Here is a 144,179-nt window from a genome sequence, read left to right as displayed (position 1 = left end):
ACACGCCGATGATATATTTCCCAGCTCCGGCCATCTTTTCTGTCTCGCTGTCACTTATTTTTCTGTCTGCCTCCATCTCGCTCGTTTCCTCTTTTCCCTCCTTTTTAACTGCCGTCACTTCTCCTATTAGTCGCTTTCTTCCCTTCTCTGTGAGTCCTGTATTTCCTGCATCGACCACAGCTAAACAGCCAGCTCAGAGCAGTGCTGACTGTGTACTTTGCCTTCCGTCTCTGTAACCATTGCGTGTTGTACCAAACCGAAAACAGTGACGCAAAGTAATGTCTCTGACCCACCTCTCTCTCTCTGACTGTGCAGAAGATGAAGACCCTGGCGCAGAGACGACAGTCAGCTCCTTCACTCGTCATCAGCAAAGCACTCACCAGATCAAGAAGCACATCCAGGTATCAGCAAACACACATACTGAGCTGCTGAGGTGCTGTCACCACTGTGTGCCATATTTCTCCCCTTTTTCTTCATAAACTATTGACCCTACCATGCATGCTTTATAAAGGCTTTATAAACTGAATTTAATGTATTGAAAAAATCCTTTTCCTGCTTTCTTTGCCTAGTAACCTGTTATTTTTTGCACGTACAGACTTTCTAGATTGTTTAAACATAACTTTTCTAGACTTCATGCATTTTGATGGATATTTGCACTGACTCACAAACTTCCTAGAAAGTACTTACCTGTGGGTTTGATGAGGTGACAAGAAAGAAAGTATAGCTACGAGGCTGAGATAAAAATCACTGATTAGAAAATATATGCCTCTGATGAGCAAAAGTGGAAGCCTTTGGTTCCAGGTCTGAGGTGTTTAGTATTTCAGACACACATTAAAGTGTCTAATTTCATCACTTAGATTCAGATATCTCTCCCCTTTTCTGTCACATTCAGTGTCTTCAGACATCAGCATTAAGACTGCCAGGCCTTTCTGACTCATTCATCGAGGGCTTTTAAATCCTCACTTCCATCAGAACTATCGGGCTTTTCATCACCCTCGTATCTCACAAATCCCTTCATCCTCCTTCAACAGTTTCGGAAATAAGCTATTACAAACCCTCCAGGAAGGGTATTTGTTTACTAGAAACTTTGTTTCTGTTATGCACTCTGTTTAATTTTCTGCCAGTGCCAGCTTTTTGGGGTTTTTAGAGGAAAAACACTTTGAGGCAGGCTGGCTTTTCAAAACACTTTGAGGCTTTAGAAAGTTTTCATGTTGTCATGATTTCACCTACAAGCGAGTGCCTGGTGAATAAACCTGATGCCTTCCCACTGCCAGCGTTACATTATAGAGAATTGCTGTTGGCAGCTTTTATGGAGATCAGGATGGTAAATCTTCACGATTTCGACAAAATCTTAAATAGGCCAGTGTTGTTGTAGGGTCTGTGTGTGTCTGTGTGTGCATATGTGCTAAACAGAGTTAGAAAGACAACTTAGATGCTCTGTTTGGATGCAGAGTGAGACACCATGAGACCATTTATTGAGTGAAAGACAAACAGAGGCTGCCTGAGAGTCTGTCCAAGTCTGACCTGTGTGTGTGTGTGTGTGTGTGTGTGTGTGTGTGTGTGTGTGTGTGTGTGTGTGTGTGTGTGTGTGTGAGCTGACCTGACGCTCTCTGCTGTCACCCTTAACCCCTGACCTCACATCAGGAGGCTTAGAGGCCGGTGGAGGTCAGCTGGGGTCAGAACCTAACATGTCAGTGAGTGTGTGAAGTAGTTATTAAGGTCCGGATATGTGTGTGCAGGGTGCTACCAGCAGAGTGCTTAGATGACTGAGAGTAGGTAAAGGCTGATGTGACTCTCATGCAGCAGGTGCTTTTCTTTCTTTCTTTCTTTCTTTATTAACTGGGCACTTTTTATTATGAATGCATATTTGTTGTTGTTAAGATTTGCAAACCACATGCAGGCTGTTATAAAACCCCGGAGCCCCAATTAAAGCAGTTAGAATGGGAATATCCATGTGCCAGCAGGTCTTGGCAGTGGGGTTGCACATCATTGTATCACTGCTGTGTTCTTTAAAAAGGCTCTACTGCTGTTACAAACTCTCCTTGCACAAATTTTTATTGTAAGCAGCTTTTTTGTTCTAGTTGATAACTTCTTGCCCTTATAGGCTAGGATTTATTGTCAAGTCTTTAACTTTATGCTTAAGAGCTCCTCTCTGAGAATAGCACTGACTTGCTGAGTGTCCTGTTGGTCTGGCATTTTCATCTTGTTCATGAAGCTGTTACTCACTCACAGTCAGTTCATTTTTCAGTATTGAGAACAGCTGGAAAAAAACAGGTTTAAATATTAAACAGTGCAGAGCAGCTAAAGCAGCTACAGAGTGAAACACACCTCAGGCTTTGATTTGAGTTTCTGTTCTGTTTTTTTGTCTCATCTCTGAACTCTTTCCCCCCTTTTTTTTCCTCTGCTCATGACTCGTGCAGTCAGTGAACAGCGCTGAGTTTTGGCTCCTGTTCACTTTTTTAAAATAACAGTGCTACAATGAACTGAGTTCTGAGGTACCGGGGGAAAAAACAAAAAACAAAACGAAGGATTAAAAAAAAAAATTGGCACGGTGAAGTTTCCATTGTTTGGAGTGTGTCTTTTTTCACAAGAGATTCTTTTTTCTTCTTTCCCTCCCCTCTGTCCCTGAGATGCGTCCTTGCCTGTGTTTGCCATCAGCCCTAAGAGGCACCGGAAGGGTCTCTGGACCTTTAGCGCAGCCATTTACATCACCTCCGTGCACAAACTCTCACACTTCATCTCGAAGTATAACGTCATCCCTTTGCCTCCCAACTACAGTGCGGGGGATTAAGGGTCTCCTTCAACCTTCAGGCAATGAAATCTATACACATGGACCCCTCCTGACCTCACACTTTCACGTGCTATCAGCCGCGCACACATAAATGTGACAACCACACGGCTCTTTACTTAATCTTAAATCTAATCTTATTTCTGAGTAATGACTTTTAGAAATGTAAAAAAAATTAAAAACATCTCAGTTTTCAGTTTTTTTTCCTGGTTGTTGACATCTGGATCTCAAAATGACAAATTCAAGAACACACACCCACTTGCACATCATGCAAAAATCATTTCCTGGTTGTAATAATGAGCTCTGTTAAGGATATCATGGCTGACAGCCCCTAGGCAATTCTAGCTCCTGATTCTGACCTCATCCCTGTGTGTGTGTGTGTGTGTGTCTGTGTGTGTGTGTGTGTGTGTGTGTGCTTCCTCGTCTATATCAGGGCACTGGTGTCAGGATGAACTAACATTATATTTTGCCTATGAACCTATCTGATGCACGCAGAGCAAAAAAAGGTCAAGTTTTAATTGTTTTATGTGCAGTAGTGAGTTGTTAGTGCGTTATTGTTAATGGTTATTATAGTGTATCTGAATGAGATGTTGCCTGGCTGTTCAGTTTCCTTCAAATCTGTAGAGCTTTTTAGCCTTTTTTAGCTTTTGGTTTTTTTGTTTCCCATTCTTCTAGGGGTCTAATTAGCAATAGAAAGATGCAAAATAGTCCCCTTTTCAGGTTTTAGGAAGGTTAAGGAGTTGTTCTGTAGAAGGAAAAAGGCACCTATACAGATAAAAACAAATCAAAGCTCCTGACCTAGTTACAACTATAGTAGGAATGTAATTCAGAAATGTGTGAGTAATGAAGTGAGTAATCTCTTTATTGCCAGTCTTACTGCAGCCTTCGGGGGTTTTTATGCCACGATAAACAAAAGCTTCCACTGTGATTCGGGCGATGGTGCGGAGTGGAGTGTGTTTATGCAAAAATGATGTCTTCCCAAATCCGCTTGTTAACAGACGGTCTCTTTTCACTGCTTCGTGCACAGAGATGCCAATTGTTGCTTGTCTGAAGATCTTTTATCTGGGACAAAGAGGTCAGGCTGTTGGTGATTCAACCCTCCTCGTACAGAAACATATGCAAAGGTTCAACGGGTGACATCTCTTGTAGTTGGGGGAAGGGGGTCTCCAAATTAAAAAACGTTATCTGCACTTCACAAGTCTCTCCTCTGCTCTCTGTTTCACTTTGCGCAGAGCAGAGGAGACAAAAGAAGAAACTAGCTTTGACTGAAGACTGCTGAACTGTGCTGAAATTTAATGAATGGTCACAAAAATGAATAAAATATTTAGCTTCTTACATTATTTTCCTTTCGATTTCTTCCCCCTTTAATTTCTTGTGGCTTGGGCTTCCCCTTTAAGGCGGTGAAAGAGGAAACACGGACATCTCTGCCTTTGCTTTTTCGTCCTATCTTTATTTTTATTCCCTGTCAGAATTTACGCGTTTCATGAGAAATAAGAGCGAGGCTGAAAGTTTGCTCTGAACACATTTCCATTTATTTGCTTCTTCTCGCCATGTGTTGACTTAATACAGGAAAAGCAGATTTGCCACCAAAGACAAATTAGCTGCAGACAAATTAATGACACAGATGATGCACAGAGACACATAAATGACACTCAGGGTTCTTCTCAGGGTTATTATCAAAGCTGAGCAGATGGACAGTTATATAAGTGTCATTTCTGCCCTGAGGGAGTCAGTCTGTTCTGTCTAGGCTGACTGTTTGACAGCTGGGGAGACTTTAAACTGTGCATCAAGACACAGCAATATAAGCAAAACAGCGCATCTAGCCCCACTAAGATCCCGTTACAATGGGAAATACCTGGAACTGGAAATAAGTGGTAAAAAGAAAGTGGAAACAATGAGTGGAAAGAAAGCTAAGCAACAAACAAGACAAGCATAGAAAGTTCCAGCTGTTTGTCCAGCTGTTTTCCCTCTGGGTATGTAGCACTCACACCTGATGGATCATACTCATGTCCATGACTAAGGCTTTACTTATCTTCCTTCATGATTTAAATACTCGGTGCTTTTGCTGCACGAGGCTGAGGAGATGCCACAGCCAGGCTTTTCTTTACACGTGAAAAAGCTCCATTTCTTTCTGCAGATGGGTTTTCATTTGGGCCGTCACAACAAGTTAACAGAGTCTGGCTCAGTGATGAGGATGCTTTTCTTTGTGATTCAAATTTGGCCTTTTTATTGAACACCGATTCTGTCTTCTTCATTCTCTGTAACGCTTGCTTTTCATAATTCCATCCCTCGAGCTTTATAACTTCGTAGTTCTCGGTTTCATGGTGTCGTTTTCTTTTCTCGATACGCTCAACTCCTCATCAATCAGGCGTTTAATGATTAGGAGCCATTTTTTCACAAATCTGTCAGTTTTTGCTGTGTAAATGAAACTCACTTGTGACTGTCAGACTGGGTGATTTATGCTTATAAGACTTTCATGCAGAAATGTTTCCCGCTCCTGCTTAAATATTCATGCGGGGACATTAGTATGCGGCGTTGTGCAGCTCATTGTACAACTCCCGCTCCCCCCTCCCATATCGTGTTTTAGAAAGTCAACAGTTCTCCTCACGGAGCCGTGCCTGAACAAAGGTGGCCATGTATGCGCGGGCGGGGTGGACGCTCAATTTATCAACATCACACGATGCACATTGGAGCCATTAGCTGTTCATCCGTCCGATTCAGCTGTCACTCTAACATTTAGGAGGAAGGGATGTGCGGTGAATACGGAAGATGTTGCCCTTTTTGTGGGGAAGTGAGATGTGAAAGAGGCTTTACAGGAAGGTGTTATTGTCCATGTTGATCTGTGCGTGCGTGTGTGTGGGCTCTTCTGACAGATGCATTTCTCAACTACATTTCGGTGTCCCTCTCTGTTTTAGGGGGTGTGCAACATTACGTTATGGTGCCACCTTGAAAGATTTAATGAGAGCCAGCTATCAGCTGTGCTTTGGAGAATTTATATTTGTGATATGAAGGCGATGCAAAGAAAGAAATGCATTAGTTATATGACTGGAGGGTAAGGGTAAATAGACAAAAGAAATGAAACTGCGTCACATAGAAAGTATTTATTTTTAAGCTGTGAGTGTGCCCGTGTAGTCGTCCTGGATCCTGGTTCTGCAGGCCAACATGTTCCACTGAATCACTGATGCTCTGCTGGCTAAATTCATTGAACCTAATTAAATTTACTGAGCCCACATTTGAATTTATTTTTGGATGACACACAAAGAGAAATAATATGAAAGCACTCTAGCGTGGCCGTCTGGTTTTTGTTAATTAATTACGTAACCGCTTATGCTGTAGCTGGAAGGACTTTGGCGAGTAAGAGATTCATCTTCCCTGGCTTCCAAATATTGGTTCTTTCTCAGATTTTTGCAGCAGAAAAGTGTGTCCTTGCATGTGTCCTGGTAGGCATCGGGGGTGAGAAACTATCCTAAGAAGAGGGTGTGTGCATGCATTAGTGTGTGTGTTTGTGTTTGCACACGTCTGTTTACATGAAAGAGACTAAGAAAAGCGGAGAAAGATTTAAAATGTGTATGTAAGTGGATATTTGGGTCTTTTATCAGCCACCTCCAAATAAACAGGAAAGGATGGAGCTCTCAAATGATTTCCTCTTCCTCTAAAAAATGATTTTGTCTCGTCTTAAAAAATAGCCCTTCTGATTTTTCTTTGTAGCCAAACAATTTCCCTGATGTTCTAAAACTATAATCTTGTCTTTTTTTGTATTAGTTAGATTACGTGCGTTGGGAATAAGAGTCGGAATGAGGAGAAAAATGAGGAGGAATGCTCAAATTTGGAGGGTCAGCTAAGCCTTTTCACAGCTTGGCTCACATGCTACGTGGGATTCCTGCTTTCACTTACACCATTCCTGGTTGTTTCACATTCTGTATAAGTTTGGAGGAAAAAAAACCCTCCACAAGAAAATATGCAGGAATAAAGAATAAAGTATTACTCCACCAAACCAAATGTATGTGGAAATAAAGTCGTGGTCTTGTGGCCAATATAATACAAAACGTTCAAGGTTGTTCAGATTGAGCTATACCATGGGTTTTGTTTCAAAACCGCAAAGCATTGACTCCCGACCTTAAAGTCGTAATAGCTTCCTCAGTGTTTACCGGGATGGAGCTAGTTTCCTCATACGATGCCAGGCAGACATTTTATGCCTTAACGTCTTCCTGGTGGTAATCCAAATTAAAGGGAGGTAGTGTTTGAATTGCATCCTTCTAAGCTAATAGTCTTTCATTTGATTCTTGAGTTTCGTGATGGTGGTAGGTATCTCAGGGGCTGGGGGAGCCTGATTTGGATCCATTAGTAAGAAAGGTGCACACTTTCTTAAGTGTCTTGCTCAGACGAGTTACTTAAATCTCCTCTTTCTATCCTCACAGTGGATTACAACTGCTTTGCTCACTTTTTAGGTGTTTCAAGCTCACAATGTTTCTTCACTCTTTTTTTATTCTTGTCACTCGGCAGCTTCTGTGAGCTATTCAGGAGCTCTGTGGCAATTTTGCAATAGCTGTTGAGCGAAGCAAAGAGAAATTCAGTCCAACTGTGTTTCCAAACCTGTTGTTTCAGTGCATGCTTCCACATACTCCAAACCACAAATTTCTCCTTTGGGGATCAATAGTGTAAATCATTCCTTGCGTCTGCGTTGTCTCGGTTTTGTCCCCCCAGGGAAAGCTGCTTGACGCCAGTAAGCCCAGAGACTTGTCCTCTAGTCCAGGCCTTCCTGGCTGAGTGTCCAGGCCGTCTGTTCCTGGGTCACGCCCAAACACAGCTAAAGACCGGCTTGCAGATCCAGGAGAGACACCTTTTCCTCTTCACAGACACCCTGCTCGTCACCAAGGCCAAGTAAGTTTCTTTCAGTGTTTTGTGAAATGACAGGGAGATGTTTATACGTGGTTGTGAGTGTGAGAGGGGGCGGAACAGGAAATAGAGACAGAGTGACATAAACAGGGAAAAATAGGAACAAAAAGCGGCCGTGCAACATTTCATTGTTCCTAGTTGTTTCTCTGCTGGTCATAGCAAAAGAAAATTTGTGAAGGATGGAGTTTCCCCCTGTCTCTCTTTACATACTCTCCTGCTTCTTTTACTACTCTGTCCCTCATTTTTTCCCCCAGCATATAATTATTTCCCAGCCAATTAAATCCATATGAAGCCTGGCTCAGATCAAAGCCAAACTGGCTCGCCTTGGGCCTAAAGTATGGGGCTTCCCACCCACAAACTACACAACACAAGCACATTCAAATATAGAAAGCAAAGAGCACATAGACAATTTTGAGGTCCACACAAACACACACACACTCACACATACACATAAACACACAAGCTCTGCACACTTACAGTATGTACTTACTGTACACACAAACCCCTCAGTGCAGACACAGCAGGATGGCTGCGGTCTGTCCTGGGAGTCATGTGCCAGTGGGCGGAGCTGACCCTCTCAGTGGAGAGAGTGTATGCTATAATTGGCTTTAATACATTGTGGCTGAACCCAGGGTGAGTTAGAGGAATGTGTGTTGGTGTGTATGTGTTTGAAAGATAGTGATAGCAAGAGAGAGGAGGGGAAATTTTTAAAAGTTGAGTGGTGTGTGTGTCTGTGTGCGTGCGCCTTTATATCCATAAAGCAGAGAGTATGTGTTTGTTTGCCAAATGTATGCATTCGGATCATCTCCCTCGATAATTACAGATGCTGTGGCACATAAATACATGTCTACTGAGCATGCCTGTGTTTAACGTCTGAGAATAGCTGAATCTTTTAATATTTTGCTTCTATATTAAGTGTTTTTTTAGATTGCCATATGCCACAGGAGGTTTATGGACATCAGTTATTTAAAGAAAACTAAGTCAGATTCCGCACTTAATGCCCAAAAAGTTCCTTGTGGAATGCCTTGAAACCCTGAAACCAGTTGATAGTTATGAGCACTTATCACATTTATCACAAAACACTGTAATATAGCATGCTGTTTTGCTTGTTTGCAGGTCTCCTACTCATTTCAAGGTGAAGGCTCAGGTCCGGGTTTGCGAGATGTGGACGGCTAACTGCATGGAGGAAGTGTGCGAAGGAAGCACGAACCCCGAGAGGAGCTTCGTGATGGGCTGGCCCACCTGTAACTGTGTAGCCACCTTCAGGTATGTACAAATTGTTCACATCCAAGAATAGGAATTCCTAGAAGGTGAAATGTAGCCATGTTTTTTCAAATTATCTTGATTCGATCAAACAGGAGAAGCTTGAGGTAACTCAATTTCCTCTAAAGTATTCATTGCCAGCCCGTTAACCGCTTACTCCTGAATATTTCTGGAAAAGTACGCAATGTACTGAGGTGCAGATGTACAGTATAGTAGAGAACCCCACCGCAAAATCCATAAAAAGCTTAAGCACAAAGGCAGCTTTCAGTCATAAAGCTGTCTCAGTAAAAATAGAGCGAGTAACCACACACAGGCACAAACATGCAGCACGTACAGATGTATTCAGCGCCGTATATTTGCACCTGCCTTAGCAGCATCTACACCTGTGTACCCATTCACAAACACACCCATTATATTTTCCATCAAGAGGAATCCAGTCATGGCTCCAGGGGGAAGTCTGGTTTTTAACTGCGGGAGTTACATAACAAAGCAAGAGCGACAGTTACTTTTCCTCTGATTGTGTTTTGTAACATCACTGATTTCATTTCAGCTCTGAAGAGACTAAGGACAAGTGGCTGGCGCTCGTCAACAGGTAACATATTGATTAGAGGTTCTTTTTCTTTGGCCCTAATGCTTTGTTTAGCTTAAAGTTCTTCCTTGCAAATCAGATTCCCCTCTACAGGCCAGAAAGGATTTGATTTTAAAGAATAAAATGATTAAGCTGAAGCCTCCACAGCATGAATGTTTTGTATTAACAGACAAATTCATAAACTTATACAAAAGTGTTATTCTAAAACAATATTCTCGCTATAACACTGACCTCCTTCCCATTCCCTGTTTTCCACCAAACTCAGTCGGATAAGTGAGGGAAAAGAGAAGGACGACCCAAAGACCATTCCTCTGAAAATCTTCGCAAAGGATATTGGAAACTGTGCATATGTAAGTTTCCCTTCATCCCCCGTGAGTTTTCATTGCCTCTGTCAGCACAAAAACAGCTATTATAACATCTCTAGCACCACTATAACTTACGGATCACACAAACATCTACATATTTCCGTGATGTTTACCCAAAAATGTTTCCACCAGGCCAAGACGCTTGCGGTCAGCAACACAGACAGCACCACTGAAGTCATCCGCATGGCTCTGCTGCAGTTCAGCATATCAGTAAGTAACCGAAGGCCTGTGTTCAGGATCCAGTGATTGATGATCGCTAGATATTAAACTTTGTCGTGCGATGCTACAAAACTCTCTCGAGGCTCTCAGTAATGGACCTTCTGGGATTCACAAGCTCTGTGAAACAGTGCAAAACCTGATGGCTGAAGTGGTGTCAGAGCAGTTTTTACTAAAGGAGTTTCTTTTTGCAATCTCATTAAAAGTGATTCTCTTTTTCTCTTCTTAGGGTTGCGTTAAAGACCACCGGCTGTGGGTGAGCTCCATTAAGGATGACCCTCCATATCCACTTATCGGTGAGTCCTACTGACATCACTGTATAAAACAAAATAATAAAAAATAGCTTAAAGCAGTCACATTATACCCCTTTTTAATGAGTTTATGTAAGTCTCACAGGTACCTCGAACTGGTTATGAAACAGAACTTTATTTCAGCCTTCATGAAGACCCCGCAGTTTTATCGGCGTTTTTAAATCCAACTAAGCCGTTGATGCCCACGGCCTTTTTAGGTAGCGCTCTGTGAATGAATGACTGCAGCAGCCAGTTGGCGCAGTAATCCATTCATATATCAGATGCAGCCATGATTTTGCTTCTGGCTTTCTCTCTAAGTCAGGGATGTCCAATTCTAGGCCTCGAGGGCCGGTGTCCTGCAGGTTTGCAGCTGATCTAAATGGCTAAATTACCTCCTCAAGATGTCTTGAAGTTCTCCAGAGGCCTGGTAATGAACTAATTTGCTTCAGGTGTGTTGACCCAGGGTGAGATCTAAAACCTGCAGGACACCGGCGCTTGAGGCCTGGAGTTGGACACCTCTGCTTTAAGTGATCATTTTAGATCTAAATGAGGCCAAATCATTGCACAGCGTAGGCCTCCGTGCGTGTATCATGATTTTATAAAATCAGGTTTTTATCAGTGCAGAGGGGAAGCTTGGAACATGGTTTGCGCGTGCTACTTCATAGGCACGGTGTTGTCTGACAGCAGAAAATGAAAAGCACAGAAACAAGAGGGACCCTGCTGGGATTTCATGGGTTTTAAAATTCAGTACAGAGAAGGGAAGAAGTAAGCAGAGTAAAAATGGAGCCAAAAAAAAGCAATCTGAGGTCAGTAAGGACCAGAGAACAAAAGAAAACATAAAAAACGCAGTAACTGACACACAGTCTTTTGTTTACTGGTTCCCATAATTTCCTATTCTCCCTCAGCCTTCTGATATCATTAGCTGCGTAATTTGTTAACACTTGCTGGCACGTTGTGCTCGTAGAACAAACAGTTTGGCCCTTGAGTTTGGAGAAGCTGCTCTAGCTAGGAAATAACAATGGCTCACTGTCCTATTTTGGCAGATCTGCTGACCAGCTGGGGTATGTGCTTATCTAGTTTTGATGTCACAACCAGCTGCAAATCTGAGCACCTCATTCAAAGACACACACTTTCTGATCTGCGGAGAAAAGGAACAAGGAGACAAGGTCTCTTTCTTGTGTTTTTATGGGTCTCCAGTCACATCTGGGACACACAATAGATATGGCTGAATTTGATTACCTTAAAATATTTCCCTTTTAAAGGCACCCTTAAAAGAAGTAGTTCAACAGTTGGGTAATGATGTAGGATGTGGTGAATAACAAAACGTACTGACATCTAGAAACACAGCGTCTCTTCCTCAATGAGTATTTAGAAAAAAACTCTCCACTTCTCACTTCTATGCATGCATCAGTGGTTCAAAACTCACCATCTGGGAACATTTCAGAGGACGTGGTTTTCTTGTGGGTTTTTTGTGTTACCATAATCTTTTGTTTTGTAGTCCACACAGAATTCCTGACACGCAAACACAGAAGTTATGACGCTTTGTTGCAAAATGCAATGCTGTATATGCCCCTTTTTTTTAAAGCATCATGTGAGGTGCACAGACTGCAAACACCAGGCCCTCCAGCGCTAAACTTTGACCTTTCATTCAGGCCACGAGTTTCCCTTCAGCATCAAGATGAGCCACATTCGAGACGTTGGGAGCAATTGTGGAGGACTTGGAGGAGGAGGAGGGAAGGATGTGCTGAGTCCCACAGACTGCCCAGGGGTTCTTCTGTTGGACCAGTGTCTCCCTCCAGACACGCAGTGCCAATTTATACTGAAACCCAACAAGGCTGTCCTTGGGCAGACTCAACTTTTAGGTAAGGGATTTCATAGTCAGTATGTGTCTGGTATTTTGGTTGTGTTTATTAGTAGTAGGTATTAAAATTACATCCACCATTAAGTATTTAAAGTTAATCGTTTGGGGTTTAAAACGGTAGCATTCTGATGATGGCCCTTCATGCACCACGGAATATTCATGAAGTGAGAGAAGTAAACATTGTTGTTTTTGTCATTACCGTGGCAGCTTAGGTTTTCTGAGTACATGGTTGGTCACTGTGAGGAATCCATCCATAAATCTAACTCTCTGTGAAACCACAAGAGGAAATATGAGGATACAGAAGTATTAATACAGAACTGAAAGTACTTCCCAGAGCGAGTTCCACTTATATAAAACATTTCAGTATGTTTGTGCTCGTCTTTGAGGTTACCGTCGTGTTTGTTAGTCCTCAGTTTGAATCAGCAGGTGGACAAGAAGGGGAAAAAAAGCGTCATCGACGGTGGGAAGAGCATTTTAATGGAGCGGTGGGTTACAGCAGGGGTTGGAACAGACGCGGTGTCAAAATAAGAAAAACATCGGACAGACAAAGAGGAAGAAACCCCAGAAGGACCGGATAAATGTGGGAATAGGAAGATGGAAAGTAGAAAGAGATGACACAGCTATTGAGTAAGTGTGGAAGGTCAGTAGAGGTGAAGGAAAAAGAAACAGACAACTATGACAGAGAGAGAAAGGATTTGCAGACCAAAAGACTGAAACTTGGACCTTAAAGCGGAGAGGTACGGATAAATTAGGAGGAAGAAAAACAACATGACGGTGGACAGGAGTGAGGATGAACTGCGGGTACGGAGACCAGGATGGAAAAAGGACATGATGAGGTTTAGTGGCGGGAAGAAGCAGAGGAGAAAAAAAATGTGTGTTTTCCAGTCAAGTAGGCTCCAGTTTGCCAACCGCAAGCTTTGCCTCAGATTCCTTTGCTTCAGGCACAACAGGGTCTTACGTAATCTCTCCATAACAGCCCCGCCACCATACATGCCTAATTGCTCGCGCCCAACCAGAAAGCTAACGAATATGTGTTTACTGGCTTGTAGCCCTGACAAAAGCCTCATTTCAGTCATTTATTCTCAAACAATCACACAGGAAATTGTACATGTTTAACAACTAGCGGGTGTATGACAAATAAAACTCCTCCAGTTGTTCCCCAACATGCTTCATGTCCAGTTTGTGCCAGTCTACTGGGGAGATACTGTAACTGGACAAAAAGCCTTTGAGGTGGCTCATGGCAGCAACAGAGAGTGAGGCTGAACGTGGATAAAGAACCACTGCACACAGCAACACAGATCTATGCTGTCTCAGCACTTGAAAAATGAGCAAAGATTTTGTACTAGACCTATAAAAACAGGTATTGTTGTGCATTCAACTGCAAGAAGAGATTTTCTATGTTCCCATTACAATATGAACCATATTACTGGCATGTCCACCCTTGGAAGTGGCTTAAAGTCTGCTTGTCAAAGCATTCATTTCCTACAGTTCAGTAGAGCCCAGTGTTGCCAACTCCTCAGTAGGAAAATCGTTATTGGTTGTCCTAAAAGTCGCTAAATGACGTCATCGCCTAATTTGCATAATTTGTCATGCTTATGTAATTGTAACCTAACTTTTAGGAGAGAGAAATAGCATCCTGGACGAGACGTAAAGTGAGTAAAAAACACCCTAAATGCATTCTGAATATATTTGGAACTACAAATTAAATTCTTTTAGCAATTATTGTTTTTTTAGTTATTCCAACCCTCCTCCTTTATCCGGGCTTGTGACCCAAAACAGCCTCTGGCGGAGTTACACACACACACACACACATAGACACACAAAAAAGTCTGTGTGTGTGTGTGTGTGTTTTAAGTAGGTTTAAAGCTTGTGATCCACAAAAAGTAAGAGTAAAAGAAGAACTGACGTCATTACAGTCAGGGCTGGAGCAGCGGCTTCGCTCACTGGAGGTTCATTTGCAGGATGCGTAGGGGTGAACGTCTCCTGCTCTGACAGCAGCTGGGGGGGAGTGTTGCGTGAGGACTATCCGCCGCCTGTGAGCGCTTCGGCACGGGCGAGGTGCCCACGGTAGCACCGCTGCTTGTTGAGAGTAAGAGCGATACGTGCTTTCACGTCAAAAAGTGGTCATACGTCTTCCTAATAACACCAGCAAAAGTCGCCATATTTGTCGTTAGTCGCTTTTTTTGAAAAAAAAAAAAGTCACTAAGGGGGTCTGAAAACTCGCAAAGTATAGCGGCAAGGTTTCTAAGTTGGCAACACTGACAGAGCCAGGTTGGCCCATCCTCTGGAGCTAGCTACACCGGCAGTGTTGATTTGGTTATTTGGAAAAACTAAGAATCGAATAGAATTATTGCATTTATGCAAAGATGAAAGATTATTCCATTTGCCTAAAAATGAAATAAGTAAACTACTAACATGTCAGCACCTGTAATCTGGGGTTTCTATTACAGGACACTGACGTCACTGTGTAGTCATGTCTGTGGTAATTTCATTGTCAATGAAGAGAAATACAACATCTAGCACCTGTTTTATAACACAGTAGAAGATTAGTGTAAGATGACAGAGACTGCCCACCCAGACATGTCGTCTGTGTCTGTTTCCTCATTCCACTGTCTCTAAAACGGTTCCCTGCCTCGAGAGCCGTAATGATGTAACACCTGATTTACACCAAGGTCATGTTTTTTCATTTTTTGATGGCAAAGGCCTGCTGAGAAGTGCCAGAACAGGCCAGTAAATCTGTTACTGTTGAACTTTGTTCCAGAGTGTATTTGGGCATCACGCCACGGCAGATTGTTAAATAATGAATTCTATGTGAGGTATGGCGTGTATTCTGAGGGCCCTTTCGGGGCCGATGGGTCCCCCGCCCACCGAAAGAATCTTTTGTTTGTTAGGTTGAGTCCCACCCTTGGATACAAATCACCGACGCTTAATAACATAAATGTTATCATTTCAAGATTGTTGGCAATTCAAAGCTGCTACAATTACATTTCACTACAATGGCCCTTTAAGAGATTTAATGCACTGTTTGCACATTTTGCCCGTCTAAAAACGTCGGCGGTGGCTCAGAAAGGCAGTGCTGCCACAATTAGTGACGAATGAGTCATTATCATAACATTTGTGATATGAATCAAGGTTTTTGAAATGCATTTCAGCCCGGAGTGACATTTTATTTAATCAGCAGTCCAAAACACAAAGAAATTAAGTCATTATTAAATATACACTTCTTCTGTTTAGCAGCTAATTGTAATTCTAATGCGCTCCACGGGAGTTAATCATGCTAAAACTAGCTTTTTAAACTGCTTGTTTATTTTAGATGTCTAATTACACGCTAAAGTAAATGTACATTCTTATTTATAGGCACTTCAGTGCACACGTGCTATGCAAAAACATGCTGAGCTGGTGCTTGAACTACACAGGCAGACATTGTGCCTTTGCACTGCTGTGCAAAAACTTAGGAAAGGGAACACGCAGTCACATGCACATGTTCTTTTTAGCCTTTATTGAGACAGGAAAGCAGAGATGTGACCTATATCAGCTCGCTATGAGGTTTTGTTAAACGCACCCGCATGAGTAAACAGAGTAAACCATCGTCTATCACATCTGCTTTCATTGGTTTCCATTTCTCAACCATGAGCAGCGCGTTAGCATGATGCATGATGAAAAGCTCCTGCATCTGACGCTGATGGGCAATTCGTAAGCAGTTCTGCCCGAAATTCAAGCCCACAAAAGTAAACATTACGAAACAGTTTCTGAGTCTGCACTTTTGAAGCTATGTGAATCAAACAGTTTGGTTTCCTGAACGTACCTTGGGGCGCATTCGCCATCCATTACTCAACAACAAAAGTTTGATTATATCTCAAACTAAAGTTCTCCTTCCTCTATTTTTATTTTCCTACCCACAGAGCCTGGTCAGCAGAAGTCTTTTAAGAGAAAGAGATCTCTGATCAATTGGCCTTTCTGGAGAGGTTCGAGCACACAGCTGGACGGCGTGCCCCTGTCCCCAACCTTGCTCTCCGCCGCTCACGGTCGGCTGTTCGGACAGCCCTTGAGCTCCATCTGCTCTCCAGAAAACGGCCTGCCTAAACCTGTCATGGTAAGCCGAGTGGAGTTCACATAACAGGGGTCAGGACCCTGACTTGAGGGAACACAGGTTGACTGTTTAGTTAGGGAACGAGAGACTTGAGGGTGTGAGAAAGTAGATTATTTTAGGAGCATTTTATTTGACTTCTACTGCTGCAATCTTACTATTCTATGACTTTAATACATCCACCAACCACTTAAAATAATTGGCGGACCCATTTTCCATTTTAGATTAAATCAGATTTTTTTTCCTGGAAACAGAATATATTTTAATGTACACATTCTTCTTATTGGGAGTGAGTGACCCTCTCACTGAGGTGTCCTCTAAGAGAGACGTCTTTCTTTCGTTCTTTGTAGAAACACTGATTCAGACACGTTCCTCCTGTTGGTCCACAGAAGAATCTGTTAAAGGGAGGTGCCAAATTGAAATCGAGATAAAAATTCTGGCAGGAATTCTTTGCAATTAAGACCTCAGTGGAATGAAATGCCTTCTGCCATTAGGGCCTGTTTCCTAAGCTCCCGCTTGTGTAATCTCTGACATTAAGTTCTCCTGTTTCATCAAATGACATTGTTATTAAACTGAACAAGTTGGTAACCTTCTGTTTCGATGTTCCCCCAAAGGACATGCTGGCATTTCTGTACCTGGAGGGGCCATACACCAGAGGCGTCTTCAGGCGTTCAGCTGGAGCAAAAGCCTGCCGGGAGCTCCGAGACAGGCTGGACAGTGGGAGCGAGGACGCGGAGATCACACACCAGTCTGTGTTCGTCATCGCTGCTGTCCTCAAGGTAACCACACACACACAGCTCTTCCCCCGTCTCTCTTTCTTGTTTGAAACTGAAAACAGGCACGACTGATGTTGGTCCAAAGTCACCTTAGTCCAGACAGGATAATCTGTCTCTGCATAGCCAGGCAGACGGCCAGTCACACACACAAGGTGCAGCATTGTTCAGGATCCAGGCCAAACGGCTGTCATACAGTCGGGCATCCAGGGAGTAGCTCGGGCCTTCTTCTTCTTCATTTATTTCTTTTTTTTAGAGATGGTCCAACTCCCTTTTTAAATTTTGTTTCACTTGTTTTCCACATAGAGTGCAAGGATTGTCAGCCTCCTGTGATATAAAGGGGTGGCTGTAGCCCTTTAAATTGCAGGACGGAGAGGAAGTCATTTACTAGTCTACCGGTTCAATCCCTGGCTGCTCCAGTCTGCATGCTAAAGTATCCTTGAGGAAGATATATCACTGTCAGCAATCATCACAACTCCTACCTGTTGTGCCAGTAGCCTAACTTTAATTTCACAAGTAAAAATGCACTAACATAATTGGATTTGTTCAGTGATTATTATACGACCACCAAGCTAGGATCGAAAGAACCACAACCACAGATGAAGCCATAAAAAAGTGAGAGCAGCAAAAATCCCTTTGACAGTTGTTTCCAGTCTATAATGCCTGTCTGTCAGTATAAGGCATTCTTCAGCTTCACTTATAAACGTTTTGCATACAGGACTTCCTGCGAAATATCCCAGGCAGCATGCTGTGCGTGGACCTGTATGACCAGTGGATGGAAGCGATGGAAGGAGGAGAGGAGAGGATACCAGCTGTCCAGAGGTAAGAGATCTCTCTTGAAATCCTAAAACATGCGATATCTAAGGCCGTGATCGTCCTGCTAATCGTATAGCTGTCAGTGTCTGACAAGAAGATGCAAATCCTACGCGCATTTTACATAAGTCAGCAACACAGGACAGGAAAGATTGAATAAATGGCTGTTCTGGTGGCCTGTGGTAGAGCAACACCTTAGACGCTGTTGGTTTTTTCCTTTAATTACTTACAGTTTATGTTTAGAATGAGAACTAAAAACAGAGAGCAGGGATGTGTGTATTTCCAGTAGCAACAAACAAAATTCCTTCTGCTTAGGAGAAAAAGCAACAGTGGAAATTCTCGTCCGGGCAGAAACAAGCAGCCGTACTGAAAGGAAGAAGCAGGGACCGAGGATGTTTTTCGTAATGTGTTTGATCTCATTTCCTGCCCCACTCCCATTAGGCTCCTCCACCTCCTTCCCAGTGACAATCTGCTTCTGCTGCGACACGTGATCGCGGTACTCCACTGCATACAGGGCAGTGCCGACGACAACCAGATGAACGCCTTCAACCTGTCTGTCTGCATTGCTCCCAGCATGCTCTGGTCTCCGGCGCCAAGCACCCCTGAGATGGAAGGGGAGGCCACTAAAAAGGTGAGACGGGACAGGCCTATGGACACTTTAGAGCAGGGGTAGGCAACTCCAGGCCTCAAGTGCCGGTGTCCTGCAGGTTTTTGATCTCACCTGGGTCAACACACCTGAATCAAATGATAAGTTCATTACCAGGCCTCTGGAGAACTTAAAGACATGTTGAGGAGGTAATTTAGCCATTTAAATCAGCTGTGTTGGATCAAGGACATCTAAAACCTGCAGAACACCGGCACTCGAGGCCTGGAGTTGCCTACCCCTGCTTTAGAGACTTATCCAAATATAAAATCTTTAACTTGGCTGGTCACATTTAGTACAATAATGTGACATGTTGGGGGAAAACGCTTATCCAGCCTTCTTGCTGAGAGTTGAGGGAGATGTTTGTTGGAGTAATATGAGTCTCAGTGTAACAGCGGAGCAGTTTGCCTGCTCGGGGCCAAGAAATACTTCTGCACAGAACCTCTGGAAAAACCACAAATTTCTACACTTTGGTTTTTGTACATGCAAAATAAACGAGACACAGCATGAAACTTAAAGACTTTCAGAGGTGCTAATAGGAGGATTAGGTTACACAGAGCAAGGAGACCTACTTCCTTTGTTTCCCATCTACATACTACCCTGAGATCTGCTGCCTGCAGCTAAATTTTCTTAATGTATAGAGATTAGAGTAGTATCGTTGTTATCATCCCGCTCGCAAGAAAATGCGTTTCTCAAAAAGCCAAAGTGCTCTGATCTGCTTCCACAGGCAGTTTGCAGAGTGCGAGGAATTTAACATTTGGAGGGAAAAAACAGAAGCAAACTGCTCGTGACCAAGCAGAGACCTGAATTTGACTGACAGTTAAGTTACAGAGGCTTCACTGACACAGGTGTATACGTACACTAAGTGCTCACATGCATACTTCACGTCAGGCCGAGAGCCATTTGTCTGCAGACTGAAGGCTTTCCCCGTGGACGTGACTGCCCACCTCAGATCAGGAGCTGACCCACTGCCACACAGCAGTCACACACACGCAAACCCCCGTCCCACAGACGCGCACTGTCAGTCTCATTCACATGTGATCTTTGACAGTTACTCATAAGCCTCTTACATTCAGCTAAGCTTCAAATCCCCGAGTTTAGAACAAGACTCGGCAAGTTTAGCTTCTCGTATAGAGAAACACATGCACAGCATCTAGTTTGGTGAGTGTCACCGGGGTTAATTCTCGTTAATTGTAAAGAAAAACAAGAACAAAAACAGGAAATTTAATTTACCTCTCGAACTACTTTGTGACAATGTTGGAGTAGAGTCTGCATGAATATCACTGCAGTTTCTCTGTACTTTTGTGTATATAAAGTGAAGTCTGCAGTGAAGCAACCGTATGTCTTAGCCAGCCATTCTGGCCTGGAATGGCTTAATTCTACAGCCAGAGCCCACATAGGAAGGCCCCTCGCCCACCAGAGCCCATCATATAGTCACTGAAACCCTAAGCATACAAAGTCTGCTGATTTGTGGTCTGTTTGGAAAGTTACAGTTATTTAGTTACACATAATCTCACTGGGTGGCTGTTTTGCTTATCTTTTCCAATCTGTGTGTGTATGTGTGTGCGTGTGTGTGTGTGTGCGTGTGTGCGTGCGTGCGTGTGCATGTGTGTGTGCGTGTTTGTCTAGAAGTGGTTGAGGTTCATTTGAGAAAACACGCAAAGAATTTCCTACAGAATCTGAGGACTGGGATGTTTTTGTGGAAAATTGTGTCACTGAAACACCCTCTTTCTCTCTCCACACACACACACACACACACACACACACACACACACACACACACACACACACACACACACACATACACACACATAAGTGCTCGTTGGCAAAAAATACCCTCATCACCCACAAATACTTAAATATCAGCTTCACAAATACTCCCCTGATAACACTTTCCCTCTCGCACACCGCATATTTGTGTGTTCGTCTCGAGCACAGGCGGCTATTTTCTGGGGGGGGGGAAGACAAATTTTCAGCATTCCCACCTTGCAGTCAAAGACAGGGGCCAATTTAAAACTTTTTTGGGGGGGATCGTGGATGTGTATTGGCCGGTTTTCAACCTTTTCAGAGGACATGTCTGTGCTCACTGTTGGCCAGTTCAGTTTAGCCTTCGTGTCCCTCCTGCTTTCATGAAGCATATAATTTAAAGGTTTTTGGCTGAACATATCCCTTAAAGAGCATCTGAGGTAAATGCAGTTTGCGTCTAACTTTAAATGGAGACAGGAAGAGATAAATCATTTAGAAGTAAGTTGTTTTTCCTCAGGCTTGGCTCTGGAGAATGCAACTTTTGCTTTTCTTCTGCTTTGTTTTGCTTTTCTATATTATAGTAAAATCACAGAAAAGTGATACCCAGCTCAGAATGCTGCACGGATGGTTTTCCAGCGTGCACAGTTGCAGCATTTTTACGCACATACACGCCCAAATACTGGAAGATTTCTTCCAAATCTTGCAGTACTATTGTATACTCTTACAGTAGGAATCTGCAGTTCATGCAACAGATACATATTTTGTGAATGATGCATAGAGTTCGTATTTCCTGGTTTTCTGAATGCTTGAGAGAGTTAAAGATGACATCTCACTGAGGTGAACAAGAGGTTCTGAATGGGCTGCTGATGGATGAATAAGTGAAAATCTCCTGGATGCCCACAGGCTCCTTTTGTTCAGTGCTTTGCATCACTGGGTGACAGTGAGGAATGCTGAGTGTTGCCACAGTGGATGGATGCACAGATTTGATTCAGGGTAGATTTTTACACCTTCGTGATGCTAGCCTCCTATTTACGCTGCTGGTTTATATCAGCTAATTATTTGCTTCATTCGAAACACGCGTGTTGCCAACAGGGAAGTTGCCCTCTGGTTGACATACTATGCAAAGTCAACACCCATAACACGGTTGGAGGATCTTTTCTGTAATATTTAAATTTTATTAATGCCATTATCCATAGATAGAGCTATAGATCCAGTATCTAACGAGAACAAAAAGAAGGAATCCAAGGTCTAGGTGTTTTATCATGGCCATATGGCACCAATTCCTCCTTTCCAAAGAAACCTAGGTTGTCAGTGTTGGGTTATTTAAAAGTCTTGATCAGATATGTTATATCCAAAATATTGGAGGCGGATCAACTTTAAATACCCGCCTAATGTTAGCTCTGTTTGAAAATCAACAATTACCTTTCTGTTGCCTCCCATGCAGATGTAAAAAGTCAGTGTCACGGGAGAGATTTGCAACAAGATCTATGTAAATCATTGCCAAGGTCTGGCAGGGACTTGTTTTTGGTGGTTGGAACTGCGGCAGGTCCTGTATATTGATCGCAAGTTCCCAAAACTCGCACCCTGTTCACACATGTTTAGTTGTCTTCTTTAAAAACCTGACCCGAGTTTGCTGGAAGAGCAATTTACCCTCCAGGACTTTGCGGCAGCAAACTGTGAGCAACTGCAATATGACTCCTTTTATAGAAAATAGAAATAAAAAAACTAGTTCAACGAGTCATAAATAACCACATCATCCAGTTTTAAATGATGTTTCATTTGTAAACGGACGGATTTAGGACATAATTCAGATTGACTGGGTGCTGTTGATCACGAACGCCACCGTTTGATTGATAGCGTGCATGTATGACCTCGACTAAAGTTGTTTGTGATGATGATTGGCTTCCTGAACACTTCAAAGAAACAGTTGTGGAGTTCATTGCGTTACATAACTCTGAATGTACAGCTCATTATCCATCATCTGCTAGCTTAAATGTAAATAAATAAACCGTGAGTGGTAGTTTAAAAAGTGGATTTTTTTCAAGCTTTAATAAAACGCTGGGTTTAGAGGAAAGAAAACCATTTTAAAGGACTTTTTAGCACAGCCTGATTACTCCTTGTTTGGACAGACGACGGTTTTTTGGCGCATACGGACACCGTGCAGACACAGACCAGACAACATCTGGCCCACAAACAAACAAATGAGTGTTTACCGGCGCAGTATTTCCATAGTGTCACAGGCTTATTTATGTACACATCAGGCAGATTTCAGTGGAAATTTCCCAGTGGCCCCGGCGTTTGCCAACTATTTGTGTCACAGGACGTCATGTGTGTAAATTTTGTCTGTTTAGTTTTAAAGGCAGCGGTTTCTGCCAAGTAGTGTGATTTGTTTGAGGATGGATTCCAACTGGGCTGATAAAACTCATAAAGCACAGACAGCGTTACAGTGTTTGAAGACATCAACTGAATGTGCTTAAATTAGTCGTTCAGCGGCGTACGATTGGTATTTGGATCCCTTTCAAAGATTCTTGCCCCTTTGTGACATTTGTGGCCGTGGTTTTGCTGCGAAAAGTCGTGATTGGCTTTAAGTAAAAAAAAAAAAACACAAAAGCACACAAAATGGGGAAAAAACTACACCTACATTGTATTCGGTATCAAAGCCAACTGATGATGTCATAGCCAGTATTATCAGGACATTTTCCAGGGCTGGTAAGAAGGAATGGATGGAGGAGAGGGAGTCGATGTTTTCCCGTTCACTGTGGAGGTTGACATCAACGCAAGCAAATGAAAAGAAATGTTTCCCCAAAATGATAATATGGGAAAAAAATGTTAAAAAGAGCTTTTGACAGCTGTTTGAAAACAGTGCCACAAAGTTATTTGGGTCACTATATCATAGAGCAGTGATATCACAAGTCAGTAGCTATAGTATTAACAACCACACACAAGTTTAAGCACTCTGCTTCTCAGACGTTGTTCTGAGCATCTGCGTGACCCGTTTCCTGCTTTTCTGTCAAGTCAAAGTCAAATTTATTTATATAGCACATTTAAAACGAAAACGTTGACCAAGGTGCTGTACAATTAAGATAATTAAAAGAAATAAAAACATAGGGAGACATGATAAGAGTTAAGAAAAAGAATCATAAAATTAGAAGATTTGAGTAAGAAATAAGATAAAAGTAATACAAACTCATTCTGATTTAAAAGCCAAGGAATAAAAGTGTCTTTTCAGATGGGTTTTAAAAGTGTCCAGTTTTGGGGAGGTCCTGGTGTGAAGGGGCAGTTTGTTCCACAGTTTCGAATCAGTTACAGCAAAGGCCGGATCTCCCCTGTGCTTTAATCTGGACCTCGGGACAGCCAGGAGCAATTGATCCGCAGACCTCAGCGATCTTGCAGGAGTGTAGCAATTTAAAAGATCAGAAATGTATCAGGGTGCTGTGAAAATCTACACTTTTAAATGCTATTGGATAAATAGAAAGGTGTGAGATCTAAAAATACTTACATGTCTGCAGAATGTGCATCAAGTACAAGTATCAAGTTAAAAATATGACACAGGCCATTCACACGACCATGGCTGCACAAAACTCCGGTTTTTAGTCTTATTAAAAATGGATTGTGTCAGTAATTTCAAATGAAATCAGCAGTTGGTACCTACACACCGCCTGGGATGTGGTGGCAGCAGGCAGACCTCTCTCTGCTCCGATTTGCCTCTACATCGCTTTTATTGGACCACTGACTTAGACATAAATGTCTTTGTGCCCCAGGATGGAAAACACAAGCTGTCGGCTGGTGCAACCCAGTCACGACGCCACGTTTTGTGTTTCACGTTGCAGTTTGTGAGTCCGATCGGTATTGCACAGACACATAACAGTAAACTTTCTGTGTTGCTAAATTATGGCTGAACTGGCTGCTTCCGTGAGGTCCAGCTTCAGCAAATGAATCTGTAAACACAAACACCTCTTAATCTATAAGAGTGAAAACTAATCGTTTGCCACCGAAGTAGAGCAAAGTGAAGATGTTGGTGACAACATGAAATAATCAGGCGCTGTTTGTTCCTGCAGGTTTGTGAGCTTGTTCGCTTCCTAATAGAGAACTGCAGCACCCTCCTGGGGGACGTCACATCACTCTTCAGAACCTTCAGCCAGAAGAGCAGCAGCAGCGACCATGGATCTGGTAAGAACTGAGATTTAGGCCAGACAATAAAGAAAGGACAGAATATCAGTAGGAATTTAATTTAAAAACAGTTAATTAGGATGTACAGGCTTTTTCTTAACATTTTATGATTTTGTGATCCAGTTTAGTTGTATAAGCTTGTAGGAAAAAACTGTTAAGAATGGCTGAGACAGTGACAAAAAAGCCAAGAGGTCTAGAAAATACTGCTCTCTAATAAAGTGCTTAGTATTGAGACTTGATTCCTACATTGTTAAAGAGTCTGATCCCATAAAAAAACAAACAGGCTGCAACTGTAATGGAAACATTTACAGATTTTGCAATTTGGGTTTCTTTTGCTTTCAGTTTTCTGACTTAATAAATGCAAACTGAAACCGCACAGCCAGAGCTATTACAGGGAGAGGTGTGGCATTAAAAAAATCTTGAATTGAGTCTACTTCATTGACGCATAAGATGGTAAAATTCCACAATACTCTGCACGCTCGCCCCTACCATCAACTGAAACTGAAAAAGCCACTAATGTTGTTGCACATGTAGTTGTATAACCTGCTGGTAAAAAAAGAAAGAAAAGCCTGTTAAACCTTATTTTGGGGGCAAAACCACCAAACATTTTAAGCGTTACTATCTAAGATTTAACTGGTTATTCTGAAAATGTATTTTAACCCAAAATAAATGCCTGGAGTTGATGACGCTCTTGTGGCAAAGCTTTGTTCTAGGAGGGTTTTAGCACAGCTAGTCCTGTGAAAAACATAACAAAAGAAAAACAGATGCACATGGAGACGATGTTCTTGTGTCAAATTTGTTCTAAAGGTCAAGTGTGTGTGTTTTGTGTGTGTGGGATAAAGGATCCTTTATTTATTATCTGAAAAAGTACTGATAAAGCCTCACTGTGTTGCATCAAGGTGGTTTGGGACTGACTAGCTTGCTCTGTGTGGGTGCAACTGAATTGCCCAGGAGCTTTAAGTCATGTTGAGTGGGGTCAACAAATTGACCTGCAGTAATTTCAATGATTGCCAGGATCACATGATCAAGATAGCACTGAATATCCTCATTCATGCTGTTAGCTCTTCCTCATGCTGTAAGTAACCACCAGGGGTCAAAGAGCACATAGCAGAGATATGCTTTGTCCTCTGTTCTCCTCATGTGCACCAGTGAACTGTGACTTTGTTCATTCAGCTCAGGAAATGCTCTCAGTTAATTGAATCTTTTTTTTTGTCCTCTAGCAATGGCAACCAATCAGTTAAAGCGACTCTTTACAGTGAAAAATGGCACTGTTGCTAATTGCTAATAAAGTGAACCATGTTTTCTCCTTTTCTTCCCAGATGTGTCGTCCTTCCAGATGAACGACTCGTCTTACGACAGTCTGGAGAACGAGCTGAACGATGATCCCGAGTCTCCCTTCCAGGAACAGCTTCCGCTTCGCGACAAAGACAAGCCGGACAGCTGCAGCCGTGACTCTGTCATCACGCTCAGTGATGGCGACCCTGAACCTGACCCCGATTCTAACCTTTTGCTGCAGCTCCCGCCTCTGGCCAGACCCAGTAGGTTCAGTCCCGTGGTTCGACAGCCTCGCGTACGCCACGCCAACGGCTCGTCGCAGGGTCCTAGGAGACTGAGGAGGAGCTCAGAACCGGCCTTAGCCCTGGCTAGCATGCCGAGTTCAAGCATGGTGTTGGCTCATGCTGATAACCGCCACCCGTCAGTGAGGAAGGCGAGCTACGATGCTGCCATGGAGGGGGAAGCAGATGTGGATGAGGTTTTTCTTGAACAGGGGCTGAACGGGCTGCAGCTGAAAGAGGAGGGAGAGGATGGCTGTGAGAAGAGAGGAGTCAAAATCCAGAACAGCGGGCGGAGGAAGATGAAGCATGCCCCTCCACCGCCACTGCGACTGGATGCCAGTTGTTCCAGTCTGTCTTCACCGGCAACCTCACCAACCGGCTCCTCCCTCAGCTCCTTAGACTCTGCTTTCTCACAGTACTCCACTGACTACGCCACAAATGTGCCACTTCCGTTAAATGAACCCCTTCCTCTCTCCCCCCTTTTTCCTGGACGCCCACAGCAGTCCTCAAGGAGCTCTCCCCCTCAGAGAGAAGCGCTGGCTCATTGGCCACAAGCCACCCAACCCCCTCGAACCTGCCAAAGTGCTTCCCACTCTCATGGCCTCCACCCTAACACGTGGCTTAAAAGGGACCGGTGCCTGACGCTAAGGCAGCCCGATAGTGGACACACTGAGGAGGACCTGCCCGTGGTTAACGGGAAATCCTTCTCAACCACTAACTGCTTCTCTGTCAGTGCCCAGGAGGCCATGGTGACAAATCAAGACTGCAGACATAGGTCAAGCAGCCCTCCATCTTACCAGCAGGCTCTGCTGCAGCTGCAGCGCAGCCACTCTCCTTTTTACGGTGCGACAGAGAAGCCTCTGACAGTCAAAGATCTGAGACAGCTCCATGACCAGACCTCTCCTAACAAACTCAAACCAAACCCAGGAGCTGAGATCGCACAGAGGCTGGCTGAAGGTGGCTGCGTGCAGCCCCCAAAAGGTGTTTTCTTTGGACAGAGTGCCACCACTCTGGTCCTCCAAAGACAAAAGTCCCACTCTCTAACTCCTGCCATGGACATCCACAGAGGGAGGAAGACCCTTCCTCGCCGAGCATCTGAGCCTGCTAAGGTCAATGTGAACTCTAACCGTGGCCCCAGCCTTATCTTAGACAGACTTCCTGCTTCTAAAGCCCGGCCCCAAGACGGCAGAGCGTCAGATAACCACGCCAAGCCGCGCCTCTGCTTGTCGCCCTCTGCCACCAGGGCTGTAAGGGACTACTTTTCCTCACAAGGTCAAGAGGATGTGGACGCCTGCCTGCAGAGGAGTCATGAGGTCACGCTAGCAATTGTGCAGGGTAAGAAGGAGTGGCAGAACAGGCGGTGCAGTGACCCGCGGCTGGAGGACTTTGAGCAACTTTTTTTTGCAGAAGAATCGTATGTGTAAAAAGGAACTTTGGAAAGACAAACTGTACAGGGGAGACTGACTTTCATGTGATATTGTAACTTGTACACAACTGTCTTTTTATTGTATTATTTTTCATATACTCCTTTAACCTGTTGCTGACTACTGTAATGGTACATCAGCGGTTTAAGATTTTTATGAGGTACAGATGCAGCGTAAGTGTAGCGTCTCGAACACCAAAAATCTGGTTTCTCTGGACAAAATGTTTCTCTCACCGCATCCTTGTGCACCTTCCAGATCTATGGTTGTTTCTTTTTCAGCATGTGATGAAAGTCTGGAGAGCTTGTCAGCAGTAAGAAAAAGAAACGACAAAGAAATCCTTTTTTTCATGTTCGGGAAGCTTGCAAAATGTTTAGAAAGCAAGCAGAACATCCATTACAGCTGATGGGAAACGAAGGCCGTGACAGTACAAACAGTAACATTAAAAACTTGAGCAACATTCGTGCCGCTCGTGACCGATCGCAACCATGAAGTGAACTAATTCTTTTCCAGTGACTGAAGTGTTTGTCTGAGTCAGTGAGTCGGTGGGGGCAGTTTTTGTGTTCGTATAAGCATCCTGCAGACACACAGCACAGCGTCGTCCTCAGTAAGTCTGGTTAATATCTCTGACCTGGAAGGAGAAGATATCTGCGTGTGTGTGTGTGTGTGTGTGTGTGTGTGTGTGTGTGTGTGTGTGTGTGTGTGTGTGTGTGTGTGTGTGTGTGTGTGTGTGTAAAAGAAAGCATTGCTGATTGTCAGCGTGTCCTGAGCCAAAAGAAAATCAGTGCCGCTGAAAGAGAAATCGCATTTAGTTTTGCTTTCAAAACACTTAATTATCCTCATCAGGACCCTTTGGGTATCGCAAGGAGACACCTTGTTGAGCAAGTGCATGTTGAGTTGGATGTACCAGTTTGTGTGTTTTGTCCATACATGTATGATCTTTTTGTTCCAGCGCTGCAGTGTTGACTCCATAGTGACACTTAACAGTAAATGGCCTTATTCCACTGTCTATTACCGTGATGAAAAGTATGTAAATACATACCCACAGATAATGTTAGCTATTGTTAGTTTGCACCAGTAATAAACAGTGTTATCTCTTACATAGCTTCTTCACAGGACCACACACACAGAAGTAAGGCCATTGTCATGTGCTGCCATTTTAAATGATCTCATGGAGTACTTTGTCCTGTATTATTATTAATATTATTATCTCCTTTACAGAACTGTGTTCAGCCTGTATAGTTCTCCATATTTATGATGCAGATATATATATATGTATAAATCTCTATATAAATATATTATCTTGTTGTTTCGTATGTGGTGTGTGGTGTGAGGAAATCAAATGTGTATTTTTGTACATGCCAATTCTGCTGCTGCTGTCTTTATAGAAAGAGTATTTGCTACCAAATGCACCCTTTGTATATTGTGTACATCTGAATTCCAGCAGGAATTCACAAGAACCAAAATATAATTGATTTCAATAAATGTTGCTCTCGTGAAACTACTTTGCCAGTCAAATGTGAAATTTGTTCACAGGGGTGGTTTCGCGTGACAGTTTTGTGGCTATCACCAGGGTGGGATACAGGATGAGGATCATCATTAACATTTATTGCAAACAAATGAACAGCGTGTGGACACACTCCACCCTTTGATGGCTCTGCTCGGAAACCGAGGCCAGTTTGCTGTAAGGTACACCTTGCTGTAATGGGTTGGATCCACTTTTGCCTTCACAACATCCTTAATTGTTTGTGTAGCTTTAACAAGCTGCTTGGAAACATCCCCCAGAGATTTTGGTACATCACACAATTACTGAAGATTTGTCTGCTGCACCACCATGATCTCCTGATCTGGTGACAGTGGAGGCATTTAAGTGCAGTGAACTCCAAGTAAACTAATTTGGTTCAGGCTCAGATCATCACAATCACCAGCCTGAACTGTTGATACAAGGCAGGATGGATCCATGCTTTCATGCTGTTCCTGCCAAATTCTGACACTATCATCCTTATGTTGCAACAGAAATCAAGACTCATCAGACCAGGCAACATTTATTTTCCAATCTTCTGTTGTTGCTGCACACATCTCTCGGCTGACTGTAGATCAAGAGGTACAGCAGATCGGTTGGAAGTTTAACAGTTTGATCCCTGGCTGCGGCACACTGCATGCAAGACTTCTTGTGCAAAATACTGAACCCCAAGTTGCTCTCTAATGCATCAAGTGTTAGAGAGAAAGCTCTTAGAAAAAGCATAGAAAAACATGCTAGCAGGGATCTGTGTGAATGGGTGAATCAGCCCATTTACCACAGCTGAACAGGTGTGTCTAATAAAGTGAATTTAATTTGTAAATGAATTTATTAAAATGTCTTCAAATTTCCTGAAATCCAGCTTGGTAGTCCTTACTTACTTACTACAACACAGGTGAGCATTAAAAAAAGTGTAAATATCCAAATATAAACTAAGGACTGTATGTAAAATATGTCTCTGTCCTGAGACCTAGTGGAACTGAAATCTGATTAATAAATTCCAAAATATGACAAAAGTGATGTTTAAAAACACTGGTCCATAAAGAGCTCATTACAGCTACATTTAAAGCTAAAAAAATAACACTTCTATCCATATTTTAATAAGTCAGCTTGTAAAGGAGGTCAGCTAATCAGAGCGCTACTCAAAAGTACAGCTTAACAAAGCAAGAACATAAGAAAACAATCTGGCCTAATGAGTACGGTTGAATAGTCCAAAAAATTTACCTCATATCGTGTTTAGCATTTAGTTTAAAAAAGGTACAATTCCCTAAAGCCAACACTTATTCCAGCTGACCCAGAGTCTAAACTGATTCATGATTCTTCATGCATGACAACACCTTGACAAGAAACGGATCGTAAGGCAGCGTAATGTTCACAGGCTGTTTTCAAAAATCAAAACATATCAGTGTGCTGTGGCACGAAGTGGAAAGCACATGTTTTATTAACGTTTCCACGATCTCCACCACTTTATCAGTTTTGGTGACAAAAGTTTTGCTGGGGCATATTTACTGATCTTCAGAAGGTGAATCACTATGAATTATGGGATGGCAGTATCTTCGTTTCCTTGCTAAAGTATGGTGTGATGTATCCTGTGCTAAAGACGGTTTAACAAATCAGTGAAAAAGTAGTGAAAACCAAATGCACTCCTCATCATTTAGAATAAAGTGTTGTGTGACGAAATGTGTTGAAACAAATTACCAAACAAGCTGCGCGTGTGCTGTGAAACTCTCATGACTGCAGCAAAAAGGAAATTAAATCTGGCAACGGTGCGGGAGAGGGAGAAACTTTAGACCTGCACGTCTGATTAATGTGAGCGCAGAGAGTGGATGAATATCACCAAACTTGTTTCGAGTGTGTGGTTGTGGATACGGCCATCACAGCAACCGTGACGTCACCTACTGGTTAGTGAAGTCCCTTTGTGAAGGCTGGAGCTGAGCGACTTTGCGGGGGGTGATTCTGACTGAGGAACTAAAGAACACTGCACGCTCAAGGTCGACGTCTTTTGACTTGCTGGAGGTTTTCATTAGAGTTCAAACTCATTACGAGCATCTTAAAACCAAAGATAAAGGGAACAAGTGTCCATGTTTCCATTCCTCTACTGGGTTTTCTCTTACATGTTTTCCAAGTTTTGATCTTTTCCTTTATCACTCCATGAGTTTTTCTTCTCCTTGGACATCTCTGAATCGGTTTGATAACTTGAAATTAAGTTTTTTTTTATGAACAATCCCTAGCTACATTATTATATAATCAAGGCTCACAAATCATGGTGGGATTCTTACAAAAAATCCCCAGTATGATTCCTACACAGCGGCAGAGGAAGAATTAAGTGGGGCTTTGTGATGGTTTCTCTAACCCTTGTTTATGAGTTTTTGTAAAAACCTTCAACACCGGCAGCCACGGTTGACTCATATATTTACAAGAAAACTTTGTAAGACGTCAACACCAAAAGAAATATAGACAGAATCATCAAAACCTTTCACATCTGTACACTTATGGGCCACATGTTTTCCACTAATGCATGATGTGGAGATATACAGGCACAAGCTGATGTTGCTAGGGAGACAGGTTGCACAGCAGGTTGGGAGAATTAGTCAAAACACAGCTTTGTCGGACAAACAGAGAGGTTCAGCTCAGTGTTAGAGGAACTACAGGCAAAAACGGGTTTTCTTACTATGAGTTCTTCAAGAACTCATGAGTGGCTGATCTCTCTCAGCCATATCTGACAACCAGCAGGCACCCTAACACCTGCTGGCCTCCTGATTTTTGCAAACTTCTGTTATGGGGGTAACAGAGCAAAATAGAGGAACATGTTCAGAGCAGCAAAATCTTCTAAAGATAGAATAAATCAAGTTGTTTGATGCTGTGCAAAAGTCTTGAGCGACCCCTCACTGTCTTTATATGTCAGTAGAAAAATGAGAAATGGGTGCATTTATGATGTTGAGGTCCAATGTGGAATTCATTGTGTGTTTTTCTATCCAGGTATGCTTTTACTGCACTGGCGTTGTGTCTGGGATCATTGTCGCACTGAAAGTGAAGCCTTTACCAACCAGATGCTTCCAGCTTTTATTGCACGGATCAAAATCTGACAGCAATTTTCTGTGTTTATAATTCAAACTGATCGAGTAGTATTTGAAATTGCCTTTGTTCTTGTTTTTTCCTGCTGCTGCTTCGTATTTTTATGCAATGCTGTTGTTCTCTATAATGGATCGGTCTACAAACTTTTAAGGGCAAGAATACAGGTATTCTTGAGGTTCGTACTCTATTTTAGGTCTCTTGCTAGTTTTACAGGTGCAGTTTGCGCTTCCAGACCTTAAGTTGCTCCCGTAGCAAAAGAAAGATTTGCTTTTATTTTCAGAAGGATGATAAAGGTTGTTTAACAGCCGCTTGGCTTCTCCATGAGATTCCTCAGCCAACGCCGAACTCGATGCACAGTGAGGTCACACTCGATCCCAGTCATGAATTTCAGACAAATCAGCAATCAGTATGCTTTCCCTCCCTTTGCTATACTGTTGACCCACTCTGAAAAGCATGCAACTCCCTGGGCAGTAACCCTGGTGTTATTCCCACATATTGTTTTTCTGACACACATTCTCCAGTTTTGGTGAAGCAGTAACGCTGCAGCAGGCGTGAGTGAACTCCCATTCGCTAAGACCCGCTAGACCCTGAATGTGATGTTGATTAGTTTTCTAAAGGCAAAATACAGGATCACAACACAACTGCACTAACACAGCAATACAACTGTAGAAACCTTCACAATGTTTTATAGAAGCTGCTGTAAAGAACCAAGCATGTTATGGCATTGTTTCTCCCTAGCTGAAAATCATAAAATAAGATTGTGTGATGGTTTATGGGGCTAGGTAGATGTACACAAGCACAGGAAAACATTTTTGTTTTACATTTGTACATATAAATACAGCAAATTATAGGAGTAGCTTAGAAGAATGTAAGACCTCCGACAAAGCTTAGTTACATAATAGGAGGGAAGATTTATGGGGTTGAAAAAATGTGGTCAAGAGAGCCTGGTAAAAACACCTGGTAAGAAGTCAGTGAGGGAAAAGACTGGATATGTGAAGGCATTTGAGCATATTAATGTGTATTCCCACTGAAATACTGTACGCAAAGCTATTTCTCAAACTTAATATTTCATGCGGTCAGTTTTAATGACATTAGCCATTTTCTACATGTTGCTGTGTGCTCAGCTAGCTAATGAGCTTGATTGTGTCATATTTGACTCAAGCTGTATATAAAAAATATACTTAGTCTCCAAAAACCGTAAAGCAAGAGGGAAGATTCAAGGGTTAACTATGATAGGGTTAAAGTTGGAGTTTTCGGTGGCAAGAAGGTGGCTTTCCTTTTACCATTGACAAGAAGCATGATGCAAAGGTGACAAGTGTTGGTGTGATTATTTGGAAATAGAAGAAATATAAAATCATGTTGGTCTGGAGCTCCAGGCAAAATGTTGCCTCGTGGGGTAAGGACTTGGAGGGCTATGAGAAAGGTGGTGGATTGCTCCAAAACTACACGGATAGAGGTTGTTTGTGATTTGAAGGCAGTTAGGACCACAGTCCCCAAGAACACCATTGGTAACTCACTATTCTATAATGGACTTAAATGTTGCAGTGCCCAAAAGGTCCCAGTGCTCAAGAAGGCACATGTACAAGCCTGTCTTAAGTTTACCATCTACCTGGGAGAAAGGGCTTGACCTTCCATTGTTGGAGGAAAAGAAATGCTGAGTATGACCCAAGGAACACCATCCCCACAGTCAACCACACAGGTGGAAACATTAAACTTTGGGCTGTTTATCTGCTAAGGGTAGACACTTGTTATTAATCTCTGTCTTTCTTCCACAGCATGTCTTTTATCCTGTTTTCCTTCTCTCAGCCCAACTGGTCGCAGCAGATGGCCCCGCCCCTCCCTGAGCCTGGTTCTGCTGGAGGTTTCTTCCTGTTAAAAGGAAGTTTTTCCTTCACACTGTCGCCAAAGTGCTTGCTCATAGGGGTCATATGATTGTTCGTTTTTTTTTCTCTGTGTGTATCCGGTTGTTCAGTCTGACGTCACTAGCCGTGTCTGGGTCTAAACTCCGCTGCAGGTCCCTAAGTCACACGATCACCGCGGGATCACTGAGAGTTGAAAAACTGTCTAAATTATTTCGTCTGTAATAAAATGATCAGTGTGGCTGCTCTACCAGGTGTAACAATTAAGTTAAACATCCAGGCATCCATGAAAACGGAATTTATTAAATTTAACGGAGTCAGAAGTTAGCAGGAAGTTAGCTCGCTAGTTTCCATCTAAATATAATATACCATGTTCTGACTGAGAGATTTCTGAAACAAATTCAAACATACAGCTCTGCTATCACTTCCAACATAAATGAAGACAAAGTAAACAGCAGTGACGTTTGTAGGGTTACTGAAGTTTGGCTAGCTGGTATATAACGATGTGCTACGTGATCGCTAGCAACACAGCTATGTTAGCATAATATAAACAGTGAAGCTGGAGGATGAACGCTAATTTTTTCCACTTGATAAAAGTTAACACGAGGGCTCCCAATGGTCAGGGACAAATGCAGTCGCATGGCAGGGTGGCAGGCTGTAAACAGACCAAACTTCAGCCAGGAGAACAACTGAGATAATCCATCCAGAATACGAGGTTAGTCATTCATATACTGCTGCATGGGCTGGGCTATAGTTACATCTAAGGTCTTAAAAACTGAGCTTTAAAATGATTAGCGGTAATAAAAACCGAGTGAAAAACAGTCACTGACTGTTTTTAGGGGCTTTTTGAGATTAAATAGAATAAGATACAAAGCATTAAAACATGTTAAAAACACAACAGTCTTATTAAACGCAGGGTAGTTTGGGCCCGGAAGCAGGATTCATCACGTCATCACTTAAAGACCGGATTGACAATTTGCTACTGTATGCTGAGTCAGCACTACCTTGCATGTCACTTCAATTTAAAACAAACCAACCAACAAACAAACAAACAAACAAAAAGCAAAATTAGGACCTTTAATTCAGAAGACCTAAATAAAATGGTTGAAGTCCCCCCCTTGGCTGTGTGTGTTTTATATACACCCGTAGTCAAGCCCAAATGTGAATTAAAGAGCTAAAACATCTGTGATATTTGATTCTTGACATGCCACCCCCTCATTGTTGTGAGGCACCTCGGATGAAAAGCTCCATCATTAAATGGCTAAAAATGACCCTGCATCATTTTCCCTTTCATCTACAAAGAGTTACGTCTCTATTGCTGTCCTGTCTACAGCTCCCTTTAAACAAGTCATCCTCATCCTCCCCGTCTCTTCTATTATTCTCAAGGAAGCACACATGTCCACTTATTGATAACTAACATTTTTTTCATATCCACAAACAACAAATAGTAAATCTGTTATTTGTCTGTGACATGCAGAAACCTCAGTACAACTCCAGTGCTGTTTTCCACATGCTGGGCTATGCATTTGTGTATTCCTGTACCCTTTATGTGGGTGCCAGGGGAGGTGGGTGGGAAGGCACATGAGTCTGACCTTTGCTGGCATTAAAAGAAACAGATTAAGCCCAACTTTCATCTGCCTCTTTGTTATCCACACCAACGCTCCCATCCGTGTTCCCCCATGAAATCAATAAAAAATGCTTTGAAGGCCTTTTTTTAAAACTGCTGTTGGAGGGGAAACCCCAGAATATTCTTTGGGAACCACTCTGTAAGGTGATCTTACTGTACATCATACAAGTAGCCTTCCACAGAAATGCTAAAGTTCTTCTTCACGTATAGTTAGCTGTAGTTGTAGTCCATATGGAGTACAGAGCGTGACCCTAATATATAACATAGAGCAGTTATCTAAGTGCTTAGACAGTGCTTAGATATCCATGTCCCCCTCTCTCTATAGATAACTGATAACTGATATTTATCAGGAGAGAGAGGGAAAACTTGAGAATAGCCCTCTTTCTACATGCAGCATTTAAAATAAGCAAAGTTATTCAAAAATACTACAGTATACACTGTAACCTATAGCCTTCATGTGGTGTGCCTGGGGGATTCCCAAGTGAGTTTTTGAGAGAGCACCCAGAGCCTTAGCACACATTAAAAACTCAGTATTCAGATAAACTACTTGGTCAGTCCCAAATTTCAGTATTTTGCCGTCTGGATAACTTTGCTCCCAGCAGAACATAGTGGTCAAACCTGGGCCAGCCTGGCACCAGTTACATCAACACGTAGAGGTAGCCTAAGAAAAATAGCGGTCTGGTGGTTTGCATGAACAGGGTGGCCTGGTATGGACTCAAAATTCCCAGCCTTAATTATTGTTTTTGTCTGCCCCTGTGTTTAAACCTGAAGCTTTCATTGTACATGCGCGGAAGCAGGGTATGGTTAGTGAAGGAAAAGTTTTGAAATGAAAAATTAGCATGACATTATTATTTATTTATTCTTTTTTTTTTTTGCATCTTCAAGCGCACCTTAAGGAGAAATCATTTATTTAGTTTTTCAACCTCAGTCAAAACAAATGTGAAATAAAGCAATTGTTCAAAATAAAACAACATTATAAAGCCAGAAAACCACATTAAAGGTTAAGTCACTGTCATTATCAGCAGCTATCATGACTTAACTATTTCAGAACACCAGCACAGCTGATGGGAAGCCTAACAACCAAAGGTGGCATCACAAAACTTTTCCAGAGGACAGCTGATTTCTCCTTTTAGTAATAAGCTCGCCAGCTTTGCTTTGCAGTTTCTATTTTTAACTTTTAACTGATCCTTCAACTCTTTGTTTTGGCTGGCAGCGAACACTGAAACATGAAACATGAGAGGGGGAGAAAAAGGGCAGGTGAGGTGGGGGTGCTGCGATGACCTATGAGTAAAACTGAGCACATCAAGAACCACTGATTTCTCCTACCAAACATCAAGGTCTTAAAAGCACATTGTCCTCCCCTCTTCAACACCGACACCCCATGTTCCTCTCTGATGACTGACACACACGTGACTGATGTTTGTTGGCTGGTCAGTGCTACTCCTGTTGAAGGTATAAAGTGTGTTTTTATGGATTCACCTCAGGTATCAACCATCTTGCTTCTTTGACCCTCTCTCCGTTTTGGCCTTCCTGTAGCAGACTTCAGTGACCTGTTTTAAAGCTGTTGCATGATTTAACAAATGCCTTACGGTTGGGTCAATGATTTGTTGGGCACATTGTTTAGAGGTTTGCCTTTTGGACACCACCACAGTAGATTTTAAACAATCTACTGTGCAGTCTTTCAGCATTAATTCAATTTTAATTAAAAGGAAATTCAACACCTTGAATCTACTTCAGATGTCTGCATCATTTTTATAACATAACAAGGAAATGCTTTATCTCATGGCATCAGTCCAGTTACTTTTGAGTTTCTAAAAGTTGGGGACTGTCTATCAAAATGTCTTTGATTCCTAAACCCGTTTAGGAATACATTTGGGCATTTATTTTCATTCATATTGTTCATCTTCTCTCCTTTTTCTTCTTCATCTTCCTCTCTTATAATTGCTACTTCATACGGAGCAACAAATTCAGGTAATGTATAGAGATACAGTGTTTTGTTTTGTTTTTTGGCTTGGGAAATCTTTTTGTAGCCTAAGCCTGCTTTAAATTTCTCAATAACTTTATCCCTGACCTGTCTGCTGTGTTCTTTGGACTTCATGGTGTTGTTGCTCCCAATATTCTCTTAGACAACCTCTGAGGCCGTCACAGAGCAGCTGTATTTGTACTGACATTAGATTACACACAGGTGCACTCTATTTAGTCATTAGCACTCATCAGGCAATGTCTATGGGCAACTGACTGCACTCAGACCAAAGGGGGCTGAATAATTACGCACACCCCACTTTGCAGTTATTTATTTGGAAAATAACTTGGCTGTCAGGTGAGATGCAGATGAAGTGTGTATGTGTTTTATATGCCTTTACCTGCCCGCTATATTCATAACTTACAACCCCCTTAAATAACCCTTCTTGTTTACTGCACCCAGGACTTTTCACAGACTGTAAAATGTCCAAAATATGAATGTGTTTCAGGCTACTTCCCAAGAAGTGACTCAGAGCTGGCTTTAAGGTGACATAAAACACCTTCTGAACCCCTTTTGGAGGTCTCCAGCTCTATTGAAAGAGTATTTTTGTACAGGTAATTGAGTTTGAGAACCTCTAACATCACCCACAGTCATATCTGTTGAGTTCTGACCAAAAGAATAAGTTTACAGATATAAAGGTGAGGCTCTTTGTACTGCAAAATACTGTAGAAACAACCAGGATAAGTACTTACATCCCAACTATACGGAAAGGGGAACAAATGTTCAAGTTAGTAGAGCTGAAAAACATAATTTATAATGGTAGACGGCATATATGTAGGGATAGTAAGATGGATATTTAAGGCGAATATTCAGAAACTGTCTCTGTGCACAAAATCAAAGCAACTAAAAGCGACCAGTTTGAGCCTAGTAAACATCATTCTTTGCACAACAAGTAATTCCAACATGAATTTGGAGACTTTAATGTCTTGTTTCAACATGACATCACTCCTGTGTATAAAGCCAGATCCTCAAATAAATGTTTTCCCAGTTCTGTGTGGATGAACCTGACTGGTTGGCCCTCAGCTTTAGGCAGAACTCAAACCTCATCACTCAACGTCTGTGTTAGACCTCACCAACTCTTTCTGAAATAAATGATGGCTGATGAACAAGTTCAGCACCTGGGGGAATGCTGCTTGGACGTCACCATATGTGATCACATTTTTCCAGGTTGTAAAATTGGTAATTTCCAAATCTAAAGAAGCCGAGCATAGAATTTCTCAAATAAGTTCAATGTGAGCTCTTATTTCCGGATTCACCCTGGTGTCTAGATGATGACTTCACTGTTTCTTCTCCTTCTCTGCATCCAAAAACATTTCCAATTTTATAAAAGATAACAGAAGAAAGTGCACACACAGCTGAAAAAAATCAAATGAAAAAACTGAAACCCGTACTGTCCATATCAGGGCATGCTGTGACTCCTTCATGCTACATTTTGCTGGCATGGTTTGGATCTACTTGAGGCAGTGGGTCACTCCAAATCAGCACTAATTCTGAGATTTTTGTTTGTTTTTATTCTAGGACGTGTTATACAGTGACTCGCGTTTTTTAATCAGGGCCAAAGCCCCAGCCAACACTTATCTCCAGTCTTAAATTTGACCTTTACCCTGCACCCAGTAGGAGTATCCTTTGTGAACTTTGCTTCACTTTTCATTATTCCTCCCATGAGTATCACATCCAGGAAAGTTCGTCATATTCTTGCCTGTTTTTCGCAATCAGGAAAAAATCAGGGATGCTGTCGCTGCCTAAATGTTGCTTCTGGTAGAGTGTAAATGCCTAAGCTGTGTAACACACTAAACGGGTTCAGTTCAGGCTCACATTACATTCATAACTGAAAAGAAAGCACAGTACACACCCCCACCCCAGTCAAAATAACCAGCATTTGTAGTAACCAGTATAGATGACATCATGGTTGCATAACAGTAGTCAGCACAAAGGGGAAGTTGGTTGTGTAACCATAAATGTTTGTCAGTCCTGCAGCGAATGCAAATATGCTGGTTTATTTCAATGGGATTTGCCCAACACCTAAAAGCTGCTGCGCCTGTTCAAATATCACCGTCACTCCTGTTTGTGGCCAATATGCTGAAAGAATGATTTTCTCTGCGCTTGGTCAATAGCAAATTGGTCTCAATCCCAAGTCGTTGCTCAATAATAATCGGGACCCTGGGTGTTGTAGAAACTGCTCTTTTAATGTGTGCTTATCACTGTAAAGCAGGGCTGTCTAATTTTCTGTCGTGGGCCACATACAGGCCGGACCAGTTTAATTCACTTTGTCGCAACCCACTAAACAGCAAAAAAATCTTATCTGGCACATCACACACAAAAACAATTAACCACCAGATAGTTAGTGTCAGTAGAAAACAAGTATTTATTTTACAGTTAAGGCAAACCAACCAATTACAGGACAAAAATAAACAACCACAGGGAAGCTTTAAGCTTCAGGGTCTCAAAATGTTTTTCAAAAGTGGTTTCATGAAAATCTGTATAACGGTTTTAACTGTGGACAAAACCTCCTGCATCCTCAAACACACTTTATAAGATGAGTCCCAAAGTGATGGAGCGCGAGAACAACTCTAACTACGTTTTATCATAGTGGGTATAAAAGAGAACTATTCCACACATCCTTTGTTTTAAGGTCACATTCATGAAGTAAAGAACTCAGGAAATTATCAACAGTGGACCGAACCACTGCAAGGCCTACAAGGGGGGAGTCCATTTACAAACCTTTGCTCTTTTAACCAGTATGAAAAGCAGTGCATGTTATTATTGTATTAGCATCCTCTCTCTTATCCAAATAACTTTGTTACCTTTCCACATAACTGAATGATTTAACCTAATCAAATGGAGACAGAAAAGTTAACTAAAGCACATTTTAAAAAACAAACAAACTTAAACTGACACTGAAAAAATGGTAAAAATCAAAATCTCCTTCCCAGTGTGTCAGAGGGGAGAGGGAATACCGATGTCTGATTTGTTTTTGTAGTTCTTAAGTATTTTTAATGGCAAAACAAAGGACTACAATTTAGTTTATTGCAATAACACGCTTATCTTACTGTCTAAACTGTCTAAACTTCTACCGTTTACATCATATAATGTGACGGTAATAGTTTTATTTATCAAAATGTCAGTCCATATCAGTATATTGATTTATTGCTTTCTTACAGCTCTCCCACATTAGAAATCCATTCATACTGTATCTCAACAACAGTTACAGGACATCTTTAGCAGATGCCACAATAAGATGAACAGTTTTGAGTTTTCAGCAGCTCGTTAAATCCCTCAGAGGGATTTCGTTTTACAATATACAAAAAATAAAAACCATTCCAATCTGATTAATATCATCATCATTAAGTAAAAGGCTTTGGTCCAATTTGGTTTATATGACAAACTGAACAATAAGAGGAGGAAAACTAATATTCAGGCACATATCCATCACTGATGGGAGTATAATCTACCATGCTGACCCACTTTCTGGTTTTTGCTTTTCTATTGGCTCACAGCCCAGCAGTTGTCGGGGGAGACAGAGTTCACCAGTTGTCATTCACCGGCCTGTTTGCTGGGACACAGTTCAGATTATCCGGTTTATCCCTCGCAATACTTATTTTGAAAGGACGTAAATCTGTCCTCGCAAAGTTTTAGTGTGAAGACTTTGTTTGAGGTTAGCTCCAGGTTAAGGCTGGGATAAAAGGTTAAGACAATTAATGTAAATAATGTAATGTCTACTTAATTTATGAATGCTGTGTGTGTGTGTCTAAAAGAGAGATTTCAAAGGCAGAGGTCCTGTAGGTCTACCACTTTAACCCTGCGCTCCGTTTGGCTGTGCACATTCTTTTCCAAATATGTATTTTGAGACCAAAAAAGAATCTTGTTACAAAGTTATATTTAATTATATAATTGTAAAGTTTTGTAAATTTAAAGTCTTAATGCAATTTGCAGTTGATAACAGCAATGACAGCTACACAAACCTGAAGGTTTATCACTAAAGCACACAAAAAGAGTCACCATTCACCCCCTTTGACAGGTTTCTTTTGACATGGCTGCTTTTTCACTTGTTTTTAATCTAATCATAGTACCTATGAATGACTCAAGCAGAAAAAAGGTGCCAAACTCAAAGCATGAACCAGTGAGTTGCTAAAGCACATCATGTGTTTCCATTTCTTTTGCTGAAATGAAAAATGCCAAAGATAACACAATTTGACATAAAAGAGTATTTCTGCAACAACAAGATCATTCCCAAGGTGCTATTAGCTAAAAACCTGGCATGTCTCAGTATGCTTTTCATGTGTGTCCTTAAAAACTGTGAGGAAAGTGGACATGTGCAGGATAAAAGAAGAAGCAGACCTTAAATAATATCTACAGTAGATTAAGAGTGACTGAAAGTCATGTCCTTAAGAAATAGGGAACAGTCCAGTAAAGACCTGATGCAAGAACTGAGAAATGCATCTGGTGCTTCAGTTGATCCATCTACTGTTCGCCAAAGCCTCATCAGTCTCAGTCTCAGTGGATGGGTAGCTTTCAGAAAGCCATAGTTCAGAAAGAGAAAAGGGGAGAAAAGGCTGGGGTATGTTAAATTGCACAAGAACTGGACTGAAACTCAGTGGCAACAGGTCTGATGCAGTGGATGAAACAAAATTAGGAGTTTTTCATTCAAAACATTGTCAATATGGGATGACCACAGTTCAGGGGGATGGGAAGCTCATCTTGTAACCGGAAGGTTGCCGGTTCGATCCCCAGCCATGTCTGTCTTGGTCGTTGTGTTCTTGGGCAAGACACTTCACCTTCCGCCTACTGGTGATGGCCAGAGGGGGCGATGCCACGATATGGCAGCCTCGCTTCTGTCACTCTGCCCCAGGGCAGCTGTGGCTAGAACTGTAGCTTGCCTCCACTAGTGTGTGAATGTGAGAGTGAATGAATAATGGCGTTGTAAAGTGTTATATAAATGCAATCCATTATCATTATTATCAAACATATCATACATGAAGAAGGTCAGGGGAGAGGTACAACAATGAGTGTTTTCAGCCATCTGTAAAACACAGCAGAGGCTCTGTTACATCAGTCTTGCCTGAGGCGTGTGCTTAAAAGACAATAGCAATGCAACATGAGTGTGCTGTTCTTCTCCTTCAAACATGCAGTGTGCAAGAATCTAAAAAGCAAACAGACAAACAGACAAGTGAGGGCACCTCTGCTATCTGTTGTAAGCCCCTCCCAACAAACCTCTCCTATGTACTACAACCATGCTGATTTCTCACAAAGACACATCTATCCCAGGTGAAAGTCCTCAGCAGACTGTGCAAAAGTCCTATGTGGACTGCTTTTTCTACCATTTTAGTCTCGTTGACCTGATCTGTGATTGCCCCCCCTGTGACTGGCTGATTTTCTAAAGCCTTAAAAAACAAGCTCACTGGAAAGCTTGAAGTACAAGTCTGCTGATATGTGACTGTGGGCTTTTTTCCTGAACTGGATAGGTGAACATGATGGATGAATGGATGGATGGATGGATGGGTACAGCTGATGCCTTGAGGCAATTTGCACACAGTAATCAATATGAACAAATAAAAGGCAGAAGTAAAAAAAGAGACAGTTTAATTTGAGGCAAATTATCCCTTCAGATCTATTGATGTGTGTATTCTCTAATATCTTTTATTAGAATGTCAGTCATGTTAAAGTCTTATTTGACATGAGAATTACTTTTTCTCCCAAAATGAAACTTAAAGCAGTCAGTAGAGAGACAATGAAGATATGAATATTGTGCTTTGGCAGTGATGCTCTGTAGATTCATCGATTTTGAGGATTTGGACATAAGTGAAGATCGACTGATTGTAGATATTTTTGCGCTTAATGACAGGATTTAGTGGAGGCATCGCATGACAAGTTGTTTCCTAGTCTTGCAGCAGCCAGACACTTTGATAGGTCAGTGGCAAATATAAATATTTGATCCAGTTATGCAAATCATCTTGGCCCAGGACCAGAATGCAGCTCACATGACTTGTTTTATATCCAGCACACGGAAGGAGCCAAATGAGGCCCCATTCAACTGCAACCATCGCTGCTGAACATCTGCCATCTTGGATCTAATAGAAGCACAGGCCGTATGCATCACCTCCCACTTCGCTCTCTTGACAAAAAATTGGATGCCATGTTGTAAAAATGGAAAATAAGACAAAGCAGGTCAAGGCGAAAAAACAATTTCAGCGTTCTGTGAAATACATTCCTGATTAATCGGAGCACCTGTTGTGTTTGAGGAGAAGTCAGAATGGTAACTGAGGATAATTTCAAAGTAAGCAACACAAAATCAGAGCTAGAAGAGAAAGAGCAAGTGGAAAAGGGAAATCTGAGGTGTAAATGAAGACATAGAGCCAAAGAGCTGCCAAGATCAGAAAGTTCTACATTTACTTTGGTAAGAGCGTGATGAATTTGAGTCCTTTCATTGAGGTCTTAGGGTGAAATCACATCTTTGGAATGAAGTTAGAATTCTTTTTCCTTCTGGGGCAAAGTATCATCCTCCACTCTGAAAGTTATCCTCTCATAACACAACCACATTAAAATGAGAACATCATTATGGACTTCAGATGAAGATTCCTTTTCAAACTAGTGTTTTGATGTCAGCTCCTCAGCTGAAAGCGCTTCGTAATGAAGTGAAGGGGAAAGACAAAGGCAAACAGAGGGAACAGAGTAAACACTGTAACAGGCTTAATCGTGATCCTGATTAGATTCTGTTTTAAGAACAGAGCCAGAGAGGGAATCAAACCATCTGAAAGCAAATGTTGTTTTTGGCAGACGGAACAATGGTTATAGGTTTCCAAAGAGCGGTGAGAGAGGGGACTGTTTATTTCACACAACTTAAAGGAAAAAAGCTCAGATTTTTGTTGTATAGAACCTGAAAAACTTCAGCATTTGTGTTTGCATTTTTGTACAAAGTGTGGTTCTTACTCTTGTAATATTTTACAGTTATGCTTCATATATTTGCCCACATCATATTTCTGTTTTATGTGTTTTCATTGTGTAATGTTGCATGACTCAAAAGTGAAATATAAAGCAGAAACAACAAAGAAGCATCTGCTCCACTACCCCTGCTTTAAAGCACATGTCATGGTCTCTGAGTCTTGAGCCACTTGTTTACAGTTTCTGTTAGTGTTTGTTTTTGTTTAGTATGTTTGTGAAGTGAATAATGTTCATGTTTTGTTCCTTTTTCCATCCTTCTTGAAACGTAGTATTATATTTAACTCCTCTGAGGTTTTGTTTTTGGTAGCGCTTGTGTCATTCTGTTTGCAAACACGATAGCTCGGAAAATTTTGAATTAATTCTGATAAAACTTTTTAGGGGGTTAGAGTGGCGTCATGTTGACAATCAATTCGAACTTGGTTCATGTCCACCAAGGTCAGCTTAGTGATTTATTGGTCAAAAACTGAAACTATGGTTCTTACAAGTGTGTTGTGACATTTATTATGTTAATTTAACCTTTATTTAACCAGGTTAGTTCCACTGAGATCAAAGATCTCTTTGAAACATATGGGAAGTAGCATATAAAGATTTAAAATGTCATGTCACCTCTGTGACCTCTGACCTCACCTTCAAGGGCAATAGATTGATCTAAAGGTCAAATTGATAATAATGCTATATAGAACTTTTAAAACTATGTTTTTTACTACCATTGTTTGTACTGATGACATGATAGGGACTAATATATGGGGATTCAAAATATCACCTTACTTTGTGCTCCTGACCTCTTGTTCAAAGTCAAATGAGTTCAAACTCTCATAAAATGTCTTTTATCTTTAAAACTTTGCTTAAAATTGTGCTGCCTTTGTTTTTATCGGTAGCATTTAGTACATGATACTGGTATATGGGGACTATATAAGAGTCACAATATAGTTTGCATCCAAATATCACTTTTACGTTTCACAGCTGTTGTCCCCAAAGTTGACCCCAAAATGCATTATTTTTTACTGCACTAAAGACATCCTAAAGTAGGTTTAAATAGATCAAAGAAAAGAAAACGAATATATACAAAAATAACGCTTTGTTCCCTTAAAAGTAAATACTGACCTGAGACTGAGCTGGCTTGGCCGAGGTTTGTGCTCATCATCTTTCCTGGTATTGTTCATTATTACCTTCCCAGTGGCCTGTTTGTATTTTGGCTTACTTAAAGTCCGTCATTTTAGCTTTTCCTTGGATTGAGTTTCCATATTTCTTGGTTAGCTGATGTTTAGTATTAAGTTTCTGTTGCTAATCCACTCTGTATTTACAAGTTCTATTTATATCATATTTTGCATTTGGTTCTCAATGGCTAAATTCCTAGTATTATTTGTCTTATTTTCTTTGTTTTGTTACTCTCAGATCATCCTTTAGTTGGTCCCTTTTGAGTTTCCATTCAGTTCCTCCATCTGTTCCATCTTTGTATTTCTGTGTGTCCCTGTCTTGTGCTCCTCTCTTTCCTATGTGTCACATTAATTCTGTTTCCCCTCATTCTGCTGTTTCGCGCTTCCTGTTTGATTTTGGTCAGGGTTGTGCTCTGTTTAATTTTTTGTGCCTAATATTTCCAGTCACGCGTCCCACCTGTTATCCCCTCATTATCTTATGAGTGCATTCATTGTCTCTGCGTTTGTTATTGCATCATCCTCCATAACTGCATGAACCCCAGCTCTTGATTCTGTATTTCCTGGCGATTTCTTATGTTTTGGTTTCCCTAGCTCCATTCCTGTATTTTGATCTAATCACCAAACCCTGTTTTGTGTTGGACTTCTGCCTCGTGTGCCCTGCATATGAGTCCGCAATAAACAGGTCACACAGCCCACTTATGACAGCAGAAGTGGAGTTATTCATGAGGAACTCATAAAAACTCCAACAGAACCAAAAAGCAACACACTCTGTCATCCAAGTCTCTGTTAGCAATGATTTGGCAACTGATTTAATCTGCCTCATCATCCATCCATCATCACTTTACGCTTTTAGACATTTTGATTCATATAATGCTTGGGTTATGACCTAAAATATATATTGTGAAGTCACAGAATGCTGGAACATTAAGATTTAACCACCTAGATTTAATAAGGTCATTTCAGGTTCAAGTGAATGTCTTTTGAAGAAAAACCCCAAGGCGTCCCTAATATATCACAGTCACAAGATCATAACGCCTCTACTTGTTGCTGCTGCAAGCATGGAGGCATAAAAAAGCCCTCTGTAAAGCTGGATCCACATATTATTCATCAGAGTTAGTGGAAACTGGGAACAACCCCAGATTTCTTTTTAACATTGTAGCCAGGCTGACAATGACTCAGAGCTCTGCTCAGCTTTTTATTCCCTACTAGCGATGACTTAATAACCTTTTCTACAAATAAACTTTAAGAGAAGACAAGTTTTGAGATGAGAGGCTGGCAGCATGCGTTAACTTGATCAACATGTCTTTTAGACTGGAGTGCTCAGTGTTGTTTTAACCTGGATAACCACTTTCACATTAAATCTGATTGATCACTTTCATTAACAGTCCTCTGATTATCTTGATGCCAGTAAGAAAATCACTTCCAATTCTCCCACTGAAAATGCTACGTCCACATGAACAGAATCAACTTCATGAGAATCCTCTGATTAACCTCTGATTCAAAATCTGCAGCACGTCCTCGTGCTTCAGCCTGGTGCCTGACTCTGTTTGTAAAATGCATGAAAATGCTGTTGCAAACCAGCTGAGTTTGCTTTGTGATTTGTTTGAAAGGTTTCAGAGCAGAACATAGGCCAGAATCAGCCCTGCTTTAAGTCACCAGAGGTCTTTTGAAGGCCTCGCACAATTTGTCTCTTTATTTGTTCTGCTAGATCTCAGTGTTTCATTTGACAACATTTTATTACAGCAACTGGAGGTTATAATCAGGTTGAAAGGAATGACACTACGCTGCTCGAAGACTAGAGTAGAAGCACAATCATATACACCTTCCTTAAATTAACCCAGCCTAAGCAAAGTTACTGGCTCACAGCAATAGTGAAAACATGGAGGTGAGTTAAGTGCCTAAACCTAACAGGCGCAGATAGATTCCCTCCTGGTTCTCTATCATGGCTTAAAATTGGATTGCATGGGTTTTTGTTTTTTGTTTTTTTGCTTAAATGGAAAAATGACACAAAGTCTTTTTAAGGTAAATTGAGTGTTCATGATCATCATGTGTTCTTCCACAGCATGTCTTTATCCTGTCTTCCTTCTCTCACCCCAACCGGTCGCAGCAGATGGCCCCGCCCCTCCCTGAGCCTGTTCTGCTGGAGGTTTCTTCCTGTTAAAAGGGAGTTTTTCCTTCCCACTGTCGCCAAAGTGCTTGCTCATAGGGGGTCATATGATTGTTGGGTTTTTCCTCTGTATGTATTATTGTAGGGTCAACCTTAAAATATGAAGTGCCTTGAGGTGACTGTTGTTGTGATTTGGCACTATATAAATAAAATTGAATTGAATTGAATAGTTTAGATACTTCTGTTTAACCAAACAGCCAATCACAGGGCTCCAACTTAATGTATTAAGCCTTATAGATACAGTGAAGAAAAACCTGATGGGGTTCCAACTGAGCACAAAACATGGATGAAGAAAAGTGAATACAGTAACTTTGAATGGCACGGTTGAGAGAGTGATCTAAGTGTTTCAGAAGCTACTACCTGGATTTCCCAACACAACCGGGGTTTACTGTGAATTATCCCAAAATATCATCACTGAACAACCCAGCGAGCAATAGCTCTCTGGGGGAAAATGCCTTGTTGATGTCAAAGGTCAGAGGAAAGTGGCCAGACTACGTGACAGCGAGTTCACTGTGCTCAGATGTTCTCCACAGTCAGCAGATCTCAGTTCCAGAGAGCACCTTTGGAATGCGGTGGGACGTGAGGTTCACCTGAGGGATGTGCAGCTGACAAACTGGATGATGTTGTCATGATATTTATTAAAAATCTCTTTAAAAATAAAATATTTCCAGCATCTTGAATCCATGCCATGAAGGATTAAGCCAGCTCTGAAGATGAAAGGTCTACCAAGAAACTCCCATGGTCTAACTAATGACGAATTTATCCCTGATTAATCATGGAACCTGCTGGATTTGAGGGAGAAGACGAACAACAACTGAGGGAAATTTCAAACAAAGTGAGCACAACAAAATCTGAGGAGGACGAATGACCGAGAGGAAAAAGAGGAAAAGAAAAAGGCACATGATGAATGGATGAAAGGAAAACTTATGCTCAACTCTGGCTCCTATAATTACTGTGGCAGCGACTGATGGTTTTAAATCACTGGAATTAAAATCAGGTTCTCTTTTTTTAGATCTATTTTTTTTTTAGTAGCGAATAGCTTTGGAAAAATACAAACAATGGCATGAAATCTGACCAGACTTTAGCAATCTCCACTCACAAATGCTCCCACAAAAAAAAATGCTATTTTAAAGCAACTCTAAACAAAAATACTGCTGTTTACATCTGCAGTCACAATTCTGAGGAGGTTTACCGGCAGTCTGAGCTCACAATCAAAGTGTTAAAGCGTGTGTTTACAAGAGTGAAATATCATCTTTCAAGCTGTGTATGGCTGTTTACATCTTAATACTGTGAGCATGAATATCCCTGTTCACAAAAGTCAACAAACACAATAATCGAATCAAAACGGGGGCACAACAGAGCTAAAACACGCTCATCGCCACTGACAACAGCATCATATCTACTCAGTTAAAATTTCCCTAGACAGCCACTAGTAATTTAACACATGATGTTATATATTTAACTTTAATAATTCCACATAGATGTTAAGAAGGTGAAAATTTTGCATTTGTCAGTTAACACTGGGTAAGAGACTGTATTCTAGACACTTTACTGACCTACATCAGGGCAGTATGACGACATGTTTCTGCCTCTATCTAATATGCATATACACAAACCCATTCACACTCATGGTTCAAGCAAAGTGCTGACTTTACTGGGAAACACACACACAGCCCCAACTCGTCTGAAGATTCCCAGAAGAGAAGACGCTAACACTGCAATACCAAAATAGGTCAGAGATTCGGGGCAGCGGGGATGAGTAAAGTGTGAGAGCACGACAAGCTGTCAAAAATCAAAAATGGGGACGTGTTTCATCTGGACTTTTTTTCTTAGTTACAGGTCATTCTGGGAAAATTATATTTTGACTGTGACTGGATTGTAAAACAAACTGAATTCACTGTCGGGTCTTCAGAGGGTAACTTCAGACAGCCTGGGTGCTATTAGTAATGCACTAATGTTACACTAACCACAGACTGTATATAAAAGATAGACGTAGCCAATTGGGGTGTCCGACACTGGTCAGTGAACTCTTGTATTGATACCTCGGGCAGAGAGTGAAGATTTTGGTGTTTGGAAGTGAGTGACTGAGCACTGCATACTGACAAAGCAGCAGCTAATCAGTTACAATGCATACTCTTCTTTGTTGTCTCGCTTTGACAGGATAACAAAGTAAATAATATGGACAAATATTATGATCATCTGAGGCCATGGACCCATTAGGAACGTGTTTCGTGGGATAGCAGATCAATGGAGATGAAGGACTGTTTTCTCGCAGGCTTCTATACAGTTCTTTTTGTAATTGGAGGGGTCGCCCCCTAGTGGCCATTGGAAGAAATGTTTAGGGTACTTCCAGAACGTTACAACCTAGGAGGCCATGCATCTTTTGTATATGTTTCAGGATACCTACTGAGTGCATTCCTTAGGCCTGCAATTGTTACACTCTTACCAAGATAAACAGCAAAGCAGAAACTTCCAGGTTAGCCAAATTAAAATGAAGAGAAAACTGAGGCCACATGCAACAATAAAATATTGCCTGTAACTGTTTTCCTTTTTTTAAATTTTTTGTTACAGCGATCAAAGTTTGCTTGGTGATACATATGGGTATTACTGTTATCTACTGAAAGACAGGGTTTCCTCTCAACTTCTTCCTTAGTAGGGAAACTCTGAGTTACACCTCTCAAAAAGAGTCGTGTTGAATTATTTCTCCTCTTCTTTACTTGCTTATCTCCGTGTCTATCTCACTCCGCTGCTATGTGTTTCTCTTCTCTCCTGCTTCTTGTCACTGTGAGTTTTTATTTTATCCTCACTTTATCTTCAGTCTCACAGCCCACTACTCAGCCCCCTCACTCCTCTTCCCAGTTTCTGGCATGCACTCTTTGATGTTCTCATTCCTCCATATAAAGCAATGGAAACACTGAGGGTCTCGGGCTGATGATGACACATGCCACTTGTCACTGTGACTGGCTGCATGGGAAAGTGCTCCTCCGGAGAAAACTGAGACACTAACGTTGCTATACCAATATGTTGGCTCCATAGTGTAACTCACAAAGTATACACTAGTAGTTTAAAACGTATGATGTTATCATTCTGCTGCAGAAACAGATCCACAATCCTGACAGCCTGCTGTAAAACAATGCCTTCATGGTTGGATTGCACTAATTTCATTCAGTTTGCAACATGCTGACTGCTGAGAAATACAGACCAAATATTTACTAAGTGAGTTTATGTCCTCATTGCACATTATAATCTGCATCTGTATGGGACAGTACTGAAGAGCAGCCACGTCAACGAGAACCAGCTCAGCACCTTTTGCTGCATTCAAAAAAAATAAAAGCTCTCATTAGCTTTCAGATATGGATCAGATCTCACAGTCCTGATTAAGAGAAGATGCTAAATTCACTCATTAGATACACTGGTTCAACTGCCTGTTAATGCAAATATCTAATCAGCCATTCGCATATTAGCTACTCAATGGTCTGCTGGGATTTTCCTGCACAGCCGAGGGCAGCATTTTGCTGGATGTAAATGCAATCTTCACGCTTTTAACTGATAGGAAGGCAACAGAACTCAAACAACCCCCCAGCTACATGTAATGTTCAACATGTCGAACCTTGAAGCAGAAGCATCAGAAGCAGGAAAAACAGGAAAGATTAGACACTAGAACATCGGAAAAGTGTTGAGTCTGATGAGTCTGAATTTCTGCTTTAATAGTTGGGTCACAGGGCCAGAGTTAGTAAACATGAAATCATGCATCTATCCTGTCTTGTGTCAGTGCAGATGTAATGGTGTGGGGGGCATTTTCTTGGCACACTTTGGCCCCATTAGCACCAACTGAGCATTGTTTAAACCTAGTTTTGAGCCTAATCTTAAAAGTAGAGAGGGTGTCTTTCCAGACTGAGAGCTGGTACCACAGAAGAGCGTCCTGAAAGCTGAAGGCGCTGTCTCCTATTCTACTAAAGATTGATCGATCTAATAATCAATAGTATTAAAGGTGTAACATTTGTTCAGTTTAGCCTATTTTTTTAGTGAAACTATAACATCTATTTTACAACTTTTCACAACGTTTAATGCAGGTTAAGAAGCTGAAAGAAGGTATGTGAGACATCTGTGTAGCAAATTTTTAAAAACCACTCTGTCTACAGGAAGGGCAGGGTCTACTTTAATACACTTCATTTCAGCCTTATTTACCTATTTATAATAATTTCTTATATTATTGCTCATTTTTCTGTTTATAGTATAAATAGGTGCTGGTGGAAACTATGCTACTGTTGGGCACAGGAGAGGAAAAAGGTGTGTTCACAGGCAGAAAGGGAGAAAGAAAGTAGCAAAGCGTATGCAAGATTGAAGAAAAGAGGAAGACCACATGTAAAGAAGATGAAGAACATGCAGAGGGTTGGTGTGACAGAAGATGATGCAAGGGATAAGATGAGATGGAGGCAGGTGGTCGACCTCATGGTCTTATTATCTTTTGCTGTCAGTGTTCCAACAGTGGGTTTGTTTCCCTGAAGAGACACAACTGTCTCCCTCTCTTTTGCCTTTCTCTTTGAGTTTTACTATGTTGCCAATTAAGGCAGTTAACCCACACTGACTGCTCTGTCATTTTTCGTAGTCCCGGTGTTTCAACTCAACGGTAAATTTGCTGTTACTAGGCAATTCAGTTTAGAAAACTACAGTAATTATTCTTATTGCAGTTAAGCCCACAATTTGATTAATCCACCACTTTTCCAGCCAGAATCCCATTATTCCACCTGCATAATATTGCTTTTGGCATTCATCTTTACACTGCTGAAAACACTGAGTCACCTTGCTGGCAAAGTCAAACTCTGTGTTTAGTATCCAAGTCTATGTCGCCCGAGCTCGACACCCCAGCTAACTTGAAGGTTGTGTATATCTGATGAGAGTGGAGGAAAAGTAAGAAAATACATTTATTTTCGTGGCCAGAACTTGAGTTATGTTTGAATCACAAATCGGGCTTCTTCTCGCAAATGCAAATTGGTCCTGTTGTGTTACTTAAATAAATCTAGTTAAATTGGTCAATTTTGTAAGATTAACATATTCTAATTCTTTGTCATAACTTCTTGAAGGCATGAATACTTCAGTGCAATTTTTGGCGGTAGAGCAGTGCTCCAACATGGTATCTCACCAGATGAGGAAATAAAAAACATTGGGTTTGGGAGGGGTTTCAGTGGCTAACTACCAGAACTCTTAGCTAGAGGTTTGCTTTTGTTGTAGGGCGTTTATTTACTTTCTCTTTTTGAAATTCTATTTTTTACTTTGTGATTGCTTAGATTTAAGATAAGAGGAGTGTAGGTTAAAATTCACCCTTTGACGACATTAAGCACATGTTGCAAAGTTATCTTGTTCCAATATTTAACAAACTTTTTCACTAGTGGTTTGTTATGGACACAATACCAAGTAAATACAGGGCCAGTGCTGATGCTGATACTTTTAACCTATAAAGGCAGCTGTAGGGAAGAGCAATGTGTCATGCTTTATGAGATGAATCATCATCAATTTGCAGATTTTTATGACCACTAATTGACTTTTTACTTTCCACAATACTGAGTTAGCATAATAAAAAGACACCTTTCAGTTTTTTTATGTATTTTGAAACCAGGAATTTAAACCTCCCTGTCTGTAAAGCACGATAACACAAATGTGTTATCGAGTATAAATAAAACAGATGTGACGGTGAACACAAAAGGCTCAGACCTTTTTCATGTTGTGCGTTTGAGGTGTATTTTGTCATTTTCAAAAAAAAATATTATTGCACACAGTTCAGTGGGCTACAAACTGAACTTAGAGGAACAAAATACTGATGCTATGGCACTATATAGATCCAATATCAATTCCAGTGTTCATATTGATATTATTGATATTTAGATCGATCCGCACACATTTTCATTTTTTTCCCACAGTCTACTTTAAAGGATCAGTTGACAAAGAGCGAGCGAGTGAATTCGACAAAGTCGAAAGATGACGGCAGCTCGCGGCCCTTGCTGTCGAGGTGCGGCAATTGTGGCTCAAGAGTTGGGAGTTCGCCTTGTAATCGGAAGGTTGCCGGTTCGGTCCCGGCTCGGACAGTCTCGGTCGTTGTGTCCTTGGGCAAGACACTTCACCCGTTGCCTACTGGTAGTGGTCAGAGGGCCCGGTGGCGCCAGTGTCCGGCAGCCTCGCCTCTGTCAGTGCGCCCCAGGGTGGCTGTGGCTACAATGTAGCTGCCATCACCAGTGGGTGGATGACAGGTTGTGTAAAGCGCTTTGGGGTCCTTAGGGACTAGAAAAGCGCTATACAGACCATTTACCATTTTACTTTTTGGCCACTAAGATAAGTCCTGCAAAAGTGATGACAACAGCTGAGTGCATTTGTTTAGGGTCCTGATGCTGCCGAACTCAGATACTGCTACTGTCCATCGGACAACTCTTAAAGTCAAACAACAAAACAAGCATGACACCCAGCTCGTTCACTGGGACACTATGGCCCTGAACGAGTTGTGCTATTTGGAGAGTCCTGGCAAAGTAGCCACATGTTTCAAGGCAACAGTGTTCAAACATGAGTGCATTTTAAATTATTGTATTTTGTTTTGTATATTTATTCAGTTTTCACTTTCTATCTTCAACATTTCTTCACTCATAATTGGTTACTTCTGCACACAAATTTAAATTAAATTCATATACAAGAGATAAATTCCAATTTGTTCAGGTAAAAAAATCAGTCTTTCATGTACATACTGTAAAAACATTAATAATGGAGTTCCACAGGGTTCTGCACTAGTACCTATATACTTTTTACTTTAAACATGCATTCCCTGGGAGATATTATTAGGAAAAGAGCATAAATAATAAAAGATTCAAAAATACTTTGATTTTAGGTGGTAAACTGTAAGAAATGAGAAACATAAATGCCTGTATGATTAGAAATGTTCTACTCCTCAGTCCCCAGTAAAGAGAAAAATGGAAAATTAACATGAATTAGCCCTATAATCACTTCAGAAACACATTATATAATTTATTCACGGTGTTTTCGGTTTCTGTAAACTTTACCTGCTGCATAAATGCCAGAAAAATAAATCATGGTGAGAGCGCATTCAGTCCCATCAACTTACGAGGGCAAACCACCTCCATGTGTAAACACACTGGTTTGTTATACTGTACTCTTAGGTAACATAATGAGGACATGATGGAACTGTATGCTGTGTTGACTCTCATATCAAACAAGTCAAACCGGTGTTTGCTTTAAACTTCAAGGAATCAATAGTAAAGGAATGCCAAACGCAAACATAAAAAGTAAACTGCTCAGCACCATTTGTTTGATATTTCATAGGGCAAAAAGAGCCACACTAATACTGTATGTGACATCAGATGGTGATATGCTGCTCCCAAGTGGTCATGGGAAAATTCACTGGGCAGATTTCAAACCAGTGTTTCCTTCTGAAATGACTGAAAGAAGAATGTTTTAATGCAAAAGCGCCTTATAGTGCTGTGAAAAAATATTCCTTATTTCTTGCTTTTTTACATCTATCATGCCATATGTGACAAATCTGAACTTGTTTAATGATCTAAAACTTTGCCTTTACTCAGGTATCTTTGCCTAATGTTAAAATTTGTTTGATGACCTGAAACAAATATGCAAAAGACTAAGAAATCAAGAAAGGACAAAGACTTTTTCACAGCACTGTGTGTAGTCCACTTTTACCGAGGTAATACATTTAATTTTCCAGCAAAATTAATATCCCAATAACTCTGGCCTGTGTTTAGTTCAAGAGTTTAAAATTAGGTCTCATTTGATAAGTCAGCTGTTGGAGACATTTGCCCTGACATTATTTTTTGTAATTTCTTTCATTTAGTATGTCAAACTCTATGAATATGCAAATTATCCACCTTCTCTCTTCTGATAATTGCTTTTGATTGCCAACCCCACAAAAGTTACCGTGCTTCATTAAGGGTCAATGTCAATCCACAGCCTTGAAGGAAACAACAGCAGGAGAGGAAGGGTTCATAGTTTGAAAACCACAAAATACAGAACATAGAGTGAAAATAGAGTTTGAAGAGAGGAGGCTCCAGCCTGCAAAATGCACAGTCACACAGTTGTGGTGCCAACAAAGCTTGCCCTTTAGTGAACATTTCACATAGACTGTATCGCTCAGAGGGACATTGGGAATGACACCAGCTAACTAATCTTCCAACAGATCAGTCAATGTGGGGATTTATGTTGTTAAAAAAGGGGTGCCCAAAAGCTGGAATGAGTGAGATGCAAATCAAGAAACTCCTAACTTGTATGAGTTACAGCAGGTAGGTATTTGAAGCAATTCAACACATGTGCTAGCTGGATAATTTGGATTAATGATGAGAATACTCATCTCCACTATGTCTCCAGTACTAACGAGGACGAGAGTTGATTATCAAATCAAGAGGATGCATGCATGCTAAGCTTGAGCTGCCTAAAGATAAAAGGGGTTAATCAACTAGCACTCCCTGCACTGCTCATAAGCTGTGTCTTTTGGCTGAATGGGACATAACTAAATTCCTATGTTCACCACAATGTATGCACCTACTAGCACTCGTTCCTAGCAGAGTTTTGGTGGGGAAAAGTGCATTGAGCACACCGGAAATTTGCACCAGTTCTTTCAGGAGTTAGAGAATGGTGAATGGACTGGTTCTTATATAAGGCCTTTCTGCTCTACCTGAGCACTCAAAGCACACGCCCATTCATACAAGCACTTTGTGATACAGTTAAGTGCTTTCTATTTAACATTCATGCTAATGGTGGTGTCAGAGACCATGGCATGCAGACTGGACTGAACCACCAACCTTTTGATCAGCTGATAACCTGCTCTACCTCCTGAGCCGCAACTGTTCCTGTACAGAAGAACTGCAAGAAATGGGCAAAGCATATAGGTAAGGACAGTGGCCGAAGTTTGTTTTAAGTCGACACTCTTCAGTAGTTTTTAAATGGGTTAGCTGTGAGAGGCTCCAATAGTTTAGGCTCATGTTCTTTCCTTACAAAGTCAGCAGTAAAGGTTCTGACCATGATGGAATATTCCAATACAGAAGGCTTTGCCTAAAGAAATGAGCTGCTTAGCTTGCTTTCACACCTAGAAAAGCAGTAAAAGATGATAAGTGTCCTCGGCTGTTGCCCAGGAAAAAGTTTTGCTCCAACAAGAATTAAGGTAAAATGTTTTGGCTTGGTCTGAAGCATTATAGTCACTGATCAAGCAGTAGGGAATGCTGAGTGGTAAGTTTCTGGATCATAGGAATTGCATGTGGAGATAGCAGAGGAGCAGGCACTGACTGAGTGAGGAAACATGCTTAGTTTGGGTACGGACCCTCTGCGCTGTGACTCTCTGAATCCTTGCAATTAGAGTCTTTTCAAAACACAATAATACTTGGGGCAAAAAATTTAAATATTTGAAAGACACAGCTGATATTTTCTCCCTCATTGGGGTATTAAATGAACCAACAAAGACTGCTGGTGAGTGTGTAATCAGTGAAAGGCCTGTTCTAAAGTACACTGTACTTCAAACTTTGAAGCACATTTAACTTGTCTCTGAAGTGCTGATATGAATGATTGTGTTCTGTACGCGCAATCTTGTCTGTGTGATTGCATTTGAGTAAGACTGTAAGATCCTGCTATATTCTATAGTCTTCCAGCCTTGTTAATCAGTCATGCTTTAAAAAGCCTTTCATAATCTCAGCGAGAGTTAAATATTTGAGCAGAAGTTTTACTTTGTTCTTTTAGATTAACCTTATTGAGCAGAGAGGCTCATGAATGGATCAGCACCTATGGATCTTACTGGGGGTTTTTTTTCCCTGCAGGTAAATTTCCTGCACATCCTGCAGTAATCCTCACAAAGGAAAATTAGGCCCTTGAGTGAACCTCGTCTTGTAGGCTCAGTAATAAAAGTAAGAGGTTAATGCAGAAATGTAACACCACAGTTTTAACTCAGGATTTAAACGGGGTTACTAAGGAGAGAATTTATTAATTCATTTGATATTTTTGGGATTTTTTAGAGTTCGAGAGCGAAGAACACTTGGGTACATGAGGACAGCATTTTTGAAATTCCTGTCATTATATATTATTCTGTGTTTGCAAACACCTAAACATTTGTATTAATAAGAATGTAGTAAGTTCTTCACTGCAAATAATATAATGTATACTAACCAAGGTCTGCTTTCCATGTGTGAATTCAATGCACATTTTTCATTTATTACTAATTATTTTTTCTTGTCTTTGTTTTTCCACAAGTGAGGCCAGTGTCCTTTTCTCCACTACCCCCCACCCCACACACAAACACACACAAACACACACATGAATCTACAACTGACCTCTGAACTTCATGGTTAAGGTCATGGTTAAGGAAAGTGCCCACCTACACCCTCTAGTGGTTGCATCTTTACAGACTTTTTGCAAAAAATATGGGAAATTGTAGAACCTATAGGTTTACTCAAATTATTTAATTAATTAATTTTTTTTTTTTCTCTTGGTCTACTGATGCAACTAGATTGTGGCTCTCCATCTGAGCTTTATAAACAATCTTTATTTCTCTTCCACCTTTAATTGGAGATCCAGATTATATACATATAAACAAAGGTTTATGCTATATTAGCCTTCATCTGTTACCAAACACAGCAACAGGAGCACCCTTTAAAACAGATGTTTCCCTGGAGACTAACAACTTGTGCTCATAAACGTACGCAACCATCGGGTGTCAGTGTTGTACAATAAAAAAAATCTCAGTAGTCCCTTAAACTCTTGTCTCTTTAACAATTAAAACAAGAAAAGAACACCTAAATAACAATTGCACAATCAATGTGTTACATAAATGACATTTTAAATAATCAGTCAGGTAAATTATGTTTCCTGAAGTTGTGCGATTTATGTTAAATGCAGGCTGGGTGCTATATATGCATTAAATTTAAAACAAAACAAAAAAAGCAAAAAAGTAAAGGATTTCAAATTCTGAGTTAAAAACTGAACCATTCAGCCAACAAACTTTTAAACATGGCTAACAAAGAGATGAATCATAGACTGATTTTGAATAGAATAGAGCTGCATATTGCAGTTTTGGATCGAAAGGTTTGATTATCTGTGTTCCAGACTCATTAGTTCAGTTTGCAGAAGACCTTAATTCACATGTTACTGGAAGAGAATCACACTGTGTCATGGAGCGCACTCATGAGATTACTGTAATCCCATTTAATGTACTACATTACTTCCTAAAACTGCCGAGTGAACAAAACAAAACCGTGGTGAGTGAAAGCGAGAGGACACGGCCTTGAAGAGGTGAGAACAAAAAAGAGGAGCCATATGTGGGAGGAATGTGAGCGCCATCACAATGTTAAAAGTATTGAACCTCTAATGCAGAAGAACCAAAGACCATTTGTTCTTCTGTTCTCCCTTTATGACCACCCGTTTTTGACAGAGATGCTGAAATAGGCCAAAGATGCAAACTGATGAATCAGCCCCCCTAGAGATATGCAATTATAATCTGGCCTCCATATTCAAGCAGATTCTTTCACTTTCTCCTTGAGGCTGACATCTGACACGGCCGTGATAGCACACATACCTTTCAGTTGCCCTGCATGCTGTATGCTGATATTTGACACCTGGACAAACTTACACATACTTAATGGGTGGATTATTCCCAAACGTTGCGCGAGTAAAATGTTTGGAAGATAAATTATAAACTTAATGAGCAAATCCGTCAGATCAGAGGCTCCTAATAGCAAAAATGTACACCAGTTCCAGAAAGCCATTAGTCAGGCTCTAATTGGATGTAAACAGCAATTGATATCTGCTGATATTATCCTTGTGTGGGGTTTTTTTTTTTCCTTTTCCTTATTACAACTTCAAGTTTAGGCAACTGAGAATGCCAGTGACTCACAGCTCAAAGATGACACATCTCTCCTCTTCATAACCACATGGACTGTTTCACAACACGGCTATTTTCATAAAGCTTTCATTTCCAGGCGGGGATGGATGAATGATGAGCTTTTTCAGGAGATGCAGATGGGCGCTACCGCCTGCTGAGGTGGAAGGAAAACTCAACAGACAAGTGTCGACGATATTGTTCTACTTTCACTGAAGGCACGTATCTGTGAGGTCAAATGTTTCACGTGTGTCTGTGATACCACTGCAGCTCTGGAGTGAATCTGCTACTTCATATGGGTAATATAGGGACTAAACAACTAAGGAGGCATATGTGTTGTAAAGCAGTCCCACCGCCTGCCTTGTGCCTTCAGTCTTACTCCAACACATTCAGCATGAATCCAGCACTTATTTTTGACACTAAGGTCCGCCAGCAGTGTCCTGTTTCGTGTTTGATGTAAATTAATGCGTGCCCCTTGGTCATCCTCAACAGACTCAACAGACTCCTTTCATGACCACACCGCCTAAAAAACCAACCTATTAGACTGATTTATGTAGAAGAATTACATGAAAATGTAAAATTGCTGATCATTGGCCAACTGATGTGCCTTAAAGTGAGTTTTTCATCACTTTAGCTCACCAGCAAGGGTCAGCAGGGCACGCTGCAAAAATAAATAAATAAATAAATAAAAACACAGGTGATGTAAAGAACCAGAACCACTATGTGCTGAATGCATGATACACTAGCCATTTCACTTTGCCATTACTCTGCCACTGTCTCAATGTGAAGCTGATTTCTAACGGATCTGGAGCACTGTGAAGGAGTTAGAGCTGCATGCTCTTCTTCTTTTCATGTTTCTAATTTAATGGCCATGCCTGCAAGATTTACACAAACACTGAGGGTTCCCAGTGCAAACTGTTAGCACATTTAAAAAAAATAAATAAATAAAAAACGAGTCTACATTCGTTAAAGCTTTGACTGCTTTGGTGCTTTTAGCTAAATGTCTATACAAACACTTTTACAGTCACACACTTGCCACATTACATAGCAGCAGGGGGGCACTTCTCAAAATAAAATGTGACCCAACACATTTACCAGAAGGGTCTGTGAGGTAATAAAACGTCTCCTTTTTTGGAGGGTGGGGTGATAAGCTCCTGAACCCCAGTCCTACACCCCACAGCTGGGCTGCTCTGCAGAGTTTCAGTCGCACGGTGTGAGGAGGAGGGGTGGGTGAATCTGCAGGACTCTGCTCACCACGCCTCGGTACGGTGAGTTTGTCAGCCATATTGACTACCTCTTCTCCGGTCGTGGGAGACTAGCGGAGGAGTCTCCCTCCAATGAAGCCTGTATCACTATAGCTACACTCTCAGTACGCACCGTGTCCGGGAACGTGAAACGGTCTATTTTTAATCGCTGTGGATATATAAAGTACTGCTGCCTGCTGGAGGGTGTGACAGTTGGGACACATCCTCGAGCGCAGCTAGGCGTTAGAGGTGAGTTTGACCGTCTTCATCTCTGCCTGTCGTCCTTCTTTTCCTTTAAGCCGTCCATTATGAGAAGGGATTTATTTTCTTCTCTGGGCTGCAGAGCGGCAGCTGTGTCTTTATTTGAACACTCTGGGCCGCTGACGAGCGGCACAACTTATTTTCTAGCGCACTTTGACTGGCAGGTTAAAGGCGGCGTGCCCCCGGTTTGGCTTCACCTCAGTTTCTAACCGGCTTCGTGCACGTTTTAGGACGGGAGGACGGGTGAGTAAGCCCGTGTCGCTTTCCTCTGAAGGGCTCAGTGTCAGTCGGTGTTAGGCAACAGAAGAGGGTAGTCATGGCAATTAGTTGTCATGTCTACTTCGAGATTCAAGCGGAATATATATGTGAGCTTTCACGAGCTCCTCTGAGCGCTTCGATAATGATTTCAACAGCTACCCGGGAGAGCTTGAACGTGCCCGCCTTTGCTGTTGAAATTCAGGCGAGGTCCTGTTCATGTGCTGGAAGGGACTGATGCTCTGGTGGGGAAGAGAAAAAAAAGCTCGCAGCGGAAAGAATGTTTCTTGCGCCGTTTGCAACTTTTGTGGTGCTGACAACGCGCCTTTCTTTCTGTAACAATGTCGAAAACAGCCGCTGCTGAAACACGATTAGCACATCGTTCACACTGAACTGTTAGCAGGTGCAGATACGGCATTCGGGGACTCGTGTGTTGCGGTCACCGCACTTTGAGATACTTGCGGTCGATTTAAATTCCGCATTTTTTTAGCGCTGCCTCCAAGATTATACAGGCGATACTGTAACGTAAAAACAAATAACAACTTCGATTTAAGTCTGACTTTTTTTGTTTATCAGCAAGATGAGGATATGTTAACGTTGGCAACCTTGGCCTTAGTTTATCATTTTCAAGTTTAGGCGCTAAGCTTGAAGCACGCGGACCAGTATGGCTTTTGCACATAAATAACGGTTTTCAATTCAGTCACAGTAGCGCGCGCACACACACACACACACATGCAGGACGCTAGCGGTCCATCTGGCACAAACAGATGCTCTGTCGGCGTCAGGCAAATTACGAGCTGCTGATAGGCACAGCGAGTGAATTTATTGGCCATTATTCCCATCGCTCAAATTCTCCTGTTGCTCTCGAGCCCGCCCACTCGTGGGACCGAATTACAACTCATTTGAGAAGGAGGCTCTCCGCACCATGACATCAGATACCCTTGACTGCTGGTTTTAGATTTCTCTCGGCTGCGCTATTTTTTTGTAACCTGTTGAATAATCCCACGGCACAAGGCCACAAAAAGAGAATGCTAATGCTTGTCCTGACCACACGTCCATATAGCTGTTAATTCCTGAGAAATGTTGCTGTAAGACCACTTAAATGCAGAAGAAGAAAGCTTTACAGCAGAAGTTATTAATGAAGGCTTGAAAGTACATGCTTACTCATTGGCTAATTAAAGAGACTTGTCATTACGATTAAACTTCGTATTTGTAAATAAACCCTCACTGTATCAAAAATGGTAACCGTGAGATAAATGTAAAGACACTAAAATGGCAATAACAGCAGTATCCCTCCGCTATTTTAAGAAAGAGAATAGGCCCTGGTTTTCTTTATTCTTAAAAAATTTAAACCAACTTGCACCAACCCTAAGAATGTTCATAATAAGACAATTTGCCAGCTGGAAGAATTTAGACAGAGTATTCACACACCAGCTGTCAACGTGAAACTCCTCTACTATGTTATGGCTATGGCTGTGTTCGTACTGAGTGCAGTTTTCCCTTATCAGCCTTGTTAATGAAAATTTAGACTTTTATGGTGTTTTGTTGCTATTTCCATTCTATCGTAGTCTATGTAAGCACTTTAAAAGTTTAGAGACAGTATTTACATTGTCTGTTTACATTTCTTCTGTTAATTATAGATGCCTGTCAAGTCTAGTTACATCTAAAACAAAGGAGAAATGTGCCAGAAACATCTATTATTGTCATTCGGTGCATTGTGAAGGTGCATTCATGCATGGGTAACAAGTTTAAATGGTCAGAGTTGAACCAGGAACATGCTTTGCATTGCAGCTGGAATTTAAGTTTAACACTAAGCAACAAAAGTAATGGTGAATCTTTAACTGTTCAAGTGGAAAAAGAGATCAAAAATATAAAACGCAGTGAGTTATTACTGTTGTTCTACTTTTTTCACAAACATAAGGCTGACAGCTTGCAACATCTTAAGTAATATGCCAGAAATATGCCTTTCTGTCTCATGTATGTTGGTGTAATTTATCACATCAGTTGTTACGTTGGAGCATATGTAGTAGTATCAGCTGGGAACAGGGAGCCAATATTTTAGCTCCAGAGGCCTGTCGCAGACTGATGCTATCTAGTTTCTCTCATTTCTCCCTTATTTATTGTGCCTCAATCTCATGTCCTCTCTTTCACTTTCTTTGCCTTTATCTGCTCTGTTTCCTGCACACTTTAAAGCTGGTTTAAGTAACTCAGTGCGTGAAGAATTCTGACACAGAGGTTACGGTTTTGGAGGGACAACAAATGCAAACGTCCTTCATGCACGTCTGTAAATAAAACGGGCTGGTTTCAAATTCAGCCATAGTCATTACACATGCATCTGGAGCTAGTCTTTGTTTTTGGCTGATTAGCGTGGTCTTCTGCGGTTGGCTGTTGAGATTCAGCGTTATACTCCATCCCGTCCCCCAATCCTACCCATTCTCTGCCTCCCATTTCCTCCAACTGAGAGGGGGAAAAAAGTCAGCATGTAAGCTTGGAGCGCTTGGAGGTGATTCCAAAAAAGCTGCTGTTTGTGCCATAAATTTTATTATATTTGAGAAACTCATGAAAATTCACACCTTTTCAGTGGCTTGAAAGGAGTTTGTGTTAGCTCAGTTAGTTTCAGAGGTCACACCTGGGACAAGCCATTTGCGTTTTATCACAAAGTCTCCCCTCCTGACATTCACAGAGGGGTCAATTGGCTCTTTGGTGGTTTAAGTAAAGCTTTGTTTTCTAAGCAGTTGGTGCCGATTCCTGCTGTTGTAACAGCTGCTCAAAGTTATGAGTGTGTCAGCCCTGGCACTTAACAGCAGGACATTTTGTGGCTTCTGCAAACACACATGTAATGACAGAGATTTACCGTTGCAAGTATTTCACAGCAACAGTCGCCCTTTGTTTTTTATGTTTAAGCTATCACTATGTAAATTAACAGAATAAAGGAAACCGGTGATGTTGTCAAGAACTGTTGAAAATAATTGAACGAGATCCAGCTCCACATTTCTGAATGGGGTTTCATTACCTTCCCCCTCCCCCCACCACCACTTATTTTATTTTATTGCCATTTTTAAATGGCAAAGAAAGTCAGAACAGTATTTCCCAATATGAATCACAGCCCAACTTAACATGATTAAATGGCAAAGGAGGGACAAGTAACAGAGGTCTGTAAAGGCGACTGGAAAATCTATAAAAGTCTGTAAATTTTTTTGATATTAAGTTAGGGCTGTGCGATCTGACCAAAATCTCATATCCCAATATAAGAATTCTATCGTCCGATAACGATATAAATCACAAAAATGTAACATTTTCTGTAAATTATGTGAATCTCAGGCAGCTCGACTTGCGTGAAGTGTTTCCAGCTGGAGTCGTGTTTTAACCTATGCATGAAACTATACATTTTTAGACATAGTAACGGCCGCCGTTTTCTTTATTACACGGCGTGCTGCAGGGAAAAGCCTGTTCTAACGTTTGAGTCTAAGGTTTATTTTTTAGCACCTGGCGGCTCTTTTTTGCTTCTCATCCGTAAATAATCTGCTCTTTCACGTGATTCATGTGAAAAATCTCAACAGGATCTTGAGCTTTATTGTGAAAGGTTTATGTGGAACATAAACAAGCGGACACGCGATGCTGTTACCGTCGTTGTTGCTAACGACAACGCATAAAAACAGGCGCTTGTCCGTCCCTAGTGTGGTTATATTAAATATAAGAGAAAGAGAGAACTTTAAGAAATTAATAAAAACTACAGTGACCATCAAAACCATGAAAAAATAAATATTGCCGTAAACAGTTTATTTTGCGACACCACGAAACAAACGATAGCGTAATATGAAATGATAGACGTTTTTATATCGTCATCCGATATATATCATTATATCAAACAGCCCTATTAACAGTGTTGATATCAACTGGGAAAACGAGAGAGATGAAAGAAAGCAATGTTCACATTGAGAGAGGTTTCTTTTTGCATGAATGGGGACCTGAAAGCTATATCTTTTTTTAAGTGACCCTGTGGTTTCACTAAATATATTACATCACTTTTTTCTAAGCCTGTCTACACAGTGCAGACCTGTGTGTGCTGTGGGTTTTTTCTTTTTTGAACGACTGGCTTTATACTGTTTCACAGAACACAGACGTAAAACCACTTCAACTCTCTTAGCATTCAGTGTCTTCACCTATCTGCTGGCTGCAGGTATATGGGTCAAGTGAAGCTTTGAATTCTTACCGACTTTCTCTCTCTCTCTCTTTTTTTTTTTTTTTTTTTTCCATCAATTCACTGTTGTAGTCCTTCCTCACTGTCTCTCACCCTCGATGTGAAATAGAAAGACACAGAGCAAGCAGAAGGTGTTACAGGGTTGGAAGAAAATTGCACAAGGTGACTCAGCTGATAAACTCATCCCAGGCTTTAGATTTTGCAGTCTACCTGCTTTAAATTTAAGTTTTCCAGCCAAGGGACTTATGCTGATAATGGTTCAGTTTCTTCTGGTTCAGTCTAGCTGTTATTAAATTGTGGATGAAGTTATTTTAGATCTATGAGACACTTTCTCATCTTTCCTACCTACAGCTGAAAATGGTTTCAACAATGAATTTGTTGCATTGATTGTAATAGGGCTTCCAGTGAAAAAGCTGTTAAGGCCAGCAGGAGCGATGGAACTGTCTGAGTTATTTATGCATTTGTGGTGCTGATACTGATATCTGTTTTTAGGGTGCTTAAAAAAATCCAACATCAATACAAATTGGTCAGTATTTATATATCAGTGCTTCCCACCACAAGTAGAGCTCTGTTGGATCTGGTTTGCACTGTATGTTAACAGCTGTCAGAGTTTGTTTGGTAGATAATTAATCTCACTGTTATTTAGAAAGTTCAGTTGCTGCTAGCCTGCTATCACCTGTACTTTCTATCTTGTGATTTCCATAGCTCTCTAGTTAAGTGGCTGTTCTGGTGTTAGTTTGTGCATATACACTACTTGCATATAGATAATTCATAGGTCCAATAAATATATAATTTCAGCATATCTGGTATGCTTAAGAATCAATATTGGAAGTAAGTAACATTTATTAAGAGCTTTACACAAAAAAAAGTAAAATTAAAAACATTAAGTGCCATAATAGCCAATAAAAAGATAAAATAAGACACAATTAAGAAAAAGATTTCTAAAAGACAAACAAATGAAGAATAATAATAATAATAATAATAATAATAATAATAATAATCCAATAAAATCAACACAAAGCCTGTTTTATTAAAAGTTTTTACTGCTTTTTAAAAGCACCCACAGAGTCAACTAGACGTAGTTGTGGCGGTAGACTCTTCCATTGCCTCGGTCCCACAGACTTAAAGGCTCATTCTCCCCAGTCTTTAGTTGTGTACAGCAAACAACTAACAGATTCTGAACCCGTGAAGATGGTGAGGAGCAGTGTATATAATCTGGACCTTGGCCGTGACTTATTTCGTATGTTATTACAAGGATTTTAAAATGAATCGTAAACCTGTTGGGAGCCAGTGTAAAGAGTATGAATGCTAGTGATGTGGACTTGCTTTCTAGAAGATGTTACTAGCCTGGCCGCAGCATTTTGTATTGCTTGGAAGTGTGAAAGTAAAACTTTGTCCAAGCTGGTAAGCAGGCCATTACAGTAATCTAAATGAAAAAACAAAAACGATAAACATTATTTTCCATTTCAACTAAGGAGAACATAAGTCACAGTTTAGAAATGTTCTTTAAATGAAAGAAACAGGAATCGAGACAAAGATTTTATATGCAAGTCGAACCCCAAAGAAGAATCAAATATTACACTAAGATTCTGAATGCTGGACTTAGCCGTTGAACAAAAAACGTACGAGTCTGACTCATTTTAGGTTATAGTTCACAAGGAGCTATAATTATGGTCTCAGCATTGTTGGTGTTCAAAGCAAGGTAATTGCTAGCAAGCTTATACTAATCTGGGTTAAATAAGATGGACTAGGGTGGATAAAGCTGAATGTCATTGGCATCGAAATGATACGAAACGTAATTAAAAGATTTTAGATTTCCACATAATGACTGCGAGCTACACTAGAGTTTCCTCTGACTCCACCCTGCCTAACCATACTTCACCATCTTTCAGTTCCTATCCCAAAAGTGGTAGAGATATATCCCGGACAGGCAAGTGTACTCAGTTACATGTCCTATAGATAGTGCAGTATTGTAGATAATGGAGATCAACATTCTCTTCTGGAGAAATTATGAAATGACACAATTTCTTAATTACAAAAGATTTTTATCGGCACAAACTGGAAACCCTGATGTATCTTTGATGGGCAAATATCAGCTGATATCAGGAAACCAATGTACACTACCAGTCAAAAGTTTGGACACACCTTCTTATATAATGATTTTCCTTTATTTTATTTACATTGTAGATTCTCACTGAAGGCATCAAAACTATGAATGAACACGTACGGAATAATGCAGTAAACAAAAAAAGAGTGAAACAACTCAAAACATGTTTTATAATTTAGATTATTCAAAATAGCCACCCTTTGCTTTGATCACTGCTTTGCACATTTTTGGCATTCTCTTGATGACCTTCATGAGGTCGTCACCTGAAATAGTTTTCAACACTCTTGAAGGAGTTCGCAGGGATGCTGAGCACTGGTTGGACTTTTTGCCTTCACTCTGCGGTCCATCTCATCCCAAACCATCTTGACTGGGTTTAGGTCAGGTGACTGTGGAGGTCAGGATATCTGGTGCAGAAATCCATCACTCTCCTTCTTGATCAAATAACCCTTTCACAGCCTGGAGGTGTGTTTGACATCTTTGTCCTGTTGAAAAATAAATGTTGGTCCAACTAAATGCAAACTGGATGGGATTGCATGTCGCTGCTGGATGCTGGGGTAGCCATGCTGGTTCCATGTGATATCAATTGTGAATAAATCCCCAACAGTGTCACCAGTAATGCACCCTCACCATTACACCTCCTCCTCTATGCTTCACGGTGACTATCTAAAAGACACGGTGGGTCGAACCAAAACTCTCAAATTTGGACTCATCAGACCAAAGATTTTCATCAGATGTCCATTCCTTGGGTCTTTTGGTCCAAACAAACTCTTCTGATTGTTGCTTTTCCTTAGTAGTGGTTTCTTAGCAGCTATCTGACCATACAGTAAAGGTCTGATTCACACCAGTCTCCTCTGAACAGTTGATGTAGAGATGCTACTGGAACTCTGTGTGACATTTATCTGGGCTCTACTCTGAGGTGCTGGAAACTTGTGTTTTCTGAGTCTGGTGACTCGGATGGATTTATCCTCAGCAGCAGAGGTGACTCTTGGTCGTCCTTTCTTGGGGCAATCCTCATGTGAGCCAGTTTCGCCATAGTATTTGATGGTTTTTGCGACTGCACTTGGGGACACATTCAACCTTTTAGCAATTGTCTGGACTGACTGACCTTCAGTTCTTAAAGTCATGATGGACTGTTGTGTCTCTTTACTTATGAAATCTAAAATTTGTCAAACAGGGTTGTCAGCTGTGTACAAACCCGACTTCTGCACAATGCAATTGATGATCCCAACCCCATTAAGAAGGCAAGAAATTACGCAAATAAACTCTGACATGGCACACCTGTGAAGTGAAACCATTTCAGGCGACTACATCATGAAGCTCACTGAGAGCACATTCAGAGTTTACAGTGCTGTCATCATGGCAAAGGGTGGCTACTTTCAGGAATCTAAAATATAAGACAGAGTGATTTATCAGTTTTTTTTCTTTGCTGCATAATTCCATATATCTTTCTTCATATATTTGATGTCTTCAGTATGTATCTACAATGTAGAAAGTAGTAAAAATAAAGAAAAACCATTAAATGGGAAGGTGTGTCCAAACGTTTGAGTGGCAGTTTATCTGTGAGCCTCAGTTAGCCACACAGTCTTAGTGACTGACCAGCAAACCCACACATTGACCTCCTGTGACTAAAGATAAAATGTATATTTCCTGACCAGCTGGCGATTGATTGGACTTTATTTTATTTTAATGTTTTCAATGTTGAAATCTGTTGCAAAGATGGTGTCACTAGCAGACTTGTGCGGTCACTCCGTTTGTATCGATGACACCAACTTACAACTTACATGCAGACCATATCATCATCATTTGCTCTCTGACCTTTAATGAAACTTGAAAATGTGCAACGCAAACTGGAAATGGAACATTTGCCTTCAAAGTAAAAGTTGCAGTGGTAAGGTGCAACTTTTACTTTAAAGCTGGTAAGCAGATACAATTACCAGCTAGTTTCCATTTGGGATTTTGTGATACCGGGGGTCACCGACCTGTCTCTAGGCCTGCGTAATTGGGGTTTTAGGAGTCAATGTCAATGCTATCAATCACTTGCCAAACGTGGAATACTGAATTTTTCCTCAGGACTGAAAATGCCAGATTTTCACTTGGTGGCTTCTAGCATTGTGACTGAGCCTTTGTACTGGATGCTCTTTCAGTCTATTTACCTGCTAGAAGATGACCTCACTCAGCAGTATTGTGTGATAGAAACCTGAAACTGGTCCTGTCGGAATAGAGCTTTTTTGTGATATGAAACTTTGGCTTGGGGGTGCGTTCAGTTGCTGTCACAACTGTCAGTAATAGTATTGTCCTAGTTGTCAAAGGAGCTTGCAAAGAAAAGCGTCTGGACTTCTTTAAGTTGCTTGAAGACGTTTCACCTCTCATCCGAGAAGCTTCTTCAGTTCTAAGGTCAAATGGTGGAGAGTCCCAGATATAAACCTAGTGGGAGTGACCCCCCACAGAGGGACAAAAGGACCCCCTGATGATCCTCTAATCGCCTGAGCCAAGGTGGGAAACTGGGCGTGGGTCCCAATCAGCCAGAGTTTCGGGTGTGTTCATTGTGAAACCTGGCCCCACCTTATCATGCGAATTCCTGAGGTCAGATGGCCCAGGATGTGAGTGGGCGTTAAGGCGTCTGGGAAGGGATCTCAAAACTGGATTATAGATGGCAGAGAGTTGGTGTCGTAAACCCCCGCCTCTGTTCAAAGATGGTCGCTCACAGTGGACATAGATGGCTTCTTTCACTCCTCTTTCAAACCATCTGTCCTCTCTGTCCAAAATGTGAACATTGGCATCCTCGAAAGAGTGTCCTTTATCCTTAAGATGCAGATGGACTGCTGAGTCTTGTCCTGTGGAGGTGGCTCTTCTGTGTTGTGCCATGCGCTTGTGAAGTGGCTGTTTGGTCTCTCCGATGTAGAGGTCTGAGCATTCCTCGCTGCACTGTACAGCATACACCACATTGTTAAGTCTGTGTTTTGGCGTTTTGTCTTTCGGGTGAACCAGTTTCTGTCTGAGCGTGTTGCTGGGTCTGAAATACACTGGGATGTCATGCTTGGAGAAAACTCTCCTGAGTTTCTCTGATACACCGGCTACATAGGGGATGACAATGTTGTTGCGTCTGTCCTCCCTCGCTGGTGTCTGATCTTCTTTTCTGTGCCTCTTTGCTGACTTTAAGAACGCCCATTTAGGATAGCCGCACGTTTTGAGTGCTTCCTTTACATGTGTGACACACATGTAAAGGAAGCACTCAAAACGTGCGGACAGAGAGGACAGATGGTTTGAAAGAGGAGTGAAAGAAGCCATCTATGTCCACTGTGAGCGACCATCTTTGAACAGAGGCGGTGGTTTACGACACCAACTCTCTGCCATCTATAATCCAGTTTTGAGATCCCTTCCCAGACGCCTTAACGCCCACTCACATCCTGGGCCATCTGACCTCAGGAATTCGCATGATAAGGTGGGGCCAGGTTTCACAATGAACACACCCGAAACTCTGGCTGATTGGGACCCACGCCCAGTTTCCCACCTTGGCTCAGGCGATTAGAGGATCATCAGGGGGTCCTTTTGTCCCTCTGTGGGGGGTCACTCCCACTAGGTTTATATCTGGGACTCTCCACCATTTGACCTTAGAACTGAAGAAGCTTCTCGGATGAGAGGTGAAACGTCTTCAAGCAACTTAAAGAAGTCCAGACGCTTTTCTTTGCAAGCTCCTTTGACTACGATGACCTGGATGACTGAGAACCTTCACAGACATATTGTCCTAGTTGATGTGGTCAAACTACAGCTGCTGCTACTGCTGACAGTACAATCAATCTTTAGTAGTCTTAAATATGTTCCTGCCCTCTGAAGGTGCCAGTGTTTCAAACAGTAATATTAGTTTTGCTCACTCTTCTTCTAGAATAATGATTTAAAACATGATTCTGTCCTACATCTTCCTATTTTAACAAGTACTGTTTCAAGCGGTAGTCTAGAGGTCACTCGTATTACAATCTTGGCTTAGTTGAGATGCTTCTGCACCTGAAGAAAAAAGCTCATCTGGCTTCCAAAGCTCTCTTTGAACGAAAATGTATTCTGAGCCAGGTAGACCTTTAGGATTTGGGCCTCATAAGACGCTGATGTGATTATGGAAGGCTTGACTGAGACTGAGCAGTGCATTGATTTGCAGGTCATGTTGTACAGTTTTCTGACACATCAAAGGGACTTTTTAAAAGTGAGAATTTGTAAATTTACAATGCTCTCAGATGTGACTATAAAATTTCAGTTTGCCTCAAGACTATTCAAATATGTAGAAATCCTTCTGCCAGCCTTCTAATAGGATGGAAACATGTAGGGCAGTTATTGACCACATTAAATGGATCTGCAGTGACTTCTGTAAAGTATTTAACTGAGGTTAGTTAGCAGTTCAATGTAGTTGTCCAAGTTAATTATTCTTTAAATAATTTTTACTGTTTTTTCTGTTCAATAGCCTAATCCTTTAAATGTGATTATTGTAAAGAATGTTTTATGCAGAGACATGTAAATTCTTGGCTGAAGTCCTCAAAATAATTTTCTTTTAGTCTTGGAGGCGTAGGTTTGTTTAAATTCACTCACTAATAGTTAGACAAACAAAGCATAGCAGAGGCTGACTGCACTGATAAGTCAATTTGAGAACACACACTTTGAAACCAATTTCTTTTAGATCTAAACACCATCTTTATGACATACTGAATGTTTTATTTGTCCCAGTTTACAAACCAAACCTAGTTTCCATCATTATTTCGAAAATAAAAACAAAATGAAGAACTCTTCCATAATTCTTCTTGGATGGCTTCTTGTGGTCATATTAATTAGTGTAAACCTTTCCAGTAACTCTGAGATATTTAGAGAACCAAAATCTTTCACTTTGTTTTTCTTGTCAGACCGAGCCTAAGCCTGTGTCTGAGCCTGGTTTAATGCTATGTGCTGACACTTGTGGAAGGTCTATTTCTAGCCCCACACATCACAAAGATCTGGCACCTACGGGACACCTACTAACTGCTCTCCTTACATTCTAATCATTTTAGGTAACAAGATGTACTAGATAAACCCACACTGTCCAGAGAACATAACATTTCTCAGTAAGCAAGTTATGATTTGTCATAGAGATCATGCAAAGGGCTTTGTAAACCCCCACCACCCCCACCCGTTTTGTCCCCACTTACTGGTTTGTTTCTGTTTCTTCTTTCTTTCCCTGATTTTCTCTATAACTAACCACTGTCCTCTACCTACTCTATGGTTCTCATTTGTTTTTTATGCTGAGTTTAGGACTGCTCCTCTGTTACAGCTTCATCTGAACACTGAGGAATTCTGCTGTAGTCAAAGGATCTCAGTAACATCTGTGTGTGTACAGTATGGTTGTTTGCTAAGTGTTGCTAGTTTAGTTTGTCCCTTTTTCATAACGTACTTGCAGTAAAACATGAAGTTAATAGTGGTTCAGTGATTTTTGTGACGTAATCTTATATCAAATGGCCAGTTTGTCCTGTTTTGACAGTGTGACCATGTCAGCAGTGTTCTGTTTGGAAAGGTTTGCATTTCCCCTTATTCCTTATTAACCTGCAGCAACTGATAAATCTGTTTTGTCAGGGCTATTTTCAGTCAGCGCACACATGGTTTAGAAAGAGATGTACGTAAAGGATTATTGAAGAGGCCTAATCCCACCTTTACAGGTAATATAACAGTTCAGTCACACAGTTATATTGTGTGACTGACTGCGGTGTAATGAAACATCACATAGTCAGACACACAAAGTAAATATGTTACAATAAAGAATTGTAACATCAGATTAAACAGTAACAGATTGTTTGATAAATGGTAAATGGCCTGCATTTGTATAGCGCTTTTCTAGTCCATAGGACCCCAAAGCGCTTTACACTACATTCAGTCATTCACCCATTCACACACACATTCACACACTGGCGATGGCAAGCTACGTTGTAGCCACAGCTGCCCTGGGGCGCACTGACAGAGGCGATAGATAGACTGTTAGACAACTATGTGCTATATAGTTGTCCAGATAACAGTTCAAATCAATATATAGGTCGTTAGGAAACTCCAGTGAAGACTGATCTGTACACAAGGTCTAAGTTTTAAAGTGGGGAAAAATAAATATGTGCAGTAGTGCATGCAGCACCGTAGCAGCAGAGATGGTAGTGAACTGACTACAGCTTGTTCGTCTGCAACGAAGTTTCCTAACCAGTAGGAATTCAGAGGAACACGGTGGTGTGGAAAGTAGCACTGATGCCTTACAGCAAGAAGGTTCTGGGTTTGAATCCAGAATTCAGTCTGGGCCTTTCTGTTGATACAGCCGTGCAGCACGTTACACTTAACTGATGACAGGATTTCTCATTCGGCAGCTTCCTCATAGCTCTCACACATCCTTGCTAAGAGGAGTTTACATGCCTGAGCATAATGAAAAGCACCTTGCGTACATCCAGGAAACTCACTTCAGTTGCTGACTTTTAGAGAGCAAAAAAATTCTTGAGTTGGAGAAAACCCCGTAGGAACAAGGAGCACATGCACACCCCACACAGAAAGGCCACCCTCAGAAGCCTGGGTATCTGAACCCAGAACTCTGTTGCTGCAAGGTGGCAGTACTAGACCCGTGTATTGGTCGGGCTCTAGCATTGAGTGTGTGTCAGCAGTGTTTTTGTAGCCGCAGTATTAAAAATGACTAGGTATGTACATTTATAGTGAGGAGATGTGAATTCAGTTAGTTTATGTATGCACAGTGTGACTAAAATGTGGGAGGTTTATCTGTTACAGCAGATGCTGTGAAATCATCCATCCATCCGTTTATCCATCGTCTTCCACCTATCTAATTCAGGGTCGTGGGGGAGCTGGAGTCTATCCCAGCTGTCACAGGGCTGTGAAGTGTATATTAGAAAAATTACCACGTAAGGAAGTGGTTGGTATAGTGAAAGGAAACGCAGTGCAAACTGTTGTCAGCATGAACCCAATCAGCAGATCCTTTGTTTTTATCTTTCTGTTTTCTAATCATAGCACTGTTCTGTCTTCAGCACAAATGTATAATTGTACTATAAGAGAACCAAGAAATATAGAAGAAACACACTACAGCAGAGCCCTGGGGCTACGTCTACCTTATGTTGTTTTTTTCTCTTATTTGTTGACATTTGCTTTCATTGTTGCTTTGTGTCTTAGGCGCTGGTGCCCCGGAGTGAGGCAGGAAGACGGAGGACGACTTCTTTCTGTTTCATCAGCAGCAGGGGACAGAGCGGAGAAAGATGCCCAAACCGGTTAGTACCTACATCAGGAATGAATGGTTCACTTACTAGAGTCATGTCATAGTTACTCCCTGTATTGCTATTCTTAAGTCCTGCAAGGTTTTCCCAATCATCAGATTGCAGGGTTTTGGGGGAGTTGTTGCATCGATTTAGGTTTGTATCCTTTTTTTTTTTTAATTCTGTGCTATGGGCAAAGCAAGGATCTAATTGCTCATGTCAGCAGCATGTAAGGTTCCTGAAGGTTTGGATTTGCATTTTGCAAATGATTATAAAAGAAATGAATGACTTGAGGATGTTAGAAGATGGCAGCCCATTCAATTAGCTCTAAATTTGCCCAGCTAATGCATTTGCTGGACAGTGGGTTTGTCTGGGTTGTTTCACACTTATGCACACTTCTGATTTCTGGGGCTAGAATAAAGACAATGCAAAATTTAGGTTTCCTGTATATGTGAACAACCTTGAAGTTTCAGGGGCTTTCACACATAAACACCAATTAGTTTGTTTGTTTTTATCACAGTGAGTCAATTTGTCTCTTACAAATATAACATTCAAGAAGATATTAACCACACAACCTGAGGATCATCATTTTATGTACAGTATCTGCTGAGCTCTTGGTTTTTCCTCCATTGAATACTCAGGCTAAAGCTTCTGTCAGAGAAAAATGGTTGGCTGTAAGCTCAGGATGGGTTTTGGGTTCTGGTTGGAAAACCGAAACCATTGTTCTTTTCCTTTTCCTCAAGTGTAGCTGGAGGCAGTAGTACTGGTTAGGGCTGAACGATATATCGCATTTGCGATAATATCGCGACATGATCAAGTGCAATTTTCTAACCGCAAAGGCTGCGATTATACTCTGGACATGTCCAAATTCATGGGCTGCATCCTCCTGAGGCCGCATTTGTAGACCGATTACGTCACAGCGACGTGCCGAAGGCTGTCCAAATTACTACCATATCCCAGAATTCATAGCGCGGCCCAGCCAAACTCCAGTTTCCAGCAATGGCGGCCGCTACTAAGTTTTAAAATTACTCATACTAATCTTTCTGGGTCACAAAATAAACTTTTAACATATTTTCAGGCGAGAAAGTAGTTGTGTAAACATCAAATATCTGCTCGGTTTATCAAGATATCCCATATTTGCAAAAGTGCTTCGACGTTTTCAGAGGCGTCTGCTACCCACCAGCTCGACAGCTAGCCGGGAGCTCGAGGGTTACTGATGCGGCCGAGAACGGCACAAGTCCCGGCACATCATTTTCAGATCACCGCGGAGTTTCGCTGCTCGGGTTAAACGTAATATATAAGTCACTTAGACAACCTAAAAATGTTATTGTTGGGCTTTTTTCAGTGTTTTGTTTGTTCGTGAGTAAATCGGTTTGGCTGAGATTAAAGTTATTAGATTAGATAAAATAAAACTTTATTAATCCCCCGGGTGGGTTCCTCCTTGGTTTTCACACAGCTGACTAAACGTCAAACAGAAAACTTATTAAACAGAAGTATGAGACAGTCAAGAATTTACACCAGTGTCTGGTTATATTTTAGATAGCAAGAAGCAGACGGCCGAGTTTATTAAACTCCACCGAGACAGCGGTGACGCTAATCAGAACTAGACCGTCCAATTTCACGCCTTTAAATTTTAAAGGCGTGTTTGTGTGTGTGTTTATACAATTGCTATTATGTTTGCACTTTATGTGTAATGTTACTGACTGCAGAGATCAGTAAGATGTGTGTATTTTTTATTTATTAGTTTTATTTATTTAATATTATTTTTTAATTGAATGACTGTCTAGTAGTTCACAGATGTCGAAAAACTGAGTGTGGTAAAGCCACTGATTTTTTTTTATGTATATTTCTGCAATCTGCACATTGTACTGACTTTCATTTTAATGTTTACACCAGGGTTCCTTGTCAGCACTTTATGCTCAGATGTTTGTAAGCTAAAAATAAACTATTGTGTATGTTCAAATATACTGTTGTGATTGAAGTAGTTAAATAAAAATGTCAGTCATCAATTCATGCATCACCTCATGTCATCATAACAGAGGTCTGTCTTCCAGGAAAGAACAGTTTAAAATTAATGTAATATAGTATTGGCCATACTATATGATGTATTGCTTGTCTTTGTTTAATAATACAGAAGACAAAGACCTTAAAAAAATAATCGCATATCGCATCGCAATCGCAATATTGGGGCAAAAAATCGCAATTAGATTATTTTCCATAATCGTTCAGCCCTAGTACTGGTGACATGAATTACATGAGTCTAGACTTTCTTTTCAGCTCTACTAGTCAGAAGTAATGCTTTGTAGGACAACACAGAGTTTTGGGATAACACACATGCATGCACAGAGGCACAACAGTCGTCCACTTTGTGGGATTGTCCTGTCTGTTGAGGGGGAAAAAACCCACAAAGAGGGCTTTCTCTGCTCTATTTTTAAACTGAAGGACACTGGGAGCTTTCATTTTGCTGTGACACAAACGTGTAGAGGCTGAGATTGCACTGCCGCTTAAATAACAGGATTATATTTTGATGGCTGTGATGTATTTTCTGTCTATTACTTTAATATTACTTTAGAAACGCAATGTAAACTCCTCAGCATGATATAAACAAAATTAAAGGCGGTGGTTATGAAGAAATATAGAATTTTATTCCAGATTTAAATACTAACCAAGATCTAACAGAACCAGATGTTTAGTAAAAGTCAATTGTGGTTTTCCAGCCTTAGTTTGGTGAACCAGCTCAATGCATCGCTATAAACCTCAAGCAAATAATAATAATGGGTTCAAAGCAGATTACAGATGGAGCAGATAGTGATCATTAAAAACTAAAGCAAGGGCAGGAAGCTGGACGTTACGGGGCTTTTATGATCCTGCTGCACGTACACACTGGCTGCTTACACGGTTTTCTTGAGCCAGAGAGCGACAGGACTGAACCCTTGGCCCATCAATCTCGGTAATGGGGAATTAGGCCAGACACAATTCCTGGAAAGAGGAGATTGTGGGGGAGAAGCAGCAAGAGGATTGGAGGTGAAGCATGAGACACAAGGTAATAGAATAGAAAGATGAAGAGATGCAAAATGATGAAACGGCTCATAAGAAAAAGGATTTGGGAGAGGACTGAGTGATGGGCACTTTGTTCACCTCCAGTCTAGAAAAACGACACCCAAGCTACCCTTGAGGGGAACTCCTACTCTGGTTACATTACAATGCACTTTGACATTAAGCCTAGCGGTTGAATAGTAAACACATCAGCCCTTTCACTGCTTCATTTATGCATTCTGGTTTCCTGAAAATGCTTAAATGTCACTTTGGATTACAAGCTAAAGCTGAGTTCCCCCTGAAGGCATACCTATAACCATTGAGCACATAAGCTAGCCTGACTCCTTCAGCTCCAAGCTAATAAGCAACAAAAGAAGAAACTGTAGACAGGAAAAACGCATCAACAATTGAGGTGACCCGAAAGGTCTGCAAAGCATTTGTCTTGTTGGGGCACAAAGAAAGACCCTCAAAAGGCAAGACAGGCTATAAGCTAGCTAGCCCCAGGAAAGCCATTAAAAAGTGAGTTTGCACTAGATCGTAATCCTCCCTTAAGCAGTGTTTTAATGGCAAGTACACACCCCTAACCCAACATGGACGACCCCTGCTACTGACTGCTTCCTTCCTTCTTCTTTCATGTAGGTCAGAGGGGGTTGTACAAAACGAGTCTGTGTTAGGAAGCAGCCCAGAAATTGATTGCTGTAAAAACAGAGGGTGAATTCTTCAAAAACAGTGAAATGAAATTGAAATGAAATTTTCTTTTTTCTTTCCTCACATTTTCACATGTTGTACTGTGACTGAGAATTTTATATTCCCTCATCAGATAACCTTGATAATGAAACACAATACCACACCCTACCTTCACAATAACCTTGAGCTTGGATTTGGTTGGATCTTGACTATAAGGACACTTGAACTAAAGTAGGGCTGCCACAAATGATTATTTTGATAGTCGACTAGTTACCGATTATTTTTGCAATTGGTCGACTAATCAGATCATGCATCCATTGAACGTCAAACGTACAGCTTATTGCACCAGCATGCATCTGCTCTTATATAACTATCATTAGCTTACAGCTTTAAGTGTTTAAGGTATGTGCTAACTAAAAATAAAGACAAGATGATAGTTTATTAAATTTTAATGAAATTTGCAGATTGTTTCTGTGAAGTTTAATAAACTCCTTGCTATCTAAAATATAACAGGACACCGGAGTATATTCTCGAGCATCTCACACTTCTGATAATCAGCTGTCTGCTTGACGTTTGTTCAGCTGTGTAAAAACTATAACTTTAATCTCAGACAAACTGATTTACTCAGGAACAAATAAAATACTGAAAAAAGCCAAACAATAACATTTTTAAGTTATCAACCTGAGTAGCGAAAGACGGCGGTGGGTTTAAAAATGATTTGCCGGGAGTCCGGTGTTCTCACGGGTTCTGGTGAGCCTTTCCCCCGCTAGCTATCGAGCTAGTGGGTAACAGACGTCTCTGAAAACGTCGGAGCGCTTTTGAAAATATGTGGTGTCTTGATAAACTGAGCAGATATTTGAGGTTTACACAGCTACATTCTCGCCTGAAAATATGTTAAATGTTTATTTTGTGACCCAGAAAGAATAATAAGAGTAATATTAAAACTAACTAGCTGCCGCCATTGTTGGAAACTGAGCTGGGCTGCGCTGTGAATTCTGGATAGGTTGGGCCATGAAGTATACACCCGACCCATCCTTCAAATCTGGGGAAATGAAGGACGCATTTGTCGGAGTCACAGGAGGATGCGGTTCCTGAATTTGGACACCGCTACGATACCAGACACTGCTTCTTCTTCTTCGGGGTTTAACGGCAGCTGGCATCCTTGTACATGCAGTGCTGCCATCTTCTGTTTCAGTCCGTTATTACACTCTTAAATCCTACTACTTATTCCTGTGTCTTTTGGGATCTTACAAAGCTTCAAACGATGCGTCGACTACCAAATAAGCTGCCCACGATTTTGATAGTCGACGTAATTGTGACTAGTCGACTAATCGTGGCAGCCCTAGACTAAAGCAACATCTGAGATCAAGCTGAATGTGACCTTGCATAATGTAAGTTATTACTGTTCAAATCCCAAGAACTTTTATGCAGCTTTTAACAGAAATTGACAAACTTCTTATGTTCTGCAAAATCACTTTTCTGGTGATTTCTTAATGCTAAAACTGTTCTACATTTAGAGACATTAATCTTTGGCCGCCAATGCCAACTTCTATTTCTTGCAGTACATATATCCATCAGGAGTCTAGACAATGATGTAAGCTTGATTTGTTTGTGGTAGGGCTGTTCGATATAACGATATATATCAGATGACGATATAAAAACGTCTATCGTTTCATATTACGCTATCATTTGTTTCGTGGTGTCGCAAAATAAACTGTTTACGGCAATATTTTTTTCATGGTTTTGATGGTCACTGTAGTTTTTATTAATTTCTTAAAGTTCTCTCTTTCTCTTATATTTAATATAACCACACTAGGGACGGACAAGCGCCTGTTTTTATGCGTTGTCGTTAGCAACAACGACGGTAACAGCATCGCGTGTCCGCTTGTTTATGTTCCACATAAACCTTTCACAATAAAGCTCAAGATCCTGTTGAGATTTTTCACATGAATCACGTGAAAGAGCAGATTATTTAAAAAAAAAAAAAAGCCGCCAGGTGCTAAAAAATAAACCTTAGACTCAAACGTTAGAACAGGCTTTTCCCCGCAGCACGGCGTGTAATAAATACTCACAAAGAAAACGGCGGCCGTTACAACTTATGTCTAAAAATGTATAGTTTCATGCATCTGTTAAAACATTCGACTCCAGCTACATGACGCGCAGCTGGAAACACTTCACACAAGTCGAGCTGCCCGAGATTCACAGAATTTACAGAGATTGGAGATTGTTACATTTTTGTGATTTATATCGTTATCGGACGATAGAATTCCTTTATCGGATATGAGATTTTGGTCATATCGCACAGCCCTAGTTGGTGGAGGCTTGCAGTCCCATGGCAGTAAATCGGTTAAAAAAATGTCTACCCTTAATATACTGTGTGCATGTGTCATTATTTATGACACATGTTTGATTGTGTGCTGCCCACTTAAAATTAAAAAATGAATTAAAGGGAAAAGACTCCCTTTCGAGGTTGCCGGGTTTAGGTCTTGATCAGTTAGACTTTGACACTTCAGATGTTCGGAGCCTGGCTTGACTGTGATGTGCGTATCGTGTATCATTACAGTCGACATGTTTGTTTTACCCATCCTCATCTGCCGGGTCGAAGCCAAAAGTTTAGCTGCTCACAGAGGCCACACGCAAAGCCAGCGTTTGTAGAGAGACCCACTTCTCTCTACTCATTTCACTTGATGATCATTTTAATGAAAATATTTGAAGTTTCAGCGACATGTCTGCCTGGGTGAATGCAGAATGTGTTGTTTACTTGTTTGCTGTGTGTGTGTGTTTGTAGGAATGAGCAGGCATCAGGCCTTTTAATCTAGGGTGTGAGATGCAGCGGGGGATCGTACATTATTGATTTATTGCGGCGTTTTGCACATGTTGCCCCTCCTGGCGTTGGTGTCCCTGAGGGCCAGGGGCTTGTAGAGAGGGGGCAGTGAGCCCTCGCTGGAGGCTATAAATATTTTACACAGCCATTTTCATTTATATAATGGGAATTATCAAGTCACTAAATCTAATTAGAGGGAGGGTGTGAAGATCAGCACTACTTCCACCTCCTCTCCCCACCCTACATTCAGTCACTGCTTCAGCTATATTTTCAAAATTTGTAGATAAAACATTAACATTTTAATTGTAAACTTTTATTCATTGTGATCTACAACTTAGTGATTTGGAGAAATAATCGTATGATGTGATTTTAACCATCCAAACGATTCAGTTGTATTTCAATGGAAGCTTGGTGTGGTGTAAAAACGGCAAGGTTCCATTCAGCAGTTTTATGTATGGACCTCTCTAATGTTGCTGGGACTGAATGGGAGGAAATCTCTGCAACCAGTTTCCAGAATCTGGAAAATCATTCGACAAAGCTGGATGCCATCATACTGATGGTCATCATTAGTGATGCACTGATATACAGTATCTGTATCGGCCAATACTGACGATGTTGACTGACACCAGTGGCAGGTAGTTTGTGTCACATTTATTGTGAGCTGGCAAAAAGTAAAAAATTCTCAAAATTGATGCATATAATGGTTTCAAATAACTTTCAGCTCATCCACAGACTGATGAGCTAACACTGTGGCGAGATGTATATCTATTTGCAATTCACAAGAATTACTACTACAATAGTAATACAATAATACTACTATAGTATTGATCAGAAATCCATCAAACTTACTTTACAGTAAATTCTCACTGCCTCTCCACTGATTAGTACTCAGATCTAACACTTTCGAAAACACATTCTCAATATTGATACATTTATTTATACATAAAATAATAAAGAACTTCATGATATAAGTGAAATACATTAGCTGGGGCCTTCCAATCCCCATTATGTTACCATTAGTAATATAGTTAACGCTCACTTTCACATGGTTTTGAACAATGTTAATTTGTCCCAGCTGTGACTGTTAGTGAGCCTCCTTCTCAGGGGTTAGTTTGTGCCGCACAGCCAACCAAATGAAGCTTACTGTAGGGCCAACCAATCAGGTTTTACAAAGAAACCAGTAAGAGGCGGGCAGTATAGCCTCAACATTTGACAGACTACATTTTAAGAAAATTTGCAGTTATATTTCTGACAGTGTAGGAAAAAAAAATACTGAATGCTTTTATTGGCACTCAGCTTTCAGGCAGCAGCATTTATAAGTAAATGAAGGATTACTTTTCCATCCTTGTTACTGATGGCATACTGCCTCATATAAAGTGTAAATCTAATGAAACAAGGTGCCTGCAGCTTTATTTTATTATAGTGATATAATGCTCTGTCAGTAGTATTGCAAATGACACGGCACAAGTCAAATATAAGCACAAACTGTTAACTGGAAGGTTTTAAGTAGAAGCACAAAATAGCTGCAGAACACTGTTATATACTGCCTAAATTCATACTGGTTATCACAGAAGGTATGATATGGGATGACCCTATAAAGGATATATGTGATGGAAAAAATTGTATGTTGTGGCTCCACCACAAATTTTGTTTGTATTGGTAACCAATGGTAACCAAAGTATAATAATAATTTGAGGGAGAAGGAAGAAAAATCCACCTTTTATTTTCTCGCTGTTTCCTGAGCTGGAGGAAAGTATTAGATTTGTGCTGCCCTTCACTTTTTATTCTTGCTTGGATGTATTGTTTTTTTTCTCTGCATAACTGCAGGCAAAGCGAGATCTTCCATGCTATCCTCTCCCACTTAAGACCGCATCAGCCCTCATTACTGTGTAATTTCCCAGCGCTGATGTATGGATTTTTACTGTGAATCCATAATACCTGACTTTGAGAGCGAAAATACAAACAGCCATTTGAACAAACCCGAAGCAAAACACACTAGTCATTAATGTGCTGAATAAAAAGAGGTGTGGAAGAACAATGGGTCTAGGAAAGCAAAACGATGAATGGAAAACGGGTGAGGCAGAGGTGAGGAGATGAAGCTTGACAGAGGGCAGGTGTTAGATGAGATAAATGGAAAGATCATGCATGATGATGAAGCGCTGAAGGTGGCAGCATAGCCCCCGGTTGCCTTTAAAGCCTCTGTTAACCAGCTTAGCTACCAACAGCTTGTAATTATGGCTGTCTGAGAGTGTTCCTCCCTCACACACACTAACAGTCAACAGGTGGGCTGTATTGCGTGGGCAGCCTGAGCCTGTACACACTAGCCTACTATTTAGCTGTCACTACTTGTTATGAATAACATGCAGGGACTGGAGGATGCTGGTAAACACTGGAGCTACAGGCACACGGGATCCATTTCTCCAGAGTCTCCTTAGATGGAATCTTATTACAAAAACTGATATAGTATATAGTGTTTCAGCTCATCTGCAGTGCAAATAAATATTTCTGCTCTCTGTAGCTCCACTCAACTTTATGGATCTTTCTCTTCATGGCTGTTTTCACACATGCCCTGCAGACCTTTACTTTTCTATATACCTGACAGAGATGCCCCTGAGAAGACAGATGCCCCGTGTATCCAGATTGGACAATAAACTGTCTTTAACCTTCTTTAAAAAGCCACATGAACCCCATAGTTTTCTGTTCTTGCTCAACTCCTAAAGCTAGGAGATATAAATTTTTTCGATAATATGATTTTTTTCAAGTGTTGTAACAGATTGCCGCTGTTACCTTACGCAGTTTTCTGTGTTCTTCTTTTTTTTTTTGTTTTTTTGTTTTGTTTGATGTTGTCTTTACTAAAGTATGTCCAAATAACAGGCACACAATTTTTATTTGGTACAAGCTAGTAGAGCTCAGTATTTGACTTTTCCTCCATGATGTTTGCATGTTAAAGCCTGGAGCCGTGTGACGACACACATGCTAGTGTGCTTTGAAGCAGACAGTACATAGTGAGGAAGTATTAACAGAAGTTAAAACAAACAAACAAACAAACAAAAAAGCAGAAATAACAAACATGGGAACAATTAGTTCGATTAGAGGATCTGAGTGTTGGTTTTGATTCAAGCCCTAGTGCAGGTAATTCTAAATTCGCAGCTGAATACCAAACAGACTATTTCTAGTAGTGTCATGTGGACTCTATACTGGTCTGTGCTACATTAGAGAATTTCCATGTTTGGTCAATGTCACAACCTGATTCTCCAGGCAAAGTCCAGTGTTCATTTGTGGTAATGGTGTCTGGTCCCATATTAATGGCTGTCAGTCAAGATATCATAAGAAGCTGTCCTCAGAGACATGCTGATCATGTGGATTGACGTCATAAGGTTAATATTGTTAACAGTCTACATCAACATAAACAAATCCATGAGGTGTCATGTTGCAGTCAGGCATGATTTTCTACAAACAGCTACTTTTGTTGTCGACCAAGTGAAAGCAAAGGGATCTTCCTGTGCCATCACTCAAAGCGGTGCTTGTGAAATTTACTCATGAATTTTGTAAAGTTTACATTAATAATGTATTTATTTATCATAGCTATTTAACTTTAAACATGTTTGTGTCGTAACAAGTTCAAGCTGTGTTTCAACATGTTGTCTGACTACAACAAGCTATGTGACTGTTAGCGCGCACACTTGTGTGTACTTAACGGGAGTCCTGTTTAGAATAGACTATAATGAGTTTATGACATAGACAGTAGAAAAACTGACACGCTGATTGCATAAATCTAATTTTGATGCCATGACCTGAGCGTTGTTGTTGCTGCGTGTATGTGGAACAAAAAGATGTTATGTGTTTCTCTAAGTTTTATCAGCTGGAGTGAGTCAACAGTAACAGAATAGACTGTGGTCAGTAAACTGCTGAGACCGCCTGCTTTATCTGTTAACAGCTATCAGCAAGAAGACATGGCATGGTTCTTCATCAGTTTGTCCCACTCTCTCTCTGTCACACACAGACACACACAAATACAAATGTTAAAACAGCTCTTGCTCACATGCGTACACACAAATCTACAGCTGGAGTCTCATGTACAATATAGTGAACACTTTATATAAAGAGTTGTTTCAGGTATTTTTTTTTTCTTTGCAACTAAAAATGGCAAAACATACATCGTAGCGATTTCTCTACAAGTCAGCCTGTTAGAATGTGGTGGTGTTGGGCTGTTTGTTGTTGTTTTGTTTTTTACTGTAACTTCATGTCTTTGGGCTACTGGTCAGACACAACTTAAAAAAAAAACATATTAGTCAGTGATAACTTGAAGTCGATATCTGCACAATGCATTTTCTGAACTAAAACATGTGGGAGAAATAACACAAACAATCATTTTAGCCTCGCTTGTTTAACGTCGGTTTAGCGTTTTCTTCTTTTACTGTTGCCTGTCTGTTGAACCGATGAGCTTTTCTTTCATCTCAAGAGAGGACGATCCTTTCTAGGCCACCCTGTCAAGTGTTAAAATCCCTCATTAGGACGCCCACATGGCTTTTTAGAAAATTACATTAAAATGTGCCACTGGGATGTTGCTGTGAGGTATTATCATGTGGAATACATGGTGTACAGTGTGTGCACGTCATATGCCCCATATGGCTGCACTCTCATACATACGCACAAATGTCAGTCTTGTTGTTAAATGCATGCACACACACACATATACACACCACCATATGGTAGTGTTCCCATGCTTTCCCCGCATCTACTGCACAAACACTGTTCCCTCTTCAGACTTCAAACACACTTCATTTTTCACAAGCACATTATCAATACATTAACATGAGTAATTATATTTAAAGTAACAGCTACACAGTAACAGTGTGAAAAGCTATTTGGGTCTGAATTCCTGTTTATCCAGTTTAATGACAGAAACTTGATCAAAAATGATTGTGGTGATCAATAATAGTTGAGTAAGGGTTTGGTGTTAAAACTGAGGCCCAGTCAGTGTAGCAAACATCCACAATCTTGTGCTGCGGTCAGCCCGACAAAAATGAGGTAGCTGGTTATGTGTTGCAGCTGTGTGCGTAGGAACAGCCCCCTAGGAGCTGTTGGGTAACGAGTCTCGTAAGATCAACCTTGGATGCAATGTCAGACCAAGAACATTAAATGATGCCCTCATTTTCAAAATTACTTGAATTGGGACCTTTTTTCTTTTTTAAATTTCTTTCTGCATGTGATAGGAAATTCATTGACATTAAGAGTCAGTAACCCACGCCAAGTCTTTGTGTGTACTGCTTTCAAACTGGCACTTTCACAGTTTCTGATCCATCAGCAGTGTGGTTGGGACATAGTTCTGGCATGTGGACAAGGCTTACGGGAGTGTTAGCTGCTGTGACTGTGCAACATGCTGATGCAAAGGATTCTCCTGGTTTTGGTGGGAGTGTTGCCATCGACAAGAAAAGTAATTCAGTTGTTCAGATGCCAGAAGTGCACAGAGGCTATTGGGTTATTTATCATGCTTGTAGCTGAGACATTGTAGAGTCAGAAATGGAGTGTGTAAATAGTGAGTAATTAAATAAAAAAATAAAATAAAATAAATCCATACAGTGAAGCAGCTGCTCATTCTGTCCTACCTCCGTATGTTATGAGTATAGTCCGTACTGTCTTAGAGGAGTCGCCTAAAAAGTGTGGACTGCGGCTGGTGGTATATAGTTTAGCACAGTGTGGGGTTTTTTGTTTTTTACAAGAGAGGACCTCACTTTGGTGTGGAACTTATTGGGAATTTATTAGTATCTTTGCAGACAAAAAGATGCAACACATTACAGGACGAGAGGGAAAATATAGAGTATAATATACACACTTTAGTGTGTGTGTGTGTGTGTGTGTGTGTGTACCCACTGTCTGTCGTATATTTTTCAGGTCAGTAGAGCTGTCTGTGATTTCTTATGATTGATGCGTAGGCATCATCTCTTTGTCTTTGTGTGTCTCTAAATATTACACACACACACACACACACACACACACACACACACACACACACACACACACACACACACACACACACACACACACACACCTTACTAGTTCCTTATGCAGCAATTTTGTACTTGAAGTGCATTTTATTGCTTTCGTTTGTATGCATTTATACTTCAGAGCTGATGCAGGATTGACAGAACTATGACAATAAGAAAAACTCCATATGTCCACACTGGCAGATTACAGTAGTTATTGGATAGCATAGTGAGCAAGCTAGATACAGTTACATTCTATTACATGTAGTTTCACAGGGGTTACTGCAAAGCAGACAGTTGTTAAGGTGGCTGCAGTGTTTGCATTTCTGGGAAGGTATAAGTTAAGCGATTGCATAGATTTCTTATAGTAGTATAAAACGGCATAAGACTGGTAGTTTTTACTGTATCATTGTTATTTCTCATCTCCTCTGTGCCTCTCTCACTCCCCTCTCACTTTCTGCCAGGGTTACTTGAGGACAGTGCCAGTTGGTGGTTGGTTTCACTGCAGAGAGGGTTTCATACTGCGGCACAGGGCATTATAATGTATTGCACCTCGAGTGGGAAGAGAGGAATAGATGCACACCAAGAGAAATGTGCGATTGCATATTTATGTACTGCATATGAATATGAGTTCATTACTATTAAAAGTGTCTGGAAAGGATTACTGTAGGGCAGTGGTGTGGTTTTGAAGGCTGATCTGATCTCTGGATTTCTTAGTCTTTTAAAACATGTTACTGTGTTAAAATTTAAAATGAGGTGAAATTTCCTGAATTCACGCAGAGACGGCGTGTTTTCCTGAGATATCTGTCTGGGCTTTTCTTATGAATAGCACTACATCATAACTCATTGAGGAAGTGACGCATTCTCCAAATTATTATGGTTGTTTCTTGTGCAAACTTCCACTCTTCTATGCGGAAGCACAGATGTCCAGTGAACCCCAAAGATCCAGGAGAAATGGTTCTTATTTTAGTTTGAGTTAGGGCTGCTCAATTAATCGAATTTTAATCACGATTACGATCTGGGCTTTCAACGATCATTAAAAATGACTGAGCCGATTATTAGCCCCTCCCTCATTTATCCGCGACACCTTAAAGGCCGGTCCGTGAAAATATTGTCGGGCATAAACCGGTCCGTGGCGCAAAAAAGGTTGGAGACCGCTGATTAAGAGGACCCGAGGGAAGCTCGGAAAGCTAAGCAGAAGTTATTTGGAGAGTGACTGCCGTTGGTTGAAAAGAGAGTTTAAAAAAAAAAAAACTTCAGCGGTGTTGCACACTATGTTATATTATTTTTTAAAGTCATTGTTAACCCTTTAAATCCGGTCAGAGCAGCACGCTCCGTTTTGCGTAACTATTGTTAAATCCCTGTAGAACCTGAACCGTGTAAGCTAGCGCAATAATTTGTTTTGCATATGAAACCAGAGGAGTTGTACTTACATCTGATGCCATCAGCTTGTCCTCGGTCACGGTTTCGTTCCACATATAGCTTTGCAAAAATTGCATAAAAAGCGCTTGCAGGAACAAAAGCATAATATTCCAGAAACACGCTTTGCCGTTCCGATCAGCTGTTCGTAACACTTCCCACAGTGAAATGATGCACATGCTGTTTTCTTTGCAAATTTGCATCATAGGATTGTTTGTTTTTTTTTTCCTGCAGTATATAAAAATTGCTGTATCTCCAAAATAAAACTATGAAGACACTCAAAATAAATTTCCTGTTGTTGTAAACTATTTTTTGCAACTTTATTGTATTTAAAGTTTTGAGGGATAAGCCTCTTAAATTTCTCCAAGTAGAAATATATGTAAACAAAACAAAAGCGATTTTCAATTTTTTTTTGTAGTTTATTGCACTTTTTTGCAATTTATGTAATTACTATGGACTTAATGCATACATATTATTAAAATATGGGCTATAACAGTTGTATTGATGTATAGCAACTTGAAATGCTCCCACAAATGGCACTACAGCATGTAAAAAAAATAATATAAGCTCTGGTGGACTTGGTTCTATAGTAGGTCTTAAAGGGTTAAATAAATATCGTCAAATAATCGTGATCTCAATTTCAGTGAAAATAATCGTGATTATCATTTTTGCCATAATCGAGCAGCCCTAGTTTGAGTCATTGTAGTTTTCACTGAGTACCCCCCTTTTTTTTTTTTTATTTACATTACAGTTAAATCGGAAACCTAGTGACAGGTCTTGGTAAAAGTGGAGTGAAAACTTCCTCTATTCAGTTTACGGGAAGAAGGATAAGCAGCGTAAACAGACTGCACCTAATATGGAGTGAGTGTGTGTGTGTGTGTGTGTGTGTGTGTGTGTGTGTGTGTGTGTGTGTGTGTGTGTGTGTGTGTGTGTGTGTGTGTGTGTGTGTGTGTGTGTGTGTGTGTGTGTGTGTGTGGTCACTATGTGTTGGGAATATTTATAGAAGTCTGACAGGGACTCGCACACAGCTGCACAGGCAGTCCCACCGGCAGACTGTGGAGCCTCAGATCAGTCCAGTTTACTTTTTTCCAAGCTGCTTATATTTGCTTTCTTTCAATACAGTCTTTAGATTTTCACACGTTGTTAGGAACTTTCACATCCTGTTTTTAGCAGTTCTGCTTCCTCCACACATTTATTTATATATATATTTAGTTATTTTTTTTAATATACACTTAGGGTTCCCTTTTTTCCTAAATGTAATATATTAATTCCTATTACATTTCATTTAACCTGTTAAATGTGTTGCAGCTTCCTGTACACGCTTCCTTCTCCTTCCCAGTTACAGTGGGGCAAAAAAGTATTTAGTCAGCCACCGATTGTGCAAGTTCCCCCACCTAAAATGATGACAGAGGTCAGTAATTTGCACCAGAGGTACACTTCAACTGTGAGAGACAGAATGTGAAAAAAAAAAAAAATCCATGAATCCACATGGTAGGATTTGTAGAGAATTTATTTGTAAATCAGGGTGGAAAATAAGTATTTGGTCAATAACAAAAATACAACTCAATACTTTGTAACATAACCTTTGTTGGCAATAACAGAGGTCAAACGTTTACTATAGGTCTTTACCAGGTTTGCACACACAGTAGCTGGTATTTTGGCCCATTCCTCCATGCAGATCTTCTCGAGAGCAGTGATGTTTTGGGGCTGTCGCCGAGGAACACGGACTTTCAACTCCCGCCACAGATTTTCTATGGGGTTGAGGTCTGGAGACTGGCTAGGCCACTCCAGGACTTTCAAATGCTTCTTACGGAGCCACTCCTTTGTTGCCCGGGCGGTGTGTTTTGGATCATTGTCATGTTGGAAGACCCAGCCTCGTTTCATCTTCAAAGTTCTCACTGATGGAAGGAGGTTTTGGCTCAAAATCTCACGATACATGGCCCCATTCATTCTGTCCTTAACACGGATCAGTCGTCCTGTCCCCTTGGCAGAAAAACAGCCCCATAGCATGATGTTTCCACCCCCATGCTTCACAGTAGGTATGGTGTTCTTGGGATGCAACTCAGTATTCTTCTTCCTCCAAACACGACGAGTTGAGTTTATACCAAAAAGTTCTACTTTGGTTTCATCTGACCACATGACATTCTCCCAATCCTCTGCTGTATCATCCATGTGCTCTCTGGCAAACTTCAGACGGGCCTGGACATGCACTGGCTTCAGCAGCGGAACACGTCTGGCACTGCGGGATTTGATTCCCTGCCGTTGTAGTGTGTTACTGATGGTGACCTTTGTTACTTTGGTCCCAGCTCTCTGCAGGTCATTCACCAGGTCCCCCCGTGTGGTTCTGGGATCTTTGCTCACCGTTCTCATGATCATTTTGACCCCACGGGATGAGATCTTGCGTGGAGCCCCAGATCGAGGGAGATTATCAGTGGTCTTGTATATCTTCCATTTTCTGATGATTGCTCCCACAGTTGATTTTTTCACACCAAGCTGCTTGCCTATTGTAGATTTACTCTTCCCAGTCTGGTGCAGGTCTACAATACTTTTCCTGGTCTGTGAGAGCCAGAGATTTTCCTTGTTTGAGGTGAACAAATACTTATTTTCCACCCTAATTGACGAATAAATTCTTTACAAATCCTACCATGTGGATTCATGGATTTTTTTTTTCACATTCTGTCTCTCACAGTTGAAGTGTACCTCTGGTGCAAATTACTGACCTCTGTCATCATTTTAAGTGGGGGAACTTGCACAATCGGTGGCTGACTAAATACTTTTTTGCCCCACTGTATATAGCACTTGTGTTGGTTATTTAAAATCACAGATTCTGTAGAGTGACCTCTCGACAGTTTCTAGATCTCCTTTGCCACCTCTTATTTCAACTCAGTGATCTCAAATTAGAATTTACTGAAGGGGTTTTCCAACACTCTGCATTGCTGTCAGTGTCACAATGGTTACAAGGTGTGGATCATCTTTGACCAAATACAGTGGCCATCACTGCCTTTATGCTGCATCATGGTCGTCTGTGGGAAACATTCAAACCACATAAATCAGGTTTTACATTTTCTACAGTATAAGTCTTCAGCTGACACTCGCAGAGCATGCTGGCAAGCTTCACAGCTATAGAAACCCAAATGAAGCTTCTGGTGCACGTTTTTTCTGCTGATGTTAATGCCAGAAGAGTTTTGGACCATTGCAGTTGTTAAGTGTGCTTTTCTGCAATACACACTTCAGCATTTGGCAATGTCACTATGCAACTTCACGTGGTCTACCGCGTCATATCTGAGTTATTGTGGTTCCTAAACACTTCCACTTTGCAATAACAGCACTTACAGTGGAATATCTGAAAGGGAGGAAATTTCACAAACTGACTTGTTGCAATGCTAGCGTCCTATTACAGTACCACACTCGAGCTCTGTGAGCTTCTGAAAATGACCCAATCTTTCAAAAATGTTCGTAAAGGCTGACTGCATGGCTAGTTGCTCGAAAACTATATCCCTGAGGGTAACATCCCACTGAGTATGTCTGTCTTTTATATATCGTCCGTGTTCAACAAGTAGAATTAAGTAAACCATTTACTGATCCATTACTTGTGTTTCACAGATCAATGTGCGCGTCACCACCATGGACGCTGAGCTGGAGTTTGCCATCCAGCCCAACACAACAGGCAAACAGCTCTTCGATCAGGTAAGAGTCGCATACTGTAAACACAAAGATGTAAGTGTCTTATTTTTAATTTATTCCGTTTTGATCTCAGATTGTGAGGACCAAATCTTCTTCTGCAGCTAGAAGGGTTCAAAATGACTTCTACTGTTAGAATAGACACTACAGGTATTTTAGACTATGTGACCTACTGAAAGACTCATGGATTACTAATGAAATGCAACACTGAAACTAAGTGCTGGTGCGTGTACCAGGGCGTGCTTGGCTGGGTTCGGGTTGGTACTGGTTCTGTACAAAGAAAACATATAAAGCACTCTTTGTTCAAAAGAGGAGCTTTCAGGAGTCAGCAGATGGGTGGAAGTATTGTGTGGATGGTGTGCATAACTGTGTACGTGTGTACGCTGTCTGGGAAGTAAAAGGGCAGCTTTCAGTGTCGTTTCATGTCAGACTACAAAGGGTTGTTGGGGTTGTGGTGGAATACTGTGAAGACAAAATGCGAGAGAGACACATTTGTTTTCTGCTTTTGTTGTCGCTTTTGTTTTCATGTTCTGTACAGCATGAGGGGAGTAAGGCTGTGTGTTTGTAATAGATCTGTTTTAACAGCAGAAATCAGGACTTGTTGCAGTCTAAAGCTGCAGATCATATCTGTAGTATTTGTGCAATATACACACCCAGTGAAACTGTGGTTTTGTTTTTGTATTTGTGTGTTCTGCTTCCTGCTGTGGATAGCTGAGCAACCACGTTCTGTTTCAGAGCTGTCTATGAACGTGCCTTTGACCTTTGGGTACCAGGATCCATAGAGAAATCAGACTCACTTAATGACTTGCTTCTGTGACTCGTAAACAGATTTTCCTAACATTTGTTATACAGTTATTTTTTTCTCACTCATATTCTGACACTGATCAGCTCATCTGATTGTTTGAAAGGATGATGACAGTTGGTGGTTGTAGCTGACTCGTGGAAACCACTGAGAAAGATGCCAGCTTCTGTTGACACTAAACATTTTAATCTTGCAGGAAATGCAGGTGTAAAACTGCGTGACGCTGGAATATTAACACATTAGTTAATTTTGTAGTTAACATGAATTGGCTCTTTTTTTTTCTTTTTTTTTTTTTTTTTTTTGGTGACTTCACAAAGTCTCTGCATCCATTACTCTCTAATATCGCTTTTCTTTCTATGAAACGCACAGACGCACCAAATCTGAACGTTTCAGCTGCCTGTGCCTATGCATCGCCATAGCAACAAACTGTCAAATGCCCAGTGATTTGTGTGTGTGCGTGCACTTGTGCTGCATAGTACCGAATCTGCCAAAGGATGCTTGTTTACAGTCAGCGTACAGTGATATGTGTGTTCAGTGTGTTTCTGTTATATTCACGCTCATAAAAAGAATACCAAATATTCATTTGTTTGAGATTATTTTGGTTTTAAAAGCGACCGAAAGTAAGCAATAGACGGGATGCCTTGCAGCTTATAAATGAACAAGCCAGTGGGGATAAAGTATTGAATGATGAGATCTTGTAGCATGTGAGTGGCTTATATAGCATTGGTGTGGGATATTTTGGCAGGTTTCAGACATGTGAATGAAGACACTGATTCTTTGTTCTACAGGACTCAACAGAGACCAAACAATGACAGGTCTCCACAGGGCTACATTCAGTAGCCATACAGATGAGCTCCTTGTTGTCTGTGTGCCTTTCAACTCTAAAAAAGGAGGTAGCACCACCTTGTGGTGATTTTGAGCATTTCACTAGAGCTACTTGAGAAGGCTTCGAACCAACATCGGCTAATTGTTATTAGTACACACTTACAAAAGCTTTAAAAATCAGTTATTTACCTGAACAGAATTCTTAATATCAGTGAAAATTCTACCCTTCACACATTATAGCACTTATTCAGCTAGAAATAGATACGATGGTGGATATTTGGAGAAATTATTGTGATTATGTTACATGAATATACAAATCTTAATTGTTCCAAAATGAAGATAGCTCCTGTCTTTTCACTTTGTTTTCCTCCCTTTATTATTTCAAGGCTTGTTATCGCTGTGTTGTCTGTTCTGGTAATTCCCATCATTAAGGGCAAAGCTGTTACGCAGGCAGCCAAGGTATTACAGGTGTATGGATTTAGCCAATGTGCAGTCAGAATTCCTAGAAAGAATTCTGCGAGTTTGATAAAATAGGTTTGTTCAGTCCAGAGATGCCCAATTCCTGCTGTAACTTTGCTATATGTAGGAAACTACCTTAATCTTTATTTGATGGATTTGTTTTGGTGATATTTCTAAACTTTTTTTTTTTTTTTGTTAATAAGAAGAAATATCCCAAAAGTTTGAAAATTACAGTGTTACAGTAACCAAAGTGTGGAAAAACAACTTTGCACAATAAAAAGAAAACCAAACCTCAACTGGTACTAAAAATGTATTTTATTTTATTTATTTTTTTAAAAACTATTAAAAATGAGCCTTTTTGTGATCTTCAAAAAAAAAAAACAGGTTTAAAGTGGAAAAGACTTTGTATCTGTTGCTGTGGCAGCGGAGCTGAAATGAATGTTAGACAAAGTGTTCAGCTGCTTGTTGTAAATGGTGCAGAGCGTGGTCTGGATCCACTAAATATCCAGAGCCACAGTCATTCCACAGAGGAATCCAAACAGTGTGATGATTCAGACTGGATTGGACCCATAATGACAGTAAATTCCCTCATGAGGATATGAATGCATTCCAACATCTAAAAGGACATTACTTCATGTTAGACCACCTCTCAATTACAGCTAGTACAGTCCCTCCACATTTCAAATTAACATCCACAAGAAGTCCTGAAGCCACACTGTGGTCCAGGAGTGTGGCAACATCTCACTACAGTGCTCCATGAAGCACACCAGTCTACACACTGTAGTACTGTGCAGTATTATAGTCCTCGCTGCAGGCAGCAGAACTGTCAGAGGCGATCAGCTGATAAAGATTGTCTGTACCAACCTCGGTCATGGAGATGCTGACATGGTTATCTTTTTGTAGGACTCGGATGTAGTTCTTTTTAAACCATCCGTCATATAAAGTGTGATTGATATGCATAGCAACAACTGACGTGCTTCAGGAGCTATATTTCTTCTGCATCCTTTATAATCCTGTGATCCCCTGGCTATGTTACCTACAGTACAGGAAGTCACATGTCCAGAAGGCAAACGGAGGCAAAGGCAAATGACATGCAGCACAGGGAAAAACTGTGCTGCATGTCCTGATTCCTTCGCAGTGATCCAGATTCGCATGAATGAAGTGAGGGCTTCATTGATAAAGAGGCTGCAGAGCTCACTATAAATGGCTCACTCAAACACACACACACACACACACACAGGATGATAAAAGGCCACATCATGATGGAAAAGCTTTTCAGACAAACTAACCCAAACATGTAAGCCTGTGATGGGTGATGATCACACTCGCTTGTAAAACTGCCCGTGTGAGCAAATGTTTTTATCTAGCCTGAAAGTATGAGAGTCCTGCTCAGAGGTCCAGGCAGCTTGATCGCCTTTCCCCGTCTCTGCTACACTCATCATTCCTCCCCTCTCATCCTGAAGTCTCTTATCCACATAGCTGTCTCCTCGTACCGCAGTCCCACTGGAGGCCCGCTCTGTGTAGGCGTATGTGTGTGTGTTTGCAAATGTAATTGATTGTACCGTTACCATCGCAACGGTGTGGTTTTTTTTTTTTTTTTTTTTTTTGGATGGGCGATTGTGGGGGCTTTCGCAGTTGTGCGTGCATGCGACATGGGTATTTAGCTTGTTTATATCAGCATCTCTATTATTCTCTGTGCGTGAGAAAGAGTTAATTACATGGTAGAAGTGGCGTGGTATTGCCTGTGTAAATCACCTTAACATCTGAGAGAGTGTCTACAATCCCCTCTGGGATCATCTGTGTCTCTTTCTCACGCTTCCTCTCTGTGTGTGTATGTGAGACAATAGTTTGTGAATGACAAACAGAGAATTGTGTTTGAGAACAGGGAGGAAAGACGAGGGGAAAATATTCAGTTTCACTTTTTAATGATGCATCGATTTGGTAAGATTGCTGTCAGTACATGATACCAGTGAGATGACAGAGCACTTTTACTTTATCTGACGCAGTGCGTACAATTTGTGGTCTCAAATCCTGAAAGAACTGAAACTGCAAGTACAGACAACAGTCATACTGACTACAGGTGTCGGGGAAATTTTGAGACTTTTTGAAGAGGAAGTGGAAAACATAAGATATATTTGTGGTTTCAGGTGGTGAAAACAGTCGGTCTGAGGGAGGTCTGGTTCTTCGGCCTGCAGTACACAGACAGCAAAGGCTACGTGACGTGGCTCAAGCTCAATAAGAAGGTGAGAGGCTGCTCAAAACACAGGAAGAAATCCATCCCTCAGCATAGCTTAAGCATGCTTATGTTTATATTCTTTGTAACAACTGAATTTATTCTCACATTAAGAAAACATTTTAATCTTATGACTCCTTGTAAATGGTAAACATTCATCATCCTGTTGTTAATACTTTATAAAACGACGTAGAGGATGGACCATGAACACTGAGATCTGTTTTTAATGTATTTTCAGTTTAGTTTTCTCAGGACTTTCATGTCCCATGCACTTTGTAAAGGGCAGATGATGAAGGCTTGTGTTCGGGTGTTCCTTCCAGGTGACCCAGCAGGATGTCAAGAAGGAGAATCCGCTGCAGTTCAAGTTCAGAGCAAAGTTCTTCCCTGAGGATGTTTCTGAGGAGCTCATCCAGGAGATCACACAGAAACTTTTCTTCCTGCAGGTACTGTGAACTGCTCAGGCTGCCAAGCTCATGTACGGGGTAAACCTGCATGAAAACTGAGCTGGATTTACAGCTGTAAAGAGCCTTTCTTATCTAAGACAATAATTACACCTTTTTTGAGCTGGTGTCATATAATGTGGCTATTGTGGTTAGTATAGATCATGCTTACCGGTATATTTGCTTTCTACATCAATTATTGGCAGTAGATGGATCAACATATCAGCAAATAAAAGAGTACGTATGGTTGCCGCTGGCTTACATTTATTAAATATAATATTGAAAGGTGGTTTGATGACGAGCTGAAATACTTTTCCTGGAGTTTTAAATCATTATTTATTTCCCTATCTGCATTGCCAATGTCTGTCAGCTAAATTGGGGGGTTTTGTTTTTGTTTTAATAACCATGTTTAATGTGCATCCCCCGCTGCAGAATAATATTGACAGAAACACTATTCTCTGAATCCTGCTGTTTAGTGAAAATCCCTGTAATTCCTCTACATTCATTTAACTATAGCCCACCCACTGACTGTTGTCACCTCCAGTTTTCTGATATATGAGTAAAAGGCCTCAATTATACTCTGTTGTGGGCGCGGACAGCTGGAGACACCACGGGTGAGCAGTGATTCCCGTTATGCTTCTTTGAAGCGTCCTTGTAGTCCGCCACCTGAGGTGCACTTGCCTGCCAGTTTTTCGAGACTACACTTTACAATGCACCAACTGTTCATGCAGCCTAGGCAGTGTGCTTCCATCCAGGTGAAACAGGAATGATTGCTCAGCTGTGATGTTTCCGTGTCCGCAACAGAGTCCTGTGTTCCATTTGCATCGTAAGTTGGAAGGCGGAACTGGGAAGTGACATTACCCCCAAGTTCAGCACATTCATTAGGAATGTCAGAAAAGGAAGAATAAACAAGGTTTGTTTCAGTGCTTAGCAAAGGTAAAGGTAGAGCCATTAATGAGGCACATGCATGGCCAGTGTTCTGCATATGGCTTATTTAATTTATTTATTTATTTTGGCTTATGTCTCAAACACACATATGTAGTAGTGTAGGTTACAAGTCACAAATGTTTACATACACTGCCGCCATTTGGACTGTTAAGTTAGGGTTGGTGGGGGATCACCAACTTCTGAGTTGGAAGTCCGACTAACTCAGAAATTCCTTCTTTGGACTTAAGATGGAATGCTTTGCATTGGCTTACATCTGCCAAAGATGATTTGGCTTGTAGCGCCAAAACACAACAGCAGTCTGCTCAAGGCGCTTTATGTTGTAGGTTACAAACCCTACGAGACACCCTAACAATCAGATGACCCCATATGAACAAGCCCTTGGCAACAGCGGGAAGGAAAAACTCCCCTTTAACAGGACAAAACCTCCAGCAGAACCAGGCTCAGGGAGGCGTAGCCATCTGTTGGGGTTAAACAGAGAGGGACAAGACAGATGGGAGAAAGCCAGAGTGTGAAAGGAATTACTAATTAATGATATAAATGTATTTTAAAACATCTTTGGACTGCATTACTATTTTAGTTCAACTCAGTTCTGCTGGAAAAACAGAATTTTCTTTTTTACCCATGAATCATGGAGTCAGAAGATCTTGACGCTTGTGTGTTTTTGCTTATATGTGTCCTCTGAGCAGGTAAAGGAGGCCATTCTGAATGATGAGAACTACTGTCCTCCAGAGACAGCCGTGCTGCTGGCCTCGTATGCCGTTCAGGCCAAATACGGAGACTATAACAACGATATTCACAAGCCTGGCTACCTGGCATCTGACCGGCTACTGCCACAGAGGTAAAATCAGTAGACATAATATGCTACTCCACGTGGGTCTAATGAAATATCTGATTCCAGAGTCTCTCTTTGTTAAGAGTAAAAATGTGTACATTTTAGCATGATTAAAAGCCCAGGAGTGCTTGTTGTGTTATTGTTTTCACTGTTAACTCTTGTGTTGTGTCGCTTGTGTCCTTTTCTCCTCGGCGTGTCCTGTAGAGTTCTGGAGCAGCACAAGTTGACAAAGGAGCAGTGGGAGGACAGAATACAGACGTGGCACGAGGAGCACAGAAGCATGCTCAGGTGAGTGTATTGTGAAAGTTTCATAGTTATGGTTTCATATTATTTTGCATGGAAAGTTTCATTCACTGGCTCCTGCATGTTTCTCTGCTAACTGTTTTCTCCTATTGTGTGTGCAGGGAGGACGCGATGATGGAGTATCTGAAGATCGCTCAGGACTTGGAGATGTATGGCGTCAACTACTTTGAAATTAAAAACAAGAAGGGCACAGAGCTGTGGCTCGGGGTCGACGCCCTGGGACTCAACATCTACGAGCATGAAGACAAGTAATAAATCTACACATTTGCATGGATGTGTACTTGTTGTGTTATTCGTGGATATCGTCATTGTTTCTTGTGATCAGGGACTCAGCTCAGTATTTGTTTGACGAAATCATTCATGTAGCGGATGAAAACCAATACGTCATTTTAACCAAAGAAGGAGCAAAATGGAACAAAAAGAGACGTTTTGTTAGACAGCTGCTCGGTTTCATTTGGGGAAAAAGTGGAACAGAGATTGATGGCTGGCATACATACACTAATGCGGTTTAGAACAACGGTCCCCAACCCCCGGTCCGTGAGTCGTTTGGTATCGGGCCGCGAGAGTTGAGGCTCAGGTGTGAAATGTATGATTTTCAGGGTTTTTATCGGTTTTCAGCGTTATTTTGTTATCGTTAACTCAGTTTTCCTGGGTCTTTTCACGTGTGTTATGAATAAATCTTCTTTTTCGGTACCGGTACTAGTTTTATTTTGTTGCATTTATCCACGACACCTTAAAGGCCGGTCCGTGAAAATATTGTTGGGCATAAACCGGTCCGTGGCGCAAAAAAGGTTGGAGACCGCTGATTTAGAACTTAATTACACAAGAAAACGTAATTCAGTCGTTTGTTTAAATCGTTAAATCCACCTTCTAACACTTTTTTGATATTTAGTCCGAGTATGTAAATGAGGTCTGGGATGCACTGACATTATTTCCCTCTAATGGTTGTGAACAGTGGTACACAACTGATTGTTGAAACAAAACCAGGATTTTAATGGGCACCCATCGTCTGAAAGCCACTGTTGTTTTGAAGTTTTATGTTTACCAGCTCGTGCGTTTATTTAAGTGGAGTAAAATCTCTCTCTGCTGCCTCAGGTTGTCACCAAAGATCGGTTTCCCCTGGAGCGAGATCAGAAACATTTCCTTCAATGACAAGAAGTTTGTCATCAAGCCCATTGACAAGAAGGCTCCAGTAAGTGCTGATGAATTCATACACTGTTTAATGTTTTGTTTTTTTTCCCCCCCACAGAAGAATAAAATTTTTACTTACTAACCTTTCTTATGCCGGCTTCCTCCAGGACTTTGTGTTCTACGCCCCACGGTTGAGGATCAACAAGCGTATCCTGGCGTTGTGTATGGGAAACCACGAGCTGTACATGAGGAGGAGGAAGCCTGATACTATTGAGGTGCAGCAGATGAAGGCTCAGGCCAGGGAGGAGAAGCACCACAAGCAGATGGAGAGGTACGGCGCAAAAAGACCTATTAATGGATTTATTGCATGAAGTTTATATCTAAATACATACCAGCAGTTTTAAATGGTAGTCATTTCCCACCAGTCTATCCTGTATTTCTCCTAGTACTGCACACTTTGTATGACAACTACATACAGTGGGGCAAAAAAGTATTTAGTCAGCCACCGATTGTGCAAGTTCCCCCACCTAAAATGATGACAGAGGTCAGTAATTTGCACCAGAGGTACACTTCAACTGTGAGAGACAGAATGTGAAAAAAATCCATGAATCCACATGGTAGGATTTGTAAAGAATTTATTTGTAAATCAGGGTGGAAAATAAGTATTTGGTCAATAACAAAAATACAACTCAATACTTTGTAACATAACCTTTGTTGGCAACAACAGAGGTCAAACGTTTACTATAGGTCTTTACCAGGTTTGCACACACAGTAGCTGGTATTTTGGCCCATTCCTCCATGCAGATCTTCTCGAGAGCAGTGATGTTTTGGGGCTGTCGCCGAGCAACACGGACTTTCAACTCCCGCCACAGATTTTCTATGGGGTTGAGGTCTGGAGACTGGCTAGGCCACTCCAGGACTTTCAAATGCTTCTTACGGAGCCACTCCTTTGTTGCCCGGGCGGTGTGTTTTGGATCATTGTCATGTTGGAAGACCCAGCCTCGTTTCATCTTCAAAGTTCTCACTGATGGAAGGAAGTTTTGGCTCAAAATCTCACGATACATGGCCCCATTCATTCTGTCCTTAACACGGATCAGTCGTCCTGTCCCCTTGGCAGAAAAACAGCCCCATAGCATGATGTTTCCACCCCCATGCTTCACAGTAGGTATGGTGTTCTTGGGATGCAACTCAGTATTCTTCTTCCTCCAAACACGACGAGTTGAGTTTATACCAAAAAGTTCTACTTTGGTTTCATCTGACCACATGACATTCTCCCAATCCTCTGCTGTATCATCCATGTGCTCTCTGGCAAACTTCAGACGGGCCTGGACATGCACTGGCTTCAGCAGCGGAACACGTCTGGCACTGCGGGATTTGATTCCCTGCCGTTGTAGTGTGTTACTGATGGTGACCTTTGTTACTTTGGTCCCAGCTCTCTGCAGGTCATTCACCAGGTCCCCCCGTGTGGTTCTGGGATCTTTGCTCACCGTTCTCATGATCATTTTGACCCCACGGGATGAGATCTTGCGTGGAGCCCCAGATCGAGGGAGATTATCAGTGGTCTTGTATGTCTTCCATTTTCTGATGATTGCTCCCACAGTTGATTTTTTCACACCAAGCTGCTTGCCTATTGTAGATTCACTCTTCCCAGTCTGGTGCAGGTCTACAATACTTTTCCTGGTGTCCTTCGAAAGCTCTTTGGTCTTGGCCATGGCGGAGTTTGGAGTCTGACTGTTTGAGGCTGTGGACAGGTGTCTTTTATACAGATGATGAGTTCAAACAGGTGCCATTCATACAGGTAACGAGTGGGGGACAGAAAAGCTTCTTACAGAAGACGTTACAGGTCTGTGAGAGCCAGAGATTTTCCTTGTTTGAGGTGACCAAATACTTATTTTCCACCCTAATTTACGAATAAATGCTTTACAAATCCTACCATGTGGATTCATGGATTTTTTTTTCACATTCTGTCTCTCACAGTTGAAGTGTACCTCTGGTGCAAATTATTGACCTCTGTCATCATTTTAAGTGGGGGAACTTGCACAATCGGTGGCTGACTAAATACTTTTTTGCCCCACTGTAAGTGACAGTACGCTAGTAACCCTTTCTGGCCACTAGGGGGCAGTGCTGCTTTGAAGAAAATCATAAGGCTGAACTTTACTTTTTTCTGTTAACTGTAAATTTCCACATATTTCTATTTGGTAGCAGGTGATGTGGCGATTTTTATAAATGCCATCAATGTGTCCAGCATTGGTTTCACTTTGTGCTGAATTTTTGTGTGTGTGGGTAGATTTAGTTTTACTTAACAAATTGGTAAAAGTGTCTTTTATTGACTACATAAGGGTTTGTTTGTTTTTTTTGTTTTTTTGTAAGTGATTCTAAAACATATTGTTATATCATCTTCAGTCTGTGTGTGCCAATATTATGTGGTTGTTATGGATAAACAGGTAAATTTGGCATAATATTGCAAGAATGATGTAAGCTGAGTAGTCAGTTGACCTGAGTGTGCACGCAGTGCCTGAAAAAACATGTTTTTTTGTGTGTGTCAGCGGGTTCACATGAACAAAGGAACCACAGCTTTCTGTGGGAAACTGGGTTAAATGGTTAATTGATATGAAGCTGGAGACACAGCAGCAGGGAGCCAGACTCAACACAAACCTTTAAAACCTTCCTCTTGAGTTTTGTCGGTACACAATCATGTGACGTTTGCTTTCTTTGTGGTCTGGACAGGGCACAGCTGGAGAATGAGAAGAAAAAGCGAGAGCTTGCAGAGAAAGAGAAGGAGCGAATAGAGCGAGAGAAGGAAGAGCTGATCGAGAGGCTGAGGCAGATCGAAGAGCAAACTCAGAGAGCTCAGAAAGGTACGTCTCCACCCACTTCACTAGTGTGTGCGTGCGCGTGTGTGACAGTGGGGTGTACTACAAACGAAGCTCAAGGAAGTATTACGGCTGGGCTTTGTTTGCTTTAGCTGGCTCAGCAAAACCTAAGCCCCACTCGGAGATAACTGCTGTCATGGTGATGGTTATCAGCTTTCTCTGTTTAGCTCTCTGTCTCAGGCTCTGTGCACGCTCGCATTAAAGGGGGGCCTTTCACCTCCTACACCAATCACAGATGAAGATGGTAAAATGGTGATTAAAAAACTTTAGAGAACAGAAAACACTAAAATTTCAGACTGCTGCAGATCAGGCAAAAGATCTGGTGATTTAGATCACAGAGAACTTAGATAACATAACGTAAAAAAGTGTATGCATTTAAACTATAAAGCTTGCTGACCCACAGTCAGAGGAGAGTTTGTTGGCACATCAAAGTGAAATTAATTTGATTGATTTAACAGGTAATCTTGGTGACAGTCTGATCAACTTTCTAAGCTGTGGTCTAGCAGCTGCAGTTCCAGCTGTGTAAAAGACACATAGTAGCAGATTAGAGTCGAGCATAATTATATTTGGACATTTCCTTAGTATTACGTCACAACAATGTGATTGGTCACTTGCAGTGTTGAACCTGGAACAATATTTATTATGATGATGTGGGAACAACACCAACTCGACGATATCAGATCATCTGATGTAGCCAGGTAAAAACAAACCGACTCGTTCTGCACGTCCTCTGTTCGTCAGCCTGTGAGACGTAGATATTTCCTTTAGTCCTGGGAGTCATTACATGTTTGTAGCCACAAGTCTTTTATAGTGACATAATTTATATTTATTTATGTCATTTCACACATAACTTTAATTGTGGTTTCAGTACTGAACTGATAAGAGACATTTGGTAATAATGTTTTAATCACTGAACAGGGAGCTGTTTTTCATTCCCTGGAGGTCAAATGCAGTTTCCCATCCTGAAGTGAGGGTTATTGTGAAGTGTATCTAATCTGATAATCTGCACACCTACCCACAAGTTTGCGTTACTTGGCTGATGTTTAACATTTGGGAACTGCTATCTAAGACGGATCAGCATCTGTGGTTCATCATCTTATTACTAATTTTCTGAATTTGCATAACATAGAAGCTGCAGTGCAGACCGCAGGCAGCAGCAGGCTGTACTGGCGCCGATCCCAGAAGATTAAGAACAATTCACACCTGGAGTGTTTTTAATCTAAGAAATGCTTGAAGCGTTGGATTCACCACTCTGTATCTGGACTGTACAGGTACAAATGTGGAAGTTTAAAAAATGAAAAATAAACATATTTTAAAGAACTCGTGACGTTTGAAAATATTGGTCTGCTGCAGTTCTTTAACTTGGATTTTTTTTTTACCGGGTAAACATAAAATGTTTTCGGTTCATCATTAAAAATACATGTTATTTAAAAAACTTTATATTTGTTGACGACTTTACATCCAGGGTTGCAAGTAAAGCTTAAAAGTAGATGTGAGAAACATTTTAGTTAACTCATTTTGACTTCAGTTTTTTTTTTTTTTTTTTAAAATAAATGGATTTCTGTATTAAGACTTTAGATGCCTGCATAAGCTGAGAGGTGATTCCATTTAAAACACTAAAACTAACCCTGGACCACATAAAAACGAAATAATCTGAGAGCAAAAAGGGGCTAAACTGACACGATCAAATCCACTCTGGAAACTGAACTGAATAGAAAACAAAAACTCTAAAAAACAAATCTGAAACTGTGGTCACTGCATGTTAGCGATGCATATTGAGACGCTGATATGCGTGTGCCTGCAGAGCTGGAGGAGCAGACCCGCAGAGCGCTAGAGTTGGAGCAGGAGAGGAAGCGGGCGAAGGAAGAAGCAGAGCGGCTGGAGAGGGAGAGGCAGGTGGCGGAGGAGGCCAAGACAGCGCTGGCTCAGCAGGCCGCTGACCAGATGAAGACCCAGGAACAACTGGTACCTGCACACGCACGTGGATATTCATTCATTTATACTGGTGCTGTGGTGCAGGTGTAGATGCCACCAGATCTGTGAAAAACCACATAACAGTTTTTTGTTATAGATTCATGTTTGACCAGTTCAGTGATTATTCATCATTTTCCTCTTTTATTCACATTTAGAATTTTTTTTTTTTATAAATAAATACATAATGTAAAAAAAAATTGTAACCATGTAGCAAAGGCTGTGTTTCTCCACCAGAACCATCCTTTCCCTAAAATATGAGAATTGCATCATTATTTCTGCTTCATATTATTTTGCATTGCAAATAGCATTGTGTGCTTGAAATGTCAGTTATGTTTGTGATAAGTTTTTGCTTGGATGTGTTATTATTTTCCACAGGCTGCTGAGTTAGCAGAATTCACTGCCAAAATTGCTCTGCTTGAGGACGCAAAGAGAAAAAAAGAAGAGGAAGCAACAGAATGGCAACACAAAGTAATGCCTGTGTTTGTGTGTCTGTGTGTTTGTGTGGTTGTCATTACTCTTTCTAAGTATGCATGTATCTTCTTTCCAGGCTCTGTCAGCACAAGAGGACCTGGAGAAGACCAGGGAAGAACTTAAGACGGCCATGACATCTCCACCGGCGCCAGAAAACGACGAGCAGGATGAAACGAACGCCGAGGCCAGTGCCGAGCTTCTCAGCGACGGCGTCACCAGCCACCGCAGCGAGGAGGAACGAATCACTGAGGCGCAGAAGAACGAACGTGTTAAGAAACAGCTACAGGTAGAAATGAGCCTGAGTTTCTGGGGGAGGGATTCTTCCAAAGGTACACACTCACTGGTTACTTTGTTAGGTCCCACTTGCTGGGCAACTGCTTTAATCCTGCACGGCAAAGATTAAACAAAGACCTCGAAAAATGCTCAGATTTCTGTCCATATCGACGAGACAGCATCACACAGTTGCTGCATGCATTAATGATGTGCGTCTCCTGTTCCACAACGTCCCAAAGGTGCCCAGTTGGATTGAGAGCAGCTGGTGACCATTTGAGCTCAGATATCTTCTTGTCGTGGTCATTGTTAGTTTCCTGATCTTAGCTGACAGGAGTGTCACCCGGTGTGGTGTAGCCCATCTGCTTCAAGGTGTGAGTTGGCTGTGTTCAGAGATGCTCTTGTGCATACCTTGATTGTAACAAGAGGTTACAATGCAGGCATCAACAAGCTGTTTTCACCCAGAGAAAATGCCGCTCACTTGATATTTTCTTTTTTGCTTTTAAGAAGAGAAAATATTTTCTGTAAACCCTAGAGATGGGTGTGTGGGGAAAATCCCAGTAGATCAGCAGTTTCTGAAAGGCAGACAGCCCACCAACAACTGTTTAATGTTCAAAGTCACTCAAAGTCCCTTTTCTCTCCCATTCTGATGCTCAGTTTAAATTTAGGCAGGTCATCTTGATCATGCCTAAATGCACTGAGTTGCTGAGATGTGGTTAGCTGATTAGCTATTTGCACGTAGTAGTTGAGTAGATGTACCTAATAAAGTGTCCAGTGAGCTGTTTTAGATGCACACAACAAAAACTGTATGTGTGTGTTTTCTCTGCATTAATGAGAACTCCTTTCATCAAACATCCAAGCTGGCAGACACGTACACACTTGCTGCCAGTTTGCTACAACAGAAACACCACCTGAGAAAACGGGTTTCTGCAAGACCGGCACAGTCGAGTTTGTCAGTGCAAATGCAAAGCCTCCAATCCCACTTTTCAACGCAATCTGTGTATCTGGCATCATTTGCAACTTCAGGACTGTCACAAAGCTGAAAGGACTAAATAAATAATGCTTCTTTCAGTTTATTAGACAAAAGCCAAGAATCGTACAATTTGATGGGGTTTTTTTTGTTGTTGTTATTAATAAATTTCTGCAAAACTTTGAATGTACTTCTTTATTCAGTGTGGTGAACAAAGTGAGGAAGTACTGTGTATCAGTCGGTCGAGTTTTTGATGTTTCTCAACACATGCAATCATTGGAAAAACAAAGATTGCACTAATTTTCTGTCCTCATTGGCACTATCGTACAATCTGTACATCTTAAGGTGAAGCGTTGGTGGAAGGACTGCATCCTTTCTGAAACCACTGCTGCGTAGACACTGTGGCAAAGTTATTTTCCGGTAAAGCTGCTAAAAAGATCTGGGTCTGAATTTTGTAGTTTAATCCGCAGAAAGTAGCCTGTGCAGTGAAAAGCTCGTAAGTTTTCCTGCTGCACATTAGAATATACGACAGATTTGATTGCAGCTTCGGTTACAGCGGTGGTTTGTCTGAATCCAGAGCAGCTGTGAAAATACATTAACACTGCCTTTTATCTGCAAATCAGGTGGCGCATAAGCCAGCCTGGCAGGTTGTTTTCTTTTATCACTCAGATGTACCGATGTCCTGTTGAACGGCAGCTGTTAAAAGCTTTTCATCCTTATTATGATATGGGAGCAACCACAAGCTGCCGGCTGTCAGAATTCAGCATTTCTTGGCCGTTTGTTGATCTTTACAACAATGTGTCTTTGTGTTTCTGGTCTTTAAAACTTGACTGAATAAACAAAAGCCAAAATTCCCTGTATGTATCAACTCCCTGTAGGAGTTGATATAAATTTAAGCAAATATTTCATTCGAGCAACGATGGAGTCGATCTTAAGTGAATTGTGTCTCACCACCTCCCTCCCTTTGTCTTCCGTCCAGGCTTTGAGTTCGGAGTTGGCGGAGGCTCGGGACGACACCAAGAAAACGCAGAACGACATGCTACATGCCGAGAACGTCAAAGCGGGCAGAGACAAGTACAAAACCCTACGGCAGATCCGCCAGGGCAACACCAAGCAGCGTATAGATGAGTTTGAGTCCATGTGAGCCAGAAACGTGGATGGACACGACACTGAAAAGAGACCGTTTGGTCTCATTGCCATGTCAACGCCTCACTCTCCTTGTAAAGCCCAAAACCTGCTGCCACTGCAGAATAGCTTACCTTTTCTCTACCCCGGAGAAAGATGAGATAGAGGGCTTCGTAGCTTCAACCTCGCCAAAGCTCTGCCTAGCAGCGGCTGGCCAGCCACATACTCAGCTTTCTGCTTTTTAGAGCTCTGCCCTCGCCTCGATGAAGCACACGTCTTTTAATCAATCTGGACAAATAGCAAGCAACGTGTCGTCTCCCTGTACATTACTAGCAATTTAAATGCTTGCATGTTTGATAATTAAACAATATCGCAACCTTTAGACAAAACGTGACTGTTCCGAAATGGTTTCTTTTATTCAACAAAATAAAATGATCATTTGTAGCTATAGCTTATTGATGTTGGGAGTTCGCTTTAATCTGTACCTTTATTTTGTCTTCAGCAGAACAATTTAAATTTTTTTTTTTAAACTGCTTTACTCGTGTCATTTCTTTCCCTTTCACTGCTGTCATTTTGTTTTGGTACAGTTACGCTGTCGTCCACATTCAGCAGTTAACTTGTTCTTTAACAGGTTGTGTGCTCACAGAGAGCCGTTAGCAGGCAGATAAGCAAACTAGATTTGCTTGGCGTTCTCTTTCCATTGAGGCAGTTGTTTCAATATATATTTTGTCTCACAATAAAGAATGAATTTATATTTCCAATAATACACCTATGGTATGATCTTGGTCCTGACTCTTCCGTCAAACAGAATGAGTATCAGATTTGCAGGATGTGGCCTGAGCACCTCTATAGAAGCAGAAGTGTTGGGAGTTCGCTGCTGTGGTGCATTTAGCTGTGGTTTAACACAGTACCATAATCTTCCCATGAGTGGATGTCCCAGCAAAGTGAAAGCCAAATATAGTTCATATCATATCACCATAAACACCTCATGCCAGCTGTCAAGCACGGTGGTGGAGGTGTCATGATTTGGGTTTGCTAGCTACAGGAGCTGAACACCTCGCAGGCATAGAGTCAGTCATGAATCATGAAGTCAAACTAGGTCATCAAGACAATGATCCAAAGCACACCAGCAAATCTGTAACAGAATGGCAAAAATATGAGTAAACTAATGCCTGCAAACCTCAATGGACTGAAGCTGTAAAGAAATCCTCCACAATATGACAGAAATTTATACAGAAAACAGATCAGTTATTGCTACTACAGGTGGTTTTACAGCTACTGAATCATGGAATTTACTTAATTTTTTCACGGGGTCGCAAAGTGGAAAGTTTCATTTTCATAACTTAATGGAAACATTTCACAGCACTTTTCATTGTTTCCTGCCACAGCTGATAGATCGTCAAAAAACAGGAAGAGTGATGCAAGTGTAAACAACTGCAGTAGAGCAGTGATGTCACTTCTCTTGCTGTGTCCAAAATACCCAAAAGAAAAACTCTTCTAAAATCGGTGTGATAAGGTCCATCCAAAAGCGATCATGCAGGTTTCTGTGGCATCTGTGGTTCAGTGTAGGCACATTACATTTAATACAAATAAAAATGTTCATGAAGGAAAATTAAAAGACTCTTATTTCAAATCACACTATACCAAAATACAGCATGTACACAGACCAGGCAGGACGTGAAAGCTTTAAGTGAGGCTTTTATTGGTCACTTTTACATCACTCACAAGAACAGTCAACATGTCTCATTCAGCCACATTTTCCCTGATCCTGTAGGTATGTCACATTTGTTTTATGTGCTCTTGTTTTGGGTTTCAATCTCTAAAGCTTAATCGAGCACAACAAATGTTTGGTGAAACCGACTCTGGAATGGTGGTTTTATAGAATAAAAAGTTAAACTCATACAGGGGCGAAAAAGTGAAAGTACTGTACATTAAACCAAAAATCAAAAAAGTTGTTGTGAAGCACAATTTTAATCACCTTAATCAATATAGTGATGAGTGACAACATACAGCGCTGGTCCACCAAATACAAACAAAACGGCTTCAATGTCAATTTTCCACGTCTCTGACACTCATCTGGAAGGATAGTTTCATTCTTCTATCAGATATTCCTGCATTTAGTGTTTTGATGATGGTGGTGGGAAGCATTGTTTAACATGCAGGTGGGGTTGGAGTCAGGTGATCAACTCATCAATGCCATCTGAACTGAAATGTTTTGTCACAGGATAAATATGACGCCCCAGAACAACTGACGCTTCCCTCCAAGGGGACAAATGCAACCCAGAAATTCCCTCCTCCCCTCCTTTCAGGTTTTCCTTTTAATTTGTTAACTCTATGTATGAATCAATACTGTGATTTACCACCATAATCCTGGATCACATTATAGAAAGAACCACTTTATTCCCTAGCAGAATATACAGTGAAACAGCAGCAATGGTCTAACACTTTTTTTTCCTTTTTAATTTTGGTTTAATAAAAGCACCACTAGCCCGAGAGATGAGCAACAAACAGCCTTTTCCTTGGCTGTGGTCCCTGAAGAGATGGCACTTACTTATTTCTGTAGCAGAAATGAAGCTGTATTAAAGCACACTAAAAATAAACATGTGAATAAATGTGCTAAACAGGGACTGTCGGCATTTTACATTTTTTCTATTGATAAAACACCTAATAAAATACAAACACACATCATGATTTTAGTCAAATGAGCAACAAATGACAAGTTGCTCGTCATCGGTTAATACAAACCCCACATGCAAATTCAAAATGCAAATAAAGCGCATTCAGACTGAACAGGAGGCAAATCTGAGTTCACTACACACATACAAATCTCCTATTATTGCTTTGGTTGTCAGCAGATTGCTACCATCGTCTGTAGTTTGCAGGGAAAATGCTAACTACCACCTATGGCATAGAAAAACTGCAACCGAAGTTGGTGTGTTCCATGCTTACTGCTACCAACCTGCTAGCAACCAAAGCAGTCGCAAGGAGGTTTTTGCCAGCCGGTGGTGGAATATTTATTATGCCCTGGCTTTAGCAATCCATTTGCATCCTCCTTCAGAAGCTACTTGCCAACTGGTCAAAGACTACTCATTGCTCCCACACAACCAGAAGTTGCAGACCAGTTCCAAGGACTGTGTGACCATCCCTAGAGAGCCAAAATTGGGACTAATCATGGCTATAATTGATGGTAAAATTGTCTCCATGATTGTCATATATAGATGACCCTTTCAGAAATAACAGGGCAGCTTAAAGTACTTTATTACAGTAATGATAATCCAGGATATGCTAGTTGCCGAGTCCAGATTCAAAACACTAAGATGGTGCAAGAAAACGCTTGTGCTTTTCAATGGGGTTTTGCTACTCAATGCTTGACGTCACGGTGGCTAGGTCCATCTCTGATACTGTCTATCATTTCAGATCTTTTCCCCATGAACTGATATGAACCATCTTAGTTGTTGCAGAATTCTCCAACATATTTAAATCCAGAATTCTTGAGAGCCAGGTTCTTCTTTTTGATCACTGCTAGCTAAAGAGACAGAATATTAAATGGACATATGCATAAGACGGAAAAAAGAAGAGATTTAACTGTAGTCATTCCAAATGTGGCCTGTATGTTGCTAGCTAAAGAACATTTACATCTGTGTAGTCAGCACATTAGCTATACTTAAATTTAAGTATATAATTCAAGACAGAAATTTGCTTCATGTTCAGTCGGAATTCACTTTTTCAAGCAACAGCTATGAAGAAATCCATTCACAGCATGATGTCAGGACATGATTTAACACACACTTTCTAGGGATTTTTTTTTTTGAGAAAAAAAATACACACATTTAGAAAAATACCTTTTTAAAACGTTTGTAATAATAGAAAAATATGTATTTGTACACTGAATAAAGTTGTTAATATTTATCAGAATGTAAACACAATAACTTTAGAAGTTTGTTAAATTATACTGTAGGGTGTCTTAGCCCATTTAGCAAACACTAGCACATAGTGCCAGACTAGCAGGGTTACCACAGACTTAGCCTTTAGCATCATAGCGGATAACAATGTAGGCTAATGATAAGAGAAAAAATGTGTAAAAAAAAAAAAACCAAAAACCTGACAGACTGTTACTCACATTTGTTCATGCCTTGCATACAACTCTCCAGGGTTTGAGAATAAAGTTTTTTGATGTTAGAAAGCTCCACAGAAATAAAGAAATACATTTTCTGGAAAGTGTTTAAGAAACATTTGGAACATTCAAGCTAGCTACAGCGTTTGCTGCTCCCATGGAGTGTGATGCCAGGAAACTTTAATAACAGCCAATCACATCACAAAACAACTTTAACAAGCTCTTTCTGTTATAAAACTTTTAACCCTGATCACTTTTACTGTTTTATGAGCGTGTGCCCACTTAGCCTCTAGCTAACCAGTGTTAGAGGTTTCACCATTTCTGAGCTAGACTCCACCTTGCTTTCCGTTCACCGACAATACACACAACTATATCCAAAAAGTGCACTTGAGACTTTACTGCACCCGGAAACAGGGAACAAGAATCCCCCTTACATAAAAGCCGAACTATCACGGGCGACATATTTTGCCACATAAAAATATTCAACTGAAAACTTGTTCTCACATTTTCATATAAAACAATGTTTATTTTCACCATATAGGATACAATTTGTATCAACTAAGAGAGGTGTCATCGGGCTACTTGAAATTAAGCTAACCAGGCGAGAGAGTTAGCTTTCCAAACAGTTCCTCGGGTAATAAAAATAACCTCACTGGCAGAGATAGTAAAAATAAATTATCATAATTTCATTCAAAAACACACAGCTCCAAGCAAGCTGCATTAAGAAGACACAACTTAAAAATAATTTTAAAACACTAAAAATATATTTTAAATCCCCCCCGCCCCTCGATTTTTGGGAGAAAACAGGCAATTCACAGAAGTCACCTTGGGCACTGCAAAATTATTATGAATATAAATATATAAATAAAAAAAATATGGTTAAAAAAGTAAGGATAACTGGAAACCTATACGAGCCCTGCTGGCATTTAAGGAGGTCTGTGATGGTCAGGATCAGTTGAAGTTATTAAAAACTATTTTTATTGTCTTTTTTTAACAGAACCACAGACTTTGAAACCAAACATGAATATCTCCTGAGAAAAAAACCCTGCAAAGTAAAAAACTACCATGGTCCAAAATGTAGTTCAGTGGTGATGTAGTGATTTTAAGGTTATGATTCTCACCCGGTGCCTGTTTTGTTTTTTTATTCAATGTCTCATAAACTAAAAAAAAAACAAAAAACTGTGGATCTGTGCAGTTAACACAACTGTATGCAAAGCATTAGAGGCAGATAAACCCTCCACCACTGATAAACGATACCCCGTGTCTCACATTCACAAACATTAAGTATAATAAATTAACACATAATTTAAATTAAAACAATACCAACAATCTGTTCCCCATAAACATTTCCAGTTGCCACACTTTGAACCTGATTTAGCACACTGATATTGTTTAGCGATGGAAAGGAACAGCGCGTGATGAACCGTGAAGTCAGCTGACAGGGCTATCCTAACAGAGGAAATAACTCTCATTCAAAAGTGAACAAGAGCTTGGGGTTTTCAAGTGGAGTTTTTGCTATCTTCTTTTGTGGGTGCTGGTTAAGTTTCACTTCCTTGTTGGGGGAAATCCACAAAATCTCGCAACAACTGATCTGCCACCTGTCAGCACAGAAAGAAAGCCGTTTGTTGGGCTTACTTGAGCGTCAACTATGGTCGGGCTGTATTTGCAATGTGGCAAATACGTGCGTGCCACGTTAATGCTGAAAATGTTAGAGCTACATACCCAATGTTGTCATCTCAGTGACTAAAAAAATTAGAAACAGAGAAACAGCGCAAACGGCTATAATTATACCCTGATATGATTGCCAAAAGAAATGATCTGAAGAAAAAAAAAATAACAAAAAGTGCAATAAAACTAAAATAATTTTAAAATTATATAAATAACTTAAATGTAACAAATAAATAAGTTTAAAATCAACAATACTGCCACCCTTGAAACACCTTAAAAGCTTCCCTAAATACAGTGCTGTTTTGACTCATAACCAAAAAAGATGAAACATGCAGATGCACCCCTACCTTTTCCTATGTTACGTTCAGAAGTAGCAGGCATATTTCTAGAAAAAAAGTATGGCAATTTTGGTATTTCTCTGTATAATAATAGCATTAAAAAGGCAGCGTGTTAACAGCTGAAGGAGTCTCGTATCTTGTGATTTTGGTTTCTGTATGCCCAACTTGACTTTTTTTATTAAGCTTACAGAGGATATCCCCGCAAATACGAGTTTAGTTAAGATGAAAACTTCACTGTGTTTATTCAAGAGCTGTGCTGTGACTTCTCCATTAAAATGGCAGCTGCAAGCTCCTGAGCATCCGTCACATGTGGGTTCCTGGTCATTACCATCCTCACCAAATCTGGAGGGAAGATGCCGCACAAGTTAACAAACACCCTCTCCCTAAGGTCCTGGTATCGACCCAAGGCAGTTGGCTTTGCGTGCTGGGTTGCTGAGGGCATGTGGCTCTTGTGGGTAGGGACAGATGGAAGAGACTGCTGTGAAAGCGATGGAAGACCTGGTATTAAAAGGCCATGTGGTGATGAATGAACTTGCTGGCCCCAAGGAGAGTGTCCATGGACTTGTGGAAAACTCTTATAGGAAAACAGATCATAGTAAGGCTTAGGGGGTGGCTCATAATTAGGGTCCCAGTTCTGCTGGTGCTGAGGTTGTTGGGTTCGCACAGAGTAGTTTCTTCTAGAATGAACTGGTGAGCCTTCACACACTCTGTCCTGAAGCCCATGTTCCGGCCAAAGGGAGCCCACCATATTGTGGCCTCGAGGGAAGCTCTGAGACCGGGCATGAGTAGTGGGTGTTTGGGGTGGATGTTGTGGATGAGGTGGTTCCCCTGGAAAATTGGCGAGCAGCTGAAGCTGTTGCTGGGGTTGGATGTAGACAGAAGCGGTGTTAACGTGATGTGGCAAAATGCGAGAGGTGACAGATGCTGGAGTATCTTCTATGCCAAAATCACGTTGTCTCCAAAGTCCTTGAGGATGGACATAGCCACGAGGAGAATGCTGGCTCAGACTAGGAGAAACACGGCTTGCCTGGTGAGGGTACTGGCCAGAGTAGTGATGATGATGGTGGTGGTGGTGGGGATGATGGTGATGGCACTTGGGGCTATCATCTAACACGGGGTCAGGAGAGAAAGAATCTGAGCTGACACTGCTTTCACTGCTACAATCTGAAGCCAGTGAACTTGTGCCGAGCTCACCTGGAAAGAAGCATTCAGGAGTCTGTGGCACTACAAGACTGAGTCCCGAATAAGCCTTTACCACAGAGTTGTAGCCCACCACTGGAGAACTGCATCTGTAATAAGATTCAGCTTTGTTTGGTCCTGAAGCCCCGGCAATACCGGAGCTGCATCCAGTACTTCCAGCAGGGTGTTCCCATCTTTCCAGATGTCCCGATGAAGGCGGTCCCCCTGGAGCAGGATGTGCTACAATGTTATTGCTACAGCTGCCACTAAGACTGCTGTTTCTCCTCTGTTCCTCCACTTTGGAACTGACCTGAGTTTTGTCCTCTGAGAGCTCACTGAAGGAGCTCTGAAGGCTCCGATTTGGCTGTTTCTTTCCGGTATCCCGAATCAGCGGGGCCTCAGCCATTCCTTCTGATTGACCATTTTTTTGGCTCTTCGCCATCAGGGCATGTTCCAGCAGGCCTCTTGAAGCTACTGATGAAATTTTGGCACTGGCACGGAGTTCATCTGCCACAGCTCGCTGGGGCTGACTACCCCTTTCAGGGTGATAAAACTTGCACTTGTGGCCATATGTGCACTTTTTTCCTAATGGAAGAAAAAATGTGAAGTTTTTTTGTCATTGTACTGGAATAAAAAGCATTTATTCTCGTACAATTTTTTATCTAATTCCACTATGCAAGAGCAGACATCTTCTGCAGCATAGCTGATAAGCATGCATTTGATAAGAAACATAACTAAACATTTTTTTTATTACCATAAGGACATGGCTGCTTTCTATGTTCAGGAATAACAGGCCTCTTTCTCAAGAAATTCTCAAGACTAGGTCCATGGCGTCCCAGCGGGTCATCAGGTGGCATGAATCTAAATATACAGTTAACAGACTGAAATTAGATGCAAATATTGAGTTCTTTCAAACACAGACATAAGTTGAAATTCTCCCTTTTTTTTAACAACAAATTGGTTAGAGTAACACAAAGACAGCATGTTATTTAGTATGTTCAAAGGTGCAGGGAAACAATGACGTTAAAAGGAAATCCAACAGATTTGCTTCTTGTGCTGGTGCGATATGCTTACTTGTCATTTACAAACGAGTACATCAGCAGGCGCTCATCTATAAATTTCTTCCACTCTGGCTTCTCATTTGCTAAGTCACGGTAGTTGTCGTTTGAAACAATTATACCATCTGACTCGTAGGCCAGTTTGACGATGAATCTGTCATCGTAGCAAACCACACGACGTCCCTGAACGCGTCGTGATGGAGTGAAAACCAAGATCTTTTCTTTCTCCAGACGCCGCAGGATCTCTTGGTCTGAACAAGGAGAGGTGCAATAGTTAAATATAGAGAGAAAGACTAGAGTTAATGGATAATAGGAAATGCTTCCAAGAGCAGGATATTAAATCACATCCTTCACACTGTTGTTATTCTGGGACTTTCAACTGTGACAACGACTGTAATTTTTACCTGTGATAAGAGCATCAGGTCGCGACTGCTCCTTTCTCCAAGCAGGGACAAACACTGTGATGTCACGGTGGCCTCGCTCCAAGAACCAATCAACTGCTAGCTTGATACCTTGGCAGGAAAAAACTTCCTTGTTCCCATGACTACACAAACAGAAGGCAAGCATCAGCCACACAGCTAAGATTAAACTTTGCCTGTTTGCTTGTCATAGTCATACTGTCAGTACGGCAGGTTTTTCATGTTTTTTGAATTATAATCAAGTAACACAAAAAAAGCTTAGAAGTCAAACTCTTGAATTAGGCATCTGAATGTAGAGTATCCTCAGGTTGATATTGTTGATGAAGATGTGTTTTTGCATTTTACTAATGATTGTAACCATCTGAGGTTTAAGGTTGTAAATCCAACCCTCAGAGAAAGAACTGTTTTTTTAAATAGTTGTCTTCCCTGACTGCTGAGACTTTGAAAAACAATTTAGCAAAAACAAAAATTACATAATCGTATTACATCTTCCCACAATGAACAATTGTTTCACTTTGTGTCACTAATTACAAACCAGTGATACAAACTACAAAGGCATAGCATTAGTTCACACAGGCCACAATCTCAAGCTCAGCTAGAATTAGCTGATACCCTTCTATGCATCGAATTGGCAATATAAAGCACTGCAAGCCACTTTGCAACCCATCTGTATTCCAACTCGTTTCTTAGTAAATCTGATTAAATCAATCTTACACCTGTTTTCACCGATGTCTCCTCTATTGCATGCCGGAGTCTTGCTGCTTGTCTCAGCATGTATAGTATATAACATGTAACTAACATTAATAGTTTTAAACTGATATCTTCTTAAATGGTTTTGGTAAAAACTGGATTTACAAAAATTCAGAAAACTAAACAATGCTTGTTTTCAACAAATAAGCATTTCTCTAAATGTGTGTTATATGGCTTTCAGCTTAGCTATATATGTTAGGCTCTTAAGCCTAATATAAAGTAATAAAGCTACACTCTTTGTGAGGTAAAGAGGTAGATACATGAAAGCAGAACAAAACCCTAGTATATTCCAAAGCTTCTCCTCCTCACCTCATGGCTACATTGCTTCCATCCACAACAACAGGTCGCAGGTTTTCTTTGTCTTCTAGCAGGTGGGACCGGCACAGTAGCCGAGAAGAATCCAGAGAGGAGTTGGAGGTGGAGGACAAAGAGGACGAGGGAGACTGTGAGACAGCTTGACCTCCTTGCTGATCCATCTCTATTTTGGTTCCCAGTTTAACCAGCTCTCCCAGTATATCATTGATAAGTGCGTCAGGGCCTAGTTTCCTCAGGACCAGCAACACTAGCTCTTCGGGGTAGCCTAGTTTGAGAGCGAACTCCACCTTCGTACGGCAGTGTGTGATGGGGTCAGTCAGAGATGTTTCCGGGGGGTCTCCAGGAGATGTATTTGGTGCCAGGTCCAGCCTGACTGGCTGAAAGACTGAGGACTCCTCCCTTTGGTGTAGGTGAAGCTGATCGTGGTGCGGTGTTTTAGAGTCAGAACCAGACCCGGTCTGGAGCCTTTCATCTTCACTGTCAGAGATAGCACTCTCTTCAGAAAAGTTACTGCAACTGCTACTGCTGCTTGAATGAATGATAGAGCTAATGCCTCTGCTACCAGCAGTATTGCTGCTTTTAACAGTGACACCCGCTCCTAAATTCCCAGCCTGCCGTTCAGCACCTTCCACGTGTAGGTAGTCCAGATCCAGCCCTGGGCTGAGGATGTGGCCTGTCCCATCCTCCAGATGGTCCTTCAGGCCCATGAATCCTTCTCATACATCCAGCTCCACTACCTCCGTGACCTCCCAAACACCTGACTGACCCCACTGTTACTACTGATACTTAACTCACTTACTAACTAGTCCTGTGAGGGTACCTGGGAATTAAAACATAAAAAGGAACTGGTTAAATTCTCAGTATATACTCACTTGTCATGTGATACCATCACATGAGGACACAGGGCACTACACTGCATTTATGTTCAAATACAGAAACACTCGTGGTCAGTACTCCATTAACTTCTACATAAAAAACAATTGAAATGTCATAAACATTAAAAACCAAAAAATCTGTTTATCTAAAGTATGGCCCAATGATAATAAAAATTCTCCCCAGCAGCTGTAAGGGTATTTTATTCTGCTTCTTCCTCCCATCTCAAGCACGCCTCTTCTTCATCAAAAGGAAAAAAAAACGCAGGGCCCAAAGCAGCAACACCTCCTCTGCCCTGGGATGCGTCTTGACAGAGTCTGTCTGCTCCAATAGCTAATTTGCATATTAAGTTCTGACTGCAAGATTCAAATGAAAAGCTGCTGATGGTGCACGCTTTATGATGCTTAAAACATGCAGGCTGAAAACTATCTTTACCAACTTCTACTGATTTGCATTTTAACAGTGATGAGTTATGTTGTCAAACAAATAACAGCTCTGGGACAAAACGCTAAACACCCGAGTACCGAGCCAATGAGGGGAAGCCAGCACAGACGTAATAACGGTGCAGCACGGGCAATTTTCATCTGCTAAAGAACAGCAGCACTGTCAGAAACACTGTTGAATCATATCCAGCCCTCTGCTTAAGGCATTTTTAATTCTTCAGTTTGATACTTTACGATTTAAAGCACCTCATTTTATATGTACAGAGTACAAAACTTGACTCTGTCATATGCAGGCATTCTTATTCTTATTGACATATGCATTTTATTTTGTGAAATACATTACTTTACATTTTGAAACAACAGCTCAGTGAGAAATAGGCCAACGATCTTGCCATATGAAACACTTCATTGCTGCTTCACACCAGTAATATAAATAAAATAAAATAAAATAAAAGCCTTTTTGGCCAACAGGCAGATTCTCCGCTTACCTAATCAATGCATGCACTAGCTGTAACTTCTAAAATGGGATTGACATTGTTTGTCTCCTCATATTGTGGTGACTTCATACTCAAACATAGAAAAGCGCTTCTTCTTGATACATCATTTCAAAACAAATATGAGCAAAATTCATTCATATGCGTTTAGTGATTGCATTCACTAATGGAAACCGAAATGAACGTGACGACATGACGTTACAGTAATTACAAAGATCTGCAAAGTTTGTGGCAAGTCATCGGACACGTTTTGTGTGATAACTCAACAGAGTGCGTTAACTTTTCTGTCTCACTGAGTAAGTGAGAAAACCCACTGCAAACATGATTTTATTGTTAGCAGCCCTGTTTGGCACATCTGTGTCCTCAGAGTAAAGGTAAGAATAAGCTGTCATACAGAATCAAACGCATTTTTAACTGCTTGGCACATTTTGCACATTCAAAATCTAAACGTGCAGCAAGAAAAGGTACAGCCGAAATTTACAAACATGAGCAGCCAACAGGAGATTAACTATAATTAAGAATAATTTATGAAAAAAGCCATGGATATATGTATGATAAATTAAATCCATTTTGACTGGACAAAGCTAATGTTAAGAGGCAGGAGGTGCTGGCCGTGACATGAGTCAAAAAACACATTTTCCACTTATTTCAAATCTCCGGCCACTATAGAGGTGGGGCGTCCTATCAAAATCATAAAAAGAGGGCTCTTTCTGACACAAACAAGCGTTACTGTTACAGCTGTGTGAGCTACCATGACAAAGAAAAATTACAAACTGCCCATTAACACAAACACAGTACATGTTTTATGTTTTCCAGTTAGTTTACTGATCACCGAAAGCCCAGAAGAAATCCTCACAGTTGGACACAAACTACATTACATAAAGCTGTACTTCTATTTAAATCCACAACATAAAATCTTAAGTAATGTTTATGAAATTCAGTCAGTGATACACCAGCTAACACTGCAGTCAGTGTTTGTGTTTATGTGGCCTTCCTGAATGTTTCTCAGTTCCATCTGTGGTAGCAAATGAGAGAAACCCCTAATGTTGCTCAGAGCCTCTGAGTGTGGCCTGCTGGTTGTGTGGGGGTGCACAGACTGGCTGAAACAAAGAGTGATCTGTAAATTGTTCAGTGACCACTTTAAAAAAAGAAATTAAATGTCTTTGTTTACTTCCAGTGTATTCACACAAAACATCCACTAAATTACCGATGCTTTTGGTAGCTATAACCTCATTTTGAGTTGACTTTAAATGTTGCTCATTTCCTCAGAAATACTATGTCTTTTTTTTTTTGCCTGTCCCGTTTGGTTCCTTTGCCATCAGAATTATTGTCTAAAGGCAAAGAAAGATGCCCAACGGATTTACTTTACCAAATTGACCATCCCAGCCTTGCCGTAATGGTCCATTTGATTCACCTTTTATTGTTTATTTTATTTATTTTTTATTTTCACTTGCTAGATACGGGACAGACTTGAATGAGGAAAAGAAAGGGGAGAAAGGAAGAGGGGGAAAAACAACGGAGAAGAGGGACGGGGATAAAGGGCAAAAAAACAAAAACCAACTAAATAAGCAGACAAAAAAAATACATATATCAATCACCTGGATCACCTGTTGAGAAAGAAAAAAAGAAAACAAGCAGAAGAAAACGAGAGCAATACAATAAACAACATCACGATGATATATGTGAATATAACAGTAAATACTAAATATTAAACATTATTGTGCAGCACGTAAGATCGACAGCGCACAGTGTGCTTTGAGGTAGGAGCCAAAAAGGGTGTAGTTTGTGTGTGTGGACCTGTGAGCATGGACGCGCTTGTTTTTAAAAGGTTCCTTCATGTAATGATCTGCTAGAGGGTGTGGGGAGAAATACTATATATCTGGTTCCATATTTTTATTTAGCATACTAAATAAGCCTGGCATATTTTAAAGTTCAAAATAGTACCTTTATTTGATAGTGCTGGATATTTAATATTCTTAAATCACACTTACATCACCCTCACACAGCTAAACATGAACATTTGAAAAAAAAAGAAAAAAAAGAAATAAAGCTGTCCAGCGCTCAGAGCAAGCCACCAGCTAGCTGCTAGCAGCCTCGGTATGAGCAACGGAGGCAAGGTAAACATTATGGAGATGAGTGAAAAAGAGAAAAGTTATAAATATATAAAGATACTGAAAAATAGTGTAAGCACCTGACATTAGTTTTCTTAAGTAAATCTGCTGCACCAGCTTTTGTTTGGTAAGGTAAAATATGTTGGATAAAGGTGGTTTAAAGCAACTCTTTCATTTTTGCACATAGCATGTAGTTTTTAGATATTTAAGCAAGAAAAATATCCTCTAACTTACTCAAGTTTAGGGGGAAATAAGTTATATCCAGTGAAGTTTAATATTTTACATTAAAAAATGCTGTTTGTTTGTATCAGCAGATCACAAAAATTGTACAACTGAACCAGCCAAGAAAAATAAAATCAACTATTTACGCTCGGCCTAGTTCCTGCCCTTCATAAACAGCAGGTTTGTACACCAGGTGGGTGGGGCTTCTTCAGCCCAAGCTGATTGCCAGAGATGACTATTTCATATAATATCCACTCTCACTGACATACAGATCCAAGAGTAGATAAAAATTCTGTGAATCAGAGCGTGATGCCTCATGTTTGGTTCATATTGAACATGAACATCCACTGTTCTAGCACAATATATATGAAGGAAAGCAAGAAAAAGCATTGTATACAAATTACCCGTTAACCTAGTTTAGTCTTGTTGGCTTCATGCATAAAAAAACAGACAGAGCCAAGATCCTCCTTTGAGGGTACCTCAAAGGTACAAAAAAATTTATCTTCAAACAGAGGCATAGAAAAAGGAAGTGACAGTTGAAAACCAGTCATATGATGACTTGCCTCAACACCCCACCTGTAACTGGTATGATGTGGACAGAGTGGGCCTGCTTCAGTTTTTAGTGACAACGGTTCACATCACAAACAAATACCAACAACTGTGTGTTTGCATGTAAGGTTGTTTATCTGTGGAAATACCCACGGAGGGTACTTCCAGTGCATGAAACTGCCCTGAGATCTGTGAGAAGTGAACGGGAATGTTATTTACAAGTTTGGTGCATCTTCTTCAAATGTTGTTCTTCAAAGTACGATGTCAAAAAAAAAAAAAAAAAAGATTTCTGTGAAAGAAAAATACTCTGTTATGCTGCTCTGGACAAATAATGCTGATTTTTTTTATGTGCTGACACAAGGTGAACAAATACTGTCTGGTAGCATTGGAAGACTTCAGTTCACTTCATGAAGCTGCTCCTCATACAAGACTGAACATTTATTTCAAAAGATACATTTTTTCACCAGTTGTTTGCAAATCACTTCAAAAGAGCTACTTCTGCACTCTGTATGTGCTCCTATTTATGGTTATAGTTTAAAGAAGAATTTCTCAGATCGCACGCTAAAGCACCGGAAAGCAGGGGCCTCTTAATGTCCCGACCCCCGACGTCTAAGCTGCACCGCCGCTGTTTTTCATCCTGAATGCCACAAGAGAGCCGGAATAATTTAGTCCAGCAAAAAAAAAAAAAAAAAAAAAAAAACAGAAAAAAAACAAAGGGGAAGAGAGCGAGAGTGAGTTTGTGTGTGTGTCGGGGGGGAAGAAGTGTGTCTGGCGTGCCGTCCTTCAACAATGCAGCTGCCACACAATCTGTCCTCCTGTGATGGGAGTATTGTTCTCTCGGCCCGAGCAGCATGCACAGACGGAGGCTGGGGCTTTTTCTTTTTTTTTAAACCCATTCACCCCCCACACCAGCACATCAACATGCAAAGCATGCCTGCTTATGCATCAGCCGCGCGGACTTCAGTCGCAGGATGCCAGACGGAATCTGAGGAGTCAGCAGAAATGTGAGAGTGACACAGCAAGTGTGAAAACCCACTTATAAGGCAGTCCGGTGACATGTGGTGTGATCTCTGCACTATATACGTGTGCCATATAAAGGAGTGTGAATACACAAATGTATTTGCATGGAAGTTTTTGGGAAAACCAAGAGGAAAAAAAAAAACTCCAATAACTCACGAGGAATGCCATTAGCTGTTCCTTGTAGTATTTCTTATAATATTTCAGTTCCATTTTAATGTTACTTAATACTACACAAAGACCTGGATGACAATTAAGCTATTATAGTTTGTGTTTCAAACATACTAAATACATAAATAAATAATATCGCTGGTGGATTTGTACAATATCTGAAAATGTCCAGTTAAACTTTGAAGCACTGAACAGCAGCATCTATTGCTTCATTTAGTTTTATAAGTGTTGATGCTGTGGGTGTGGATCATAAACCAAGAATGCAGTTCAAGAGTCCTGTACAGCAGCAAGAAGTGCTACAAAGGAGACTTTTGAGTACGTTGGAAGGTGTTTGTATATCTGTCAGTCTTTGGTAACATGACAGCGTCACCACAATGCAAGATGCAGTCGCGATAATTCACAGGTGTGCAGCCGACATGAAAATAAGAGTGGGTGTCTTCCAACAGCTTAGTGGTTTCAGAGCTGGCGTGATCCCTACACATGCTAAACTTTAGTTTTGAATGAACTTTCTGTTCACTGCTGTCTATCCGGAATAGCCCATCTTGAAGTACAGAAAACAAGCAATTGTCTCCTGGTTAAACGTGGACTTGGTTGTAGGGAGGAAACTCAGCCTATCAGATGACTGTATAGTGTTAATATACACGGAGAGAGTTTACATAGTTTTTATATTTAGTTACAGGGTGAGTTTTTTAGCTTCTGCCACCACACAGTGTCAAATCACCAACCTTTTTGTTCTTTTCAGTATGAAATATCAGAGATGGGTGAAAAAAAAATGCAATTGCTGGTGAATACTGTTTTTGTTGAGCAGCCATATATTACAAGATGAGCTGCAGTGACAGATTAGCTTAAACCATTTAGCTGAGCATGCATAGCCGTTGATTAGTCTCCTAAAAAACTTAATTACATGCATCAAAATCTTGAAGAACTGTAACGATCCTTTAAGTCCCTTTGGATAAAATAAAGAAAGAAAGAGTCTCACAAACTGCCAGCTACCGTGAGTTTTAATTTTGAGTGTGTATTTTATTGGAAAGAATAACTTGTCTACCAAACTTCGGTGAGTCAGTGTTTCATCGAGGGGAAGCTGAGAGTCTTTCCATACTGAGCAGATGCTGCAGTCTGCACTTCGTTGACCTACCCTGCCCATCCTGACAGTGGTCTGTGCGTATCATTATATGTGTTGTGATCCCGGGTTAGCCCCCTTGGGTGTGGGGTGGAAGGATGAGCTCCCCTGAGGAAAGACCCCGACCAGTCCCTCAGGGCCACCGCATGGCTGCCATTTGCCGGCTGAGTACAGCAGTGACCCAGTCTGCCACGCCAGCGACCGGCTGGGAGGGGGACAAAGAGGGTGCGGAGAGTGGGGGTGGGGGTGCATATAGGATTGGGGGAGTGGTGGTGGGGACAACAGATGCCTGCTGAAGCCACAGGGGACCTCCCTGAAAGCATCCTGTTCCTACACCCTCCCTGACTGCAACTGGTGGTGTCCAGATTCATCCTCATTGATACATATCACCACTGTCTGTCATGTGGCTTTTTCTGGTAGCGGACAGCACTCGGTTTCACCTCTAAGCTGTGCAGAGTCTGATTCTGCCTCCCTCGCTGCTCAACTAAAGGCCATCATACGGAGACATTTAGTGGTCCAGACCCTGCTAACGTTCGTCAGCACATATGATAATCTATAATTTGTTTACATTAATTTAATTGAAGTGAAACCTAACCAATGACCCGTTGAGGGGGAAACCCAAGGAATCCCCCAAAGAGCCCTGATTTAAAACCACAAACGGCCTTGTCTTAATTTCACTTGTGAGCTCAGACTGCGATGCTTATGTATACGACAACCTTCCAGAGTGAACTGCGCTGTCCTAAAAATCACACTCAGTAACTAACAGGTATTATTAGTCTATAAATGTCCCCGTTTGAGCGTTACAGCAACAAAGACTGTGCAGCTTTAACTGTTGTAGTATTACAGCACGTCTGTTCACTGGTCACATATGTTTATCATTAGGTTATATGGTTACAGAGATTTCATGATAAAAAAAAGAGTGAAAAAAACCCATCAAAATACTGCAGATAATCCAGGATGAAGTATGACAGCAGTGTTATCAGCGTCTTTAACGGGCCAACGCGAATCCAAGCTAAACGCACAAAAGTAAATTAGTAAGACTTACCGAACAGTTCCACGAGAAACAGCAAGGCAGTAAAGCACAGAAGAACCAAGAACTCCTACAAAGTGTCTCCTGACATGCTACTCTGGATCATATCAGCAACAAAGCACAAAGTGGGAAAGATTTTAAAAAAGAAAATGACCCAGTAAAGTGGTGAGGACTAAGCCCAGGAGTATGGCCCGATTTTCTTTTAATGGAAAAAAAGGAAGTTAAATGTCTTGTATCCACTAGAGAACTGGAGAAAGCTGCCAGTCCAAGTGGGGCTGAGCAAAAAATGAGTTTCCTGGTCGAGTCTGGCAGCAGTCTTAAGTGATCAACCATGAAGTTCTCCTTTTTTTTTCTTTTTGTTGTTGCAAAGCAGAGTGATGTGTCCTGAAGCTGCAGGGCTAGCAGTGTTACTGACAGCAGATGGAGTTTAAGGCACCTACCGTCCCCTCCTCACTGTGAGTCTGCCCACCAATACGAGCACAGAAATCTCCTCGCACAGCTCACTTTCGTCTCTTCACCAAATCTCCTTCTGTACACATGCCAATCACCCCCCTCTCCACCAATAAAAAAGGGACTGTGAGATGTAGTAGGGTAACTCCACCCCTTCCCAACCCCTCACAGACACACGCACACATCACCAGACCATCCGCCGACCATCAGCCATGAATGGACGAGAAGGCATGAGTTGACAATAGAGGGGAGGGGGATACAAAGGAGGGCCCTCAGCGGGCAGCTGCACACGGACACACCGTCCTTAGAGCTATTACACCCAGACACACACGCACATGCACTCACAAACACACACACACACAAACAGATACACAACAAGAAAGAATGAGTAAAAAAAAAAGGAAAGAAAGAAAAAACAGCACCCAGAATGGAGCCCTGCGTAACACCTGGCTCGGTGGAGACGGCTGTTGCCTTCTACATCTTTGTTTCATGGTGGGAGGACTGGCTTGACTCAGACAATGACACAATTATGTTAAAAGTAGTGTGTGCTTCCCAAAATGGGTGTCAGGAGTGTGATCGCCTACGAGTGCGTATGCATCTCTCTTATGGAAAGTTAGCAGGTGGGGAAGGAAGCTGCAGTGAGCAAAAGACACCAAACTAACGCAGTAAAAAAAACAAAAACAAAAAACCCCCAGCCATTACAATCAGGAGGAATTTTTCAGTCTCAAAGGAGGTCGGGCTGGACTTGAACAGCTCAAGTTAACCAGTCATTTCAAATTTAGATAGAAAAATATTTATGATTTTATTTTTCCAGAGAATAATAAAAACACATTTTAAAACATCCCGTGAACAAACGTAATCTTTAACAATTTCTGTGTGAGGTTTGCAAACACCTAAGGGGAAGATTGTGCTCCACGTTCCTGAGCAGATTAAATTCCTTTAATCTAAATGTAGATGTCAGCGAGGGAATGTTGATTGACATATAAATAACAGACTGTATACCAGAGTCAAAAACTGAAAAGTTAAGCCAACCGGAGGTATCCTTAATGACCAGCAGGGGGCGACTGCTTTAGTTGCAAAAAGACTTCCAATTGCGTAGAAGTCTAGGTTAGAAAAAAGACCCCTCAGCTCCTTTCATCAGCGACCATGGTTCAAACATTCCTGATCATTTTATGGGCTCAAGTGCTATTTTCACATCACACTTTTTACACGTGCACGTCATCTATACACATCTGGCTAGCAAAAAGCAAAAGATCTCAGTTAGGTCCTGGGAATAGACAGGATTTCATCCGATATAAAAAACTCTGCCAAATCAAACATGGTGGAGCTACCTGCTGTGGCAAGCCCTTGTAAATAAGGGAGCAGCTGAAAGTAGCTTTGTTGTTGAGATTTGAGACGTTTCATAATCGAATTTCTGAAATTCTTTGATAAAAAAATCTCAATACCAAATCTCAGGTCTTTAAATTCAAATTGAACCTCACGTAGTGGAGCTTTGACCTTTAATGGCTCTTTGATCAAATCTGTCTTGTCTCGTGTAGAGTCATATGTGGCATGTTTCCATTTGAAATGCAGTCAATATTGCCAGCGGACGACAGTCAGGAAGATGTTCCAGCTAAGCCCACACAGTCTCAGTGGAAAGTCATTTATGTGGCATGCCACTCATAAAGCTACACTAACAAGACACTCGGTTAGGTGCATACTACTAGTCCCAGGTTTGATCGTATTTTGCTTTGAGAACTTCATAAATTTTTCATGACTCTGCAAATTGAATTCTTGTCAAATGTGTGTGGGAATGTGGGAAATATAGAAGTGCGCTACTGAATTGCAATCTGATGTGTACGTCGGTGTTCTTAGTTGTTGTTTTTGTCTGATCGGGGACTAAAAATGAAAAGTAGCCCTTTGGCTAATTTTGTGGATGCACAGCAGCCACCTGCTGTTCAAACCGTCTGTTTTTGTGGGGCAGCCAATTAGAAGAAAGCTGGCTCAAAGGGTGGGGCGTTAATACTGAAGGGCTTCAACCTCTACACCGGGAATGTCAAATTTCATATTAGGGGTCAAATACAGTCCACCTTGATCTTCAAGGCGCTGGACCACTGAACTTCCCACTTCTATCAGTGTGAAGAAGTTTAACCACATATTAAATCTTTGACACAGCTTAATATAAGAAAAGGAAGTGCAACTCCAACAGTATGTCCTAGATTTTCCACATAATATAAGAAATTTTCAATGACGTTTTTAAGAGATGTGAAAAATTACAGAAAAAATTACAGTAGCTCATTGTGCAGATTGTCCCGTAACTATAAAACAGAAAGTTTCCATTAATTCACAGAAAATGTTATTTGGAGACCCATTGTGAAAAAATTGTCTATAGTCAACAGTGAAAAAACTGGAACTTTTCTGTTATTTAATTTTTTGTCTTGCTTAATTACTGTGGTGCAATATGAATGATCATGTCTCTGTAAGCAGAAAATGCTGAAAAATGTAACTAAAATATGTTTAAAAAGTCCAAAACTTTATGCCCTCCTTCACATTTTCCAAAGTGTCCAATGCAACAGATTCAAGTCTTTGCCTGGCCAACACCAATTCTGGACCCCGGACCTTATGTTCGACACCCACGCTCCACCAATACAAGATAAATAAAGATTACATTGAACTTTACTTTATTAGAGCCCAAAAGTAAAGATGAATAGATCTCCTTTCATTTTCTTAATTCTCTTAATAAATAAAATAACGACAATTATTACAAAGACGATGCTTTCCCGTAGCTGTTTCTAGTTCGTCTGTCTTCCCCCATCTCGCATACTTCTTCCCAACACCATCCACAACGTGCGTCCCCCTCATTCTTTGTCTCAACTTCTCTAAGTGACCCTTATTTTTTGTTTTACTTTTCGGTTGGCCAGTTAATCTTCTGTCTTTTGTCTTCCAAAAACAAAAAGAGAAAAAATATATAAGGCCCCCTTTGCTTGCTTAGGAAAAACCCATGGTAAACAACTTTACATGTGGTAAACATGGTTCTTAATCCAGGAAAATTACTTTAAATTACTTAACATGAAAAGCGGCCAAACCTGGCTCACCTGGAAAGTCCAGGCCATGCAAAACTGTTGGCCTGCTCCCATTGTTGTCTAAAGCCTCAGAATTTATCCCTCAGGGTTGAGCACTCGCTATGTTTTTACAGTAGGCATCACTGGTTCTTTAAATGCAAATCTGACCACATCAAGCAGTAATACCTGTTCTGTGTACGCCCATGATAAACACAGGCAGCATAATGGTGTCACTCCCTCTACAGGGAAGACTTTAAAAAGATGTAGGTGCAGAGTTTGTCAAAGTTTCAAACAAAGAACCCTCTGAGTCATCACAGGCGTTAACTCTGAATCTGTCCCTTAAATAATTTTTTTTAATTTTATTTTTTAAATGTGTGTCAGTTAGACTGATTTTTTTTTCTTTGACTGATTTGAGTTGGAGTCATCACCGATGATGACTGAAACCTCAGATGGATAAAGGTGTGTTATGTGCTGGCATCTACATATCTGGTAGTTATAGTGTGAAATGTGGACTTCTTCTGCTAAAGAAATGCTTCATTGTATTATCCATTGTCTAAGCCGTTGGTTCCCTTATGGTGTGAATTGTTACTGTACTGTCTACTGTGTACACGCTTTGAACACACTCATTTCCTCAAAAAACAAAAAAACTGTCAAACAGAGCCCCAGTCCCTTTGCATGGTTCCTGGATGATGGGAAATTCAAAGGCCCTGAATGACAGCAAGGATCGTATGCGGCGTTAGCCATCATGATTCACCAGCACAGATGATTGGCGATGACCTTTAGAAGAGAGAAAAAGTATCACAAAGGCAACTTGTCTTAAAGTACAGCTAGTCTGGGGATGTCAACAGCCCCTACGCCGTGAAATCTGTGCGTTATTGTAACTTTAAGCGCCTTGGAGTCAACTGTTGTTGTGATTTGGAGCTTTAAAATAAAACTAAATTGAAATCTGAGATTTATCCTCCCACATCTTTAAGGGAAAATAATAATTCAACCAATCCAGAGGCTACTGATATGTTCCGCCCTCCAAAAGAACATTCCCTGACAGGATTAACTTTATGCCTAAACTGGATCGTAGCTTAGGCCCTTGCAAACATCTAGGATGTTTGCAAGGGGGAAAAGAGGCCAAGCATACGTAAAGAAAGAAACCTCCACAGATGACAATGGTTTAATTGCTTTAAACAAGGTTTAATTGTTTTAAACAAGGTTTCACTTCAGCAAAGTTTTTTGTCTGTTATTGCTTCTGTGTTCCCTGCAACAAGTGCCAAGCTTAAAAACCAAGAGCAGAGGAGACCGGCTGTTCCACCCATTTCTGAAACAAGTGACAGTTCACACAGCTACAGCATGTAGGTGTGGCTCTGCAAAGCTCTGTTTAGACACTTGGGGACAGTTGGCGAACTCTAACCTTCACAGAAAACTAAAGAAGCATTTTTAAAAAACACAACAAACATCCCTTCAGATAAAAAGATGCTGCATCTGAACAAAAGGCAACACAACTTTGACCTGGATTATGTGAAACTGTTTGAGAAGGGAATTTAAGTCTGATATGCGCCAGCAAAAACAACCGACTCAAACGGGCTAAGAGAAAAGCAATCAAAAGCAGAACTTTGTGTGACTATTTACTGCAGATATGAATACACTGTGACTACACATTTTGGTTTTTCCCTTTTAAACCTCTGCACACAAAATGTTTGAAAGTGACTGCACAGATTTACTTAAAAGGATGCATCTTTCCAATATGGCACACTTTTCTCACATAAGTCTTTCCAATTCACCATAAAGAAAAACGTCCAATTAAATTATCTGAAACTTTTTTTACTTGGAAAAACAAACTGCTTAGTTTCAAGTGACAAAAGCATAGCTAAGTATATCATATATCTGTGTATGCTGATTAGATGACTCACATGTCGGGGGGTTAGTAATTAGTAAAGTAAAGAAGGGCTCCTAACTTAACCAGCAGTATCATGTCTTTTAATTCCACAGTCTGATTTGTTCAATTATCACGTCACAGTTATTTGATTATCAGACTGATTTTCCTCTCTCTCTCTCTATCATCCACCCCCACTCCCCGCTCCCCTATGACTTGCAGTGACTCCTTAATTGGGGCTCAGCTGACAGTTTTTCCCCTCGGGGGAGCAGGCGCCATGTGGACCATCTGCTTCAAGTCGCAGGATGAACAGGTGTCCTGCTCCCGGCCGCCTGCCTGCACCTTACCAACCCTATCGAAGTGTAGCACGGCACAGTGTTGCGCGGTGTAGTAGCCGCCGCCGCCGCTGTGTACACAAGATAAATCCGAGTAGTTTTGTTTGACCTGAGCAGCATTTCTGCCTCAGACAAAGGAGGAAGCATATGGAAGCGCTACCTAATCTGACATAAAGATCACAGCCATGACAGTAAAGCCTGTTACTGCACGTCTGAGTCAGAGTTGTTTGGTTGATGCATCTGTTCTTAAAAGCATTTTGAAAATTGGGGTTTTGTGTTTTAATAAGCGATTTCTATATTGTGTCCATAATCCAGAAAATCCATATTTATGTTGTTCGTCTATATTCTACCCAGCTTTGGAACAGGATCTCACTCATGTGTGATAGTGGGTCACTACAAAGTGGTTCCTCTACAAAGGATTTCTATGGTTAGTTTGCGCTGAGTCTTGTTGAGTTTAAAATTCAGATAAGGAAATACAGACAAGAAGAGAACATATCAACTCTACACTGAAAACCACCATGTAAAACAGCGCAACTGGATGATATAACTATGGGTTAATACATGTCCCAACCTATATCTGGATGAATAACAACAACCGGTGATTGAATCAATATCAAAAGTGGCCTGCATTTCACAGGTACACATTTCCGATCTAATTCACCTAATTCTGCACCATCATATCCCACACTTTTACTATTTAAAACTACTTTTTTGCAAGACTAGGACTGTATTAAAACACATTTTACTCCTTTTTTTTTTAAGCATTCTGCAGTATCGAATGAGTTCCAACAGGAAAATTAAAACTTCAACCTGGGTAAATTTAAACTTGAAACCTTTAGAGATGTCTGTTATAATCTTTGATGCTGCACCAAACATGCTGGTCTGCGTCGTGTGCGTTTCACTTCAGAGTTCTGGAGCTCTGATTGCAGATTACTTTAAATAACCTTTAACCTGTCTACACCACCCTGAGTACCTCCATTAAAAGATTATTTTAATGTCCTTGAACAGTGAATATCCAGTTGAGTCCTTTTTACTCTAAAATCAATGATCTAAGTAATCAAAACAAATAAGGACAGAGCAAAAAGGATAGAAATAAGTGTGGGTGTAAAGGTAATCCACGCTGAGGGCTGAGTAAGTGCCAGGAGCAGGGTCTGCAGCAGATCTTCAAACAGTACACTGGATAAACACTGATCCAGGCTGCAAGGATTACTCCAGCCCTTTAACAAGGCCTGAGGGGTGGAAACAGGCAGGGGAAGAGGTAGTCCAGCTGGTATCAATGACACACACGCGCACACACACACAATACTATGCTAACAGGCTCTACACATGCTGCTACCTATGAAGAGGGAAGTCAAACAAACCAGTGTGTGTCGGGTGTGTGTGTGGGGTTTGTGTGTGTGTGTGTGTGTGTGTGTGTGTGTGTGTGTGTGTGGTGGGGGGGGGAATGGGATGGGGTCACTCAGGACTTTGAAAGAACAATAGGTTGGCCTTCAGGCCAGTGCCCTCTGGGTCACTTAAGGAGGCAGCATGAAAACATGTTAGTGCGCACACACACCACCTGCTGTTTCCTGCAGGCTTGTATTTGGTGTAATGGAGATGGAGTGATTCTGCAGCCACACATTACTGAGATTTACCACATAGCTGAGGCCAATAAAACCTCCATGGCAACTTGGCTAGCATCTTTGGAATTGTAGTTTTAAAAAGCACATTAGGGCCGTAACTGAGGATAATTTTCACTGTTGGTTTGTCAGAAAGCGGTTAAAGACTGAAACATACACTGGCAATATATTACTGCATCAGATTGAACTGTTTGCTGGGAAATTACAAACCAAATTATAATGGCACACAACACACGACTTGGCTACCAGCAAAGCTCGCCAGGACTCGACAGAGAAATATCAGCAACTGACACTGATACAGGTCCTTTTTGCCTGCAGGCTAATATCAGTCAAACAGTCGACAGCGGTGACCTGTCAGTACACCCCTGTTTCTAAAGAACTGAAAAGCGATGCTACAACATCCATATTTCTGTATTGCCAATTACCTGTGGCAATTTTCAAGCTGCTACCTGCAGACCTACTTCAGTGTTCCAAGTCTTTTGTTTATGGTAATGCTAGCGGGATTTTGAGGAGTTCTTTTTCACTTTTTTCGAGCACTCTGTGAGAATTAGAAGAAAAAATATGGGAATGTTCTGAAGCAAAACAAATTTCTTAATGCTACATAAAGTGAATCAGGCACATGTACACGGTGTTTCACACATAAATTCACAGCTCTGTGATTAAGTCATGATGGATCGTCCCCACAGGGCCTGGCCTATTGAGCACCGTTGTGTGTGTATGTGTCTACAGGGCGCTTTAGCAAATAATCAAATTTACATATATGCCTGCACATCCTTGCATGTGTGTGTGTGTATGCGGGGTCATGTGTCTGACTATGTGCAGGTGTGCGAAAGTGTGTGTGTGTGTTTGACATCAGGGCGAGTGCCGGGTCAGAAGGGTCACAGAGAAACAAAAGCATGGAGCAGCTCCAGCAGCTGCCGGGCCAAACGTCATCCACAGAGACCTCTGGCCTTACCATCACCCTTTCTTTTCAATGGGAGCGTGCCGTGGTCCTACTTCTGCTAACACATGCATATTTACACACACACAGACACACACATGCTCTGCCTGGCGGGCCACAGTCATGTCTGGAGCTCAGTGCAGCAGGCGAAGGAGGTAAAAGGTCATTTGGGGACATATGCAGAGGATGTATGGGTGCAAATCAAGTGTAAACCTCTGTGGCTGAAAAAGTGAAGACATCACTGAAGTGCAAAAAAAAAAGAAGTTTCTCTAAAAGTCACACGAGTCTGCCTCCAAAAATGAGCCAGTCTTCATAATTCAGCATCAGCTATGCTTAACGGTTTGATGTAAAACTCTCTATAGTCTATTCCCCCTTCATAAAATCATCTCATGCACAGTAATTATATTTTTTTTAAAACTACAACACAAGCAGCTTATTCAAATCACTGAGCTACATCTCTTTACTTGTGGTGTTGGTGCCTTCTGGAGCATTTTTAACTGCAATACTTGAAAAGGTTATGGTCTGCTGTGTGGTACATCCCACTCATGAAGTTTGTGCTTCAGTTGCTTTTTCAATTCTAATATTTTACACATATGTCAGTTTATGGCTGACATTATTAGCTGATAATGTCTAAAGATGGCCATTTGTCGCAAAACACAGCACTCACCAGAACCTAATAATTCAGGCTTCCTTCCTTCCTTCCTTCCTTCATTCGTTTATTAACGTTTGCTGTGCCCATCTGCAGTGTATGGTGCAAATGCCCAACATGATTATACCTCAAATCAACAACTACAAGACTCTTAAAATTATCAATCAATCAATCAATCAATCAATCATGTCACAAATTGTGTAGAAAATCCATGACCTCTTCACAACCATTTGCCTTTGTGCCACTGTGTCACAGATCAGTTTTTCCTGTTCCTGCTCAATTCATCAAGCTCCCAGCTTAGATGACATGTTTGAGCACAAAGGGCTTAGTGAGAAAGTGAGTGGCAGTGTGTTTGTATGTGTTCACGAACAAGGAAACTGAATATACTTAATGAGGAATTATTTTAGTAAGTAAATTTTATCCCAACATTAGCTAATTATATTGTATACTGCACTTATGTCTGCAGACTATAAGCTGCACTGACCATGAGTTCATTCAGCACTATCACTTTACAGAAATATTTGTTTTTTAAAAAAAACCCAACATAGAATAACTATACACCTGTCCCATATCTATTAACGATCTTTGGACATGTCTGTGATGCTACACCGACTTCATATTGATTTTACTAAAGTTAAAATATTTCCTGTGCATACTGTATTCTTGGTTCCAGTTTTTATAATGTTTTACTTTACTGATATCTTCTCTTTTCCCTAAATGTAAACTGCCAAGAATCAGTAAGGAATCTTTTGGTGCATTTTTGTTCAGGCAGTGTGAAAAGATTCATATATGATCCCTATTACATGTAGTATTTCATGATATAGTATTTCATTTCTTATGCATGTCGTTAATGATGACTATTCATTACTGTATATCTTGTTGAAAACAAAATAATGTCCACTTACTTTATCGTAGCATCCTCCCGTGTTGAATTCATTCTCCATCACATGTTACGACAAGTGTCCTTGTAAAAACTCTCATGGTAGTGCAAAGTTTGCATGCTGACGCTGCTGCTCTCGGGATCTCGTGGTTGTCAGAGAGGAAATCTACAGAACAGCCGAGCAGTGAGCGTTTCCTTGTGACTGCCTGAGAGTCTCCACCTAGCGGCCATGATCTGCATCTGCATGAAATCTGTTTCTTGCACTTTGCTCCAGAGACGATATTGCTATCAAATTATTTTTACATGGCGCCATTAACCTCCTCTCTCTGGCTCAGAGACAAAAGGAAGTGGAAACGTATTCCTTTGAACAGATTCTGTGATGTTTAAATGCTCAAAGCAAAATACAGGAACAATAAGATGAAGAATTCCACAACAGTCACTGGTACTAAGTAAGGAGATGCGTCCTAATGCAGAGTATCTGTGTTTAGAAGAATAAAACACAAGGTATCTAAAGTTTGAGGTTAGTTTAATTTAATTTCTTCATTTAAAACAGAAGACTTCATTATTGAATCCACCATTTAGACAATCAAGTCCATATAACTGAAGTGAATACAATGTTTATTTTGAACAAGTTAAAAAAGTATAACAACAAAAACTGAGAAAAAGAGACAAACAAAAAAAGGAAAACAAAAGGAAAACAAATCAATAATAATTAATTATAAATGTCTTACATGTTCAAAAAGGAGTAGGAAGAAGCATAAGGTTATTTAATCCCACCCTCTTTCCACTACTTAGCAACTATCAGCCTACACTTTTTCTTCCTGTTTATGTGCTGTTTATCATAAATTGTTCATTGCAATTTGTTACATGTATTATTTATTTATTTAATAACCTCAGTAACACATCAAAAGATATACAAAACTTGAAACTTTGTTATGTGTATGACTTATATGAGACTTCTAGCTTATTTTATCATCTATTATCACACTAAGAAACTCTTTCAATTTCCACACCATTGCTACAAATCTGCACTTGTGAGTTCCCTTGGGAATTTGTAAATAAGACGCTCTCTCTCTCTCTCTCATATATATATATATATATATATATATATATATATATATATATATATATAAAATGCTAATAACTTAAAACAAGTAATCGGATGTTTTCAGTCTCCCCTTTCCTTTTAAGGAACCTTACTTTGTGACAAATATTCTGTCAAGAGGGCAGATGAACACACAGTAACAGTAATATTTGTCTCCCTCTACAGGACAAAAACATGTATAATTTTCTACATGTTAATAACATGGACAAGGACAAAGCAGAAGAAATCATTTACAATCTTTGTAATATTTGTATTATATTAGCATTTGCATTAAATAAGAAAATACAAAACAGAATTAAAGCTGCAAGCAGCGTTATGAGGGCCCTCGCACCCCGGCATGTCGAGCCACGCCCAACACCTACAACCAGCACGTCCGATCTGATTGATGGAATTCATGCATTTAACCACCAGCTAACAATTCATCTCATTCAATCATGATTATAGTCGTCCCACTAGGTGGCGCTCTAAACATTACTGACAAATGGCATAACAAACATTTCCGAGCTCGAGTCTCATCATGCCTGCGACCAGAGAGATTGGACATTGTGTTTTTGAGTGACAGCAGATTACTGCTTTTTGGCGAGTGATTGAAACTCCACGTGCCGCCATAACCACCCCGTTTCCCTGAACGTAAAAAGCTTCGCAATTTAACATCACAAAGGTCTTTAGATTCCACACAGACGATATCGCATTAATCTGATGAAATCCCTTGGAGGAGTTCGTCAAAGAACGGTGCCTGAAAAGAGGGGAAAATGTCGCTAAAATTACACATTAATTTTAAAATGGCTGACTTCCTGTTGGATTTGGGATATTGCTCCAAGAGACTTTTTTCTACATCTTGATATCTTACATTAAGCTTGCCAGGTTTCAGACTCATAGATAAAACACAGAGCAGGGGCTGATGTTTTGAAATATTGTAGGGGGCGCTGTGGAGCCATTTTGCGCTATAGGGCTTTGGAGTTGACGTCACGCCGCAATGCATTGTGGGAGCGCAGCTCCATTTTCGGGGTCTACGAATCAAAACAAACACACTGTGTTGGAACAACGACGACAAGAAACATACTTAAAAGCAGCTCAAAAGAAAACGGACGGTATAGAGACCGATTGCGTCCAGAGGCGAAGCAGCGGTACTTGGAAAAAAAAATAGAGTGCATCGCAAATCTGGACCCATATGAAATACGGCAGTGGAGTAAAGACCCAGACGACTTACCGCCACTGTCCTACCCCGATATCATCACGTATCTTGTTTGTGGAGTAAGCGCTTACACAGCGAACCAGTTTCGTAATTACAAGTCACTGGAGGCGCACATCCAATTTACAAATGGCTGGGTGCAAGATTTGGCTATTTTCAAGCCGCCAAACTCTGAGTACGTCGTCAAAGTAAGTCAGCTGGAGTGCATCGAGTGAAATAGCCATTTTCCACCCCCCACCGTAATTAATGTTACACATTTATCATTGAACTGCTAAAATATCGTTATCATATTATATGCCCATAATTGTAAAGTACATGCAAATTAACACATTGATAATCGGGTAAATTATTAACGCCAATTTGTGTCCTTCCTGTCTCATTTCATTTATTGTCTTTACATCAACCAATCAAGTCACTCCATTCTATGTTTGATCGCAATTTCTATAACTTCCGAGACCACCAACGATGATATTATTCAGCTATAAAGTGTGATGTGAACATATTTAGAACTTACCGGAATGAAAATGTCTTGAGCACACCAGCTGATATATCTGGAGACGTAACAGAACTGGATATCAGCTCGTCTCACGGCTTCTATCCAGGCTAGACGCCTTCGTTTGGTAATATCCGATACATGAGCTCCTTCATGTTGCTTCCAGGTTGGGAAAGCATAAAAAGACAATCGAAACTTATTCCCGTGCCGGTCGTAAGATCGAACATTGCAGCTGACCACACAGCAAGTACGAACCATGGCTATGCTTTCGCTCCTTACTTAGACCCCCAAAATGGCGGATCGGGCCAAAATCCTTTCCACGCCCACCCCCGTGACATCACGCTCCAAAGCCCTATTCAAGGAAAGTGATCACATAACAACAAAGCCTTCATCACAGTGAATCTGTGGGCCAAATTTCAAGACTTTTTAAACTTTCCAAGCCCCTCAAAAGCCACTTCATTTTTCATGGTGGTCTGTATCCCTGAAGACGTCTGTGTCTGTCATGCTTAATAAAATTAGATTTATTCATTATATTAAACCAAACAACAGAAAGTTTAATGCTCCTAAAAGTTTGGAACTGAAACTGATATGTAAAACCAACTAGTGTCTCCACCTAACAGCCACAGAATTAAAAAGGATTGTAGATTACTGGTAAATTATTTTTGACAGAATGAATTAAGGCTATAGTGGGAATATCAAACACTAGGTTTAAAAAAAAAACAACCTCCTATTTGGCATAACTTGTTCTGGCTTATCTCACATGGTGATGAAATCCTTTAAAAGTTGGACTCAAAAGTTGTTTTTTTTCCACAGAATAATCAGAGAACAGATCAAACTAACGGTTGTTTCTATTCCTCTCCATCAGAAACATTAAACTGGTGCAGTTGGTTGCTTTTCATATGGAATGACCCATCTATTGCCTGGATATTCTACTGTAAAATGTGACAGATTTGAACTTTGATGAACCCAACTGCTATCTGTCATTCAGTTTATTAATAAAACCCACATAGCCGGTTTTTGGACTGAAAGTTTATTGAACACAAAAATTACCATGCTTTACAATGCAGGAAGAGAAATATCAACGTAAAATATGCTGTACAGATTTTTACAGTCATTCACCAAGAGAAATTGAATGGCCTCACCGCTTAGAGCCTCACTCCTTTAAGGTATTATGTGTGTTCTGTCTTAAATCTTATATCACTGAGTAATATTATACTGTACGTCTCTGACTAAAGTTAAATGCCATTAAAAACCATCTCTCAAGATTTTCAGTACAAGAATAAAAAGAAAAAGGTCTATTTGTTCCAGGTGTTATCCAAGTATTTAAACCCACCAATTCATTCTCTAAATAAATAATTCTGTTAGCTCAGGTTGGAATTAAGAGATACAGATTAGAGCCGCTAGATGAATGCTTACTGGCTAGTGGGTAGTTTGCTTGGTACATTGGATCCACAACTGTCCAAATGTACGTGTTTGGTTAAAAACGGTATCAGTCCAGTATTTCTATGCCGTTTCCAACAACATAGAAATAATTCCCTGCAAATTAGATTGGGGGAAAAAAATATCTTATGAGTTATAAAACATGTTTGTTCAACTGAGAAATCCCTGAAAGTTAGCAAAATTTAAAATAATAAAATAGTAATAATTTAGCCTAGAGAAATTTTAATTTGTGTCTGCACCTACAGACTTAAGACAGGAAGGTTCATACTCGTGTTTTATCATCTGGTTTACTTCATTAAAGAAGCAAAAATGCGAGGGAAGGCGATAACTGGATAAGATGTCATCCTCTTTCTCCTCAGCTAAATCTACTGAACTGAAGTCAGAGCTCTAACACATGAAATGTGTAAAACATGTTCATTTTTTCCTGATTTCATCACAATTACTTATTGTTAGTAGATTAAACATGCGACCCTACTACCTACAGACAGCTGACACTGAGCTGGCTAAAACACAGCAGCAATAAGCTAATGCTATATTACCTAATGTTAGACTCAAGTGTCCTAAAAATCACATTTTCCCTCCAATAAACAATTTGATTACACTCTCACATTGTATGAGAGTTTATTCGCTAAGAGTCTGAATTTAACAAAGTTAGCTCCACTTCAAAGTGTCACTAACAAGGGCAGCACTTATTGACAGAGAAGTTCAGGATATCTTGAACAACACTGCAGTATCATTTTCAGACAGAAATGAGCTTCAGTGACTCATCGACTCATATTGGACTCAACCACAAAGTTTTGCGTTTTCCTCCATAGATGTCGATACATATTGCTACTGCTGAGCTAAACAGCGGACTGACAGCACACACTCACTACAGATAAATGGAAGCCACCTTAGTTGGGATTGTGTATTTGGACTGGGAGGGGTACGAAAACAGAAATGGGTTGAATGCAGTCTGCTATGTACTGACATCTAGTGTTGAGATTTTGCACACTGTTACTTTAATCTTGATTAATATTCACAATAAAAATATTAATCAAACATTTTGAAGTCTGTATGTGTTTCATAGTGTCTAACTGTTCTGGTACATTTAAACCTAACAATTACTACATGATGGAAACACGTCATGTTATCTCTTTTAATAAAGTTTGTCTATGTATACACAGGTCATGCTGATATTGAACAAAAAACACAAAGATCAGATGTTAATCAGATTTATTTGCTCTCTTTCCTTCTTAAACATGTTTTTAATGTTAGTTATGATTCAGAATTGGTGACTGACCCTTTCTCACTGTCCCTCTTCCCTTCTGTTTTTCTTTTTCTTCATCTTTCTTTCTCCCTTTCCTATCCCTCAGTCATGTCTGTCCCGTCTGTAACAACTGAAAATAAAATAAAATAAACAATAACAACAAAGGTTGATCAAATGAACCAATACGGCAAGGCTGTGATGATCCATTTAGCAAAGTAAATCCATTGGGTATCCTTCTTGGTCTTCAGACAATTCTGACAGCTAAAGAACTAAATGGGACAGGCAAACAAGTATGACACATACGGACATCAGGAAATAAAGACACAATAGATATAACCTCGGTAAATGAAATTGGTGTACACCAGGCCAAAGCAATGGTTTTGACTGGAACAGTGTTAACCCCCTGGGTTTAATGTCATTAGTCAAATAAAATTTAAAATAAGTAATTGTCGTGATCCTGGGTCGTTGACCCAGCGTTTTGTGTTTCTTTTTGGGTTCATCTTGTGTTTGGTGTTTATTCTGATTCTGTATTAATTATTTGGGTTGGTTGTCGTGTTTATTATCCCTACCTGTGTCTCCCCTCTGTGCTCCGTTCAGGTCCCTGTGTTTTTGTTGCAAAACAGTCTGGGTGTTTCCGGTTTTACTTTGTAGGTCTGCCTCTCATCATGTCCATTAGTGTCAGCTGTGTCCACCCCTGCATGTCATCTCCTCATTACCTAGTGTGTATTTATAGTGTGTGTTGGCTTCTGTTCATCGTCAGATCGTCTGTGTTTCTCGGTGTAACTATGTCTCTCTGCATTCTCCGCTCCCTGTTTCATGCTTAGGTTTGTTATTTAGTTTTCCCAGTCTAGGTTTTTTCAGTCATTCGTCTTGTCTCACTACCTGTTCAGTCGCTCCACTTCTGCAAATAAAACTTCATTCTCATCACCAGTCAACTGCCTGCATTTTGGGTCCTTTTCCTCCTACACCACACGGCTCACGCCGGCAGCCGTGACAGTAATTTATTAAATGTTTGAACAGAAATATTTAAATCTTCATTTAGTTCACTAATTCCAATTTTAAATAACTGACACATTTAATTATTTAATGGTGTATTTAATTTATTTATGTATTTAATTTTGTCACTCCTTGCCCCCTAATATTAATATTAGTTGTAAATAAGAAAACACACGAAGACAAAAAAGTACCCCAAATTGGATTAAAGTCATATTTCACCAATATCTTTTCCTTGGGACCCAGTTTTTAAACACCTGAAACCTTTGACTCAGATATAATGTGTTGTGAGACACGTGTGGCTCCTGAGCCACTGTCTGTGAATCACAGCATTCGGTAATGTCCATGACCCACACATTGGATTCCAACTCACTGTTCATCTAAGACCTGAAGTCAGGATAGCTAATAATTTTTTGACAGCTCCATTACATGTGTGTGTCACAGGTCGTCTCTAGAAACCCGACATAACCACAGTTAATGCCTTTTATACATTCATCATTTGCTAGAGGGCATTGAAAACTGAATAACCTGGCGCAAATTTGTCCACGTTTGCTACCTCACGGTCCGATTTTGAGTGCGCATGCATTGGCACCATCTCCTTCCAGGTAACAAATTAACAAAATCCAGGAAATTAAACCATTCACATGGGTTGCTGATTGGCAGAGCTAACTCGAAAAAAAAATTACTCTAAATTTTGCGTTATGGATAGCTTTTTTTCTCTAAAGAGTGATACATGTGCCAGAAATGGCTGCCCCTGCTTCCTCCTCTGGATGCTTCTGAATTGAAGATTCACTTGTCCTCCTCCAAAAGGTCCAGGTGGTGGTACCAAATGAGAAGGAGGGGAAGAGGGACTGTAGGAGAGTTAATATCAATAAAAGCTGAACAGGAGCTAAGAGCATGAACTATGAGAGGCTGAAAACAGAGCAAGAACTATGAACTAGGGGACTCAGAGCTAAGAGGGAAGTGGCAAATAACGTGAACTGTGACACTATGAACTATGTGGAATGTTGTTTGTCTGTGTTTTATTGTGTTATGGTGTGATGATATCTGTGCATTCCTGGATTATCCCTTTGTGTTACACATTTCACTATTTTTTCCTTTGCTACCTAACCTGGCCTGTCTCTCCAATGTGATGTTTGTGTATTTTATGTATGGTCAGCAAGGTCTGTCGTCTCAGTTGTGGGCAATTCACCTCATCTCATCTCATCTCATCTCATCTCATCATTATCTGTCCTCCAGGGAATCAATTATGGTTAATTAGGTTAATTATGATCAGTGTTGGGACTAACGCTTTATTGATGTAAAGCCAGAAAAGCAGAAAAAAAGGTTCCAGCGGAATTCCGAACATTCCGGAACCTTGGCGCATTCCGGAATTCCGAACATTCCGGAACCTTGGCGCATTACGGAATTCCGAACATTCCGGAATTCCAAATATTCCGGAACCTTGGCACAGAATTCCGAACATTCCGGAACCTTGGCGCATTCCGGAATTCCGAACATTCCGGAACTATGGCGCATTCTGGAATTCCGAACATTCCGGAATTCCAAACATTCCGGAACCTTGGCGCAGAATTCTGAACATTCCGGAACCTTGGCGCATTCCGGAATTCCGAACATTCCGGAATGCCGAACGTTCCGAAACCTTGGCGCATTCCGGAATTCTGAACATTCCGGAATTCCGAACATTCTGGAACCTTGGCGCGCAATTCCGACCATTCCGGAACCTTGGCGCATTCTGGAATTCCGA

General features: G+C 40.8%; 3 protein-coding genes across 7 annotated transcripts in view; 2 read left to right on the top strand and 1 right to left on the bottom strand.

Annotated features, from left to right (window-relative positions):
- The window catches only part of LOC101468668 (rho GTPase-activating protein 20), a 31,503-nt gene extending 2,522 nt beyond the window's left edge, over positions 1 to 28,981 (top strand). The window contains exons 2-15 of the mRNA XM_004573025.5: positions 316 to 401; positions 7,493 to 7,669; positions 8,801 to 8,950; positions 9,498 to 9,539; positions 9,802 to 9,886; positions 10,034 to 10,111; positions 10,347 to 10,413; positions 12,060 to 12,269; positions 16,171 to 16,361; positions 16,970 to 17,134; positions 17,847 to 17,950; positions 18,383 to 18,572; positions 24,389 to 24,500; positions 25,820 to 28,981. Of these exons, the coding sequence (XP_004573082.1) occupies positions 316 to 401; positions 7,493 to 7,669; positions 8,801 to 8,950; positions 9,498 to 9,539; positions 9,802 to 9,886; positions 10,034 to 10,111; positions 10,347 to 10,413; positions 12,060 to 12,269; positions 16,171 to 16,361; positions 16,970 to 17,134; positions 17,847 to 17,950; positions 18,383 to 18,572; positions 24,389 to 24,500; positions 25,820 to 27,480 (3,318 nt within the window). The 3' untranslated portion in view covers positions 27,481 to 28,981. The remainder of the gene's footprint in view (positions 1 to 315; positions 402 to 7,492; positions 7,670 to 8,800; positions 8,951 to 9,497; positions 9,540 to 9,801; positions 9,887 to 10,033; positions 10,112 to 10,346; positions 10,414 to 12,059; positions 12,270 to 16,170; positions 16,362 to 16,969; positions 17,135 to 17,846; positions 17,951 to 18,382; positions 18,573 to 24,388; positions 24,501 to 25,819) is intronic.
- Positions 28,982 to 60,835: 31,854 nt separating this feature from the next.
- LOC101469272 (radixin) lies at positions 60,836 to 109,077 on the top strand. 4 transcript variants are annotated; one of them, XM_012925242.5, is made up of 15 exons: positions 60,836 to 60,980; positions 74,942 to 75,036; positions 92,578 to 92,661; positions 96,889 to 96,984; positions 97,295 to 97,417; positions 99,049 to 99,200; positions 99,399 to 99,482; positions 99,599 to 99,745; positions 100,593 to 100,689; positions 100,796 to 100,959; positions 103,356 to 103,486; positions 105,306 to 105,466; positions 105,851 to 105,943; positions 106,023 to 106,232; positions 108,166 to 109,077. In XM_012925242.5, the coding sequence occupies exons 2-15, from the start codon at positions 75,025 to 75,027 to the stop codon at positions 108,328 to 108,330; spliced, it is 1,719 nt and encodes a 572-aa protein (XP_012780696.1). In that variant the 5' UTR covers positions 60,836 to 60,980; positions 74,942 to 75,024; the 3' UTR covers positions 108,331 to 109,077. The 4 variants fall into 4 exon arrangements, with proteins under 4 accessions (XP_012780696.1, XP_012780697.1, XP_004573084.1 ...); XM_012925243.5 differs by having other exon boundaries at positions 60,862 to 60,975; XM_004573027.5 differs by lacking the exon at positions 60,836 to 60,980 and adding an exon at positions 60,987 to 61,205.
- A 919-nt stretch (positions 109,078 to 109,996) lies between these two features.
- LOC101468963 (putative ribonuclease ZC3H12C) lies at positions 109,997 to 136,093 on the bottom strand. 2 transcript variants are annotated; one of them, XM_004573026.4, is made up of 6 exons: positions 135,986 to 136,093; positions 118,147 to 118,972; positions 117,073 to 117,212; positions 116,685 to 116,919; positions 116,365 to 116,471; positions 109,997 to 116,195 (listed from the first exon to the last, which is right to left on the bottom strand). In XM_004573026.4, the coding sequence occupies exons 2-6, from the start codon at positions 118,857 to 118,859 to the stop codon at positions 114,676 to 114,678; spliced, it is 2,715 nt and encodes a 904-aa protein (XP_004573083.3). In that variant the 5' UTR covers positions 118,860 to 118,972; positions 135,986 to 136,093; the 3' UTR covers positions 109,997 to 114,675. The 2 variants fall into 2 exon arrangements, with proteins under 2 accessions (XP_004573083.3, XP_076731319.1); XM_076875204.1 differs by lacking the exon at positions 135,986 to 136,093 and adding an exon at positions 126,198 to 126,640.
- Between the last annotated feature and the right edge of the window lie 8,086 nt (positions 136,094 to 144,179).

The sequence above is a fragment of the Maylandia zebra genome, linkage group LG16, assembly GCF_041146795.1.
Source record: "Maylandia zebra isolate NMK-2024a linkage group LG16, Mzebra_GT3a, whole genome shotgun sequence".
Taxonomy (NCBI): Eukaryota; Metazoa; Chordata; class Actinopteri; order Cichliformes; family Cichlidae; genus Maylandia; species Maylandia zebra.
Note: the sequence above shows the minus strand (reverse complement) of the source record. Positions and strands in the feature narration are given on the sequence as shown.

Excerpts from the sequence above, each read along its gene's own strand:
- LOC101468963 (XM_004573026.4), bottom strand. The coding sequence starts at position 118,859 with ATGGGCCTGAAGGACCATCTGGAGGATGGGACAGGCCACATCCTCAGC. Across the intron at positions 117,213-118,146 it reads GGAAGCAATGTAGCCATGAG|TCATGGGAACAAGGAAGTTT; the intron begins GTGAGGAGGAGA and ends CTGTTTGTGTAG. Across the intron at positions 116,920-117,072 it reads ACCTGATGCTCTTATCACAG|ACCAAGAGATCCTGCGGCGT; the intron begins GTAAAAATTACA and ends CTCCTTGTTCAG.
- LOC101469272 (XM_012925242.5), top strand. Across the intron at positions 100,960-103,355 it reads CACCACAAGCAGATGGAGAG|GGCACAGCTGGAGAATGAGA; the intron begins GTACGGCGCAAA and ends TGGTCTGGACAG. Across the intron at positions 106,233-108,165 it reads GTGTTAAGAAACAGCTACAG|GCTTTGAGTTCGGAGTTGGC; the intron begins GTAGAAATGAGC and ends TCTTCCGTCCAG.